The sequence below is a fragment of the Sarcophilus harrisii genome, chromosome 4, assembly GCF_902635505.1.
Source record: "Sarcophilus harrisii chromosome 4, mSarHar1.11, whole genome shotgun sequence".
In the NCBI taxonomy this organism is placed as follows: Eukaryota; Metazoa; Chordata; class Mammalia; order Dasyuromorphia; family Dasyuridae; genus Sarcophilus; species Sarcophilus harrisii.
Genome location: NC_045429.1, coordinates 152,213,947 through 152,358,125, shown reverse-complemented (window position 1 = coordinate 152,358,125; position 144,179 = coordinate 152,213,947).

Sequence of the window (144,179 nt, the reverse complement as noted above, 5' to 3'; positions counted from 1 at the left end):
TTTTTGTTTTGGAGGCAATTGGCAGTAAGCGACTTGCTCAGGGTCACACAGCTACTAAGGATCTGAGGCTATCTTTGAACTCAGGTACTCCAAATACAGGGTTAATGCCCCCAGGGGTCCTCAAACTACAGCCGGCAGGCCAGATGTGGCAGCTGATGATGATTATCCCCCTCACCCAGGACTATGAAGTTTTTTTTATTTAAAGGCCCACAAAATAAAGTTTTTTTTTTGTTTTGTTTTTACTATAGTCCAGCCCTCCAACAGTCTGAGGGATAGTGAACTGGCCCCCTATTTAAAAAGTTTGAGGACCCCTGCCAGGCATTGTACCACCTAGTTATGCCTCAATGATTTATCTTTCAATCTATATGACAATAGAAGTTCAGAGAATGCATCACCTTAGAAAGACAATAACTGAACATCAAGTGAAGACCTGAAGGAAGTGTATAATGAGAAAATTATGATAGTTTATTCTCCTAAATTCTCTCATTTCTGGGTTTGCTCTTTGTTAGCAGGCTTCCAAACCTTCTGTAGAAGCAAGTGAAAGCCTATGTAACATAGACTTGTTTCTTGGATGTTTTTATGAACACTTTAGTCATGGGATTGTATGCTTCTTTGCAGGTAAGACACAATAAATCTGCCTTTAATTATATTGATTGCCTATCTCTGATCATTTTATCTTCATCTCAATATGGAGGGATGATATTTATTTCTGTTCCACAATTGCTTCATGAACCTTATGTAGAAATGCAAACTGAGACAGTATGTCCTCATATGGCCAGGTCATAAATATCCTGCCTTCCCAAATGGCTTGTCACCATAGTAGGATCAGAAGACACAGTCAATCCTGTCTTTGGATAGGATTGATGCAAATATATGGGAAGGCTAAATCCAGAGTATAAAAGGTCAATATCTGGGAGTAGGTAGGTATGAGGATACCAAAAAAGAGATAGATTCTTAGCATAAACAACATGCATAATTTTTCTAAATTCCAAAGAATTATGACAAAATAATTAAGATACAGATTATAGGAAAAAATAATTCTGCATTTGGAGTCTGAAGACCTTCATTGAAATCTCAGCTCTAACACTTATCAATTTGATTTTGGATAAATAATGTTACTTTATCATAAAATGAAATATTTGGAATTTATATTCTCTATTGTTTCTAATTTTTCTAAATATGTGATCCTAAAATATAAAACACCAGAACTATATTAAGCATGATCATTTAAAAAATCATAAAGGAATTCTGGGTCGGCAGTCATCATTATAAATATTAATTACCATTATAATGGAGATATATGGAAGTGTCAGCTGATAGGAACTTTTGGCTAATGAAACACCTGACAAGAGAGTTTCTGGTATAAAGGCTTTTTTTTTTCCTCCCTGAATACTATCTTAATTGAGATAATTGATGGGAGGCTGTATCATATTGAAAGATTTAATATAATTTCAGGGTTTGGAGAAATATATTGCTAAGAAGTGGGCTTTTTTGCCAAGAATAAGACAACTCCCACTTGTCTGTGTAGGATGATCCATTTATATTTAGAGGAACAAATGTTCTTTTAGGTTCATTTACAATTTTCTATTTTATTTACAGATATGTTTGTTAGTTCTTAATGACTAAAATGTTAAATTCAATGCAAATGTTGAATTCCATAGTGATTCAGTGGCTCAATCTGTTAGCAGGATCATGACTTCAAATGTGTTCTAATTTGATGTTCCCATTTCTCTCCAGCAGTGAACTATGGCACTGATAGTGAATAATGTGTCACTTATAGAACACAATGGTGGCACTAATACAGAAGAATGGATTGCCTAAAGGTGCTGTTCAGTTGTAAGAAGTAAAATGGATTTGTCTCTCTGTGTGTGTATAGTATGTGTGTGTGTGTGTGTGTGTGTGTGTATGTGTTTGTGTAAACTCAATGAAGTTGTGTAAGAATTTTAAAGCAAGGAAAACATGACAAAAGGTTTTACTAGGAAATTGAAATCACAAAAATTTATTTTTATTATAATTTAGAAAGAAATAGAAACATAATTTAAGAATTTTTATACACAGGGAATTCTACAGTTTCATTGAAACCTGTATTTTTAGTAAAGCAAATAAGTGAACAGATCAAAATGCTGTAATCAAAATCATAACTTGGTTAAAATGAAAAATAAAATTTGTTGTGGTTGGTATAGCCAGTCAGAAGAGTGTATGTCTATGCATATCTGGACATATATACATGTATATATACATAAACATATAATATACATATACAAAGAAAGAGAAAGAGAGAAATTCACCCTATAAATGAAATTAGAATACATGCCCAAACTTCATTGTTCAGTTTTTGAGATTGTATTGTGTCAATTTAAAATATATCCAAGATGAGCTAATATATATTTAATATTACATCACTAATTATTAGAGAATTTGTCATTTTGGAAAACCTCGAGGCAGGCAAAAATAGGCACATGTGTTTCTCATGGTTTGTCACTTATTTACAGATAAGGTTATGCAAAGATTTATGCCTGAAAAGAAAGATAACGTAGCGTTAGATGGATGAGTTTTTAAAGCTAGACTTTTCAGTAACTAGAACAAGTGTGTGATTTGGTCTAATTAACTTACTTATCTTGCCTTAGTTTCTTCAACTGTAAAATGTGTTATTTGGATATTTCCCCAAACTACAAAAATCTGTGATTTCTTCCAAATGTAATGTGGTTCATATGAAATATTTTATTACACAGAATTTCCAATTAATTATTGATGGGAACTAAATAAATAGAAATGTAATATATGATAAATATTAACAAAGAAATATAATAATAAATAAAAATAGATTAATTATAATTAAAATAGGTTTCTTCAGGATTCACTTTTGAATTGACCAAAATAAAGCTAAAATATTTTAACAATTGAAATTATATTTGCTATAACTCAGAAATTATTGCCTATAAATTGTTTTAGTCTCTCTGTGGTATACTGCTACTATTATTTTAAATTCACCTTACAGATATTTACTGAGTACTGACTATATGCAATATATTCTCCTAGGTACAATAGCAGATAAAAAGAATAAGTTGTGAACTTTCCTTTCTTTGATCTTAGAGCCTAGAAGAGGAGGGAAATCAAAGAACTAAGTAAGCTATATTATGGCATATATGGTTTGAGCTGCACACAGCCATGTTAGTCAGAGATTGGTGGAGTTACTTCTGGATGTAATAGGGAGATCTGATGTATTCTTCTGGATAGAGAATAAAGTGAGATATAGCTAGAAGAATGAAGAGGAAGGGATTTCTGTGATTCTTTATATTGGTTTATGTACTTAATTTATTGTCTATAGATAATAGACTATCTATTATGTTCTAGTTGTTATGGAGGATACTAAAATAAATATCATAATATGACTCAATGCAAAGAATGCAAGATTTAGAGTTAGATAAATTGGGCTTTAACCCTGGTGCTGTCATTTAATCTTGCATGACTTTGAGCATTTCACATCTTTTCTATGAACTTTAGTTTTCCCAAATATAAGGGGACTGAAATATATTATCACTGTTTATGACATAGATTTAGAGATGAATGGGACTTTAGGAATAGATCTAGAGATTCAGTGGATATGAGATAATGTTTGGTCCAGCATTCTTATTGTACCAATGAAGAAATTACATTCAGAGAGCTTAAATGATGTACTTTGGGCATAAAGGTAATAATCATAAAAAGTAGGAATCTTCTTATCTGAACAAGACCTCCATATCATTTCTGACCCACCATTTCCAAAGTACTATTTCTTTCTTCTTGTATTTGTATCTCTAGTACAAATCTACAGATTACTCAGGTTGGTTTTCTCCTTCATAAACTGGGTTACCCCAGAGTGCAACAGAAGGATGCAAGAATATGGGATTAATGATTTAGGATTGGAATTTATCTAATTTAATTCTGTTTATTCTATAGACAAAAGTAAAATCTTCAAGCTGAGCTGGGTTCTGCCTCAGATCACAGAATATATATATATCACAAGGATTAGGCCAGTCTCATCTATGAGCTTTGACCTTTAGAGACTGGCTGCATGACCTTAAGGGAATGGTCTCTGAAATTAATTTTGCTTTAGTAACCATCCGCAGTTCGTCAATTGTTAACATGTTTAACAGTATTACAAAATTACAGTAAGTAGTAATGTAAAATCTAGTAAAAAAAAAAAATACTGTGTAAGTAGGTTAGAATATTACCAATAATGACTTGGACTTGGATGTTAAAATAGATATAATGGATAATTTCATTGCTAGAGAAAACAGGATCAAATAGTGGGAGTGAGAAACAATAGCAGGAGAGTCCAAGTTCTGCAATAGTATTCTGACATTAAATGGGAAAAAAAATCAGGTGATTATCTTGCTCTCAACAACCAAATAATTGTTGAGAGGGAGAAATCTTTCAGATCACTTCAAAGAGTTTATTCTCTGAACCCGAATTGTTTTGTAAATACTAGGAACAGTAATTTTTTTTTTCTAAAAGAACATAGCACTACCTTAGAACCCAGCCAAGGTACAATTTGAGTGGAATTACCAATGGAGAAATGGCTTTTCTAAGAAATGTCTTTTGGAGCCTAATAGGGACCAAGGATATCAGCGCTTGTTGGTCAGAGTCTGGATGGCTTCAGCCATACAAATTTCTTTACTCATATGCATCTCTTCCAGGTTTCTGTAATTTATGCTTACTCTTCCTCATGGACACTGTATAAATTGGTAGACAAACCTGAAGCAATTTTGTATTGCATTCTCTTTGGAAATTATTTTATGATTAAAAGTTAATGATGTTACCTGGGTTGATTTGTTTAAATGACAAGTACATTGGGGAGGCTCAGGAACTATAAATGTAAATAATAGATATATTGCTCTCCTACACTGAGATCATCCCTCATAGTCTTAGATTGCGTTCTCCTGATAGGGAATTCTTCGACATGAAAGAATTGCTACAATATGGAAGAACAACCTGGATCCAGAAAAGCATCTTTTAAGTTACATTATTTTCATTTTATTGTTATTATGCAGTTACCTTCTAACTGTTCCTATTGGGGTTTACCTAAGCTAACAGATGGAAAGATGTCTATGAGGTTCTTCCGGTCCTACAATACCTATAAAAGAGGCATTGAATCTATAGTAGCTTTTTAACTATTTAAGTTTTTACTAATATAAGGGAAGAGAATGTGGTGCATTTATTATACTTTTAGATAACATAAATAAATACTGGCAGACATTAAGGAAGATGATTATAAACAATCAATCCTTTGGGTTCTTAGGGCATTGGATAGTGAAAGAAGTCTTTTGAGGTCTATTATAGTTTTGAAAGTTGAAAATGAAAACAATTTGTCAGAATCATTTTGTGATCTTTCATTTTAAAAATAAAAATGAAGATTTTTTTGGTAGAAATATAATTCTTATCAATGTTCATATTTAGTCACAGTACTTTGAATTTTAATATGCTTACAATCAGCATGTGAAAACTTAACTTCTAATCAAGATAAATCTGTGAACTTTTAAAAATTCTTTGTGGTATAAATTAACTCTTTAATCCATTTAGATCATATTTGGGAATCATTTTGGAGACTTCTGCTTAATAAATTAAACCTTCTCAACAAATTTCAAAGAACTCTTAAAACTTTGTGATAATTGTGGGTGATATTAGACCAACAATTGCTTGAAATAAGTAAATTATCAAAGGATATTTGGGTAATTATTTCCCATGCAGATATTGCTATTGTTATGAAATTGGTTATAATGGGATTTGTCAGGGAATGTAATACAGATGGCCAGAAAGAATAATGACTTCAAATGTTTCATTATGCCAATATTATACTAAAAACTAGTAGTAACAGAACATTATATTTATGAAAGTAACACAAGTATTTAGTTTATGTTCAATTTAATTCAACAAAACATTCAGAGAGTACGATTTGATAAATCTCATGAATTCTTCACTTTTAAGGCTATTTTAATCTTATAACAGTATTACCAATGGATTTTTACTAGGTATCTGAATATAAGCTCACAAAAGGCAGAATTTTTTTTTTTTTTTTATGCTTTGTGGTCCCAAGTGTTTAGCACAATACCCCAAACACAGTATAATCTTAATACATGTTTGTTTAACTGAATTGAATCATTCCTGTTATATTGCAGCACAGCAGATGTGTGAGACCTACGTAAATACAACAAAATTGGTTAAATATTAGCATAGGAGTACCATTAGTTTCATCAAGTTTTCCAGAAGTTTTTTCTTTAAAATTTGCATTTCTGGTTTTCATGATCTGAAATTTTTTTTTTTTGGAGTTGTGAAAAAAATACTTTATTCCATCTTCTCGTTGTTAGTGTTTATAATTGCTTTTTTGTGTTATAATCATGTATGTTTAAAATCCATTGCTTTATGAATCATTTTTGGGAGAGAAAAATCAAAGCAAGAGGCAAAAACCATGGGAGAAATTAAAAATAGGAAAAAAAGAAGTGAACCTAGCATGTGTTGATTTACATTCAATCTTCTAAATTCTTTTTCTGGATGGAGGTGGCAGTTTCTGTCCAAAATCTATTGGAATTGCTTTAGATCACTGAACCACTGAGAAGATCCAAGTTTTTCATACTTGATTATTGCACATTCTTGCTGTTTTTTTTTGTTTTTGAACAATGTATTCCTGGTCCTGCTTATTTCACTCAGCATCAATTCATGTAAATCTCTCCAGGCCTTCCTAAAGTCAGTTTGTTCATCATTTTTTTTAAATAGAACAACAATATTCCATTACTTTCATATACCACTTGTATATATGGTATATATTCAACCATCTTCCAATTGATGGGCATCTACTTACTTTACAATCCAATTACTTACAATTACAATTCAATTCAAGAGCTACTATAAATTTGCACATGTGGGTCCTTTTGGGATACAGACCCAAAAATGCCACTGCTAGGTCAAAGTTTATGTAGTTTTATAGCCCTTTAGGCACAGTGCCAGATGGCTTTCCAGAATTGTTGGATTATATTTTTTTTTCTTTTTCATTCATTTATTTATCTATCTATTTTTATCTTTATTTTTTTATTTATTTTTGACTGAGGCAATTGGGGTTAAGTGACTTGCCCAGGGTCACATAGCTATGAAGTGTTAAGTGTCTGAGACCAGATTTGAACTTAGGCTCTTCTGACTTAAGGGCTGGTATTATATTCACTGAGCCAAATAGCTGCTCCCTATTTATTTTTATTAAGGCCTTTTATTTACACAGCATATGCGTGGGTAATTTTTCCAGCATTGATCTTGCAAAACCTTTTGTTCCAAATTTTCCCCTGTTCCCCCCACCTCCTCCTCTAGCTGGCAGGTAGTCCAATACATGTTAAATATGTTGAAATACATATTAAACCCAATATATGTATACATATTTATGCAGTTATCTTGCTGCACAAGAAAAAACAAATCAAGAAAGAAGAAAAAGAAAAATGAGAAAGAAAACAAAATGCAGGCAAATAACAACAGAGATGAGAATGCTATGATGTGTTCCACACTCTGTTCCCATAGTTCTCTCTCTTGGTGTAGATGGTTCTCTTCATCACTGAACAAGTGGAACTGGTTTGAATCATCACAATATTGAAGAAAGCCATCATTGGATCATTTCACAAGTTGGATCACTATTGGTATTCCCAATCTTCTCCAACATTTATCATTATCTTTTCCTGTCATCTTAATCAATCTGAGAGGTGTGAGGTGGAACCTCAGAGTTGTTTTAATTTGCATTTCTCGATCACTTTCCCCCAGACAACTATAGATGACTTCAATTTCATCATCTGAAAATTATTTGTTAAAATACTTTGACCATTTATCAATTAGGGAATGACTTATAGTCTTATGAATTTGACACTTTTTTATGTATTTTAGAAATGAGATGTCTATCAAAAAACCTGACTGTAAAGATTTTTCCCAACTTTGTACTTCCCTTTTAATTTTGTTTCTATTGATTTTGTTTGTGCAAAACCTTTTTAATTTAATGTAATCAAAATTTGCCTTCATAATGTACTCTAATTCTTCTTTGGTCATAAATTCCTCCCTTCTCCAAAGATCTTATAGGTAAATTATTACTTGTTCTCCTAATGTTTGTGATATCATCCTTTATGCCAAAATAATATATTCATTTTGACATTATTTTGGTATGGAGTGTGAGATATAGGTCTATGCTGAGATTCTGATACGTTATTTTCCAGTTTTTTTTCCAACAATTTTGTCAAATAGTGAATTTGTATTCCAGGAGCTGGAGTTTGGGAGTTTATTAAATACTGTATTGCTATAATTCTTGATTATTGTGTCATGTATATCTAATCTACTCCACTGATCCATCATTCTATTTCTTAGCCAGCACCAAATGGTTAGTTTTAGATTTGGTACTCATGATATGAAAGTCTAAGTCTATCTGCTTTAGAGATGAGACTAAATAATTTAGCTGTATATGCTTGAATGATTACTTATTAGGATAGAGTTCATTTGGAATAGAAATTCTGTAATACATTAGCTCCTTAGTTTCACAATTACATCAAATAGCCTTCTATGTTAAAGATAACTTCAAGAAAAAGGAAATTTAAAAATTTATAAAATATTTGTATGATGTTAAGTCCAAATACATGCAAAGACAGATAAAATTCCCTCCTCTTAAAAAGCTTACTTTTCCATCATGGGGGAGGCAACATCATACAAATCAGTAAATCGAAAATAGACACAAGTATAAGTAAAAATACTGTTCCACACATCTACATTATCTTCTCTGTAGGTGCTGAGAAGAAATAAATCCTGGGGAGATGATAAAAAGCTTAGGATAGCACTTAGGCTAGATTTTAAAGCATTGAGATTGGATAATGAGTTATGTTCGCTAGTGACTTCCATCTTTTTTTTTTTCCTTTGCAGGAAAAGAGGAAAGAACTTAGGTTTTCTCTGGTAATGTTTGAATTAGAATGATGGAAAGTAAACCATAGGGAGACTTGAAATTTTATGAGTTCAAATTCATCATTGACAGCAGAAAGCAAAACAAAAATTTGTAAATTTCATTTTATTAAGGCATCCTGCCAAAATGAATATAGTATTTTCTATATTCATTTTATTTTATTTTTTTCAAAGGCATGGAAAAACAAGTTATTTGGAAGTACTATGTATAAATTTAATCTTTACAGGGAATATCAGAACTTAGAAAATAATTAAATAAATAATAGTAGTACAATTGTGAGAAGAATATTTTAGATGACAATGATTTCTGTCAAACTGATTTAAAAGGCTAAGTTTAAAACCCTCGATCTGGAAATAATATCTGGCAATTCATTCTTCTGATTCCTCTTGAAATATTTCTAGTAATCTTTTTTTTTCCCTTTCAGAATAGATTTTTTTTAATGTTTTGTCATTTCTGATTTATAATGGAATTTAAAACTTTGGACAAATAGTTTCAAGTGCAAGTTAAAAGGTCTGCTTTAAAATTCCTAAGAAGTCAATTTTGGTTCAAAATTTTCCCCAAACTTGAAACATCCTTGTCATTGTCCTTCCTATTCTATCTTGGATCTTAAGTGCTATGTACCAAAGAATGGTCTGTAAAATGAGGGAATTGCATCAGAGATCTTAAGAGATCATGTCACAGGACATATCATCATATTTAGAGGCAAAAGTACTTTAGATATCACTGAGACTTTCCTGACCCATCTTATGCAAACGCTAATGCCTCCCTTACAACTTATCTTGTCATTAAATTCTTTGTATTTTCTTTTTATATGCATGTATCCATATGTACATATATGCACATCTCTTTTCCTCCCTTTTCAAAATGTATGCTCCTTGCTAGTAGTGATAAAAAAAAAACACTTCAGATTATTTCATTTTTTAAAATTTGTTTCCTCAGGACTGAAGACAATGGCTAGTTTATAGTAGATGCTTAATAAATATTTGTTCATTGATTCTTCTAATGTACTCGCTTAATCATATAAATAATGAAACAGGACCAGAGAATTAATATTTTTACACATAAACATACACATGTACATATGCACATATATAATATACACATAATACATTATATATAGATACACATATAAATGTATACATGCTGTATATGTATGCACTATATCATATAGGGAGGGTTCAAATTTGCATTTCCAACAACAGGGAAAAATCTCTCCATGGCTGCTTGTCAGAAATTCTACTGAAACTTTAAATCTTATAGAACTATTTACGGCACTGAGTTAAGAATCTTCCCCATAGTCATACACTAAAGGAAAGACTTGCTTCTAGATAGTACTTCTGGCTCAAAGGATTGTCCTAAGCCATATCATCTATCTATTACAGTATTATTCAGCCCTACAATAAGCATCGATTAATAGCGCCAGAATTTGAGCTCAATTTCTTTTACTCCCAGTCAATTGCTCTTTCAGTTATTCCAGGATTGCCTCTCTCTTACAAAAATAATATTTATATTTTGTTAAATTCTTACTTCAATTTGAAAAAGGGGCTTTTACTATTAATAAAAATATTAATAGCACCAAAACACATAATACAAATTTGCCTATTCATTCATTGATTCATTCACAAACTGTTATCTAAGCCTCTTTGCAACAAATAAGAATAAAGAATGAAGAGAAAGGTCCACATATAGGCCAAACCATAATTTTGTTTCAGAATATTAACCCTTGGGAAGTACCATTAATTCTTGTATACATTGCTCCATAATGTTACAGATCAGAGATACTGGATGAATTACCTGTATAATATCCTTTCCCACCATAACCTTTTCAATGACAATTAAAAGCAAAATAGAAAGAATCATATTGTTTTCTTTGAAATATTCCTACATTATTATTGAAAAGAGAAAAATGAAAATTTCCTTTTATTTTTAAAGAAATAGATAATTTTTGTAGCATGATAGATGTAGAGTTGTACAATGTGCAGATCCTCAAAATTCACAGCTTTTGTAATTGGCTCCTTAGGGCCTCTGCTACCCTCTGCTGGATCAAGAAGTTACCCTGTTTGACATGAATACCTGTAACAAGCTAGTAAAAGCAAAGCTTTCTCAGAAAATAGAAAGGAAAAAAAAAAAAAAGTAGAAAGAAAAGAGAAAAATTAAAAGCATTCTTTACAACTCCCCTTAATGCACTTTTGAAGAATTTTTTAAGTCTGAAGAAGTTTTTAAGTGCAGAAAATTCCTTAATATCACTTACATAATATATATAGTTCTTTTCCTAACAATTTTAAAATCTTCATTTATGTGTGGATATGGGCATCTTACTCACTAAGACACCTATCCTGCAAACAAAAGGCAGCACATGTAGTATCTATTATGATTTCATAATAAAATCATATTGATGCAACAAAAGAAATAGTAGTTCTCCTGTTAGATGACTCCAGTCCATAGGCAGCTAATATAACTTTAGGCAACGTCAAAACTTTCTGAACCTCAACTTTCTCATCTATAAAATTGGAAGGAGGACTGGACAATTTAGAAGTACATCCCTTTACATCTGGGGGTGGAGCCAAGATGATGGAATGAAGCCAGCAAGCTCCCTCAAAAACCACATGAAACAGCCTATGAACAGTCTGACAGAATGGAACCACTAACCTGGTCAAGATAGATTGGAAAATCTTCAAGAAAAATTAGTGTTATTGGAGGAAAGAAGTGTTCAGCTCAGCTCAGATACAGTCTGGAAAAGCCAGTGAAAACGTCTTAATCACAGCAGATCAGCATCTGAGACCTTCGGTCCTGGTTCAGTAGCAGACTAAACCAGTAGTGCTGCAACCAGTCCCAAGTCAGAAGGCAAATTCTGAGAAACCAGGCTGTTTCCTAAAAAGGAGCAGATAAAGCTACTCCTTGCAAACTCAAAGGGTCCCTGTGTTCAAAGCCAAGGCTCACAGCTGCAACAAGAAGTTTGAGACACAGCCACCTTAATCCCAGGAGCAGAATCCAGAGCCCAAAGGGATATCAAATTGTGAATATCCTTTGACCTAGCAGTGCCACTACTGGGTTTTTATTCTAAACAAATCATAAAGGAGGAATAAGGACCCACATGTGCAAAAATGTTTGTAGCAGCTCTTTTTGTGGTAGCAAAAAGATTAGAAAATGAGTAGATACCCTTCAACTAGGGAATAGCTGAATGGGGAATGGAAGTTGTAGTATATGAAGATAATGGAATGTTATTGTTATATAAAAATGATGAACTACCTGATTTTAGAAAGGCCTGGAAAGATTTACATGAACTGATGCTGAGTGAAAAAAAAGAGAACCAGGAATACATTGTACACAATATCAGCAAGAATGTTTGATGATCAATTATGAAAGACTTAGTACTTCTCAATGGTTTAGTGATCCAAAATAAATTTTGGATAGAAAATGTCATCTGCACCCAGAAAAAGAATTACAGAGATCGAATTTAAATCAACAAAACCTATGTTCCCTAATTTTTTTCAGTTTTTTTCTTTCCCATGGTTTTTCACTTCTGATTTTTCTCTTTCAACACGATTCATAAATCAGTTAGTATTATAACCAACTAAATAAATAAACAAATGGGGAAAATTGGAATAAGGCTGTATCATATGGCATATATATCTCTTCCAGTTCTAGACTTGTAAACTTATGAGCCTACAACCTTTTATAAAAGACTTGTTTTTATGCCTTATTTTAGTTCACATTTACTCCTGAATTCTTAAATGAAATGCCAGTATAATATAAACTCTAGCAGGTCTTAAAACATTGAACTTTTTGATTCTGAGTCAGGCTCAGCCAGATGAATGCATGAATTAACAAAAAAGAAACGATTAAATGTTTAATATATGTCAGATATTGCAATGGATGTTGGGTACTTAAAATTTAAAGAGAGGCAATTCGTCTTCTCAATGAGAGTACACTCTAATTGAAAAAGAAAACACACACAAATGATTTTATATGAAGAGTAGATATGAAGGCCCAGAAGTTTATAAGGAAAGTAATGCAGATGGCAAGTCTCTAGGGTTTTTGCTTTTTTTAATTTTTAAAGGTACACCAATATATTAAAAAATAGTGGCCAAAGTTTTGAAGGGAATAGCAAAAGGACATATAATAAGGCTTAGGTCTTCCATCTCACTAAAAGGTTTATAGTTTCTGTCTCCTCTTGGGTGAGAAATAGAATTAAGATTAAAAAGGAAATTACAGTCAAAATGAAATTAGTTCATTCAATCCAATTGGCATGCGCAATCATTACCTTCTTCCTTGTGGTTGTCCCCGTGGTGTCTAGATTACTTGGGATCTTAGTAGGAAGAGAAAAAGTCAAAGAGAAATGTTTCATCCTTGGAATAGCTTGTTTATTTTGTAGAAGATAATTATCAAATTAACCAAAAGTAGTCAACCAAGTAATAAAGGGGTTGCTGTTTATGTTTCTAGTGTAAGTTTCTGTACAAATTCAAACACTCACTCTTGAAGAAATACTTTTAAACAAATGCATACTGCAAGACATGGTTGTCACATCTATAATCTTAGCTGCTGGAGAAGTTGAGACTTGACTCCTATGCTGGAGTAGGGTTGAAAACAATTCATATGTTTTCACTGAATCCAGCATGGAGTCTAGCACCAATGTAGTGGGCCCCTTGGGATCAGGGAACCACCAGATTGCCTACGGAGGAAACAGCAAGTAAAACTTCTATGCCATTCAGTCACCAACCAAGCTCCCAATATTGTGATTGCGACTCTCTGGCTCTTTTGTCTCTTCACTAATAATTCCCTTAACTGTTACACTTTTGAGTATATAGAGTTGGGGATTTCAGATTTGTCCATGGTGACAGTTACTTTACCCACAGCTTTTCAAGAGCACATCCATGCATAAAGTTTGGATTTATGCATGCATGCATACACACACATATACAAGCACACACATGCTATATGAGTTTTGTGACTAAAGGGCAATGAAAAAAACAAAAACAAAAATCCACAAAAAAATTGTTAATCTCTCATCAAATTTCCTGCAGAGAATAATAACTTTTAAAAAACTGAAATACAATTATTCTTTTAATTTGTGCCAATGAGACAAGATTTGACTTCTGCATTTGAATACTGTAGCAGTAAATCTAACAAAATCACTCATCTCTTCTATTTGTGATAAATTTGTTGTTGCCTTGGGTAAGTAGGTGAGTAACTTTCTTTAAGGCTGCTCTAATTTGGCTCTTTTATATCAATTCTAGAAAATGTGTGTCAGATATTTCTTGTTTACAGGTAGCCATTAGTCAGATATCTAATAATGCTTATTAAAGTTATAGTCTCATTTTTGTGTTTGTTACAAATAACATTCCTTCCTTTTCATTTATGTGAAGAGAAATCTAACACAAGTCACAACAATGTCTTTAGTTTAAAAAAAAGCATTTCCTTAAAAAAAATAAGCAATGGAATTCTTTAGAGAAATAATGGTTTCTTTCAGTACATTGCCAATACCATTCCCTAAATCTGAGTATAGTTTATCATGAGATGATACCGATAATCATTTTCAGGACATAGTGATGCCTGTTCTTCTCTTTTTGACACTGTGATAAAATGAAAATACTTGCAGAAGAAAACGCCAACTCTAATATACTTTATGATACTACCTGTCAAATCTTTACCAATTAGATGACAAGTAATGGATTTTTTTTCCCTATCAAAGTCTGAACAATGCTTCTCTTACTGATCTAGACAATCTGATTTCATCCATTTTTCAGATGGACAGTTGGTAACTAAATCTAAACCAATATCCCACCTGTTCCTGAGGAAGGCTGGCAGCTAACTGAGTGTTGATGGATAGTTTCATTCCCACTCTGCACCTTATCATTGAGCACTTTTGTTGAAAATAGTTTACTAGTTCAAACAAGAACTTTTGATTCTAGCTCACAGTGGGATTTTAGAAATGCAGATGAGGAAATTATTTTCTCATTCAGTTTCTATTATTTTGAAGAAGGATAAATGTTATTTATTCATCTCTTTCTTTATTGATGCACAGACTGTATAAACTAATTGTCTTAATGACAAATGAAAAAATTTGTTGATAAACTAACCCACTTCCCTTGTGACCTCCCCAAAATCTCCAAGCCCTCCTAACATTCTTTATGAAGTTCACAACTATCATGTTCATATGTATATCTAATATTTCTCGCAGAAATGTTTTGGTTTATTTATTTTTGTTGGCACAGGCCCTTTGGATTAAGTTATTTTCAGTAGTGGGGAGTAATGGAAAAGCAATACAACATAGTGGATAGTGGTAGACTTGAATTTAGGATGACCTGGATTAAAATCTAGATATCAGCACTTTGGCATGAAACCTAACCTCTCTAACCCCTAGATTTCTTTTCACACTTGCCTCAGATTCATTTTGGAGATCAAATAAAATGAAATATTTAATGAATTTATAAACCCCAAAAGACTTTATAAATATGTCCTCCCTAGTGTTGTTATTCTTGTTTATTGTACTGATCTTCATACCTTCTTTGATAGGGTTCAGATAGAAAGTTTTAGGACAAGTCATCATTTCCCTTTTTTCTTGTACAATTAATGTTCCATGGATTGTTGAATAGGGAGATAAAATAACTATTTCAGTAAAATAAGATCTGGGATGACCTTCAGTACAATTAATACAGCAGACACAGGTCACTTCATTTAATTTTGTCATACATGTCTTTTATTTTGAAAGCTTTGCTTTCCTTATAGCATTAAGATTGTGAGTACTTTCTATGATAATATCTTTTTCAATTAGTGTTCTCAGATTTTTTTTTTGATTAAATGGTATGTCCAGGTTGTTGGGAGAAGTTCTGCTTATGATATTATAGTTAGAGTTTATTAGTTATCTTCTCAAGTATAGTTTGGGGTTTATATGTTTGGTTCATAAATATGTATTCAGTTTAAAAAATTGCAATCTCCTGTATATTTTTCTGGTATAAGCTAGATGCTAAGTTGGGCCAGTTTCCAGTTACATAATTCATTCTTTGCATATCTTTGTACTGAATAAGGTGATCTAATTACTAAGTCTGGGTTCCTTAAGGGTAACTCTGTGTGTGTGTGTGTGTGTGTGTGTGTGTGTGTGTGTAATTTTTGGAGACATTGAACTGATATTAAATTGCTATAATAAAATATCTCCAATTCTAAAAAAAATTAACTAAAGGATTTTTGGACAAGGTCTACATATTATTGATTGAATTAATGTGAATGTTGTATTTGAAGAGCAATTTGATTTAAATATTGATTATTACTTGTTTCATAAACTTTATATGGATATAAGCCTTTTTAATAGCTTTTTATTTACAAGACATATGCATGGGTAATTTTTCAGCATTGACCCTTGAAAAAAACCTTTTTTTCAACTTTCAACTTTCCCCCTCCTTCCCCCCACTGCATCCACTAGATGGCAGTCAGATCAATACATGTTAAATATGTTAAAATATATGTTAAATACAATATATGTAAACATATCCATAAAGTTATTATGCTGCACAAGAAAAATCAGAATTAGACAATGTATAAATAACCTGAGTAGGAAATCAAAAATGCAAGTAGACAAAAAAGGAGGGAGTAGAAATGCTATGTTGTAGTTCATATTCATTTCCCATAGTTCTTTCACTGGGCGTAGCTATTTCTCTTCATTGTTGAACAAATGGAACTATTTTGGTTCATCTCATTGTTGAAGAGAGCCACATCTATCAGAATTGATCATCATATAATATTGTTGTTGAAGTATATAATGATCTCCTGGTCCTGCTCATTTCACTCATCATCAGTTCATGTAAGTCTCTGAAGGACTTTCTGAAGTCCTCCTCCTGGTCATTTCTTACAGAACAATAATATTCCATAATATTCATATGCCACAACTTATTCAGCCATTCTCCAATTGATGGGCATCCATTCAATTTCCAGTTTCTAGCCACTACAAAAAGGGCTGCCACAAACATTTTTGAACATGCAGGTCCCTTTCCCTTCTTTAGTATGTCTTTGGGACATAAGCCCAGTAGTAACACTGCTAGATCAAAGGGTATGTAAAGTTTGATAACTTTTTGAGCATAGTTCCAAATTGCTCTCCAGAATGGTTGGATTCATTCACAATTCCACCAACAATACATCAGTGTCCCAGTTTTCCCACATTCCCTCTAACATTCAGCATTATTTTTCCTGTCATCCTAGCCAATCTGACAGGTGTGTAGTGGTATCTCAGAGTTGTCTTAATTTGCATTTCTCTGATCAATAATGATTTGGAACCCTCTTTGATATGAGTGGAAATAGTATCAATGTCATCACCTGAAAATTTTCTGTTCATATCCTTTGACCGTTTATCTATTGGAGAATGGCTTGATTTCTTATAAATTAGAGTCAATTTTCTCTATATTTTGGAAATGAGGCCCTCATCAGAAACAGTGTTAAGAATTGGAATAAATATATCCTATTTTTTTGGACAATTTCTTTTTTTATTTAGTATTATATTTTCTCATAGTTACATATAAATCTATTTTTAATATCAATTCTTAAAACTTTGAGTTCCAGATTTTTTTCTCCTTCCTTCTTCCTCACTGCCCTCCTCCCCACTGACAATACAAGAAATTCAGTATAGGTTATACATGTGTAGTCATGCAAAATATTATTATAATAGACATGTTATAAAAAAGACACCCCCCATAAAAATAATCTTAAGAAAAATATAGTAAAAATAAGTATGTTTCAATCTGCATTCAAATATGATCAGTCCTTTCTCTGGGTATGGATAGCATTTTTTTTTTTCATTTTGAGTCCTTCAGAGTTGTCTTAGATCATTGTATTGCTGAGAATAGTTATTAGTTATAACTGACTATCTTACAAAATTGCTGTTACTTTGTACATTTCTTATTACATCAGCTCATGAAAGTCTTTCCGGAGGTTTTCATGGAGGTTTATCTGAGAGCATGTTGTTCATCATTTCTTAAAGCAAAAGAGTACTCTGTCATAATTACATACCACAATTATTTTAGCCATTCTCTAACTTATGGGCATTTCCTCAATTTCCAATTCTTTGCCACCAGAAAATAATTGATATAAATATTTTTGCACATTTAGGACTTTTCTTTCTCCTTTTAAATCTATTTTGGGAAACAGAACTAATAATGGTATTACCAGATCAAAAGGTATGAATGCTTTTATAGGCTTTTAGGTATAGTTCCAATTTTTTAATTAAAATAGTTGAACGAGGTCTCAATTGTACTAACATCCCTTCCAACATTCATCATTTTGCTTTTTGGGGCTATTAGTTTAATAAGTATGTGGTAATACTTCTGAATTCTCCAACCAATTCTGAGTTAGAAAAATTTTTCATATAGCTATAGAGAATACTTCATCTGAAAATTATTCATATTCTTTGGTCATTTATCAATTGGGAAATGGCTCTTTTAAAATACATATGATTTAGTTCTTTATATGTTTGAGAAATCAGGCTTTTATCAGGAAATTTCTTACTTTTCTATACTTTTTTCCACAATTACACTTGCTAACTGTATTTCCCCTCTCTTCTATTCTATCTTTCTTTTCAACCTGTCCTTCTCAAAACTGTTTTGCTTCTGACCACTGCCTCCCTAATCTTTCTTTATATCTATCACCCACTATTCTCTCATCCTCTTACCCTCCTACTATCTTATTGGATAAGATATATTTCTATACTCAATTGACTATGTATATTATTCCGTGTTTAAGCCAATTCTGATGAGAGTAAAGTTCACTCACTCTCCTTCCTGTCCCACTTTTCTCTTTAATACAAAAACTTTTTCTTGCCTCTTTTATGGCAGATAATTTACCCCATTCTACTTGTCTCTCTCTTTCCCTTTCTCCCAGGACATTCTTCTCTCACCTATTTTTTCTTAGCTATCATTCTTTCAGATTCAACTAACACCTATTCTTCCTTCCTTCCTTTCCTCCTTCCTTCTTTCCTTCCCTACTTTTTTCCTTCCTTCCTTCCTTCTTTTCTTCCTTCCTCCCTTCCTTCCTACCTTCCTTTCATCCATCCATTTTTCTTATACTGCAGGATTGTCATAAGGAAAACATTTTTTAATAAGCTATGAGCTTATATTGTTGATCATACTGTTTGAGAATTCACATTTAAATTGTAGAGGAACTCTGGTACTCCATTTAAAGCTATGTTGCATTTTTAAAGCTTTCAGAGATCTAAAAGAAATTTATACCTGTAAGAAAATTGTGCTTTTCAGCAATTCCTCATATCATTTTCATGGTCTGATGATCAAGAGCAAAATGAAAATCAGTATGCTTTCCTTGAACTTGATCTTTGGAAGGCACAGGCGAAAAATTACAATATCCTATGCATTAGCTGACAATACTATTCTGGGTGAATTTTTCACTATGTCACAGCATCTATAAGACCGAAGAGACATTAGGGATCATCAAGGACAAATAATTTATTTTACAGTTGAGAAAATCGAGGTGATAAATGAACTAATGTTACAGAGGAAGTAAGTAAGAGAATGGATGTTCAAATGTACTCTGATCATTCAAAATTCAATGCTCTTTCCACTATAATATGCTACTTTTACTCAGAATAATTCTGGGTATGTTAAAATTTGTGGAGAGGCATAATTGGCTCTTTTTAAAAATTCTAATAACATAGTATCTGGCGGTAATGACAGGCTGACATAGTAAATATAATCTTGGTATCAAGGTACCTGAGTTCCAATCCTGTCTCTGACAATTAGAATTTAGCCAACTTCTATGTCTCAGGAAGCTCCCTAAGCTGTACCTATGTAGTCAGTTGTTATTTTCTTCAGCGGAGTTTTCACATAATAGAACCCCAATGTTAGAAGTATAATAAAATTCTTTACTTTAGCTGTCTGTAAGGAAATAAGTCATGAATAGTATTATCAATTGTGTCCACAGTACAATTTTCTAGTTAAAATGAGGTCAAACAATTTCTTTTAATCTGGTTTTTGTATTTCATCTGTGTTAAAACACTCAAAATGCAAAATCTCCCATCCACTGATGGAGGTAGCATTCAATTGTAACTAACAATTTTAAAGCAAGAGTGGGGAAAGCCCAACCTGTAGACCATATAAGGTATACGAAATCATTTGGTCTGACCCTGCCAAAACAATAGCAGCAACAAAAATCTCCCATTACTTGAGTTCTTTCACATGATAATTTTATATGGCCCATGAATGCTATTATAAATATCCAAATGACCCTAAGCAGAAAAAAAAGGTTCATCATTCCTGTTTTAGATAATTTTTTGAGACACTGAAAGGCTAAATTTACATAGCTACTACTATGTCTCATGGGCTGGTTGTGAATACAAATCTTCCTATATTCAAGGAGGGTTCTCTATTCAGTACATCATTTTGCCTTATAATCCTAAACATGTTATTAAAATAAAGAACTTCTAATCTTGAATATATTGAAGCCATGTACTCACTCCCCATGGGGCAATTTAATTTTGCTCAATTCTATAATTACAGGAAACTTCTTTGTTACTTTTTTACTACTTTATAAATTTATGGATGCATTAGAACAAATACATATTGATTTACTGAAAAAAAAATAGTTCAGAACACTTCTGATCTTTGAGTATGGATAAGTAATGTCTATCACTTAATAAATGAAGGATGACATAATTATAATGTTTTGAAAGACAAGTGTTGTCCAAGTATGAAAGAGTGTTCTTTAAGATAGATGAAAGAAAATGTGAATTCATTATAAGAAGCTCTTCTTTTTCATCATGTTCACAATTACTCTTCACAAAATCATGGCATACACTGGACCTTTCTTGAAGTTCCTCTGTTTTCAGTGAAATATTATTTTGTTTCAGGAGGTAATGATATTCAAAGGTTTATCTTTCCTACAAATGCACCCAAAGAACCCTTTCTATCAATGTCTCCCACTGAGCACAAAAATATGCTAACAAAGTCAGTAGTGGTTCTAATTTAAATACATTAGAAATAAAGAGAGAGAGAATATGGAAAATGTCACTAATTTGTAAAATAACCTAATTCATATGCATCTTCTACTCTCTGATTCAACTATTGCTCAGTTGGTATTCCCATAAAATAGATTTAGATTGTTCTCAGAAAATATCCTGAGACTACTTGAAGAAGAAACACTGTGGTGACTGAAATATTTGATAGGGATAAAAGAGGAAACCTTGGTAGAGTTTCTAACATAATGAATTGCAAAAAAGATTAAAACAATACAGTATCTTCTGCACTACTTTAATTCACACCTGAAAATATATTTGGTTCGTAACACATACATTAATCAATAAAACATGCATTTATTTATTATTAATCATTAATTTATGTGTCTTGAGTTACACAGTTGTGACTTTATATTGAGATGATAAACATTTTTTGGTGACAAAAGTAATTTGCAAATTTATTTTAGATGCCTAATGACATTCAAAGATTTTTCTATTCACATACACATTTTAAGAAGAGATTAAATCTATACAAAACTAAAATAACATGTTTTTGTATAGTTAGCTTTAGAAAAGGAATTCTTAATCTTTTCACTCTCCTTTTATGGGCCTCCCTGACAATCTTTTAAAGATTATGGACCCCTTCTTAGAATAATATTTTAAATGTATAATATATAGAACAGCAAAGAAAAAACAATTAATTTGAAAAAATATATATCAATGAAAAATAAAAGTTCAAAGGCTCCTAAGAATTGTTAATAGAGGCTTCTTAAAAAGCAAGTATGATCCTAACAGAAATTTAATTTATCTTAATAATATTTATATATTAATCATGAAATGCAATTAGAAATCAGAACAAAAAAGTAAAAAATCATCAGAAAAAACTAAACAAGAAAAAAAGATGAAAATAGTATGCTATAGTTTGCCTTCAATCTCTACATTTTTCTTTATGAATATAGGTGGCATTTTTAAAGAATTTTGGAATTGTCTTGGATCACTGTATTACTGAGAAGAGCTAAGTCTATCATAGTTGATTATCATAGAATTTTGATGTTACTGTGTACAATGTTTTCCTGGTTCTGCTCACTTAACTAATATCTATTCACATTGTCTTTCTAGGTTTTTCAGAAATCAGCCTTCTCATCATTTCTTATAGAAAAGTAACATTCTATTATATTCACATACTATAACTTATTCAGCCATTCCCCAATTAATGGGCATTTACTCAATTTCCGATTCCTTGCCACCACAAAAAAGAGTGGCTATAAAAATTTTTGCACATGTGGGTCTGTAATGTTCTTTTTTGGATTTTCTTGGGAGTCTCTGGGAGCAGACTTCTTTTTCAGTTAGAGTAATCACCACAAGAGTACAACCAGGTGTTAATGTCCAAATCCTTTATTATCTCTTTGCCTGACGTTGGGCAGCTTTCTGGAGAGCCTTTCAGTCTGGCCTTGGTCTTAGTGGGGAAGTGCAGGAGGTCAGGCCAGCCACCAGGAAGATAGAAGATCAAATTGAATTTTTCCCCTTGGTTCTGAGAGCTTAAGCTCCTGACTGTCTTCTCTGCCTTCTGAATCTCTCCAGATCTACCTGGCTGAGGCTTCTAGCTTATATGCTTTACACTGAGAATAAACCAATCATTATATCACTAGGAAACCAATATTTGTTGTAAGATTAAATCAATCATACTGAATTTAGAGAACATCATGCTAAGCTACATTTAACCATTGTCTCCTCAATTCCACTTCATACCTTGTAAGCATCTTTTGTTTCAAGTTCAGAGTTCTGGCCCATAACATGGGTCCCTTCCCCTCTTTTATGATGTCTTTGGGATACAGAGGCCATTGTCTCTTTCCTTAAGGCACATTGATATTCCATTACTTTCAAATATCATTATTTTAATATTCCCCAGTACAGGAAAACTGTACTTTCTAGAAGATAGAAGAAAGGAAGAAAAATATGTTAAAATGTGTTATAAGTCTGAGAAAAAGTTTTGTAAAGATAAGAAATATGAGTATAATTGTAAGAGGAAAAAGCCAATAGATGGGGAAATATGGAAGGCAGGAAGGAGATAAACTCATTGATAACAGATGGCCTTACTGCTCAGTAAATTAGAATATTAAGTTATCTGTTGAGCAAAATGAGATGAGACAGAATTGGGGACTAAAGAGAAGTTAAAATTTGCAATAATTATAGTGGAAAGTATTTTAGGGCAGTGATGAAGGCTCAGTTTAGATGGCATAAAATGAATGTGCAATAGCATTATATGTCAGTTCGAATGCAATATTTAAATTATTTTCCAATAGGTAATCAGAATCACAGAGCTCAACAGGCTTCTAGCTGAATAAGAATGCCCCCTATAGCATATAAAACAAGTTTTAATCCATCTACCTTTTTGAAAAGCTCTAATGATGAATTTAGTACTTCTAAAGGCAGTACTGATTTTGACCATAGTGATAAAGAACTATATATGAATATTGATATAAACTTATATAATATAATGAATAGTGCATAACTATTTCCTTTTTAAAATAATTTTTCAATTAATAAAAATAAATTTACTTTTCTTTTCCCTTCCTTCATTGGAATGAAAATATTAGAAAAATTAATAAAAATATTTATATTTGTGTGTATGTATATATCTTCAGATTAGGGACCTCATTATTTAATATTCCCTTTTCTCCCTAGGGTTCGAATGAGGAAGCAGAAAACTTTTCTGGGAATGAAGAAAAATCTGTTTCTTTTCTTTCATGAAACCATGGGTTTTGGTCTTTATGCAGCTAGATGGAAGCAATTCAGGGGGAAGTAAGACAAGAGAAAGAGAGATCATTTTGACGATATATTTTCAATACCATGGTCTATGGCTAAAGGTTCAGAGTTTTAAAATAGGAAAAAAAGACAGAGAATAATATATGCAACTGCCTTAACAGAAAAGGAGCATTGATACTACCAATGCATCAGAAGTAGGACAACATTGCTTACCACTCTAACCCACTGTTGCCACAATTATATGCTACATTCACTTAGATTCTATATGTTCAGTAATTTCATTTCTCTTCAAGAATAGTTTTTTTTTTCCCCTTTGAGATGAAATCATAGCAGACTGTGAGCTATTGGAGTTAGAATCCTATGATATCTCACAGTTAGAGTTCTTTAGCCCCTTCTCAGCCTTAAAAGAAAGGAAATGACTCAAGAAGTGCTATTGAAGATATCTTCCTTTCTCTGACTTGATTGCTGGCTTCATAGTAATTCCTTTCATGTTATATTATCAATATTTCAAAATACAAGACTCTTTTCTCTACATTTCCCAAGTCCAGCTCTTGCAAAATGATAATAGCTAGCATTTATATGGCATTTTCAGAATTGTTAATCACTTTATGAATATAATCTCTTTTCAATCGCACAAAAACATTGTGAGGTTAAATGCTATTTATTATTATTATTCCCATTTCACAAATGAGGAAGCTGACACACAGAGAAATTTGGTGATTTGCCTAGGGTCACATTTTGCCTCTTCCCCATTACCTATTACTTTCAGTACAGTATAGTAGGTCCAGTTTTTATATTCAAGGACAGAAATCTTGGATTTTCCCTGCCTAAATGAACTGGTTGCAGACAGCCTCAGCATGGGAGACATGTGAGTTACTTCTCATTAGTATTTCCTGTAATTGAAGTCTTTTCATACTTACAAATCAGTTTCTCTGAGTATGCTAAAATTCTTCCTCATTACCTCCACAAATCCCAACTCTTCCCTTCCATCACCCTCAAATTCAGGGATAAAAAAGAGTGCCCAAGTCTCCCTACAGAACTTAGAGTAAACCAGTCTCTTTTATCATCTCTGGGAGGGATTAAATAATGCCTAATTACTTTTTTTTTATTTGTTTGTTTTGTTGCTGTTGTTGTTTTGTCAGACTTCTCCTATACTAGTTGTTCTAAAAAAAATAAATGTTTGCATCACAGATCCCAATTCTCCCTTGTCAAATACTCTCTGTACATTCTTTTTTAGGATTCTCTATCTTTATTCTCTCTGGTGAGCTTGGGTTAAATGAAGATTCATCTAGTAGCTTTCTTTATCGCAGTCTTACTTTAAGACATTACAAATATAGAAATATTAAATTTATTCTTCCTATAATTTCTTAAGAATGTAATAGGCCTGAATATAAACATCTTGTTTGCATCCATACTTGAGTTCTCTCACATCATTATTTTCAGGGTGACCTGGTCTCTGGGAGGCAGCTAGGTAGTGCTGTTAAATAGACTTCCCAATTTAAAGTCAGTAAGACCTGAGTTTTAATATATTTCATATAATTACAAGTTATGTGACTCTGGGCAAGTCATTTAACTCTTGGTCTCAGTTTAACCATCTATAAAACAATAGACAATAAAACTATGAAACATAGTTGTGAGAATCAAATAAGACAAAACATAAAAAGCACTTTGTAAACTTTAAAATTCTATTCATTCATCTATCTATATATATATATATATATATATATTATTGATCTTTTCATTCTTACTCTAGCTTTAATCTATTCAACATATATAGATTTGGGGTTTATTCAATCTATCATATTTCAACAAAAATTTATGGACTACCTACTATGTGCCAAGGTGGAAAAGTTTTTCACCATTGGCACTTGAACTTCATTTTATAATGCTAAAATAGATATTAACATTTAGATTCTTGCTATCACTGTTATATGGTGTCTTATAAGCTCAGGTGGAAAGGACTTGGGAACAGTTTGGGGAATGAATAATAAATTCCTTGGATGTGAGGAATTTCTTTCCTGTCCTCACATCCTGTTGCTTTTATATTCAGGTTACAATTAGCTTCTTGCATACAAATCTGCATTTTTCTCTTGAGAACATAGATTATAATTCTCTTTTTCTGTCTGCAACCCAGGGATGTTATGCTTTAATTAGGCTCCTGTCACTTCTGATATCAACTCCCTTTTTTTTTACTTGGGAGAAAATGATTCTATTTACTTTGACATTTTCAAGTAAACATCTCAAGATTTATTTCATTATAAATGCAAAAATGTATATTATTTCCTTTTACAATAGGGATATTATCTTATTTTTCTCATTATGCAGTTTGGAGAGTAGCAAATGCTTCCCAAAATTGTCATCATCATCATATAAAAAGCTTTCCATACCTTGCTCTTTTCTGTTAAAAGGCATCACCAAAAAAACAGAGTAGTGCTTTAAAAAGTCCAGCTTCAACTCTGAGCATTTTTTTTCTAATATTCGAACACTGATATCAAAATTTCAATATATATTTACAATTCTACAATGCCATTACACCAATGAATACCATAACTGTCATGACATTTTGATAACAATGGTACAATAATTCTCTTAAATCAATTGACATGGCCTTTAAAAGTTACTTTTGAAAACCCTGCTTTTGAAAAAAAAATATTCTAAGAGAGATAAACCTCATTTGAAAACTAGTACCCTGACTTTGGAGGATGATTATAAGTATGTTTTTTGGCATTAGGAAAGCATCCAATTGACAAGGAAATATTAAAGATAAATAGAAAGTGGGTCAGATGATATGATCTGCTGGAGACAGAGATAGAGTAGCATCAAGATTTGAGGAACTTTGTGAATCAGTTGTTCTATGATGGGGCTCATAAAAGTAGACTGTTAAATTTTCAATATAAGCATTTGTACCTTAGCAACCTACACATATTATATATTAGGATTTGATTTATTGTTTTGTTGATTGAATAGACTTAAGAAAGTGATGGAGAAAATGTTAATGGAGATTAAAATTATGAGTGTTATTGAACATCTGTCAGCATATACCTGTTTAACATCCTCTAAAAGTTAGAGATATTGTTTCCATTTTTTTTACATTCAGTAAGCAGAGGACATAATAGTTCAAAGCAAAATAATTTTAATTAAACAGAATAGAAAACGAAATAACAAGAAAAATGAAAATATGGTAAACAGATTTTTACATCACAAGTTGAGAAAGACTCCTAGCTACTGAAGGGCTTTGAATAGCAAACAGAGCTTTGCATGTGAGAAAAGCTACAAGAAAATTGACAAGACTTAGCAATAGATTGGATATGATAGAGAAAGAATAAGAAAAAACTGAGGAGTTGAAGATGAAGCACAAATAATGAATGTGGTTGAGTGGGGAAATGGTGCTACTCTTGAGAATAACAGGGAAGTTAGAAAAAAGGAAGACACTGAAAAAGCAAAGATAATGAATTAAGTTTTGGACTTGTTAAATTTAAGACATCTATTACATATCCAGGTCAAGACAGGCATTTGTATTTGTGAGGCTAGATGTTAGGTTAGAGATTTAAGATGGATAAATACACTTGAGAATCATTCCTGAATAAATGTTGTAATTGAATTTATAGAAGCTGATGAAAATATGAGTGAAATAGTATATAGAGACAAAAATGATTGAAAAAGAAACAAGGAAAGACAGTCACTCGTGTTTAATAGGTGTGAACTGTATGAAGACTTAGCAAAAGAGGTAGAGATGGACCCCAAACATATGTATAGGAGGAAAACCAAGAAAGAGTAGTGTCGTGAAAATATTTACAGAATATAATATCAAAGAGAAGAGAGAGAGAGATAGTATCAGAGATTGCAGAGAAATCAAGAAAGATGAAGGCAGAAAAATATTCTTTAGATGTGACCATTAACCACTACACACCTGCCAGATTGGCTAGAATGACAGGGAAAGATAATGAGGAATGTTGTAGGGAATGTGGGAAAACGGGGACACTGATACATTGTTGGTGGAATTATGAACACATCCAGCCATTCTGGAGAGCAATTTGGAACTATGTTCAAAAAGTTATCACACCGTGGCATACCCTTTGATCCAGCAGTGTTTCTACTGGGCTTATACCCCAAAGAGATACTAAAGAAGGAAAAGGGACCTGTATGTGCCAAAATGTTTGTGACAGCCCTCTTTGTAGTGGCTAGAAGCTGGAAAATGAATGGATGCCCATCAATTGGAGAATGGCTGAATAAGTTGTGGCATATGAATATTATGGAATATTATTGTTCTGTAAAAAATGACCAGGAGGAGGACTTCAGAAAGTCCTTCAGAGACTTACATGAACTGATGATGAGTGAAATGAGCAGGACCAGGAGATCATTATATACCTCAACAATGATACTGTATGAGGATGTATTTTGATGGAAGTGGATTTCTTTGGCAAAGAGATTTAACTCAGTTTCAATTGATCAAAGATGGACAGAAGCAGCTACACCCAAAGAAAGAACACTGGGAAATGAATGTAAGCTGCTTGCATTTTTGTTTTTCTTCCTGGGTTATTTATACCTTCTGAATCCAATTCTCCCCATGTAACAAGAGAACTGTTCGGTTCTGCACACATATATTGTATCTAGGATATACTGTAACCTATTTAACATGTGTAAGACTGCTTGCCACCTGGGAGAAGGGGTGAAGGAAAGGAGGGGAAAAATCGTAACAGAAGTGAGTGCAAGGTATAATGTTGTAAAAAATTACCCTGGCATGGGTTCTGTCAATAAAAAGTTATTAAATAAAAAAAAAAAAAGATGTGACCATTAAGACATGATCAATAACTCTGGAAAGAGGAATTTTCATTAAATGATAAGGTCAGAAGCTAGATAATGAGTTAAGAAAAAAGGCAAAAATTTAGCCACAATATGAAGGAGAGATAAAAGAGCATTTATTAAGGATAGAGGGATAAAATCCAAAGGATAAAAATCCTTTGTGGGAAGATTATAAGCATGAAAGCAGCCAATAGACAAGAAGATTTTACAGATAAGTAGAGAGTGGGGCAGATAATATGATCTTCTGGAGACAAAGAGATTGAATAGCATTATTTGTACATGCAGAAGTGTTTGCTATGGCAAGGGAAAGGACCACCACTTCACATGAGAGAATTGAAGGTAAAGATGGTGGCAAATGGCATCATAAGATAAGAAAAGGAGAAGGGGAGAAGAGAGAGCTCTCAATGGATGATCTCATTTTCAGTATAATTTGAGAGAAGGTTCTTGTCTAAGAGGGTAAGGGAGAATGGAAAGTCATCAGAATTTAGGGAAAGAATTAAATGATTTAAAATACACAGAAATGGGATAGTTATTCAGTTAGAAACATATGAAAGGATAGTCTTTATTCAACAAGGGCTTAATTGAACTTACATAACATAAAATTGTATTAGTTCCATTCAATATGGTTTCATGATTTTCCCCAGCTTCTTTCTGCAACATGTTATTAAAAATGAAAACAGTAGGTGCTAGAAGAATATGAGGAGGAGACTTGGTAAAAATTACAACAATAATAAAAAAAAATGACAACTGGATAAGAGAGCAGGGATTGAACTTAAATAGACAGTGACCAACCAGTCAAGAAAGAGAAAGGGAAAGTGTTTAGAGAGTTTAGAGATAATGGCTGGAGGAAAAATGGTTGAAGAATTGGAGTAAATGATGAGGACTAAGAATAGAGTTTGGAATTGCACTATGGAAGAAAGGGAGGGATGACAATAAATTGTTATTAAATTAGGGAGTTTTAGGAATGATCATGGAAATTCCCCTTTCTGGATGATGGCAAAATCAAAGGTGTGAACAATTGTGTGAGAAGCTGAGGTAAAATAGAGTTGTAAGTCATGAGAAATGAGTAAATTGAAGTTGGAAGTAAAGGTGCTTGAAAAAAATACTAATAATGTCACATGAAATTAGGAGATTAGGAGGAAAAAAGACTATGAACTAGGTACTAAGCTCATTAAGAAAAAAAGGAAGCATCTTAAGTACCATTAGATGACCATTGCCAGGATTTTGACTGATACTATGGTTTTATTGATCCTTTAAGGAGATTTAATGGTTGTAGTGGCAGAGAATGAGTTTGGAAATAGTAATGATGAGAAAAGAGAATTCCATCTCTCCTACATTGAACAGTAATGTGGGGATTTCAACTCAAAAAGATTTCTGTTATTTACCATCACACTATGTGTGTTAACTTGTATAGTATCATTGCCTTGTCTCCATAGATAACCTTTCTCTCTGCTATAAATAAATGTCAATAAATAAAAATAATATTGTGACGAGTTGTTTTTCAACCAAGAGGTTTCTTTCTTTCAGAACCTATTAATAGTCTTTCATGTGTGTATGTACATATATATGTAGATGTGTATGTATATATATGTACATACATATATATTTCCTTCTTCTTTCACACGCATACCTCACATTTATTTATTTCCAAAACATCTTCATATAGTTGTCACAATTTAAATTTAGGATTTTTTTCTTGGTTAGTATATAAATTTATATGGATATGTTCCTGTCATTACAGAAAAATTTTTATTATTTGCTTTATAATTGTCATTAACATTTACCTAATATAGTGTTATGGCTTCACAGTTAATAACCCAATTTTAACTTGCTTTAATCATGACCATAATGAGACTGCCTTTCAGAAAAGAAGCTTACAGGAAAAACATTGAATAGCTTCAGATCTGAAGGGGTTATTTGTAGCATTGGCAAACAATTTTATTGTGACTTTATTTTATACTTTTTCCAAAGGAAGAAAAGAACAATTACAGTACTGTTGCAATTTATAATACACCAAACCAAGCCAAAGAGTTATAACAAAAACAAAAAAAAAGGAAAAAAAGAAGGAAAAGGAAAAAGAGAAAACAAAGAAGAAGAAAAGGAATTATCTCAGTAAAAAAAAAAAATTTGTTAGCAATGCTTGAAAATATGAGACCATAGTCAACACATTGAAAAAAATGTTTAGTCTTCAGAGATGGGTGATATCTCTTAGTGGTAATCCAAATGCAAATTAATCTGTTCAAATTTTTGTCAATTTTGAGAATGAGTGGACCCCTTTTTGTTGATTGTTCTGCCAATCCTATTTTTCTTTTCAGTTGAGGAAAATCCTTTTTATGAATTAATAAACGGTTTTGAGGATGATAATAGAGGAACATTCAGCTTAGACTAGATTGTATGGCCAGAGTTTTTTAATTTGGACAGTTTGTTATGGCTAGAACAATGTGATCATGTGTTGAACTTCAATGCTAAAATGTCAGCTTCCTAATGAGCAGTTCAAGGGGCAATCCCACACCTGCTTTCTTTTTAGAAAAGTCATTTCCAGCTTCCACTAGGTTGCAAAATTAGACAAGGATAGGATGATGATAGCATTAAGGATTTTTCAAACTCAAAGCATTATACAAACATCAAGTAAAAAATCCTTTGATATGTATTATTATCATCTATTTTCAACACAGGGAAAAAGGAGGGAGCAGATTGTTTAAATCAGAAAACTATATTCTATCCTACTAAGTTGAGTTCAAGCTCCTATCTAATCAATAAGTATTTACTTCTGGCAAATATCACTATCTATTAACTCATTAATCTTCATAATGCTCCTATGAGTAATGGTGACTCAAGGTGAAATGAACTACGAGATTGGTAGTAAAGAACTCATTTATTGTGATAAACTACATTTTGGAGCATCATCTGGAAGTTGATCTCATCTAGGGCCTCTTTTGATGCTATGATAACTAGAATAATTATTTTTTTTCATAGATGAACATTTTATTTCCAAAAGAGTTTTTGGCAATAGCTTCAAAATAGAATTATGCCCATTAATAACTTTTGAGTACAAGGTAGGATTTAAGGATAAATGATCTATAATCTATTACAGACCTTAATGGGTTTATCACCACCTCCCTTTTGTCACATTTTAAGTTTGTAACAGGGGTTGTTCTCTTCAATTTGCAAATGAGAAATTCAGTAAATTTTTAGAACAAAGCCTAAAGTTACTACTTCTTGGCACACAGATTGGAATAAAGCATGAACATTCAATCTATTAATATAATTCTAATTTGTCTCTCTTTGCAAACAATATTCTGTTATTTTAAGAGTAATACAGGAAGGACTTTATGTGGTAAGTTGCTTTAATTGTCTTTCTCTAATGAATAGTGAATTAGAACATTTTTTTTAATTTGGCAACAAATAGCTTTGATTACTTCATCTGAAAACTTTTCATATTTTTTAATCATTTATCACTTGGGGAATGGCTTCCAGGTGGATAAATCTGACTCAGTTTTCTATATGTTTCAAAAATGAGGCTTTTATCAGAGAAATGTGCTTTATTTATTTTTCCAGTTATTATTGCTGTTTCTCTCCATTCTGTTCTCTCCTGTTTATTCTATTCTTTCTCCTTTCACCTTTTTGAGGTTTCAGGTATGTGTTGGGGTGTAGTTTCTGAAAGAATTTAGTCTTACATAGTCAACTCAAGCAAAGATTAATTTCTTATGTACCCCTCTTGTATCACGATGCTTATCCTCTTTATAATCTCTCCCTACCTCCCCTTTGAGTCTTTTCCCCTTCCCTCCCTTATTACTCTTTTTCTTTTCCCTTTTCCTCTCCCCCGTTTTTAATGAGGCGAGAGAGAATTTTCTCTAAAACAAATGTCAATTATTTTTTCTTAGAGCCAACTCTGATGAGAGTAAGATTCACACAATGTTCCTCCCCCTCTCTAAATTCCCTCAGATATGATAAGTTTCCTTTGCCTCTTCGTGGGATGTGGTTTCCCTCTTTTTATCCCTCCTTCCCACCTTATTCTGCCATCATCCCTTTTCCATATCTACTTCCCTTTTTTATGTTATATCAGTAAAATCAAATTATACATGTATTCTTTTTGTATATCCACAACAGAAATACAATTCTCAAGAGTTATTTTTACCTTTTCTGCATCTCTTGAGTTCTATGGTTGGAGATCAAATTTTTTGTTTAGTTCTGGTTTTTTCCTTAGAAACAAATGGAATTCATTTGTTTCATTAAATGTCCATCTTCTTCCCTGGAAGAAAATGCTCAGCTTAGCTGGGTAGTTTATTCTTGGCTGCATCCCAAGTTCTTTTGCCTTTCGGAATATCAGATTCCAGGCCCTTCGGTCCTTTAATGTGGAGGCAGCCAGATCTTGGGTGATCCTTATTGTGGCACCTCGGTATTTAAATTGTTTTTTTTTTTTTTTTTTTTGGCTGCTTGTAAAATTTTTTCCTTAATCTGATAGTTCTGAAATTTGGCCACAATATTCCTTGGGGTTTTTATTTTAGGGTTTCTTTCAGAAGGTGTTCGATGAATTCTTTCAATGCCTATTTTACCTTCTGATTCTATTACATCTGGGCAGTTCTCTTTGATGATTTCTTGTAAAATAGTATCTAGGCTCTTTTTTTCATCATAGTTTTCGGAAAGTCCAATAATCCTCAGATTATCTCTCCTAGATCTATTTTCCAAGTCTGTCGTTTTTGCAAGTAGATAATTCATGGTTTTTTCCAGTTTGTCATTTTTTTGTTTTTGCTTGACTGATTCTTGCTGTCTCAATGAATCATTAGTTTCTATTTGTTCAGTTCTAATTTTTAAAGAATTATTTTCTTCATTAGCTTTTTTTACTTCTTTCTGTATATGTCCAATTGAGTTTTTAAATGTATTGTTTTGGTCTGTGGAATTTTTTTCCATTTCACTAATTTTTTTTTAGTGAATTATTTTCTTTTTCCAATTCACAGATCCTACTTTCTTGCGAGTTCTTTGTCTTTTCCAATTCACAAATCCTACTTTCTAGTGAATTCTTTATTTTTTCCAATTCACAATTCTTACTTTCCTGAGATTTTTTTACTTTTTCCAATTCGTATTTCAGGAAGTTGTTGCTCTCTTGTAAGGCTTCTCTTTCCTTTCCCCATTTATCTTCTAACTCTCTTTTGAGACTTTTAATGGTCTCTTCTATGAGAGCATCATGTAAAGGAGGACAGTCTGATGCATTTTTGCTGTTTGCAGTCTCTTCAGGTTTGCTGACCTGCTCTTTTTCTGCATAGAAGCTGTCGATAATTCTTTTCATCTTTTTATTCATGTTTTAAAGCCTTTAGGGTATGTCTCCTAGGCAAGGGGGTTACCAGCTTCCTCTGCAGAGCAGGGAAAGATGTAAAACGATTTCCAGCTCCGAGGTATGGGAGTGCTCTGAGTGAGAGTTTTCCCTTCCCCCAACAGGAAGTGGATTCAGCACTGGCCAAGCTATTGAAGGGCCCAGTAGGGTTGTGTGGGTTAGCAATTGCCCTAAGCTAGAGACTTAGGGGCGAAAGTGTCACTGCCCCAGGCCGGAGCCTCTTGTGGGACTGTGAGTATTAGCGCAGACTGCCGATTCTACCGAACTCTGTCCCAGTGTCTCTGCTCCAGCATCTCTGCCTGACAAATCAACCCTGGGAAAGCTCTATGGCCGGAGGCTAACCCGGGCTGTGTCCTCCTGCTGTGCAGGATCACAACTGCCCCAAGGAAAAGCCCCGTACTGCAGGTTGGGGCTGCGAGCTTGTGCTGAGATCTGTGCTTTCACTTTCGGTTTGAGGCCCTCCTCAGAACCTAATTTCTCTCCCAGTCTGCGCTGATCTCCACCCTGGCCCCGGAACCAACCTTTTTTTGGCGAGACTGCGGATTTTCTTTGGCCGGTGAGTTGTTCTACTTCTTATCTTTCCGAATTGTAGCAGTCAAGACTATTTTCGAGGCTCGATATAATATTGATAAAGAGGGTAAGAGAAGAGCTTAGAAATTGCATGTGCCTTCTCCGCCATCTTGGCTCCGCCCCGCAAAAGATTAATTTCACTGAGATTTACACACTTAGTGGCTAGACCAAGCCCCTTCAAAGACTCAGCAGCCCAAAAAAAATGGGGTAATTGGTATTGATTACAGAACAAAATATGTGAATTTTGAGGTTATAGGAGAATTTGGGGAAGTCCAAAAGCCTTGGTGAAACTGAGTATGTGGTTAAAAAGAATGCATATAAAAAAGCACCCTCAGTGGGGTAATATGGTATGGTAATGATAATATAACTAGCATAGGTTCACCCAAAGACAGGCAAGAAAGGAAACCATACAGGCACATTTCTCAGGAAAAAATTCACTGAGATTTGCAGTCCAATGTCTTGTTCTGCACCCTATTGATGATATTTTTTATTGACCAATTTCTATCATATGTCTAAAACACATGTGGTGGTCTGCAGTACATGCTGACCAACTTATTGCTATAATGATTTCTGTGAGGTTTAGTGCTGGGGGCATCACATTAGAATCTCATCACCACCTTTAGGGTTGGGATCTGGTACATGTTCTTCCTTTCAAGATGTTTCCATTTGAAGTTAAACTTCTATTTGATTCCTAAGTCCCTTTTTTTCTAATATAGTCTGTTCTGTTCTGGACATTTACAGGTTAGAGGTCAGTTTGGTCCAGTTGACAGATAAAATACATTAGAATTAACAAAGGTCAAGAGTGACTTTTTGTAGAAGATGTGATTTTTGCTGTCACTTGACAGAAGTTAGGATATAGTGAAAAGTAGAGAGAGCATTGCAGGAATGCAGGGCAGTTTCTAAAAATGGTTTGAGTTTGAAACTATTATTTCTTGGCTGAAGAACACCATAAGGCCAGTGTCACAGGAATATAGCATCCAGGGGTGAGTAAATGGAGTAATAGGATAGAAAGGTGGGAAAAAACTGATAATATTTGGGGGGTAGGTTATCAAAGTAATGGAACATGAATAAGAGCATGGAGGTGATGGAGGACATTGGGAATTATTAAGGGATTTATTTATTAAGCACACTTTAGACTTCAGGACAAGAGATGAACCATCTGGTTATTTCAGTAGTCCAGTTATGAAGAAGTGAACCAGCATCATTGTGGTAGAAGTGTCAGAGGAGAAAATGGGACATATGTGAGAGATGTTCAAAGATAAAGTAACTAGATTTTGGAAATTAAATGGATTTTAAATCAAAGAGAAAATAAAATATCAAGGATGAAATTTTGATTATGAGTCTAGTTACTGGGAGGATGGCAGTATCCTTAATAATAATTTTTAAAAACTAGGATAAGGGGAGTGTTTTGGAGGAAAGATGAGTTCAGTATCGGGCATCTCAATTTTAAGATCTCTGTAGGACATTCAATTTGATCTGTCTCATGGACAGTAGAAGATGCAAGACTGTAAGTCAAGAGAATTGAGGCTGAATAAAGTAGATTTCAGCATCCCAAGTTCCATGGGAATTAATGAGACAGCTAAATGAAATTGGAGAGAGAAAAGAGAAAGAGAGTCCAGGACTGAACCTGTGGGGACATCGGTTATAATGATAGTTAACTAAATGAAGATCCAACAAAGAACCTAATGAGAGATCAGATTGATAGAAGGAGACTGTAGAATAGTAATGCCAAGAAAACCTAGGGGGAAAAAAGAATATAAAGAAGAAGAGGTTTATGGACAATTTCAAAAGCTGCAAAGAAGGATGAGAATTGAGAAAAAATCATTACATGTGACATTTCATCATTGTTTACTTTGGAAAGAGTAGTTCCAGTTGAATTATGAGGTTGAACAGAAGACTACAGAGATTTCCAGCCCTTAGTATCCTTTCCTAGATCCTAATCTATGTTACATTTACTAAATGATGGCAGGCACTTTTCAAAGTTCTGTCCTGGGACTTCTCTTTTCTTTTTTATACTGCAATTCCATAAGATGCCATGAATTCCATTTTTATAAAAATGTTGGTGATCTCCAGATTTTTATATATCTATGTATATAGTCTGTGTCCTTAGCTATTATTTCTTTTCCTTTTTTAATTCCACATTACCAACTGCCTAAATTTGAAGCTGCTAAAGCAGTATTCCTTATATCTTACTGCAAACTCACTTCTCTTCTAAACTTCCTAGTTATCCAAGTTTGTGACCTCAGTATTATCTTCAACTGATTACCCTTAGACATCCAATATATCTAAGAAATTAGCAAGCCTTGATATATTTATCTTCACATCTCTCACATATGCCCACTTTTCTTCACTCACACACACCAATATATTTTGTGCTCTCATCAACTTTTGCCTGTTATTAGCCTTCTAATTAGTTTCCCCACTCAAACATTTTTCATTACAATCCTTCCTTCCCATCAGTTTTCGTAAAATATAGGTCTATGTCAAGCCCATTTTCAATGTATTTTAGTCTCTCCCCATTACCTCTAGAGTCATATACGAAGTCCTTTGTGTGGCATTTAAAGCTATTCATGAACTTTTTTCTTCCTTCCTTTCTAGTCTTCATATATGTGTGTCCCCTCTAAACACTCTATAATCTACATATACTGAGCTATTCATTGTTCCTTGCAAAAAATTTCCTTTTGCTATTTTTATGACTTTGCATTTGTTGTCCACCTTACTTGGACTGATCTCACTACTCATCTTCATCATGCTGTATTCCTAAATACTCAGTAGATTCATCTCACATGCCATCTGCTAGGGGAAACTTTTTTTACTCCTGTAGCTGTTAGTAACTTCCACAATAAAGTTATTTTCTATTTACTCTGTTTCTGTCAGATTCTATCTCTGTCTCTGTCTCTCTCTCTTACTTACATTATAGATATTTTTCTCTCCCATTAAAAGTAAGTTCTTTGAAGGAAGGAATTTTTGGCTTTCTTTGTATGCTTCAGGTCTTTATGTAGTATTTGTCACACAGTAAACATGTGATAGATTATTGCTGAGTAATTGAAAAGTCAACAGTCCAGTCATATACTGAGAATGGAAAACTAGTGCTATGTTGTAACTTTTTAAAAAAGCAAAAGAATCAGAGAAAGCACTTCTAGTAAATTAGCAGAATCTTCATGGAAAATAATGTGGAAAGTAAGAATATGAATTTTTTTAGGTTTGAGAAAGAATAAAAATATTGTGGTTTGCCTTGAAAAATTAAGTACCTTCTTAATCAGATATTAATACTCAGCAAAGTCTTAAAGTGACAAATATTTTCATGGGCACAGAGTGTAAATTTTGTAGATGTACTCCCAAGATAGCATTCCTCTGACAGATTATCAATCCTAGAAGAAAAGCAATTATGAGTCTGATTACTAATGATTTTTTACTTGAAAATATGTGGTCTTAATTCTGTGGACTTTCTTTCAGAATTGGTTCATAAGGAGACTAATTTCCAAGATTCTTTGGCTTTAGAATCAAGATATGTTTATACAATGAATTCTGCAATGAGCTCCAAAGGTACACATGTTACATTTTATTTTCATAAAATAATCTGGTGATTGTCCTTTGTTCTCAAAAAATATCAAAATGACATCACTATATTAGAATCAAGTTAATGTGTCTGATTGTGGCTGATCAGAACAATATGATTTTGGAATGTTCTGCCAAAGGGCAGACACAAATTGTTGCTAATGACATTTGTGGTGCATTCTGTAACTTTTTGCATCTTGAATTTTATAATTCTGCTTCGCTCATAGAAAACAACATCTTTTCTGATGAGGGCATGCCATGCTGAGTAGTCTTGTGTCAGTATTTCCCATGTCATACAATCAAATCTAAAGTTCTGAAGTGAGACCTTGCAAGTGTCATTGTCTTTTGTGTGTGTGTATGTATGTGTATGTGTGTGTATCTGTGTGTGTGTAATGTTATATGGTATGTATATATATATATATATATATATATATATATATATATATTTGTTGTATATATGTATGTGTGTATTTGCTTTTACAAAGTTTTGGTAGGACTTGGCATTCAAGAAGGACATGTGAACCAAGGAAGAATCACGTCTCTCAAAACTGCTTGTTTGATAAATCTAACAGACCATATTTTATTTCCAGAAAGAGTAGGGAAAGGTGAACTAGAAGCTTTATTAGGGCTACTCAACATATTATCTATATGGTGTTTTCTGTTGTTGTATCCTTGGTTTTTATAATATTGCATAACATATAGTGGATGCTTCATTAATATAAATCCAACCAAATAAGCTTTCAAATGCATCAGTAGCATTAATAAGAAAGTGATTTCTCTTAAGATGAAACGGTCTGTCTACTCTATAGAGCTAGACTGAACGGTAGCATGCACATTTCATTGTTTTGCTGTTCTTTGCTAGAATGCTGGAAGGAACCAGGCTTTATTCATTATTATACAGATTGACATTCAATTAATGAGAATAATGAATCCTATGAAGAGGTGAAGAAAAGTTCTATTAATTCAATTCTTGTTCCTATCATGCTAATCCTTTAGAATACCTTCCCAGATATTTTGCCCATTAAACACTTGCCCTTAAATGGTTTTTTTTAATCTCCCCCCCCCAATATTTCACATACCAAATACATATTTTGTCTTCTCTGTTATTTTTAACATAAAAAGAGTAAACAATTTTTTTTTAGGCTTTGAGCCATCTTAGTTAAAAGTTTGAATTTCAATGGTTAGTCTTTTTTTGCTGTCTTTACATATTTACATTTCTTTTTTTCTCTCTTAAAATGTTGATTTTGTTTTGATATGCTTACTTCTATTTTCTTTTCTGAAATTTTTCAAATTCTTTTTTTTTGTGGCTGAAATTCAGATTATGTTATTTCAATGATAGAAATGCATAAATAGCTTTTTCTTTTAAAGACTTGATATTTTTCTTCTAATTGACTTGTCATCATGGAAAAGAAATTATGTATGATATATATATGTGTGTGTGTGTGTGTGTGTGTGTATAACTTATTCCCATATTTTAATATTTTGCATAGAAATGAGTATAGGATTTTATCAAAATGTCTTTTAACACCTTTTGATTTAATAATATTGCTTTTATTTTTTTATATTTTTAGTATAATGTTTAGCCAACCATATATTCCTTTTATAAGTCCAATCAGGACATATGAGTGTGTGTGAGATTTTTCTAAAATGTTATAGTCTACTTGCTAATATTCTATTTAATTTTTTCAGAATTTATTAAGAACATTGACAAGGAATTTGCTTTTTTCATCTCTATCCATGGCAAAATCATATTTGTATCATAAACACTGGAGATGTATCTTTTTTCTTATTGAAAAATTATGTAATTTTGGAATTGTTTTTTCTCCTTTTTCCCCTTTATTTTATATATTCAGTTGCAAATCCATATTATCCTAGTTGTTTTTTGTTTTTTGTTTTTTTTTTACTTTGGAAGTTCATTTATGGATTATTATCTTTATTAGTAGTAGTTTATTTTTAAAGGACATTTTTTTATTAACATGGTAGTAGATAAAATTTATAAACCACTTTAAGTTTCACCAAGTACTCTACTGTTGTAACTGCATTTCATCCTGAAAATAATCTTATGAAGCTGATGATTATTATGCCTATTTTACAAATGTGAAAAATGAAACTAAGAGAGCCAGCCACACAAAACAATTTGACCTATGGTCTTTTTGACTCCAAATATGTGCTCTTATACATTGAATTACTGAAATGCATGATTTTAATATAGGATTTTTATGGTGAAATATTTATTAATTTCCTGTTAACAGTATTTAGCATATAATTGGATACAATAGTTTCTGATATTTTCCTTTATTTCACTACTACTCATTATGCAACTTTATTTTTCATTTTTGATATGAATTTGATTTTTTCTGTCAAAAATATAAGTTCTAATTTGGAACTATGCTAAAAAAGTTATTAAACTGTGCACATCCTTTGACCCAGCAGTGTTTATACTGGGATTATATCCCAAAGAGATTCTAAAGGAAGGAAAGAGACCCATATATGCAAAAATGTTTGTGGCAGCCCTCTTTGTAGTGACAAGAAATTGGAAACTGAGTGGAGGCCCATCAATTGGAAAATGGTTGAATAAATTATGGTATATGAATGCTATGAAATATTATTATTCTGTAAGAAATGACTAGCAAGATGATTTTACAGAGGCTTGGAGAGACCTACATGAACTGATAATAAGTGAAATGAAAGAACCAGGAAATCATTGTATGTGAAGATCGTGTATTTTTAAATCGACAGGAGACAGGAATTCAGGTTAGGGGAAAACCGTCAGTCTTTATTCTCAGTGAAGAAGGATAGGAGGTGGAAGAGAATCGGCGATAGCAATGTGTGCAGCTGAGTCAAGAAGCTAGCTCGACCAGCAGCCACATAACCAGCAGCTCGGAGTCTCTAACCCAGGCCCAATCTCTCCCAGCTTCTCTTCCTGTCTCCCTGTCTGCCTCCACCCACCAAAATCGTCATTTCCTATACAACACATCAGGACTTGCACAGAGAGTAGGCAGGGACCATTCTTTATCCAATCATGTATATTAATAGAGTATAGCCCAATTACTATTTAGCCTCATGTACTTGGGACCTCAGTGCATCAACTCAAACCTCAGCCCATTACATCTCCCGCTTTCTTTTATTTTAGAACACAGGTGGTCATGCCATCCCTGACTCCTCAGGGAGGTCAGAGCTCCCAAGGGGAGGTGATCACAGCCTTCCTAACTTCTCAGAGAAGGAGGTGAAAGCACCGAAAAGGAGGTGATCACAGCCTCCTGACTTCTCAGAAAAGGCAGTGAAAGCACTAAAAAGAAGATGATCACGCTCTACCTGACATCTCAGGAAGGGAGATGAAAAGCACCAAAGGGAAATGGGGGTTGCTAGCAGGTTTCTGGGCTGAAGGGTCTTATTATGCACAAACCCATCAGCATGGAGGTATTACACAAGCACAACGCAGAGGCTATTAGGGATGACCCTCTCCTCAGTCAGTGCAGGCTCGATGTGGTGTAACAAACATGAATTGTACACGCAATTAGCAGAATAGCAAACAATATAAATCAACATGGTGTTGGAAAAGATCACCAGAAGTCCTAGAAGGTGGGTATGTAAACAACAGTCACACATACACCTTCTTCAGCAGCCAAGAGATAGTCCAAAACCAATCTATTGTCCATTGTTTCACATGTCAGTCCTGCAAAAGTCTTTTTATGTGTTAGGAAATCCAATGATTCCAGCAGATTTTGAAGTGTTGTAACAGTCTTATCATTTCTCAGAGAATCCAATGATTCCTGAGAGTTTTTCAGAGATCCTATAGGCATCAGAGAATCCAATGATTCCTGAGGGTTTGAAGTCCAACAATCTTTGATGTCCATGAGTCAAACGCCATAATTGCCACGCTCTTTCAATGGTGAGTACAATCAGCAACAGCACCACCCGATATTTCTTGGGTCTTCTCCTTTGTTTGCTCCATCTCTCTGCAATGGACAAGGCGAATATGCCTCGTTGGCACCCATCTGATCCTTTTCCACCTGTAGAGATACAAGCAAACCCTCTCCCCATAGCAGTTAGCCTATCTGGTCCTTTCCATTCACCACTTTCTGGGTCTCTCCACATCACCTGGCGATTATCTAAAGATAGTGGAGCTGCTCGCACTGGACACTGACCTTCTGTGGGTTATAAAACCTGTCTGCCGGAGCCAGTACATCTTTGTCAAAAATCAAGAGTTAATAGTATAAAGAGCTAGATTTAGAAGTTCTCTAGGGTTACCTGTGGCTCCCCTTTCTTTTGTTTTGGAGGAGCTCTTAATATCTCTGTTTCTCCTCTCCACTATTGCCTGTCCTTGAGGATTAAAAGGTATGCCCATGGTGTGTAAAATCTTATACTGTGCACAAAAGTGTGCAAAATGTTTTGAAGTATAAGCAGGACCATTGTCTGTTTTTATTGCTTGTGGCACACCCATAATGGCAAATGCTTGTGTGAGGAATTCAGTGACCACTCGGGCTGTCTCTTTTGCTGCTGGTATTGCAAAAGTGAATCCCGAAAAGGTGTCTACCACAACATGGATGAAAGACAGACAACCAAAAGATTTATAATGGGTCACATCCATTTGCCAGATTTCATTGGGTCTCAAACCACGAGGGTTCTTCCCTGGAGGCAGTGTAGGAGCGTGGAAAGGAAGGCAAGCTGTACAGGCTTTTACTATGCTCCTAGCTTCCTCTCTTGTTATTCCAAATTGTAAACGTAAAGCTCGAGCAGCCTGATGATATTTAGAATGAGATGCCTGAGCTTCTTGGAACAAAGGGGTATTGACCAACATAGTTAGAAGGCTATCTGCCTTTGAATTGCCATCAAATATGGGTCCACTATGAGAATGGACATGTAATATGTAGATCTTACCTGGATGCTTTCTCACTTGCTCTTGAAGTTTCTTAAAGAGCTGATATATATTAGAGGCTGCAAATTTTATTTGGGCTGTGGCAATTCTTTGTACCACACCTACTGAATAGGCCAAATCAGATATTATATTTATGTCTCCTGGATAATAAGTAAGGGCTAGAATGATCGCGTACAATTCATTCTGCTGAGTGGACTGAAAAGGAGTTCTGACTACTCTCTTTATAGTTAGATCATGAGAGTATACAGCACAAATATTATGTTTGGATGCATCCGTGAAGATAGTTGTTCCTTTAAGAGGAACTTTAGAAACTTTTTCTTCAAGAATCCATTGCCAATTATGTAATAGTCCAGTTATCTTTAATGGAGACCCATGTAAAAAATTTGGAGCCATGGCTAATAAAATTTGCCACTCTGGGATGGTCTCACAACACACATTAATTTGTGTATTGGTATAAAAGGTGTATATCTTGTCAGGTCTTGTCCCAGATAATTGTACTGCTCGCTTAGTGGCCTTTAATAAAATTCTAGCCACAAGCACTGGGTAGGGAGTAAGGCTTTGTTCTGGTTGTACCGGGAGGTTCACCCACTCTATCACAGTGTGTCCTTGATGAAGGACTGCTATGGGTGCCTCTTGTGTGGCAAAAATTGATATCTCCAAGGGTTTTTGAGTGACTCTTTCAACCACATTGGATAAAGCCAGTTCAACTTCTCTCAAAGCCTCTTGAGCTTCTTTTGTAAGCTGGCGTGGTGAATTTAAAAGCAGTCTCCCTTAAAATGTCATATAACGGTTGTAACTGATAGGTAGTCAAACCTAACACTGGTCGCATCCATTGGATATCTCCTATCAATTTCTGAAAATCATTCAATGTGTTTAGCTTTTCTGTTCTTAAGGAGAGTTTTTGAACTGTAAGCACCTTAGGTATACTTCATATCCTAAATATTGAAAAGGAGCATGTCTTTGAATTTTTCTGGTGCTATGTATAATTTGTAATTCCTTAGTGTTTCTATGGTCTTTTGTAGACATGCCTCTAACATTTGTTCCTCAGGTGCACATCCCAAAATGTCATCCATGTAATGTAATAACATAACTTTTGGAATGCTTTTCTTACTAGAGCAAGAGCAGCACACATACATTTGACACATAGTAGGGCTGTTTTTCATTCCCTGTGGCAAAAGTGTCCATTTGTATCTTTTGTAAGGCTCAGCTAAGTTAACGCTGGGCACTGAAAAGGCAAATCTTTTCATATCCTTCTTATCCAGAGGGATAGAATAGAAGCAATCCTTAATATCTATGACCCAAAGAGGCCATTCTCTAGGGCAACTGAGTAGGAGATGAAGTCCAGGCTGAAGAGTTCCATAGTTTCCATCTGTTCATTCACTTTTCTTAAATCCGTTAACATCCTCCATTTTCCAGATTTCTTTTCACAACAAACACTGGGGAATTCCAAGGACTTGAGAAGGTTTTAAGTGTCCTTGGTCAAGCTGCTCCTGTACTATATCTAATTAAGGCCTGAATTTTATCTTTACTTAAGGACCACTGCTCTATCCACACTGGTGTATCAGTTTTCCATTGGATAGGAACAGGTGAAAGTGTTGGCAGGCCTTCAACAGCAGCCCCTGCTTAAAACCAAAGTACTCATTTTAACCCTAATTGCTGTAAAACATCTCTTCCCCACAGATTGATGGGGATTTTTTCAACTATAAAAGGAGTAAAAACTCCTGTTTTGCCTTCAAAAGTCCATCTCATAGGGGCAGCACTAAATTCAGCTGCTATTGATCCTCCTACACCAGACATGTAGGTGTCTGCTTTAATCTTTGGCCAGTGACTGGGCCAGCTGGCATCTCTAATGACCGTCCGATCTGCACCAGTGTCTACCAATCCTTCCAATGGAAGGCCATTTATATAGATTGTGAGCATAGGTCGGTCAGTTGTTACAGCTGCTATCCAGTAAATTGCTGGATTTTGTGATCTGGAATCAGAATCTGGGTGACTATCACCAGGCTGCTTATTAGGATTCTGTATGAGTAAACCTGATGTTACTATTTCTCCTGGGTGATAAGTCACACATTGTCTGCCTGTATTGGTGACTGGGATATTATCTACACATTCCCCAGTTTCCCACATCAGTGTGTGGATGGACACTGTTTTGTATGTACTCTCAGGAGGTAAAATGGTCAAGCCTACTGTGCCTGCAGGCAAGGGATCCATAGGCTGGAGAGGAACAGATTTCACCTCTCCAGGGGGTATCTCAGTTGTCTCAGCTGCATACAACTCTATTCTCCCTAATTGTAATCCCTTTCTTCCATCAGGTTGCTTCCTGGCTGATTGATTTGTAATCCTTTCTGCCATCATATGGCTTCCTGGCTGATTGGTCATATTGGGGTATTGGCCGTCTAGGCACTCTCTGGGTGCACCATTGGCTGCCATCATGCCCCAAGTGTTTTTGCCTGCAGGGCCCTGGGGCTGGGCCCTCATCCCGTTTCCCTGAACCTGTCTACATTCTGAGGCCCAATGGAAGCCTCTGTTGCATTTTGGACATGGGATACTGGGTGTTGTTCTCCCACCCTGTTTTCTCACTCTGCCTCTATACCAACATTGAGCTTTCAGATGCCCTACTTTACCACACTGAAAGCATTGACATGTCTCTCTAGAAGTCCCTTGCCGGAAGGGACCCTGTCTACCCATGTTGGGATCTTGGGAAGTCTGCATCATAGTCTGGCTATAAAAGGCATTTGTGCCCACTGTGGCACAGCATCTTATGAACTCCTCTAAAGGAACATCCTTGTGCAGTCCTAGTATAATCCTTCTGCACACCTCATTAGCATTTTCCTTAGCAAGTTGCCTTATTAAAACATCTGTTGTTGGATTTTCCCCATTAGTTCTTGTGATAGCAGTCTGCTAACGTCCCTAAAAGTCAAGCAAAGGGCTCATCTGGCCCTTGCATTATTTTTGTGAAGGCCTCACCTTTGTCATTTTTATTGTGAATCGAAGCCCACACTTTGATAGCATTAGCAGCAATTTGCTCATATGCTGCTACTGAATAATTAACCTGTGCTGTGACGTCTGCAGATGGACCTATACCTTGTAGTAGGTCATAGGTGATCGCAGCATGAACAGCATTTTGACTATTTTGTTGGGCTTGTATCCTACAGAACTCACTATATTCAGAAAGCCACATGTAATTTGTCCAGGTTCTAGGCATACCCTTGCTATAGATTTCCAGTCATCAGGAGTCAAGATTTCAAAAGCCAAATTTTGTAATAGCATCTTAACATAAGCTGATGTAGCCCCATAAATAGTGCAGGCCTTTTTAAGATCTTTAATGATTTCTGCGTTAAAAGGGGCATATCTTCGACTTTGTTGACCAGTCATTAGACTGGGAAATTACAGGAAACATAAGTGGCTGAAGCTCCCGGATGTCCACACCCTTTTCTTTGGCCTTCATTAAGCCCTCTTGCAGTCTACTCAAAATTGGTCCTGTCACTGCCCTCCACTGCCCTCCTCCTCCATCCCGGAGGGTGGAGTTGGTGGAGGAGTCAGTCAATCACTTGCTCCTGGGGTGGGGCTGAGCCTCCTGAGGGGAAGGTCACCACACCCTTGCTCACTTAAGTCTCCATGCCCTGTGGGATATGGTCATTAATCTCTTCATTGTCTTCCTCCTTAATATCATGGCTAATTTGAGAAGTAGAAGGAGCCATGGGTTTTTTCTTTCTTCTAGGGATAGGGTTTCTTAGTGCTAACTGAAATATATTGTATAAATAAAATGCCTCAATGGAAATTGAATGAGGACCACATTCTCTGAAATGCATGGACATCTCTTGTCCAACCCGGGACCAGTTATCTCGAGAGATCTGCTCCTCCTCTAAGAACCAAGGGGAGATGCAGTTTAATATACCCACAAATCTCGCTATCTGTTCCCAAGTTATAAGTAACCCATGTATTTCTATCAGCTTATGCATGCTTTCTATAGCACCACTCTTGGGTGGGGTTGGGGGCGGGGATGGAGAGTCTTTAGCTAGCATTTGTCCCATTTTAGCCAAAAAAAGATTACTGGTTTAGTTTTTAAGAAAATAAGTTCCTTATTTGTCTATTACAATACTCACCCAAGTTCCTGGTCACCGGAGACTTCTTCAGTCCTTGGTTCCCACCGTTGGCGCCAAATGTGAAGATCTGTATTTTTAAATCAGCAGGAGTCAGGAATTCAGGTTAGGGGAAAACTGTCAGTCTTTATTCTCAGTGAAGAAGGATCGGAGGTGGAAGAGAATCGGCGATAGCAATGTGTGCAGTTGAGTCAAGAAGCTTGCTGGACCAGCAGCCACACAACCAGCAGCTCGGAGTCTCTAACCCAGGCCCAATCTCCCCCAGCTTCTCTTCCTGTCTCTCTCTCTGCCTCCACCCACCAAAATCGTCATTTCCTATACAACACATCAGGACTTGCATGGAGAGTGGGCAGACCTCAGTGCATCAACTATCATGTATATTAATAGAGTATAGCCCAATTACTATTTAGCCTCACTTACTTGGGACCTCAGTGCATCAACTCAAACCTCAGCCCATTACAAGGGAATACAATGATTCCTACTGGTTTTAAAGTCCTGCAATAATCTCATCAAAAATTTTTGTTGTTCATGAGTCAGTTACCATAACTGCCATGTTCTTTCAGTGGTGAGCACAATCAGCAATGGAACCACCAAATGTTTCTTGGGTCTTCTCCTTCGTTTCAAGGGTCTGCCCTGTCTCTCTCTGATAGACAAGGCAAATACAGCTCATTGGCAACCATCTGATTTCTTCTCCATCTGTAGACATACAAGCAAACCCTCTCCCCCAAGCAGTAAACCTGTCTGGTCCCTTCCATTCACCACTTTCTGGATCTCTCCATATCACCTGGAGATTATCTAAAGATAGTAGAGCTACTTGTACTGCCCTTTCAGTGGGTTATAAAACCTGTCTGCCAGAGCCAGTGCATCTTTATCAAAAATAAAAAAAAAATAGTATAAAGAGCTAAATTTAAAAGTTCTCTAGAGTTACCTGTGGCTCCCCCTTTCTTTTGTTTTTGGAGGAGCATCTTGATGTCTCTCTTTCTCCTCTCTACTATTGCCTGTCCCTGAGTGTTAAAAGGTGTGCCAGTGGTGTATAAAATCTGATACTGTGCACAAAAGTGTGCAAAATGTTTAGAAGTATATGCAGGTCCATTATCTGTTTTTATTGCTTGTGGCACAACCATAATTGCAAAAGCTTATATAAGGAATTAAGTGACCACTTTGGTTATCTCTTTTGCTGCTGGTATTGCAAATGTAAATCCTGAAAAAGTCTACTATAACATAGATAAAAGACAGACAACCAAAAGATTTATAATGGATCACATCCATTTGTCAAATTTCATTGGGTCTCAAACCACGAGGGTTCTTCACTGGAGTGAGTTTAGGTGCATGGAAAGGAAGGCAAGCTGTATAGGTCCAAATTGGAAACGTAAAGCTCGAGCAGCCTGATGATACTTAGAATGAAATTCTTGGGCTGCCTGAAATAAAGAAGTGTTGGCTAACATGGTTAGAAGGCGATGTGTCTTTAAATTTCCATAAAAAAATGGAACCTGGAAGTCCACTGTGAGAGTGGACATGCAAGATACAAATCTTACCTGGACGCTTTCTCACTTGCTCTTGAAGTTTCTTAAAGAACTGATATATATATATATATATATATATATATATATATATATATATAGCTACAAGTTTTATTTGGGCTGTGGTAATTCTTTGTACCACACCTACTAAATAGTTTGAATCAGTGATTATATTTACATCTCCTGCATAATAATTGAGGACCAGCATGATTGCATACGATTCATACTGCTGAATGGACTGACTACTTTCTTTATAGTTAAGTCATGGCAGAATACAGCACAAATATTATGTTTGGATGCATCTGTAAAGATAATTGATCCTTTAAGAGGAACCTAAGAAACCATTTTCTTCAGAAATCCATTGTCAATTATGTAATAGCCATGTTATCTTTAATGGAGACCCATGTGTAAAATTTGGAGCTGTGGCCAAGAAAATTTGCCACTCTGGGATGTTTTCACGACATACATTAATTTGTGAATTAGTATAAAAGATGTATATCCTATCAGGTCTTATCCTAAATAATTGTACTACTCGCTTAATGACCTTTAATAAAATTCTAACCATAAGCCCTGGGTAAGGAATAAGGCTTTGTTCTGGTTGTGCTGGGAGTTTCACCCACTCTATCACTCTGTCTCCTTGATGGACTTCTGTGGGTGCCTCTTTTGTAGCAAAAACTGATATTTCCAAGTGTTTTTGAGTAATTCTTTCAGCCACAGTGGAAAAAGCCAGTTCAACTTCTCTCAAAGCCTCTTGAGCTTCTTTTGTAAGCTGGTATGGTGAGTCTAAAGCAGTGTCTCCTCTTAAAATATCATATAATGTTTGCAATTGATAGTCAGACCTAATACTGGACTCATCCTCTGGATATCTCCTATCAATTTCTAAAAGTCATTTAAGGTGTTTAGCTTCTCTGTTCTTAAAGAAAGCTTTTGTACTGTAAGCACCTTAGGATATACTTCATATCCTAAATATTGAAAAGGAGCATGTCTTTGATTTTTTTTTTCTGGAACTATATGCAATTTGTATTTCCTTAGTATTTATATGGTCTTTTGTAGACATGCTTTTAACATTTGCTCCTCAGGTGCACATCCCAAAATATCATCCATGTAACAACATAACTTTTGGAAATGCTTTTCTTACTAGAGTAAGAGCAGGAGCAACATACATTTGATACCTAGTAGGACTATGTATCAAATGTGGCAAAACTGTCCATTCATATTTTTATAAGGCTCAGCTAAATTAATGATGGGTACTGAAATGGCAAATCTTTTCATATCCTCCTTATCTATAGGGACAGAATAAAAACAATCATTAATATCTATAACTCAAAGAGGCCATTCTCTAGGGAATTGCATAGGAAATAGAAGTGTAGGCTAAAGAGTTCCCATATTTTCAATCTGTTCATTTACTTTTCTTAAATCAGTCAACATCCTCCATTTTCCACATTTCTTTGTTACAAAAAATACAACGGAATTCCAAGGACTTAGAGAAGGTTGTAAGTGTCTTTGTTCAGGTTGCTCTTGTACTACATCTAATAAGATCTGAAATTTATCACTTGCTAAGGGCCATTGCTCTGCCCACAGTGGTGTATAACTTTTTCATTGAATGGGAACAGGTAAGAGTGCAGTCAGGCCTTCAAGAGCAGCCCTGTATAAAAAGTTGAAGTACTCAATTTTAATCCTAACTGTTATAAGATAGTTTTTCCCCATAAATTGTTGGGGATTTTTTGAATTACAAATAGAGTAAAAACTCCTGTTTCACCTTCAAATATCCATTTCAATGGGTTAGCACTAATTTCAGCTGCTATTGATTCTGCTATGCCAGACCTAAAAGTGTCTGTTTTAATCTCTGGCGAATGACTGGGTCAATTGGCACCTCTAATGACTGTACCTGTGTCTACCAAGCCTACAGTGTTATGCCATTTGCATAGATAGTGATCATAAGATGGTTAGCTGCAACAACAGCAGTCCAAAATATTCCTTAATTCTGTTTTTGGAAAGTCAAAATCTATTTCTCTAGTCTTTTTAAAGTAAGAATGAGTACTGAATTTTGTCAAAAGTTTAAATTGATCAAGTCCTGAAAGGGGACAGTTAAGGTCCCCCACGAGTCAGTATTGTTGTCTATTTTTTCCTGTAAATCACTTAACTTTTCTTTTACGAATTTGTTTGCATCAAAGAATACGAACAGAGAATTTTCAGATGACAAAATTAAAGTCATCTATAGTTATATGAAAAACTGCTCTAAATTACTATTGAAAAAATGCAAATTAAAACAACTCTGAGGTAGCACCTCACACCTCTTAGACTGGCTAAGGTGATAAGAATAGATAATCATGAATGTTGAAGGGAATGTAGGAAAACTGGGAAAATAATACATTTTTGGTGGAGTTGTGAAATGATCCAACCATTCTGGAGAGTAATTTGGAACTATGCCCAAAGAGCTATCAAACTGTACATAAACCTTTGACCTAGCAGCATCACTACTAGGACTGTATCCTAAGGAAATCACAAAGGGAAAAGGACCCACATGTGTAAAATGTAGTAGAAGCTCTTTTTTGTGGTAGCAAAGAATTGGAAAATGAGCAGATGCTCATCAATTGGGGAATGGCTGAATAAGTCATGGTAGATAAAAATATGGAATACTATGTTTTATAAAAATGATGAACAACCTGATTTTTAAAGACTTGGAAAGATTTACATGAACTGATGATAAGCAAAACAAGCAGAACTAGAAATACATTGTATGCAGTAACAGCAAGAATGTGCAATGATCAATTATGAGGGACTTGGTTCTTCTCAGTGCTTCAGTGATCCAAAGCAATCCCAATAGAGTTTGGACAGAAAGAAAATAACATCTGCATCCAGAAAAAGAATTATAGAGATTGAATATAAATGAACATGTGCTATGTTCACTTCTTTTTTTCTGTTATTTTCTCTCCCATTGTTTTTCCCATTGGCTTTGATTTTTCTCTCCCAACATGATTCATAGAGCAATGTGTATTTAAAATAAATAAACTTTTTTAAAAAAGAATTTGGTTACTAAACTACTTCATGCATATATATTTATATTGATTCCTTGTATCTGGCACTTTTTAGCAAAAGTCCATTTCATCCCTTAGCTCATTTAATTAGGTCTAGTTTAGCTTTTGCTTTGTCTGAGATCAGGATAACTACATATATATATATATATATATATATATATATATATATATATTTGCTTCAGCTGAAGCATGATAGATTCTTCTATAGTTCAATAGCTTTGCTTTGTGTTTGTCTCTGTTTCAAGTGTGTTTCTTATAAACAACATAATGTACAATTCTACAAGCCACTTCTTATGTTTGGCTTTAGCTGAGGGTATTAGGTGAGGAATGCCTAATGTTTATGTAGGCTTTAACAGTCTGGCACTTTATTTGGTTCTGAATTGTGGTCCTAGTGGTGGTATCTAGCATGTGCTGAGGCTAAGGTGTTTCTGTATTTCCTCCAGCCTACTCTGAAGCATATGGTGGTCAAACTGGTTGAGTATAGCTTATTGCCTAGAACTATGATGAGGCATATGGCAGTTTGGCAGCTAGAGGATGCCGGATTACCTAGGGTTACACAGGAGCGTGTAGTAATTCTGGGAGCTCTAGTCCCCAGCTATATTCTGGTGATTTTTCCAAAACACATGTGGGATCCTGGTATTGGTGAACAATATGCCTGCTCCACTACCCTAGAATTCATAATTTGTTGAGGTGGAGTGCCAACTATCAGTAGAGATTCACTTAACCCTCTTTCCTCATTAGTTTCACTACTCCAAATCCTATCTTGGGGTATTATTCTAATGGTTGCCCAGAAATAAATATGAAAGAGTTACATAGATTTACTGATTACTCTGCCATCTTGACTCCCAGCAGTGAACTCATCTTTTATTCTCATTACAATGATTTCTATTTGTATCATCAAAAATTTATTTTAATAGATCCATGTAGGTAGTTCACTGAGTAGACCATAAGGCCTGGAGTCAGGAACACCTGACTCCAAATATTTACTATCTGTGTGACCCTTGCCAAGTCATTTAGTCTCTATTTGTCTCAATTTACTTATCTGTAAAATGGGAATTGATAGTAGTACCTACTTGTAAGAATGAGGATCATAAGAGATAACAATTGTAAAATCACAGTGTCTGGCACAAAGTAAGTGTTCTATGAATGTTAATTTTTTTATCATTATTATTGGCTTTGCTATTCCTATTTCTTTTGAAGTTAACTGTAAAATATAAGCCACTGAATATGATTTATGCTGTATCTGTCTCTCTTTAAATCAATTTTTTTCCAAATTGAATAAGTATGTCAGACTATCATTAACGTTCTTCAAGTTACTTATCGCAAAATTTTGGACAAATATTTTATTGCTGTTATTGATCAGCAACCAATTTCCCTTATTACATTTAAGGATAGGTTAAATATTTTCTCTTGCTTTACTTTGCAATTCCCCTCAGATAAAATATATTGTTATATCTATTTATGGTCTCTATTTCATTAATTTTTATTTTAGCAAATTGGTTATTGAGAGTTGTATTTAATCAGGGAATACCTAATTTAAAATTATTATAAAGGATTGAGTCAAATGAGATATTAATCACTTTCAAAATACCCCAAATACCCAATATACCTAAGTCTTTGTGAAATTCGTAGATGAAATGTACATAGACCAGAATCATTCTTTCTACATTTGTACTGATAAAACCATCAAAAAGGAAGGTAGATAATTTATGCTGCTTTTGGCTAACAGAGTATTCCATTTGATGTCCGCATAACTGATGTCCACATTACTGTGTTTGTGATGGGATGCCTTTGTCTATTTCCTTTTGCTATTTACATATTGTATAACATTTTATTGCCTGTAAAAAATTCTTCCATAATATCATTGTTCATACTTCCCCAGGCACTGATTCTCAACTACGTTATCCATCATATTTCCTTATTTTGTTGTTCCTAATTTAAATCTTCAGTATATCTTCTTAATATCCATTCTTATTCTACTACCTCTTTTGTATATCTGTTGTAAATAAAGAACACCCTTCAAAGACTAAAAACCATAAAAGTTGAACTATAGATTTTCTGTGAAGTGGAGCATATCAACAAGATGACAAGTCAATTTAAGTATAATTAAGTCCATTGTCTCATGATACATATGGCAATAGTCCTCAGAGGATAAAGAAAAAAGGACTTGTTCTGAATTCACTCTATGTATCCAAAGAAAGACACATAAACTCAAGCAAAACTTAGCCATGTTCTTACCATTCTTACAATAAAGATAAGCAATAAAATAAAATAAATGAAATGAAGTTGTGTCGAAGCACTTGCTTAGAAGATTAAGATCACATTTCCAAAGAGGGCACTGCTTATTATTAATTTCAGTGAAACTATCATATTTGGACTCTTTCAACTCAATAGTTAATCTTCTGTATGATGAAGTAGAAAATGCAGTGCTGAAGAATAATTACCTAAGCTTAGAACTTAATAGTTTAAAAATAGGCTTTTTAAATGATTTTTTTAGTTTTTTCAACAATCCAAAACTACCTCTGACAAAGCAATTCAATTTCACTACATCAATACAATCCCAATAATACTATAGAACTATCAATCATTGAATAACCAAAACATCTATGAAAAATCAAGATTGTTGATCTTGACAGGCACCTATATGTCTGTGGTGGAATTGGGAAAAGGAGAGGAAATAGCTGCACAAGGAAGCAGCAAAACATTACTAACAATATGTTTTACACAAAAATAGAATAAGGGATATTATCTCAGAAACATACATACTAAAAAATAATAACAAATGGACAGCCTGAATGAACTGACATCAACTAGGCATTAAACAACTTAGAGAGAGACAACCAAAATTTAACGTGCATGAAAAATATATGGGACAAGCCAGACTATGATCAAACATACTAAAAAAGCATTGAATTAATTATAATCTGTATTGCTTAAAAGGTTCATGTATCAGTACAAACATGAAATTCTACCTCAGACATTATTATGTGACCCTAAGAAATTCTCTTAAAATCCTCAAAGTCTTTATCAGTAAAATAGATTTAATAATAGTACTTATTTCACACAGTTGTGAGAATCAAATGAGATAACTTATGTAAATCATTTGGCAAAGTGTAAGAAAGTACATGAATGTTTACTATTACTTTTATCAAACAGTTAGGTGAATAGAGAGTCAGAAAGATTCATCTTCCTGAGTTCAAATCTAGTTATGTGACCTGAGCAAGTTACTTAACCCCGATTGCCTCAGTTCCTTCTCTGTAAAATGAACTGGAAAGGGTAGAGCCAAGATGGTAGAGAGGACACATGCTTCTTTCTGAGCTCTCCTAATACGCTAATCACAAAATTCAGCCTCTGAAATAGTGCTTTACTGGTAGAATCCACAAATATTGAACTGTAGCAAATTACCAGCAGAAGATAATTTCGAAGATTGCCAGAAAAATTTGATTTTGATTGGGTGCAGGCAAGGAGGAGGCCAGGCAAAGGCAGAGAGGAAGAGAATGGAAACCAGCCCAAGATGAATAGACCAGGAGTGGGGTGCAGTCTTTACGGGTGAGAGAATCTACATGGAGGACTCTACCACAGTGCTGGCTACTCTGCCCTGTTTGCACGCCAGTAGATCAGAAGAGAAGTTATAAAACATCCAACACAAATGCAAAAGGTAATTAGTGTACCCCAAAGTGCCCAGAGTCTCGTGGCACCTGGTCACACCTACCCAGCACTTGGAGTGACTCAGAAGGATTCCAGCCAGCCATTGCTGCTTCAGGGTGTTTGTAGAGGAAGCTTAGAACTTCCATGCACTAAAATGAGATCCCAACCTTTTTTAAAAATGAGTAAAAAGGCAAAGTGAGCTCTAACTATAGACAGCTTCTATAGTAAAAGAGAACAGATTTCAAATCCTGAAGAGACAAAAAGCAGATTGTCTCAGGATGAAGTCCCAAAGGGTGATATAAATTGGTCCCCACCACATAAGGCTCTCCTAGAAGAAAGTAGAAAGGATCATAAAAGAGAGCTAAAAAAAATAAGGAAAGGAAAAGAAAACGAAAACTTTGCAAGAGGGTTTGTAAAAGACATATAACTCATTAAAAGATAGATTGCAAAAAGAAAACAACTCCCTGCAAAACAGAATATGTGAATTGAAAAAGGTAAAGAACTCTCAGGAAAACAGAATTTGTGAATTGGAAAAAGAAAACAAGTCTTTATTTTTTGTGAAATGGAAAAAAAAAATCCATAGAACAAAACTACTAATTTATAAACTCAATTGGACAAATAAAAAAATAAGTAAAAAAAAAGTAAATAATTCATTAAAAATCAGAACTGAACAAATGGAAATGAATGACTCGTAGACACATCAATAATCAGTCAAGCAAAATCAGAAAATGGAAAAAATTGAAAAATATAAATATCTACTTGGGAAAACAACACACCCGGAAAACACAGCAAGGAGAGATAATCCAAGGATTATTGGACTCCCTGAAAATCATGATGAAAAAAGAGAAAGAGAGAGAGAGAGAGAGAGAGCCTAGACACCATTTTTCAGAAAATCATCAAAGACAACTGCCTACATGTCATAGAATGAGAAGGTAAATTAGCCATTAAAAAAAATTCATCAAACATCTCCTGAAAGAGACCACAAAATTAAAAGTCCAAGGAATATTGTAGCTAAATTTCAGAACTATCAGACTAAGGAAAATACATTACAAGCAGCCACAAAAAATCAAATATGAAGGAGCCACAAAAAGGATTACTCAGGATCTAGTAGCTTCCACATTAAAGGATCAAGGGGTTTGGAATTTGATATTCCGAAAAGCAAAGGAACTTGGAATGTGGCCAAGAATAAACTACCTTGCTAAACTGAGCATTTTCTTCCAGGGAAGAAGATGGGCATTCAATGAAAAAAAAAAAAAACAGAGCTAAAAAAAAAATTTGACCTCAAACTAAAGGACTCAAGAGAAGCATAAAAAGGCAAAAAGAACTCTTGAGAACTGCATTTCTGTTGTGGGTATACATAGAGATTGCATGTAAAATTTGATTTTACTGTTATAATATAAAAAAGGAACAAGAGATGGAAAGGGGATTGTACCAGAAAAAAGAAAAAGTGGAGGTACAAAGAGGGAAATTACATCTCATGAAGAGGCAAAGGAAACCTATTGTATCTGAGAGAAAGAAGGGAGTGGGAGTGTGTAAACCTTACTCTTATTGGATTTGGCTCAAAGAGAAAAAATAGCTATATTTGGTTTGCAAAGAAACTTCTCTCAGCTTATTGAAAAGTGGGAAGGAAAAAAGCAAAAAAAAAAAAAAAGGGGGGTAAGATAAATAGAAGAGAATACAGAAATAATAGGTGAAAGGTATAAGAAAGGAAGAGGGACTCTAAAAGGGAGAGATTCTAAAGGGGGAGGGCTACTTGAGGTAAGTAGTGCCCATAGGTTAAAATCTTGGGAGGGGCTAAAGGGAGAAGGAAAGAAAAAAATATAATCTGGGGATACTAAAATGTCAGGGAATATAGAATTAGTATTTTTAACCATAAATGTGAATGGGATGAACTGTTCCATAAAGCAGAGGTGGATAGCAGATTGCAATAAAAGCCAGAATGCTACAATAGGTTGTTTATAGGAAACACATTTAAAGCAAGGCGATACATACAGTGTAAAGATAAAAGGCTGGAGCAGAATCTATTATGCTTCAGGTGAAGTAAAAAAAGCTGGAGTAGTCATCCTGATCTCAGATCAAGCAAAAGCAAAAATTCATTTAATTAAATGAGATAGGGAAGGAAACTATATCTTGGTAAAGGGTACCATAGATAATGAAGCAGTATTAATATTAAACATATCCACCAAGTAGTATAGCATCTAAATTCCTAAAGGGGAAGTTAAGAGAGCTGCAAGAAGAAATAGACAGCAAAACTATAATACTGGGAGTTCTCAACCTTGCTCTCTCAAAACTAGATAAATCAAACCACAAAATAAATAAAAAAGAAGTTAAAGAAGTAAATTGAATACTAGGAAAATTAGGTATGATTCCTTTGGAGAAAACTTACTGGAGACAGAAAGGAATATACTTTCTTCTTGGCAGCTCATGAATCCTATACAAAAAATGGCAATATATTAGGACATAAAGACCTCAAAATCAATTGCAGAAATGCAGAAATAGTAAATGCATTCTTTTCAGATCATGATGCAATAAAATTTATATTCAATAAAAAGCCAGGGGAAAATAGACCAAAATATAATTGGAAACTAAATAATCTCATACTAAAGAATGATTGGGTGAAACAGCAAATCATAGACACAATTAATAATTTCATCCAAGAGAATAACAATAATGAGACAACATACAAATTTTTTGGGATGGAACCAAAGTGCTAATGAGGGAATATTTTATATCTCTACAGGCTTACTTGCATAAAATAGAGAATGAGAAGATCAATGAATTAGGCTTGCAACTGAAAAAGCTAGAGAAAGGACAAAGTAAAAACGCCCAATCAAACACGAACCTTGAAATTATAAAATTAAAAGAAGAAATTGATAAAATTGAAAGTAAATAAAACTATTGAATTAATAAATAAAACTGAGTTAGTTTTATGAAAAAAGCAACAAAATAGATAAACCTCTGACAAATTTGATTAGAAAAAGGAAAGAGGAAAATCAAATTGTTAGTCAAAAATGAAAAGGCAGAACTTTCAACTAATAAAGAGGAAATTAGAGTAATAATTAGGAATTACTTTCCCCAACTTTATGCCAATAAATTAGATATCCTAAGTGAAATGGAGGAATACCTACAAAAACATCAATTGCCCAGATTAAAAGAAGAGGAAATAAATTATTTAAATAGTACCATTTTGGAAAAAGAAATAGAACAAGATCCTAATGAACTCCCTAAGAAATCCCCAGGAGTAGATGTATTTATATGTGAATTCTACCAAATATTTAAAGAACAATTAACCCCAGTACTATATAAACTATTTGAAAAAATAGGGAATGAAAAATTCCTACCTAATTTCTTTTATGACACAGACATGGTACAGTTACTTAAACCATGTAGGATGAAAACAGAGAAATAATATTATAGACCAATCTCCCTAATGAATATTGATACAAAATCTTGATATGAATTGATACAAAAATTTCAATAAAATATATTATATATATATACATATATATATAATAAAATATTAGCAAAGAGATTACAGAAAATCATCCCCAGGATAATACATCATGACTAAGAATTTATACCAGGAATGTAGGGCTGGTTCAATATAAGGAAAACTATTAGCATAATTGATTATATCAATAACCAAATTAACAAAAACCATATGATCATCTCAATGGATGCAGCAAAAACATTTGATAAAACTCAGAAACCATTCGTAGAGAGTATGGGAATAAATGGACTTTTCCTTAAAATAATCAGTAGCATCTATTTAAAACCATCAGTAAGCATCATATGTAATGGGGATAAACTACAACCATTCCCAGAAGATCAGGAGTGAAACAAGGTTGCCCACTATCGCCATTACTATTCAATATTATATTAGAAATGCTAGCTTTGGCAATAATAGATGAAAAAGAGTTTAAAGGAATCAGAGTAGGTAATGAGGAAATTAAATTTATCACTCTATGCAGATGATACGGTAGTATGCTTAAAGAACCTCAGAGAAGACTTACATGAACTGATGCTGAGTGAAATAAGCAGGACCAGGAGATCATTATATACTTCAACAACAATACTATATGATGACAGTTCTGATGGACCTGGCCATCCTTAGCAATGAAATCAACCAAATCATTTCCAATGGAGCAGTAATGAACTGAACCAGCTACGCCCCTGGGAGATGACTAAAAACCATTACATTGAATTCCCAATCCCTATATTTTTTGCCCACCTGCATTTTTGATTTCCTTCACAAGCTAATTGTACAATATTTCAGAGTCTGATTCTTTTTGTACAGCAAAATAACAGTTTGGTCATGTATACTTATTGTGTATCTAATTTATATTTTAATATATTTAACATCTACTGGTCATCCTGCCATCTGGGGGTGGGGGTGAGGGGTAAGAGGTGAAAAATTGGAACAAGAGGTTTGGCAATTGTTAATGCTGTAAAGTTACCCATACATATAACCTTTAAATAAAAGGCTATTAAATAAAAAATAAAATAAATAAAATTTTAAAAAAAGAACCTCAGAGAAGCTACTAAAAAGCTTTTAGAAATAATTCACAACTTTAACAAAGTTGCATTATACATAACTCATCAGTATCTTTATACATCACTAACAAAATCCTACAGCAAGAAATACAAAGAGAAATTCCAAATAAAATAACTAATAGTAATAAAATATTTGGGAATCTATCTGCCAAGGGAAGTCAGGAACTATATGAGCAAAACTACAAAACACTTCCCACACAAATAAAGTCAGATCTAAGCAATTGGAAAAATGTCAAGTGCTCTTGGATAGGTTGAGCAAATACAATAAAGATGACAATACTACATAAACTAATCAATTTATTTGGTATTATACCAATCAAACTCCCAAGAAATTATTTTACTGATCTAGAAAAAATAGCAACAAAATTCATCTGGAAAGACAACAAGCCAAGCATTTCAAGGGATCTAATGAAAAAAAAAATCAAATGTAGGTAGCATAGCTGTACCAGATCTAAAAGTATATTATAAAGCAGCAGTCACCAAAACCATTTGGTACTGGCTAAGAAATAGACTTGATCAGTGGAATAGGTTAGATTCACAGGACAAAATAGTCAATGACTATAGCAATCTTGTGTTTGACAGACCCAAAGATCCCAGCTTTTGGGATAAAAACTCACTATCTGACAAAAACCACTGGGCAAATTGGAAACTAGTATGGCAAAAACTAGGCATTGACCCACACTTAACAACATATACCAAGATAATGTCAAAATGGGTTCATGATCTAGATATAATGAATGAGATTATGAAAAAAATAGAAGAAAAAAGGATAGTTTACCTCTCAGACCTGTGGAGGAGGAAGAAATTTGTGACCAAAGAAGAACTAGAGATCATTATTGATCTTAAAATAGAAATGTTTGATTATATTAAGTTAAAAAGTTTTTGTACAAGCAAAACTAATTCAGACAAGAAATGGAAGCAATAAACTAGGGAAACATTTTTACATTCAAAGGTTCTGATAAAGGCCTTATTTACAAAATATATATCCACACAAATAAAATCAGACTTAAATAATTGGAAAAATATTAAGTGGTCTTGGATAGGCTGAGCGAATATAATAAAGATCACAATACTCCCTAAACTAATCTATTTATTTACTGCATACCAATCAAACTTCCAATAAAATATGTTAATTATCTAGAAAAAATAACAACAAAATTCATATGGAATAATAAAAGGTTGAGAATCTCAAGGGAATTAATAAAAAGAAAAATCAAATGAAGGTGGCTTAGCTGTACCTGATCTAAAACTATATTATAAAGCAGCAGTCACCAAAACCATTTGGTATTAGCTAAGAAATAGATTAGTTGATCAGTGGAACAGGTTAGGTTCACAAGACAGAATAGTCAACTATAGCAATCTAGTGTTTGACAAACCCAAAGATCCTAACTTTTGGGATAAGAATTCATTATTTGAGAAAAACTGCTGGGATAACAGGAAATTAGTATGGCAGAAATTAGGCATGGACCCACACTTAACACCATATACCAAGATAAGATCAAAATGGGTCCATGATTTAGACATAAAGAACAAGATTATAAATAAATTAAAGGAACATAGGATAGTTTATCTCTCAGACCTGTGGAGGAGGAAGAAATTTGTGACCAAAGATGAACTAGAGACCATTATTGATCACAAAATAGAAAATTTTGATTACATCAAATTAAAAAGCCTTTGTAGAAACAAAACTAATGCAAACAAGATTAGAAGGGAAGCAACAAACTGAGAAAACATCTTCACAGTTAAAGGTTCTGATAAAGGCCTCATTTCCAAAATATATAGAGAATTGACTCTAATTTATAAGAAATCAAGCCATTCTCCAATTGATAAATGGTCAAAGGATATAGACAATTTTCAGATGATGAAATTGAAACTATTACCACTCATATGAAAGAGTGTTCCAAATCACTATTAATCAGAGAAATGCAAATTAAGACAACTCTGAGATACCACTACACACCTGTCAGATTGGCTAAGATGACAGGAAAAAATAATGATGAATATTGGAGGGGATGCGGGAAAACTGAGACACTAATGCATTGTTGGTGGAGTTGTGAATGAATCCAACCATTCTGGGGAGCAATCTGGAATTATGCCCAAAAAGTTTTCAAACTATGCATACCCTTTGACCCAGCAATGCTATTACTGGGCTTATACCCCAAAGAGATACTAAAGAAGGGAAAGGGGCCTGTATGTGCCAAAATGTTTGTGGCAGCCCTGTTTGTAGTGGCTAGAAACTGGAAAATCAATGAATGTCCATCAATTGGAGAATGGTTGGGTAAATTGTAGTATATGAATGTTATAGAATAGTATTGTTCTGTAAGAAATGACCAGCAGGATGAATACAGAGAGGTTTCGAGAGACTTATATGAACTGATGCTGAGTGAAGTGAGCAGAACCAGGAGATAATTATATACTTCAAAAACGATACTGTATGAGGATGTATTCTGATGGAAGTGGATTTCTTTGACAAAGAGAACATCTAACTCAGTTTCAATTGATCAGTGATGTACAGAAGCAGCTACACCCAAAGAAAGAACACTGGGTAATGAATGGGAAACTGTAAACTGTTTGCATTTTTGTTTTTCTTCCTGGGTTATTTTTATCTTCTGAATCCAATTCTCCCTATGCAACAAGAGAACTGTTTGGTTCTACACACATATACTGTATCTAGGATATACTATGACATATTTAACATATATAGGACTGCTTGCCATCTAGGGGAGGGGGTGGAGGGAGAGAAAGGAAAAATCGGAACAGAAGTGAGTGCAAGGGATAATGTTGTAAAAATTACCCTGGCATGGGTTCTGTCAATAAAAAGTTATTATAATAAAAAAAAAAATAGAGAGAGAGAATAATAATAAAAAAAAAAATAGAGAGAGAGAATAGACTCAAATTTATAAGAAATCAAGCCATTTTCTAATTGATAAATGGTCAAAGGATATGAACAGACAATTTTCAGATAAAGAAATTGAAACTATTTCTTGTCATATAAAAAAGTGTTCCAAATCATTATTGAACAGAGAAATGCAAATTAAGACAACATGAAATGAACAGAACCAGTTGATCATTATATATGTCAACAAGATTATACGATGATCAACTCTGATGGATGTGGCTCTCTTCAACAGTAGGATTATTCAAACAAGTTCCATTTGTTCAGTAATGAAGAGAATCAGCTACAACCAGAGAGAGAACTCTGAAAAATGAGTGTGGACCACAACACAGCATATCCAGTCTTCTTTTATTGTTTACTTCCATTTTTGTTTTTTTCCTCAGTTTTTTTCTTTATTTCTAGATCAGATTTTTCTTGTGCAGCAAAATAATTGTATAAATATATATATATATATATATATATATATATATATATATATATACATATATTTGATTTAACATACACTTTAACATATTTAACATGTATTGGACTACCTGACATTTAAGAGAGGGGGTGGGGGGAAGGAGAGGAAAAATTGGAACACAAAGTTTGCAAGGGCCAATGTTGAAAAATTACCCATGCATGTTTTGTAAATAAAAAGCTTTAATTTTTAAAAAATGAACTGGAGAAGGAAATAGCAAAAGCAATTCAGCATCTTTGTCAAGAAAACCTCAGATGGGTTCACAAAAAATCAGATATAACTGAAATTGCTGAACATATTCCTTTTCATTATTATTAATATTAAATTTATTATATATTAATATATATGCTTAATAAATAAATTATTTGATATTCACTATTTTACATTAGTATTCAAAGTTCATCCTGTATTTTTACATAGACGCCTGAGAATTTTTTTTATTACATATGCCTTGTTAAAGATTTTATCCTATGATTAAAAACAATCCTCTCCAGCTATTTTTCACATCTTATACCTTCCACATTTGTACATTTATCCAGTTTTTCTCCATTTTCCCTTGCTTTGTTAAAGACAGTTCAAGTCTCATCTCCCTTAAGAGACCTTTCTTGTTCCCTTAAGTTGGTAGTTTTTCAGATTATCTTTCATCTGCCTCTTCAACATGAAAAAATATACATCAAAAATATGTGTGTCTAATGTATGTATGTGTGTATAATATACATACAGAGACATAAAGATATATCTATGTTTATTTATATTTCTGAAAAATGATAGAGAGATAGAAAGACAAATAGGCAGATGGATAAATCTTTTACATACTTTACCTGTTTTCTCCATCATTAAAATGTGAGCTCCTTGAAATGGCATTTTTTAGTCATTTTTTGAGTCTTTTTTAACCTTTTTTAATCATCTGGAACACAGTAATATTTAATAAATTCTTATTGATAGATTGCTGTATACTTAGTTTAAAATTTTAAGCACTTAAAAGTCTTAGATCAGGTGACAACACTTGTAAATGTGGGTTTCCTCATCAACAAAGTAGATATCATATTACTTCTCTGTACTTCAGAGGTTGGTTTGAGGAACATATCTGACAAATTGTGAAGTGACACATGAAGATAAGAGAATTTATTTTTGTATTACATTTGAAAATATTTTCATTGCTTATTTTGTTTATTTTTATTATAATTATAGAAGGAATAGGAGACATACTATAACTTAGGTATAATCCTCCAAGAATGAAAATATTTTCCAACAAGGACTTTGATAATTAAAATATCTCATCAAAAACAAAACAAACCTTGCCTGATGGAAAATGTATAGTTTGGGTTCCTGCTTCATTTAGTTTCTTTTCAGCTCAGTATTCTCCACATACACTGTCATGGGAAATTAAGGCGTTAACATTGCTTTCTATTTACCACTGAGTGAACTGAAGCAGAAAAAATAAGACTCCTCTTTCTGGAGTTAATATATAAATTCATCTTTTGCCTAGATATCTTCCAGCTGAGCCTTTTTTCATCTGGTTTTAAACTTTTACAATAAATATTGGTTTAAGCTTGGTGTTGTATCACAAAATAAACCTGTGGACAATATATTTTCATAATAAATTCTTGCCAGAGACAACTTCTGCATTCATACCACACTACTCTCAAATGATCTTTGGCAAAGTGTCACTTATTCTTCATTTTGGAAATGTCACCCTTTAGCCACCTCTATTAATTTTCACATGGGGCTTAATTTAAACTATGATTATCTCTGTCAAGGTGCTAATTGATCTACATGTAATCTGCTCCAATAGAATATTGTGATATACTTAGAATAAATAAGATTGATTATATATTTCCATTTGCATTTTTTTAACTTGGTACCTAGTTAAAATTAACAAGGAAATCAATATCTTTCAATATTTTATGGTCAAGAGGTTGGCAGTTATTCTTATATTCTAAAATTGTAACCCTGAATTAAATAAAACAAAATCATATATTTAGGTGATATGTATCACATTTTATGCATGAATCACTTTTAATTTTAGTTAGTGAATGAGGTTAGATGTATCAAAATAATGTGTTTTACTATTCTATTGGATATATAGCAAAAAGGGGATAGATTCATCAATAATCCACTTTGGAGAGATAGGAGTGGACCTATATCATGTTCTACACCAGCTCTATGATTTTTTTGTAAACAAGGATTATGGGCAGGAAGTCAGTCTATTCTTAATGGAACAAGATGGAAAATCCTGAGGCTATTTAAAATCAGTTGAAATATTAATATTTAGATGGCTTTTCCTTTCTTATTGGAAGGATAAATAAATAGATATCTACTATTTACTATTCATCTTAATAAAATGTGAATGTGATATGATGATATGTTCTTTCATATACAACTATTACTCTAATTTTGAGGAATTAATAGAAGAAAAAAATATTTTTCCATCTAATTTTCTTAGGTAAGCTGTTGCTATTATTGTAGTTGATACTGTTTCTACATCTACAGTGAATATCTGAAAGCTTAACACTTGAAATCATAATGTTTATTACATTGTGTTGATGATTTTTATTGAAGGTATAAACATCAGGTAAGTGTGAAAAGAAAGATTAGATTTCTGCTACACAAGGAATTTTTCAACTAGAGTCATTAATTTATGAGACAATCAGCAAGAAGGTTACCATTCTGTTGATTTTCCTGTTGAAAATAGAGAGAGGGAGTGATAGACAGACAGAGAAAGAGACAGAGACACAGAGAGAGCATGAATAGAATAACAGGAAATAGGAGAATCAGCGTTATAAATAGTGCACTGAACTACATATCAAGAAGGGCCTAGGCTAGAATCCTGTCTTAGATAAGTAGCAGTTGATTGACACTCAGGAAGTCATTTACTTTTGCAAACTTTAGTTTCCTCTTCTGAAAAATGGAGGACATAATAGTTCCTTTCTTAGAGGGTTTGCTATGAGGACCAAATAAGATAATTTATGTAAAGCACTTTGCAAGCCATTATACAACATATAAGTCCAAGCTCTTATTTTTTATTATTATTACCTGTTGAAATAAAAATATATCCTGAAAACCTGACATGTGTAGGCTAGTCAAAGGAGATAGTTAAGAGCCAACATCTCATTCATAGCTATTTGGGGTTATCTAGTGACTACTAATGGTCTTTACCCACTCGGATTGCCCCAAAATAGCTCAGATATTAGAATTTATGATTGTGCAGAAATTAACAATAAAGGATCCCAGATTTAGAAGGATCCTTGAAGTCTCCTTAATGTTATAAAGAAGGGAACTAAAACCCAGAGAAAGAAAGGAAGGAAGGAAGGAAGGCAGACAGGCAGGCAGGCAGGCAGGAAGGAAGGAAGGAAAAAAGGAAGGAAGAAAGGAAGGAAGGAAAGGAAGAAAAGAAGGAAGGAGGAGGGAGGAAGAAAGGAAGGAAAGGAAGGGAGGAAGGGAGGAAGGAAAGGAAGGGAGAAAGGTAGGAAGGAAGGAAAGGAGGGAGGTAGGGAGGGAGAGAGGGAGAGAGGGAGGGAGGAAGAGAAGAAGGAAGGAAGGAAGAAAGAAAGGAGGAAGGAAGGAAGGAAAGAAGGAAAGAAGGAAGGAAAGGAAGGAAGGAAGGGAAGAAGGAAGGAGGAAAGAAGGAAGGAAGGAAGGAAGGAAGGAAGGAAGGAAGGAAGGAAGGAAAGGAAGGAAGGAAGGAAGGAAGGAAGGAAGGAAAGGAAGGAAGAGGGAAGGAAGGAAGGAAGGGAAGGAAGGGAAGGAAGGAAGGAAAGGAAGGAAGGAAGGAAGGAAGGAAGGAAGAAAGTAAAGGAAAGGAAGGAAGGGAAGGAAGGAAGGGAAGGAAGGAAGGAAGGGAAGGAAGGAAAGAAAGGAAGGAAGGAAGGAAGGAAGGAAGGAAGGAAAAGAAGGAAGGAAGGAGGAAGGAAGGAAGGAAGGAAGGAAGGAAGGAAGGAAGGAAGGAAGGAAGGAAGGAAGGGAAGGAAGGAGAAGGAAGGAAGGAAGGAAGGAAGGAAGGAAGGGAAGGAAGGAAGGAAGGAAGGGAAGGAAGGAAGGGAAGGAAGAAGGAAAGGAAGGGAAGGAAGGAAGGGAAGGAAGAAGGAAGGAAGAAGAAAGGAAGGAAGGAAGGAAGGAAGGAAGGAAGGAAGGAAGGAAAGGAAGGAAGGGAAGAAAAATGGAGAACAAGAAAAGGAACAGGAGAAAAAAGAGGAGGAAGAGAGAGAGATAGAAAAAGAGAGGCGGGTAGAGAAAGAGAGGTACAGAAAAAAAGAGAGAGAGACAGAGAGAAAGAAAGAGAAAAAGAGAGTCCCAAAGGACTTGAGAGCAGGGATCATTTTGTTTTTGTTTGTTTCTTTGTTTTATTTGTATCTTAATCTTAACACAGTGATTGCCACATATTAGGTTATTAATAAATACTGGCTATTGACTTTACAAAGCAGATTTAAGGAAAGATGTATTTGAGGCACATGCAACCTATGGAGACAACTGAAGCTAATTGAGCTCCCATTCATGGATATATTTTTTTTTTTTTGGTAAATAGTATTTTTACTTTTTTCCAATTACTTATAGAGTTTTCAACATTCATTTTATAAGATTTTAATTTCCATATTTTTTTTCTTTCTTCTTCCTCCCCATACCATTTCTCCAAGATGGTCAGCAATTTTATATGTACTATAGATATGCAATCATGTTAAATGTATTTCACTTTAGTCACATTCAAATATAGTTCTCAAGTTTTCCAGGTGCTTATGCCAAATGACTTTTAAAGAGGCACTTCCTAATTGACCCTAATATTAACTCAGATATCTGAGAAACCAGGGAATTATTGATGCCGAAGGCTATGTACCTAAGAGAGCTATGGCTAAGAAGTGTATTTGAATCCAAACATTTCATCACTTACTAAAGAAGTCCTCTTGGACAAATTGTTGAATTTCACTGAATTTCCTATTATCAAAAAAGATAATAATAATAATGTTTGTCACCTACTAGAATTATTGTGAGAAGGGATATGTATTGTATAAATTGCTACATAAATGTGAATTATTATTATTGTTGTTAACAGTCAAACTCTTGGAAAAATCATTTAGGTAAATTCCCCATCTTCTTCTCCACCCACAACTAAAGCAAGGAAATGAGGAAATACTTCAGAAAATACAATAATCTTAGTTTTCTTTTAACCAGTTAAATCCAATCTTTATTAGAAAAATTATAACTTGGTGAGAAAGGCTGAGAAAGATAATATCCTTTCCTCATAAGAAAGCTCATCATTGTAACTTTACCAAAATGTGCTACAGGGAATTGTTCAACAACAGATGTGCACATACACCCACATTTATTTATTCTTTGTCTGTAGCACTATCATCTTCTGCTTGAACTGAGCTGTCAAACATAGAACATTTTCATTAAAATTGAGTATGTGTTATAGGCTTTCCTCTCCTATTAGGATCTGCCACTATCATTTATTTTGTAATTTCCTTAATGAGATCATTTTTCTTAACCAGGAAATTTAGATAAATAAGTTGATTTAAAATCAAGCTGTACACTGGCAATAATTGATTTTCACCAGTGAGGATTAATTCTGCCTTCCAAGGCAAATTTCTCATTGATTTCAAGGGGAGTTTTGTCTGAATAGAAAGTGAAGCATTTGTGCTGTAAAAGCTCATCCTTACTTAGCTCAGCCAGCTGCTCTGGGTATCTCCTTGAGAAATCTCTTCAGATATTTAGCATAGTTATGAGAAATCCCACAGGTATTTAAAGTTAACTTGGTATAATTATATCTACTTACTTATCCTCTCTGTAAACACAAGTCTAATCATGGCAACCACCAATACTCCCTAGGTTTAAATAGAGAATGGCAGAAGAAATGAAATACCCTTTTGAAAATGTTATCAGCAGCAGAGCATTAAACCATTCTCTCCTAAGTGGAGAGATAGTAAGTTTGGCCACAGAATTCATGGAAGCAGTAATTCTCTATCATTGGTGGTTCAGGTTTCTTATAACATTTTAAGTTCTGATGGCACAGAATGAACAGTAACACACAACAAAATTAAATGTGATTCATTCCCTTCTAATACAATGAATAAGGAACTCAAGAAGAGTAAATTAAGCCTTTGGGAGAATAACTTGAATTCTTTGATTATTAGCATACTATTTAGTAGTATTTAATATTTACATAAGAAATAGTTATGCATTCTCTTTTGCAGAAAGAATTCATTGTAGGATTGTGTATATATTTCTTCGGGAAAGCTAATACCACCCTTTGCCAAAGTGTATCAACATAACAGCTTTCTTCTGCTAGCAAGCTTGCATTCAGATTTCCTTTACGTGAGATACCAGCACTACCTTATATATGACTGATGATTAGGAAATTGATGAGATGACTGAATAAGAAAAGAATCAGTAATGCATACTACCATTCAAGTATATTGGTTATCTGTAATGTGATTATTTGATTGCAAAAATATTATTCACTAATTTCTTAGAAGTATTTGAATAGCTGCAGTTGGAGATATTTATCATTAATAAACTTCATTCCTTTTAATTAGTCCACAAACATTTATTATTTACTTAATATGTATCAGGAAATGTGTTAATAATTAAGAATGCAAATATAATAAGACAGTCCATTCCCACTAGGAGTTTATATAATAATTGGAAGACAGCATATAAAACAAAGCTGAAAAAGTGGTAGATTAAGGAAGTCTCAAGAAAGAAGGTGTGACTGAGGAATCAGAATTGCAGCTTGCTTAGAAATGAAGAGATAGCTAATCCAGGAACCCTCTTTTTTTCTTGTCTTCTTTTTTTTCCTTTTTTATTTTATTGTTTTCTTTTTCTGCTTATACATATATGTTAGTTCTTAAATACACATTTATTTATGAATCATATTGGGAGAGAAAAATGAGAACAAAAGGTAAAAGCCAAAAGAGAAAAAAGTGAACATTGCATGTGTTAATTTACATTTAGTCTCAATTACTCTCTGGATATTTCTGTCTAAAGTTCATTGAAATTTCCTTGGATCATTGAACTGATGAGAAGAACCAAGTCTTTCATAGTTGATCATTGCACAATCTTGCTCTTAACTGTGTACAATATATTCCTGATTCTACATGTTTCACTCAGCATCCATTCATGTAAATTGTTCCAGGCCTTTCTAAAATGAGCTTGTTCATCATTTTCTATAGAATTATTTTCATATACCTTAACATTTATTCATTCCCCAACTGATGGGCATCAAGTCATTTTTCAATTCATTGCTATCACAAAAAGAGTTTCTACAAATATTTTTGCACATGTGGGTCCTTTTCCCTCCTTTCTGATTTCCTTGAGATGTAGACTCAGTAGTGGCACTGCTGGGTCAAAGGTATCCACAATTTGATAGTCCTTTGGACATAGTTCCAGATTGCTCCCCAGAATGGTTGGATCATTTCACAGCTCCACCAATAATGCATTAGTGTTTCTGTTTCCCCACATTGCCATCCATCACTTATTATTATCTTTTCCTGTCATCTTAGTCAATCGAAGAGGTATGAGGTGGTACTTCAGAGTGGTTTTAATTTGCATTTTTCTGATCAATAGTGCTTTAGAACATGTTTTTCATATAACTATAGATGGCTTTAATTATTGTCATCTGAAAATTGTCTGTTCATATCCTTTGACCATTTATCAATTGGGAAATGACTTGCATTCTTATATATTTGACACAGTTCTTTATATGTTTTAGAAATGAGAAGTAATCAAAAACATTGTGAAATGTTTTCCCAGCTTTGTATTTTCCCTTTTAATCTTGTTTGTGTTGGGTTATTTTTTGCAAAAATTTTTGATTTAATGTAGTCAAAGTTGTAAATTTTAAATTGCATAATGTTCTCTAGTTGTGCTTTGGTCACAAATCCCTCCTTTCTCCAAAGATCTCATAGGTAAACTATCCCTTGCTCTCCTAATTTGCTTAGGATATTCACCCTTTACACACATTGTGTACCCATTTTGACCATATTTTGGTATGGGATATAAAATGTAAGTTTATGTTGAGTTTCTGATATATAATACTCCAGTATTCCCAGCAATTTTTTATGAAATAGTAAGTATTATACTTCATTCTTAAAAAGGCTTTGACAAGCCAAAGCATGTTCAGAGCAGTAAAGGGTAGTCAAATTCATTTAACAAAGGAATTCTTGTTGTTCAGTCATGTCTGATCCTTTGTGACCTCATTTGGGGTTTTCTTGGAAAATATGCTTAAGTGGTTTGCCATTTCCATCTCCAGCTCATTTGGCAGTTAAGGAAACTGAGGCAAAGTGTTGTGACTTGCCCAGGATCACAGCTATCAAATGTCTATTACTCATGAAGATCAATCTTCCTGATTCAAATCCAGAACAATATCCACTAGCCTAATCTACCACCTCATTCGTATTTTATATCACTCCAAGATAATCAAGGAGTCTTTTCTCAGATACAGTAATGAAAAATAATCTTCATATAATAATGTGTTCTATTCACCACTGTGCAATAGAATAAGTGGGATCATTACCTCCTTTCTTGACCCTTTTTCTTTGTAATTTTTCTCTAAGATAATTTCATATACTTATACTAGACTTAGATAGTAAAATAAGATCCTTAAGTTTGTATCTTCTGTTGTCTATTTTCATCCTGTTTGTTCTTTTTTTTGTCTTCCTTTTTCCCTCTTTGTATCTCTCTGACTCTGTCTCTGTTTCTGTATTTCTGTATCGCTTTCTGTCTGTCTCTCGTGTATCTTTCTCTTTCTTCCTCCCTTCCCATCTCTGTCTCTGTCTGTCTCTTTCTCCGCCTTCTTCTCTGCCTGTCTTTCTTTCTATTTTTGTGTATCTTTCTCTTTCTCCTTCCCTTTTCCCTCTCTATCTTTGTCTGTCTCTTTCTCTTTCTTCTCTCTCTATCTCTTTCTATTTCTCTCTTTCCATCTCTCTCTGTTTCTGTCTTTTTGTCTCTGTCTCTGTGTGTGTGTGTGTGTGTGTGTGTGTGTGTGTCTCTCTCTTTCAGTCTCTCTCTATGTCTTTCTTTCCATCTCTCTCTCCATCTCTCTCTGTTTCTGTGTCTTTCCTCTATTCAGTAGGTTCATGGTTCTCTTTTTAAAAGTTACTTTTGAACATTTGACAACTAAATATTTCACTACTCTATTGTGTTTCTTTTGATTGTAATACTATATTGCTCATGCCTTTTTTCCTATTTGAGAGAGGAGCACAGAATGTTTTCATTGCCTCTTTTTTCATTGAAAACTTATTTTATGTTGGTATAGTGATATTTGGAGAATATGAAATTTTGAGTTGCAGACAATGCCTTTTTTTGTTTCTTTGTTTTGCTTTGATTTTGACTGCAGAACAATTATGGAATTTAAATTTCTTTCCATTCATATTAGAAGCTCTTCCTCCTGAAAGATCAAGATCTTCTAAGCAACTTACAGTTTTAGAGAGTATCTTAAAGCAGTAAAAAGTTGAAAAAACTTGACGAAAGTCATAGAAAGACTATTTGTGAAAAGCAGTCCTTAAACCCAGACCTCTTCTAAAACCACTGCCAACTGAGTATTACCTTGTTGTGGAGGAAAGGCTTATGTAGCTCAATGAAACAATGAGTTTTACAGTACAGGGTTTCAAAGGAGTTCCAGAAAACACACACACACACACACACACATGCACACATGCACAAATACATACACATGCACACAAATACACACACATTTCTGCTTCATTGACTATATTAAAATATTTGAACATTATAACAAAATGTGGCAAACCCTCAAAGGAATGGGAGTACCAAACATCAGATTTTTTTTTTCTAATGGAACTTATATGAGCCAAGAAGCAACAGTTAGAACCAAACATGAAACATCTAATTGGTTTAAGATTAGGATAAATAGTACCATAATGTTATGTTTTTTAACCTTATATATTTAATTTAAATGCATTTCACATCCTGTGAAATGCCATTCTGGTGGAATCAAAAGCTAAAATCAAGGTTTGGAAGAATATCAACAATCTTAGATACATAGATGATACCAGTCTGGTGATCAAAAGTAAAAAAAATAAAATAAAATAAAAGCCTTATATTAAAGGTGAAAGAGGACAGTGTAAAATATAGCTTGAACTTTAACATCAAAAATCAAAGATCTTGGCAACTGATCTTGTCACTTCTCAGCAAATGGAGGGAGAAGAAATGGAAATAGTGTCAGATATTATATTCTTAACTAAAAGATCACTGCAAACTATGAGTGAAGCAATGAAATTAAAAGACAATTGTTTCTTGGAAGGAAAGCTATTGAAAATCTGGATAACATATTAAAAACAGACATCATGTTAATGGCAAGAATTCATAGAGTCAATTGCTTTTTCCAGAAATAATGTATGCTTCTAAGTTTTTGACAGAAACTGAGCACTGCAGAATCCATGCTTTTGAATTTGTGGTACTAGAGAAGATTTTGTGAGTTCCTTGGACATCAAGGAGATCAAATCAGTCAATATTTAAAGAAATTAATTCACTTGTTTCAATGGAAGTCTAAATATTAAATCTACAGCTTTAATACTTTGACTACATGATAAGAAGACAGGAGTCAATGGAAAAGATGCCATTGTTGAGTGGAACTGAATACAAAAGGAAAATAGGATATTATAGAATGAGATAGAGAGTGTCATGGGTACAATGAACATGTATTTGGACAGACATTGAGAGCTGATAAGAATAGAAGGATTTGAAGTACTGTGGTCCACTGGGGCACAAAAAGTCAGACAAAATTGAACTGCACAAACAACACATATGGCCACTCTAATCCACCTCCATTTAATTGTCAAAATGATTTTCCCAAGTTTCAATTGTATCCTTTTCTTCTTCCATTGATTTTCTATAACTTTGAGGATCAAGTAAAAATCCTCTGTTTGGTGTTATGAGTTCTTCATAGCCTAGCTTCTCCTTTCCTTGTTCCAATGTTCTTACATCTTACTCCTACAATTTGCTTTTTGAACAAATGACACTGGTCTCACTTAATTCCAGGCATTTTCTCTGACTGTCTCCCCTTTCTGCAAAACTCACTCCTCAGTATCACTTCCTGGCTTCCCTCACTTCCTACAAGTCTCAACCAAAATCCTATCTAATTCAAGAAGGCATTCCTAACTCTTCAATTTTACCCATTTTCTTCATTAATTTCCTACTTATCCTGTATCTTAATTGTGATTATTAATTGATTAACAATATTTCTCATTAGATTGTGAGTTTCATGAAGACATGGATTATCTTTGGCCCATTTTGTATCCCCCAGTGATAGCAGAGTGCCTTTCATATAGTAGCTGCAACCAGAGCCATCTCCGGTGTCCTCATCTATTTCTGGCCACGGAACACAGATGGCTCTGAAGGAGAAAGTAAAGCAGGTGATCTTACAGTGCCCTCCCTTATTAAACGTAATTCACTTGCATATCATGGCACCACTTCCCTGATGTCATGGTCCTCTTTGAGAACGAAGGACAAAGAAAAAGAACAACAGCAAGCTTAATTAATGTTTACTGATGGCCTAACTGAAAAGAGCCTACCTCAATATTCTATATTTTTCTATTCTGCCTGTCACAGAATACAATATGTTCTTTTAATGTTACTGCCTTTTATTTTCCTTCTGCCAATTTTTATCAGTTAAATATTTCTGCATTCTATAATTATTAATCTTTAGCTTTCACTTTATTAGAAATTTCATTTTTTTCTGATCTAATGACTGTAATCGTTATTGAGAAATCTCATTTCTCTTTTTAAATTATTAAACCTTTTTTATTTTCAAAGCATATGCATAGATAATTTTACATTCACCTTTGCAAAACCTTATGCTCCAAATTTTACCTTCCCTTCCCCCTACCCCCAACCCTAGACTGCAAGTAATCTAATATATGTTAAACATGTGCAATTCTTCTATACATATTTCCACAATTATCATACTGTGTCCGAAAAAATGAGATCAAAACGGGAAAAAATGAGGAAGAAAACAAAATGCAAGCAAACAACAATAGTAATGAAAATATTACATTGTGATCCACATTCAGTTCCCACAGTCTTCTCTCTGGATGTAGATGGCTCTCTTCATCACAAGACCTTTGGAACTGGCCTGAATCATTTCATTGTTGGAAAGAAACATGTCCCATCAGAACTGATCATCATATAATCTTGCTGTTGCCAGTGATAATGATCTCCTGGTTCTATTCAATTCACTTAGCATCACTTCATGTAAGTCTCTCCAGGGCTTTCCGAAATCATCCCCCTGATCATTTGTTAGAGAGCAATAATATTCCATCGCATTCATGTACCATAGCTTATTCAGTCATTCTCGAACTGATAGGCATCCACTTAGTTTCCAATTTCTTGCCATTAAAAAAAAAGACTGCCACAAATATTTTTGCACATGTGGGTCCCTTTCAATCCTTTATGATTGCTTTGGAATATAAGCTCAGTAGAGACAATGCTGGATGATGGAGTATGCACAGTTTAATAGCCCTTTCGATATAGTTTCAAACTGCTCTCCATAATGGTTGGATCAGTTCACAACTCCAACAAAAATGTATTTGTAACTCAGTTTTCCCCACAGTCCCTCCATTATTTGTCATTATCTTTTCCTGTCATTTTAGCAATTTGAGGGGTGTGTAATGGTACCTCAGAGGTGTCTTAATTTATAATTCTCTGATCAATAGTGATTTAGAGCTAGAATATGGCTAGAAATAGTTTCAATTTCTTCATTTGCAAATTATCTTTTTCATATCCTTTGACTATTTAATATCAATTGGAGAATGGCTTAATTTTTTTTATAAATTTAAGTCAATTATCTATATGTTTTAGAAATGAGGCCTTTCAAGAATTTCAAGGGAATTAATGAAAAAAAAATCAAATGATGGTGGCTTAGCTGTACCAGATCTAAAATTATATTATAGAGCAGCAGTTACCAAAACTATTTGGTATTTGGCTAAGGAATAGATTAGTTGATCAGTGGAATAGATTAGGTTCAAGGGATAAAACAGTCAACAAATATAGCAACCTAGTCTTTGACAAACCCAAAGATCCCAGCTTTTGGGATAAGAACTTACTGTTTGATAAAAATTGCTGGGAAAATTGGAAACTAATATGGCAGAAACTAGGCATTGATCCATACTTAACGCCGTACACCAAGATAAGGTCAAAATGGGTTCATGACCTAGGCATAAAGAATGAAATTATTAATAAATTAGAGGAACATAGGATAGTTTACCTCTCAGACCTGTGGAAGGGGAAGGTTTTTATGACCAAAGCAGAACTAGAGATCATTACTGATCACAAAATAGAAAATTTCGATTATACCAAACTGAAAAGTTTTTGTACAAACAAAACTAATGCAGACAAGATTAGAAGGGAAGCAATAAACTGGGAAAATATTTTTACAGTCAAAGGTTCTGATAAAGGCCTCATTTCCAAAATATATAGAGAATTAACTCTAATTTATAAAAAAATCAAGCCATTCTCCAATTGAAAAATGGTCAAAGGATATGAACAGACAATTCTCAGATGAAGAAATTGAAACTATTTCTAGTCATATGAAAAGATGCTCCAAGTCATTATTAATCAGAGAAATGCAAATTAAGACAACTCTAAGATACCACTACACACCTGTCAGATTGGCTAAGATGACAGGAAAAAATAATGATGATTGTTGGAGGGGATGTGGGAAAACTGGGACATTGATGCATTGTTGGTGGAGTTGTGAACGAATCCAACCATTTTGGAGAGTAGTTTGGAACTATGCTCAAAAAGTTATCAAACTGTGCATACCCTTTGATCCAGCAGTGTTACTACTGGGATTATATCCCAAAGAGATTATAAAGAAGGGAAAGGGACCTGTATGTGCACGAATGTTTGTGGCAGCCCTTTTTGTAGTGGCTAAAAACTGGAAACTGAATGGATGTCCATCAGTTGGAGAATGGTTGAATAAATTGTGGTATATGAAAATTATGGAATATTACTGTTCTGTAAGAAATGACCAACACTATGATTTCAGAAAGGCCTGGAGAGACTTACATGAACTGATGCTGAGTGAAATGAGCAGACCAGGAGATCATTATATATTTCAACAACAATACTATATGATGACCAGTTCTGATGGATCAGGCCATCCTCAGCAACGAGATCAACCAATCATTTCTAATGGAGCAGTAATGAACTGAACTAGCTATGCCCAGAAAAAGAACTCTGGGAGATGACTAAAAATCATTACATTGAATTCCCAATCCCTATATTTATGCACACCTGCATTTTTGATTTCCTTCACAAGCTAATTGTACAATATTTCAGAGTCTGATTCTTTTTCTACAGCAAAATAACGTTTTGGTCAGGTATACTTATTGTGAATCTAATTTATATTTTAATATATTTAACATCTACTGGTCATCCTGCCATCTAGGGGAGGGGGTGGGGGGTGGGGTAAGAGGTGAAAAATTGGAACAAGAGGTTTGGCAATTGTTAATGCTGTAAAGTTACCCATGTATATATCCTGTAAATAAAGGGCTATTAAATAAAAAAAAAAAGAAAAAAAAAAGAAATGAGGCCTTTAACAGACCCTTGAATGTAAAGATTTTTTCCCAGTATATTATTTCTCCTCTAATCTTATCTTCATTGGTTTTGTTGGTACAAAAACATTTTCACAATGTAATCAAAATTATCTTTTGTGTATTCAATAATGTGCTCCAGTTCTTCTTTGGCCACAATTTCCTCCCTTCTCCGTGGATCTGATGGTATACTATACTTCTTCTATTTTGCTTATAATAAGAATCTTTATGTCTAAGTCATGAATCCATTTTGACCTTATCTTGGTATACAGTGTTAGGTGTTGTTCAATGCCTAATTTTTGCCATACTAATTTCCAATTTTCTCAACTTTTTGTCAAATAATGAGTTCTTATTCCACAAGTTGAAGTTTGGGGATTTATCAAATATTAAATTACTATAGGTCTTAATTATTGTGTTGTGTGTATCTAATCCATTACACTGATCAACCACTCATTCTTTAGCATAATATTATTTAATTTCCAATTATTTTTTTAGTCTGTCTTTGGTCCTTTGTTGAATATAATTTTATTGCATTGTGGTCTGAAAAGGAAGCATTTACTATTTATGCCTTCTTGCATTTGATTGTGAGGTTTTTATGCCCTGAGACATGGTCAATTTTTGTTTAGGTGCCATGTGCTGCTGAAAAAAAGGTGTATTGCTTTCTCTCCCTATTCAGTTTTCTCCAGAAGTCTATCATATCTAGGTTTTCTAGGATGCTATTAACTTTCCTATTTTCTATCTTGTTTATTTTGTCACTATATGTGTCATATTCTGAGAGGGAAAGGCTGAAATCTCCCACCGGCATAGTTTTACTGTCTATTTCTTCCTGTAACTGACTTAAAATCTTCTCTAGGAATTTGCCTACTTTACCACTTGGTACATACACTTTTAGTATTGTTATTACTTAATTTTTATGTTACCCTTTGTCAAGATGGACTTTCCCTCTTTATCTCTTTGTATAAGACCTACTTTTACTCTCCTTTTTCTAAGATCATAATTGCTACTTTGCTTTTTTTTTTTTTTTTTGCTTCAGATGAAGCATAATAAATTGTGTAACAGCCTTATACCTTTACTCTACATGTGTCTCTCTGTGTCAAATGTGTTTCTTGTAAATAATATATGTAGGATTTTGTTTTTTAATCTACTCCACTATTTACTTCCGTTTTATTGGTAAGTTCATCCCATTCATATTCACAGGTATAATTACCAGCTCTGCATTTCCCTCCATCCTGTTTTCTCTGCTGTATATACTTTTGCTCTATATTTCCATCCTGTTTGTACTGTTTCCTTTTTTTTGACCCAACCCACCCAATACCTTATCTTCTATCATCCCTTCCTCCTTCTCTTAACTTTTTTCCTAGTGTTTCTGCTCTTCCTTTTATCCCTCATCCTCCTTTTCTTTCTCCTTTTACTTCCTGCTTCTTTATAGGTTTAGAAAATTTTCTATACTCCACTGAATGATTAAGTTATTCCCTTTTTGAGCCAGAACTAATGAAATCAGACTTCAGTCAATGCTCATCCCATTGCTTTCTTTTCCTGGATTGTAATAGGTCCTTTTTGCCTCTTCCTGAACTCTGATTTGTCCCATTATACCTGTTCTGTCACCATAGTAACTTCCTATTTTCAAGATTATTTTCTGTTTCTTGCTCATTTGCTTTAACTTTCCTTTTTGTTTGGTATTTCCTCTTTTTTCCCCTTTGTCATTGAAGTCTGTTCCAATGGTAAGGGGGCACTGTCCCAAGCTTCTTGTAAAACTCTGAGCCTTGGCTTTGAGCACCCCACCTTGTGTTTGCAAGGGTAACTCTATCTGCTTTTCCCAGGAAACAGTTTCCTTTCTCAGAATTTGTCTTCTGAGCTGTAACTGAGGACAGCTATACCAGTTTAGTCCACTACTGAGCCAGGACCAAACATTTCAGAAGTTTATCTGCTGTGATTAAAACCCTAACACTAACTCAGACTGTCTGAGCTGGGCTATTCACCCCTTTCACCTCAGTGAGACTGAAAAAAAAAGTAATTGGAAACCAAATAATCAAATCTATAGAATGAGTGGATAAAACAATAAATCATAGACAGAATCACTATTTTCATCCAAGAGAAGGACAATAATGAGACACATACCATAATTTATGGGATGCAGTCAAAATAGTTTATGGGGGAAATTTTATATTTCTAGAGGCTTACTTTCAAAAAAAAAAGAGAGAAAGAGAAAATCAATGAATTGGGCATGCAACTAAAAATATCTAAAAAAAAAAAAAAAGAACAAATTAAACCAAAGCTAAAACTATGTTATAAAGCAGCAGTCTTCATAGCATTTGGTACTGACTAAAAAAAATAGAGTGTTACTGATACATTGTTGGTGGAATTGTGAATACATCCAGCCATTCTGGAGAGTGATTTGGAACTATGCTCAAAAAGTTATCAAACTGTGCATAGCCTTTGATCCAGCACTGTTACTACTGGGTTTATACACCAAAGAGATCTTAAAGAAGGGAAAGGGACCTGTACGTGCAAAAATGTTTGTGGCAGCCCTCTTTGTAATGGCCAAAAACTAGAAACTGAGTGGATGTTCATCAATTAGAGAATGGCTGAATAAATTATGGTATATGAATGTTATGGAATATTATTGTTCTGTAAGAAATGACCAGCAGGATGATTTCAGAAAGTCTGGGGAGAGTTACATTAACTGATGGTGAGTGAAATGAGCAGAACCAGGAAATCATTATATACTTCAACAACAATACTATATGATAATCAATTCTGATGGATGTGGCTCTCTTCAACAATAAGATGAACCAAATCAGTTCCTTTTTGTTCAATAATAAATAGAACCAGCTACACCCAGCAAAAAAAAAAAAAAAAAAAAAAAAAAAAAAAAACTCTAGGAAATGAGTGTGAACCACTACATAGCATTTCTAATTCCTCTGTTTTTGTCTGCTTGCAATTTTGATTTCCTTCAGAGATTAACTGTACATTATTTCAAAGTTTGATTCTTCTTGTGCAGCAAAATAACTGTATGGATATGTATACATATATTGTATTTAACATATACTTTAACATATTTAACATATATTGGTCTACCTGCCATCTGGAGGAGGGTGTGAGGGGAAGGAGGGGGAAAATTGGAACAATTACCCATGCATATATCTTTTAAATAAAAGGCTGTAATAATAATAATAAAAATATATATGGAAAAAATGAAGAGTTAGATCAGTGGAATAGATTAGATACACATACAATAATGGAAGCTGACAACAATCTAATATTTGATAAATGCCCAAACTCCAGCTTCTGGAATAAGAAGTCACTATTTGACAAAAATTGTTGGGAAAACTGGAAAATAATGTCATAAAATGGACATAGACCAAATCTGACACCCCATGCCAAAATAAAGGCAGAATGGATACATGATTTGCACATAAAGGATGATACCATAAACAAATTAAGAAAACAAGGGATAATTTACTTATCATGTCTTTGGAGAAGGAAGGAATTTTCTCTAAAGATCTTTCTATTTAATCTCCTTAAAGTCTTTGTTATTTATTTTGTGGTTTGATTATCTATTTTTTTGAGAGCAAGGTTGAAATTGTCTACGAGAATAGTTTTGCTGCCTAATTCTTCTTGTAGCTCTCTTAACTTCTCTAGAAATTTGAATGCCAAACCACTTGGTGCATATATTTTTATTAATGATATTACTTCATTATCTATGGTATCCTTTAGCAAGACCTAGTTTTCTTCCTTATCTCTTTTAATTAGATCTATTTTTGCTTTTGCTTGATCTAAAATTAGGATTGCTATCCTTCTTTTGTTTTTATTTCAGCTGAAGCATAATAAATTCTGCTCCAGTCTTTTACCTTTATACTATATGAATCATTTTAATTTAAATGAGTTTCTTTTAAACAACATATTGTAGGATTCTGAATTTTAGTCCAGTCTGCTATCCACTCCCGTTTTATGGGAGAGTTCATCCCATTAACATTCACAGTTAAAATCACTAACTCTGTATTTCCCACCATCTTGTTTTCCACAAGTTATAGTTTTCTTTTTCCTTTCCCCCTCTTCCTCCTCCCCAGTATTTTGCTTCTGACTACCACTTCCCTCACATAGCTCTGCCCTTTTACAGCCCTTCCCCCTTTCTTATTACTTTCCCCTTCTACTTCTATTGTCCCTTCTTTTTCTCTCTTTCTCCTCCTATTGTCCTATAGGAAGAGATAAGTTTGGCTGTAAAGCTAAATATGTCTGATTTTCTCTTTTTGAGCAAAATCTGTTGAAAGATCCACACAGTGCTTATTCCCCACTCTTCTTTTCATCTGTCGTAATAGGTCTTTTATGCCTCTTCATGAGATGCAATTTACCCCATTTTAACTCCAGTTCCATCTGCTTCCAGTACAATCCCTCTTCCAACTTTAGTTTTTTTTTTTTATGTCACCACAATAAAATGAAATTATACTTGCACCCTCTAAATATACACATAACAGAGATACAGATCTCAAGAGTTAAACATATGTTACACAGATGCAAACTTTTTAACTTTTAAAAGAAAGTTATTTTTTTTTCCTTTTTACATTTTTATGCTCCTCTTGAGTTTAATATTTGAAGACAAAACTTTTTGTTCAGCTCTAGTCTTTTCATCAGAAAAAATGAAATTCACCTGCTTCATTGAATGTCCATCTTTTTCTTTGAAAGATAATGCTAATTTTGCTGGATAATTGATTCTTGGCGGCAATCAAGTTCCTTTCAAAATATTACATTCCAGTTCCTTCTACCATTTAATGTGGAATCGGCTAGGTCCTAGATAATTGAAAACTCTCATTTCTCACCTATGTCCATTGATAAATTCTCTAGGATTTTTTTTTCTATTTACTTTTGAACCACTTTGGAATTCTTTGGGGTTTTTTAATATATATATATATATATATATATATATATATATATATATATATATATTTTTTAGGAAGTTCACTTAATTGTGTCTTTCCTACTATTATAATTATTCAAAAAGTTTACTATTTTTCTTTTTAAGACAACCTTAATTCAGAAAGTCCAATAATCCCTTGTTTCAACTGAATTGGTAGCTATGAACTAAAGATATTTGTTCATAAGAGGATTAATCTATGTCAATTTTCCTGTTTTCTTATGGTTCTTTTATTTTGCAAAATTAGAAACTATAAAATACTTATTATTAGCAAAATACAATAAATGTTCTGAGCCCCCAGATGATGTTTTGATCATTAAACATGAACAAAAAAAGTTTCCCATTTGGTTAAATTCAATGTATTTAATTATCCATTTGTTCCCCCCTTACCCTTAATTCTCTATAGCAAAGATTTTTTAGAAAAATCCTAAATCTTAAATAAACTTAAATAAACATCATTAAATACATTAAAAGCCAGTAATCAAATTTAGAACAGAAAAGCATGTACTCATGAAGAAAGCTATCTACTATGTGCAGCTATAAAGTAGAAAAGTGCAACATATTCAATTAAATTTATTATCAACTTGGTGATTCCTCCAGGTAAGTATACTTCATTCACACCCTGTTAGATCTTGTTAATAAATCAAGTGAATCCAAGTAATGAAACAAAAACTCCAGCCATCATAAGTCTTAGAATCTGTTTTCCTTCAGCAGCCTCTGGTACTTTCTTTCTCTGAATTTCTCTCTTTCTCTCCTATAACTATGGCATATTTAATTTAAAACTGCTACTGCAGCAGGAAATTAATGTCCACTTATAGGCCTATGAAAGCTTTGTTTCTTCTCACACTGAAAAAAAAGTTTAATTCACAAGTCTTTGGTGACTCAGCACACCAGTACCAACAAAGAAGTCTTCGTAAGTCTTATCTGAATGATCATTACTGCAATGATCATGGAACTAGACTTTTTTCTAAAATATTTTAAATGATATTTTCTCAATGGGGGAAAACTGCATATGTGAGGGCATATGGTAGAGCTAACAATTTCCTCCTAAATTATTGTTGCTTTGGGTGGCAAGCATATGTTAGAATTGACTAAATTCATTTAAAAAAAAAGGTTTGGCCACTAATTTAGATAAAATCACACACAATATAACACCATTGGAATTTTCTTTGAAATAGAATTGCATTCTGCACATAAATGCTCTAAGTTGTTCTAGATTAATCTCCACATTTGGGGAAGGGATAGTAAATGAAGTTTTCTAAAAAAAGTCTATTAATTATCACTTGTTCTGCTGTTTGCAAACGGGATCTATGGAAGATATTTGTATAATTGAATTCCTTCTGCATCACTACTATATCATTTCTCTATATGTTTATAATGTATCTTATAACTTCCTCATCTATTACGTCTTTCTGTCAGGGTTGTATATAATAAACTCTGATAAAAGTATTCCTTATCTAATTTGAAATAGTTTCACTGATTTCTGGATTTTGTCACGAGTATTATGCCTTAATTTGTTGTACTAATCACTTTGTATTTATTCTGTTCCTTTTGAATGTGATATGCTACCATTGTTGTATTTTACTGGCCATATATGCATATCTCAAAAATATACATGAGGTTAAATTTGTCCTCTTTTCTCAGAATCATTAGATCTCCTTATTTAATACCCATATTTTGTACATTTCTATCTAAACATCTAATTGAGACAATACATTTCACAATGGAACTTGGGTTTTAGTTTATGTGTATTCTGGGATATTTCTGCTGCTATTTTACTTTTTCTATAGTAACTTCACTGCATTGATCTCTCTTGATACTTATATTTGGAAGCTTTCTCAGTACTCTTGCTGCTGTTCCTTCTAAGCTCAATTTAAAGGAGTTTTACAAAGCTATAACAGGGCATCATGGATAGAAAACAACCTTGGCACAGGAACGCCTGGTTTGAAGTCTTGCTTTTGACAAATATTTGCTGTATTGCCTGATCAAATCCCTTCATATCTTTAAGATTCTTGGAAACTTTGAAAGTTTTAGAACAACATTCACAAAAGAGATTTTTTGTCCCAAGTATTCCTATTCTAGTATTTATCTTTTGGCAATATTTTGTAAGCCTTGTCAGATGCATTCTTTTCCTGGCCAGGAGCTAACAATTACTAACCATAGTCCAGAATTATAAATCCTGGTCTGAATCTTAACAATTCATTCACATCTAAATCTTTCCCAGAAAGAGTGATAAAAATGTTATTGCTGCTCCTATTGTTTTCAATTTCTTTCTCAGGGCTTTGTAATCATTAGCAATGTTTTTTAGGTTGTTTCTAATTGTTTCATTTGCTCTCATATGAAAAATGAAATAATTTTTAAATTTGATTGCCTTAGAAAAACCTCTTACCTTGACTATTACCATCACTTTAAGGCTTCTAAAAGTTTACAAAGTAGCCTGTTCCCCATATTAGAAAGAATAAAAAAAAAAAGTAGAAGGAAAATTAGGGAAGGGGAAAATATGGAAGACAGCAACAAATACCTACAAGAACCAAAAATGTGTCAGTATCGCCCACATGAAGGGCAAATAGTGGTGAGTAGAAAAGAAAGGTAAAATCAGGATTTCTAATAATGCACATCACCTGGTAACCTTACCAATGATAACTCATCTTTTAGTCACTGATGCATTGTTGGTGGAGTTGTGAACGAATCTAACCATTCTGGAGAGCAATCTGGAATTATGCCCAAAAAGTTATCAAACTGTACATACCCTTTGACCCAGCAGTGCTACTACTGGGCTTATACCCCAAGGAGATACTAAAGAAGAGAAAGGGGCCTGTATGTGCCAAAATATTTGTGGCAGCCCTGTTTGTAGTGGCTAGATACTGGAAAATGAATGGATGCCCATAAATTGGAGAATGGTTGAGTAAATTGTGGTATATGAATGTTATGGAATATTATTGTTCTGTAAGAAATGACCAGCAGGATGAATACAGAGCCTCTCCAAGGTCTCTCCAAGTCATGGAGGATTTACATGAACTGATGCTAAGTGAAACAAGCAGAACCAGGAGATCATTATATACTTCAACAAAGATACTGTATGAAGATGTATTCTGATGGAAGTAGATTTCTTTGACAAAGAGACTAATTCAGCTTCAATTGATCAATGATGGACAGAAGCAGCTACACCCAAAGAACGAACACTGGGAAATGAATGTAAACTGTTTGCATTTTTGTTTTTCTTCCCAGGTTATTTTTACCTTCTGAATCCAATTCTCCCTGTGGAACAAGAGAACTGTTTGGTTCTACACACATATATATTGTGTCTAGGATATACTGCGACATATTCAACATATATAAGACTGCTTGCCATCTAGGGAAGGAGGTGGAGGGAGAGAGGGGAAAAATCGGAATAAAAGTGAGTGCAAGGGATAATGTTGTAAAATGAGTTCTGTCAATAAAAAGTTATTATAATAAAAAATAAATAAATAAATAAATTCTCCTATCAACTAAAATAACAGATTAATAAATTTGACATACAACTAAAAAACCTTAAAAAGAACAAATTAAAAACCTGCCATTGAACTAAAAAAAAATGACAATTCTCCCTTAATTAATCTATTTATTCAGTAGCATACCAAACTACCAAAAGGTAACCTCATAGAGCTAGAAAAAAATAATATTAAAATTTATCTGGAAGAACAAAAGTTCAAAAATATCAATGTAATTAATGGAAAAAAATGCAAAGGAAGAGAGGACCAGACCTAACACTTTATTATAAAGTGAGGATCATCAAAACCATTTAGTCCTGGATGAAATATAAAGTAGTAGAGCAATGGAATAGCTTAGATACACAAGACAGAATAGTCAATGAATTTATTAATCTAGTGTTTGATAAACCTAAAGACTCAGAATATAGGAGAAGAACTCAGTTCTTTACACAAATTGCTTGGAAAATTGGAAATCAGTAGGGCAGAAACTTGGCACTGACCAACACCTAATACCCTATAAAAAGATAAGGTCAATCTAGGTTCATGATTTAGATATAAAAAAGTGATACTATAAGCAAATTAGGAGGAGGAGGGATAATCTATCCCTCAGATATTTGGAGAGGGGAGGAATTTATGGCCAAAGTAGAGCTATAGAATATTATGAAATGCAAATTGGATTATTTTGATTACATTAAATTAAACTTTTTTGTACAAACAAAACCAATACCACCAAGATTAGAAGGGAAGCACTTAGGAGCCATCTGCATCCAAAAAGGAGACTATTGGGACTGAATGTAGATGATAATATACTATTTTCATCTTTTTTTTGTTTTGTTTGCTTTTTTTCTTTCTCATTTCTTTTTCATTTTTGATATGATTTTTCTTGTGTGGCATGATGATTGTGGAAATATGTGTAGCAGAATTACATATGTTTAACTAAACTGGATTACTATATTGCACAATTATATTGAATTCTTGTCTAGCAAAGGGAGTGAAGGAAGGGAGGGAGAAAATTTTGGAACACAAAGTGTTTCAAGGATGATTGTTGAAAATTACCTTTCCACATATTTTGAAAATCAAAAGATATTAATAAAAATCTTTTAAAAAGAAATTTTAAATTGTGACAAAATAGAAAATGTAACTGCAATTTATCTTTTCTACATATGTATTTCTGAAGTAAGATTTGATTTCAGGCTTAATTCTGTCCAAAAAGAATATGTTCATTGGTAATGTGATATAAAAAGAATTTTGAACTTATTCACTACTCTACATCCAACCCTTCATTCCCCTTTGCAAGATTGTACTACTGAACTTGGTAGTTTGATCCCACTCATTGCTAACTATACAATGTCTCCTTCCTTTGATATTGCTTTCATGAAAAAAAAAGGGAAACGTCATAACTGAATTCTCAAAAGAGACCCCAATTAACTCAGGAAAGTAAGTAATAAGTGACTTGCCCAAAGTTACACAGCTAGTGAGAAACAAGAAAAATAATGTTAATAGATTCATGTCTTCTGTTTCTAAATTGACTTTTTCATCAATCATTCTACCAGCTGTCACCCAGATGTCTTCAGAGTCAGAATGAGGAGGTAGAGAAAGAGAAAATGTGGAAGAGATGCATTTAGTTCCTTCATCCCTAAATCAATTGATGGGATCAAAATATGTGACAACAGATGGTGTCAATGAGTTGTTTTTTTTTTTTTTTTAGAGTGATAGCATCCATCCTATATCCCATTATAACATCACTCTTTTAAATTAAATCAAAAGGGGAGGATCATCAAACAAAATGGTAACATATTTTCTTTTTAAAAAAAAAAAAATATTTGAGCCTTAGAAATAGTCAAAAGTTTGGAAGAATAGAAAAGGGAGTCAGTAGTTGGGAAAGAAGTAAGCTCTTCAGTTCTTTGGCTGTTGAAGAGAGATATTCTTTCTGACCTTCTATTTCCACCTTTCAGTCATGACATTTTGCAACTTCTACCCATCTACAAAGAAACATCCCAGCTAGTATTGGATACTCAGCTTTTGAAGCACTTTTGAGGAACAGAGCCACATATTTCAGATATATAGAAAGGCAGCCATTGAAAGAAGAAGCTTTAAGCAATGTGCCTTCTGACAGCAAACTCAGCCAGCTTGGGACTCAGAGAGTTAGCCTTGTTAATCAAGAGTCAAATTTTAAAAAGAGGCAGGTCCTGTGAGGCCAAATAAGCATCATACCTAACAAAGATGCTGCACTAAAGAGAAGCCTTGGCCACATGTATTTTCCACATGTGGGCTTCTCAATCATTATATTCTAAGTATGTGTACACTTTTCCCTTGGGAGTATCCTTGAAAGAGTGTGTCCCTGCTTTTAGCAGAAGGGAGGGGAAAAATAAGGGTAAGAGGGGCACATTAGATTTCATAACTACTATTTTCACTAGACCATATTAATAAATGTCCATGCTGAAAGCTAACTATGTCTATTGGGTGTCTGTGTTTGGAAAACAAACCTATGAACAATCATATTAGGAGAATAATATTTCTAGAATTAACAATAATAATTAGCCTTTTGGGACCCAAACACCAGAATAAATCTAAGTAGTTAAAATGACCCACTAAGGACATTACCATAAGAAATAAACTTTTTACAAGCTAGGGGTCTATATTCTGGTATAGAATACTTTATGTCTAAAAATAGGCAAAATTGTTTTGGATCAATTTGCAACTTTTTTTCCTGTCAAAACAGTTATGTAAATTATTTTTTTCTATTCCACATTTATATGAATCACTAGCAATTTGTAGATAATAAATAAGTCTAATTATTTGAATTTAAGCTACTGGCCTTGTCCATGCCATAAACTTAACTTTTCAGATTTAACATAGAGATTTACCATCATATAGAAAAATAATATGTTATATTTATTATGGAACTTATACATACACATTCATTTGCTTCTACATGTATTTATTATATTATGCGCACACATATAGATCTACATTAAGATAATTGCTCAGTAAGTTTCTGTAATGATTAATTGAATTGCTATTTGCATAATGAAAAACAGGAAGAACAATTTAGTATTAAGGCACATTCTATTATTGCCTTTGAGGTACAACAGTCTATTCAAAGGGAATATTCATCCACTGAAAGCACTTAAGTTAATCCTCAAAAATAAACAATTGCTTAATTACCCCAAGGCACAGAACTCACACTGCAATTTTCAAACATCAAAAAGGGAAAAGTAATTAGGCTCCTGGGTATAATTAAACCATCTACTATGAACTGTGCCAAATTCTAGTTTAGCCATTTCTAGTACACAGGATTCAATTTTTATAATACTGAAAAATCTCACTTTAGATTTGTGGATTTGAAATCGGTTCTTTGTCACAAATGTTCCTAAAAACTTTTTTAGGTGAGAATTTTTATTTTAATAACATTTTATTTTCCCCAATTACATGTTATTTTTTGGGGGATTTTTATGAGATTTTGAATATAAAAAGAAAGGGAGGGAGGGAGGGAGGAAGAAAGAAAGGAAAAAAGGAAGGAAGGAAGGAAAGAAAGAAAGAAGAAAGGAGGAAGGAAGGAAGGAAGGAAGGAAGGAAGGAAGGAAGGAAGGAAGGGAGGGAGGGAGGGAGAAAGAAAGGAAGGAAAAAAGGAAGGAAGGAAAGAAAGAAAGAAAGAAAGAAGAAAAGAGGGAGGAAGGAAGGAAGGAAGGAAGCAAGGAAGGAAGGAAGGAAGGAAGCAAGGAAGGAAGGAAAGGAGGGAGTGAGGGAGGGAGGGAGGAAGGAAGGAAGGAAGAAAGAAAGAAAGAGGAGGAACAAAGAAAGAAAGAAAGAAAAAGGAGAAAGGAAGGAAAAAAAGAAACTAGAAAGAAGAAAGAAAACAAAGAAAGAAAGAAAAAAGGAGGGAAGGAAGGAAGGAAAGAGGGAAGGAAGGAAGAAAAGAAAGAAAAAGGAAGAAGGAACAAAGAAAAAAGAAACTAGAAAGAAAGAGAAAAAGAAACTCATATAGTTTGTGGGTTTCTTTTGGTAGGTATAGTCTAATTATTTTGTATTGTTTATGATTGTTTTAAATGGAATTTCTCTTTCTATCTCTTACTGCTGGACTTTGAAGGTAACATAAAGAAATGCTTATGATTTATCTGGGTTTAACTTATATCCTGCAAATTTGCCAAAGGTGTTAATTATTTTAAGTAGGTTTCAAGTTGATGCTCTAGGGTTCTCTAAGTATAACATCATATCTTAGGCAAGGAGAGATAATTTTGTTTCCTATTTGCTTGTTCTAATTTCTTCTGTTTCTTTTTCTTCTCTCACTGCCATAGTTAACATTTCTCACACTATATTGAATTATAGTAGTGATAATGGGCATTCTTTCTTCACCCCTGATCTTATTGGGAAGGCCTTTAGCTTATCCCCATTACAAATAATGCTTGGTAATGGTTTTAGACAGATACTACTTATCATGATAAAGAATACTCCCTCTTATTTCTAAGATTTCCAGTATTTTAACTAGGAATTGATGCGATATTTTCTCAAAATCTTTGCTAGCAATTTTTTAACAAAAACAACAAGAAAAAGAAGACATAGTTATAACCAGAGTAAGATTTCTACAATTATATTGCCTACACATTGTTCAAATTAAACATTCAATTAAATATGTAGCCTATATAGTCAAAGAAAGAAGATCTGAAAGCCAGTGATAATGCAAGAGTACATTTCAGGTAAAGAATATAATTGATGTGAATAAATGGAGGAAGAAGAGAAAGGAAAATATTTGAAAATACTCAGGAGTCTACTTGCCAAGCAAGACAAATCCAAGAACTATATAAACAGGATTATAAAACACATCTCACACAAATAAAGTCAATGCTAAACAATTGGAAAAATATCAATTGCTCATGAGTAAGCTGAAAAATATAATAAAAATTGTAATGCCAGAGAAACTGAGGCAAGATAGAGATTTAGAGTTTTTAATATTTTATTTGAATGGGAGAGATATACTAGGACCAAATGGATCCATGGTTTGGTCCCAGGGCTGAATGAGACTATGGTGTCCAAGAATCCAGCATCCAGCCAGCATCTAGCAGCCAAAGCAACTTCTCCATGACATATTTATGCACAGTAACTAAACAAAGTTAGGGGGGTGGAATCCAGACTCTGGTGAGCAGGAATCTCCAGGCAGGAACCATCAATCCATTTCTGACAGGTTGGGGGGTAGGACCATAAATTCTAACAAACTGGGATTTAAGAACGTGTCTGACTACAGAAATAAAGGCTGGAGTCCCCCTTTCTGAGTTTACACACTGACAATTTATAACCTTAGAGCAAATAGCCCTGAGTTATATCAGTCTTCATGAACCAGAGGGGTGTTTGAAACTAAGGGGATTGAGGCAGACCTATATAAGGAAACTGAGGCAGAACAATTTAGGAAAACTGACTCAGGACAATTAGGAAAAAAGAGAACTGTGGCACAACAAAATGACAATTATGTCTAAATTGGTTTACTTGTTCAGTGCCATACTAATCAAACTGCCAAAAAATGTTTTATAGAACTAGAAAAAATAATAACAAAATTCATCTGGAAGAACAAAAGATCAAGAATATTAAGGGAATTAATGAAAAACATAAACAAAAACAAAAACATGCACACACAAAAAAAAGGATGGTGGTTTAAAACTCCATTATAAAGCAGCAGTCATCAAAATCATTTGATATTGGCTAAGAAAGAGTATGGATCAGTGAAATAGATTAGATACATAGAACACAATTATCAAGGCCTATAGCAATCTAGTACTTGATAAATTCTCAAACTCCAGCTTCTGGAAGAACTCACTACTTGCCAAAAATTGCTGGGAAAACTGGAAAATAGTGTAGTGTAGCAGAAACTTGAAATAAACCTACATTTTATGTCCCATTTTAAATTGGGTTAAAACGGGTACATATTTTGAGCATAAAGGATGATACCATAAACAAATTAGGAGAACAAGGGATAATTTAACTATCAGATCTTTGAAAAAGGGAGGAATTTATAACCAAAGAAGAACTTGAGAATATTATGAAAGGCAAAATGAACAACTTTGATTACATTAAATTAAAAAAAGTTTTGCACAAATAAAACAACAGAAACAAGATTAAAAGGGAAATACAAAGCTGGGAAAAATCTTTATAGCCAATATTTCTGATAAAATTCTCATTCCTAAAATATATAAAGAACTGTGTCAAATTTATAAGAATACAAGTCATTCCCCAATTGATAAATGGTCAAAGGATATAAATAGACAATTTTCAGATGATGAAATTAAAGTCATCCATAGTTATGTGAAAAAATATTCTAAATCACTATTGATTAGAGAAATGAAAATTAAAACTACTTTGAGGTACCATCTCATACCTCTCAGATTGGCTAAAACAACAGGAAAAGACATAATAAATGTTGGAGTGGATGTGGGAAAGCTGGAATACCAATACATTGCTGGTGGTGTTGATTCAACAGTTCTGGAAAGCAATATGGCACTATTCTAAAGGGCTATAAAGTTGTGCATACCCTTTGACCCAGCATTGCCAAGGATCTGTATCCCAAGGAAATTATAAAAGAAGGAACAGACTCATATGTATAAAAATGTTTATAGCAGTTCTTTTTATGGTAGCCTAGAATTGGAAATTGAGTAGATGTCCATCAATTGAGGAATGGATGATTATTGTTCTATAAAAATGACAAACAAGCTGATTTTAGAAAGGATTGAAAAGATTTGCATGAACTGCTACTGAGCTACACAAGCAAATCAGGTATGCTTTGTACACAATAACAGCAAGAATGTGTGATGATTAGCAATGAAAAATTTGGTTCTTCTCAGTGGTTCAGTGATACAAATCAATCCCAATAGTCTTTGGACAGAAAATGCCATCTGCATCCAGAAAAAGAACCAAGGATGCTGAATACAAATCAATACATACTATGTTCACTTATCTTTTTCTTTTTTCATTTTTTTTTAAATCTCTTCCGTTTTTTTTCCCTTTTGCTCTGATTTTTCTCTCCCAACATGATTCATAAAGCAATGTGTGTTAAAAGTAATTAAGTTTACTAAAAATATTTTTTTAAAAAGAATGTGTTTGATAAGTACAATCTAACACTCTAGTTTAACTAAAATATAGATACACAAAATTGAGTAAAGTGAAATAAGCCTAGACATTCAGGATAAAGCCAGAATTTTGAATATATTAAATGCCATTTGAAGTTTTTCTTAGATCCTAGTGAAGGTAAGGAACAAGGGATGATTTTGAATGGAGTAAAAAGATGGTCAGATCAGAGTCATTGGAAGATTCTATTTTGTCAGCTACATGAGATATAAACTGAAAAGACAGTCTAGAGACTAGGCTAGTTAAAAAAATTCAGGTGAGGGATAATGTGAGCCTGGAACATGGGGCACAGACTTTGAGTGGAAAAAATGAGAAAGTCTAGAGGTAATATTGCTGACTTGGCAAATGATTAAGCATACTTAATCATTTGAGCAAAGTAAAGAGGTTAAGGAAGGGAACAAGCATTTATTAAGTGCCTGCTATGGGCTAGGCACAATATTCTTTATAATTGTTGTCCCATTTTATAGTAAAAGAGCAGGAAGAAACAAAGATAATTGCAAAGTAATGAACCTTGGTGACTGAGAGAATGGTGGTATCCTCTAAAGAAACAAGGATATTTGAATTAGGAGGAGGTTTAAATAAAGAAGAGTAGTGAATTCACATTATGAAATGATGAGTTTGATGTGGGACGTCAAAATAAAGATGCCATGAAGGCAATTGCAGATGTGAGCAGATGAGATTTGGGTGAGTATATTTGGGAAAGGGCACAGTACTTTCATTGATCCTGTTACTCTATTCTCTAAAGCCTTTTTTTGCATCAAGATTATTACTATAAAGCTAGGTTTTTATTAATCATAGCCTACCACAATCTCAGAGGAACCAAAATTTCTGGAAATTCAAAAATCTAATTAAATATAGCTACTGGATTTTAGTAGCCTGAAGCTTATTACCAACAATGATTTGTGTGAAGTAAATGCTCCTTTAAACATCATCAACAAGGATAGACAAAAAAGTTCAGACAAGCATTATTATTCATAAAATATTACAAGACTTAATTGAATACCTGGTATTCTATACTGATGCCGGGATCAAAACCTTAATTAAAATAGTGTGAAATAGGGTTTGGGAGAGTGGAAAGAATGGGAGGAGGTTGTGTATTTAGAATAATGAGTCATTTTCTCTGGTTATAAGCAGTGGATCCTAGGACATGGTAGAATCATTGTTTGGTTTGGAATTTTGGATTTTGGTTTTGGTTTTTTGGTGGTGGTGTTTTCTTTTTTTTCCCTCAAGCCAATCTTAGACACTATTTATTTGAGCAACAATAATAATAAATGGCATGTATTTAAGACTTTTAAAGTTTGCAAAACCTATTACATATATTATTTCATTTTGGTGTCACAAAAATCTTGATGAAGTAGTAATTAGCATTTGTAGAAAACTAAGTTTTGCAAAATACAAATATCATCTCATTTTTTTTTCCTAATAGAAATAATACGAGGCAGGTGTTATAATAACTTTTATTTTACAAATGGAAAAAAAAAAACTTGCTGAGGGAACTAAGAAGAGGCAGAGAGAGGATAACCTCCCTATGACTTGTCCAGCAGTGCATAACTTGAGTATGTGAGGCTATATTAAACTCTGGCCTTCCTTATTGTAAGTCCAACCCTCTATTAATTTATCAAATTATTATCAATTGAGATATATTTTTAAGGGAATTAACATGGTTTTTGGCATAGAGTAGCTGCTAAATAAATACTTGTTTCCTTCTTCTTTTCATTCTATAAATAGATGAGGACAATGAAGTTCAAAGAGGTTCAACAATGATATAGGTACCAATATATAGTAAGTATCATTAATGTCATAGTCATGCATAGTTTATTATGTTTTTTTGTTAATTGCAAGAAGTTGTATTTGCATTTGGTTTTTAACAACAACAAAAAAAAAAGTCACTCCTATGTAATCCTTTCATCATATTAAAGAGGCCTGGCCAAGTGTTATTGAAATCATTTTTCTCCTTGAGAAGTCTTGGGGCCTCTTAAGAACCCATTTCCATCATCAACATCTACTTCAATAGAGTTCCAAATATAATCAATCAGCAGAATTTACATCAACACTTGATCTTAGAATTGCCAGTGACTGAAAACCATTCTCCATTGGCCTGCTTCCAGAGCAATTGAACTTTGACATACACACACAGGAGGAATAGATTTCAATCTGTAGTGCTTCCCCGAACTCTAATATAGTGAGAAGTATGAAAGAAATATGAAATAAGTTCAAGAAATACTTTGCAAACATAGGGCTTCTAGGATCTCCTTCATCTATTTTAGCATATTTGAAAGTCTTTTGTTGTCATTCAGATGCAGTCAGTGGAGTCAAAAACCCAGAATAATAGGACTCTCTAAAAGGGGAAAACCAAGCTATGTTCAAAAGCAGGGAAGCCCAAACTAGATATAGAGAGAGACATCTTTATATGATTTCAAACTTTTTTTTTAATTAGAATTGTTAGTCCTTCATTCTCAAAGGGGACTATGACATCAGCAAGATGATGTTATGACATACAAATAAATTGGATTTAAGATCATAACTTTTGGAATAGAGAACTCACACTAAATAAACTATCAGATTAAAATCCATTCTACAATATATAGTTTTGCAACATGTCTGTGAGACTGGTAGGAATTAAGATACTTGGGCATAGAGGTTGGGTTAGGTCTTGAATTAGACCCCAAGGAGATAAGATCTCTATTCACTATACTCTGCTAAATTTAGACTTCCAAATCTACCTGGTATAAAACAATAAGTCAGGATTTTCTGTTCCTTGAGATAATTAGATATTTTGTTGTTTTCAGAAAAATGAGGTAAAATGCAAAAGGAACACCTAATTAGTACCTCACCTAACTGAATGCTTGGAATAGGAAACCAATCAGTATTTAGTTAATAGGAAACATAATTACGTACCCAGTCTTCACACAAAGAACCTTTGGAAATGGCTTTATTATTTTTTCTTTCAAGGTTTGAGTCAAGAGAATTAGGTTTAGATGGGTATCTTGGGAGAAGCTGTCTTAATCCAAATTCTATCATTAATTTATTGGTGAAATCTTAACAATTCTCTAAATCTCCCTGGGTTTTTTAAAGAAAAGCCCTTAGGTTATTTTTTCCGAGTTGCATTTAAAGGAAGTAGTCATGTATTTTACAAATCCCTGGAGAAAAAAATAAGCTTCTTTCTATATGAGGATTTCATTTTTTTAATGAATTAATTTAATGGGGGATGGAAAGGGACTTTTAAAAATATGAACATATGCATAACTTCCAATAAGTTTTGCTGATATTCTTCCTTTTGCCAGTAGCTAATTCAATTCAATTCTTCAATTCAATAAGCCTTGAGTAAAAGCATGAATTGCACTGGGGCAATAGACTGCACACTAAATAGTTTCTGCCCTCAAGGAGTTTACATTCTACATTCCAAAATATGCCTCAAAATTCTTTCCTAGCAAGTAGGAATCATTCATTCAATGATTACTTATTTTTAGAAGTTTTCCTATGTTTTTTCCTAGTTTCCTCAAAGATTATAGCATGTTTTGAATCTTAATAAAGCTTATTTGCAGTTATAAAAATATTATTTTAAGGAAATCTTCAAGAAATATTTCTCATGCACAATATTCCTACAACAGCTCTACTTCACTTTGCCACAGAAGAAATAATGTCTAAGTAATTCTACTATTAGCCACTCTCTGCCTGCTATATTGAGCATTCTGAAAATTTAGGTTAGCAATAAATACCTGCTACTACATGTCAGAGACCAAAAGGAGTTGCTAGAGTATCCAACTGTTATGGGTCTATCTGCTGTAGACAATGAAAATACTACATTGACTATGTTTCTTTGTGCCCTCTCCTATAACCCAAGGAAATATTTAACCGTAGAGGTACAAGGTGAGGTAGGTCCTGACTAATTACAGTGATGAGGTTTAGATTTGGAGTACCCAAATGAAATTGGGGTTACTGGTAGTCAGGGAGTTAAATGAGGTCTAGAGGCGGCCATAAGGGTAGAGAGTTCTGGGGATTCCCTTCTGGCAGTGCAGTTCTCTGTAAAGGAATTTACAGACCCAAAAACCTAGATTGATAAAAGAGGTTTATTATGAGGATTGGAAGTAAGGTTAAAGTCTAGTTAAGAAAATAGGTGAGGGTAAAGAAAAGATAACACTGGAAACAGTATTCCAGTGGGCAGAAAGATCCTGGCTGTAAAGGGCACTGCCAAGCTTATTATATCACTTGTCCCGGTGGGGATTGCAGAGCAGATCATCAGAATGGGGGCTGGGAAAGCTGGAGGAGATCAGAAGTGGTAGGAGCTGTGAGAGCCCAAGTTGGCTCAGATCCCGTGGGCGCTGGGACAAGCCCGAGTCTCCTATTGGAATTCAAAGGGGTGCTTTTCACCAGGATTTGTGAATCAAAGGTGCAGGCTTCCTAAACTGATAATGCATCAGCCAAGAGGGGTTGGGAGTAATCTGAATCACAAATCAATCTGAAAGGATCACAAATCAGTTTCTTAAAGGAACCACAACTCTCTTCAACAGGAAACTACCCCCTTTACCTTCAAATATGACTCACATAGCAAGAAGTTTAAAAGCCATGATCAATTATGGAGCCAATTAAATAGAATACCTAAAATAGAACTGAAAGGCAGGACGAATTTCCTCTTTCACTTTCAAATGAGGCTGTGAACTTTAAATAAAGATAACTGTCAAAGCAGTGTACAATACTAGTATACAGAAACAGTCAAGAGAGGCTAAGGGAGACAGGATTAAATACATTTCAACTTGGAGGGAGTCTCATAGGAGACATATCCTCCAGAAGCTATTTATAATTTGTTTTGCATAACAACCAAAAATCCATAAAGACTGAGGGAAGGTTCTTATTTTAAGATCTTCCTCAGGTAATCCACAGCCCTGGGATCAGCTGCAGCAAGATCAGCTGCATTCAACAATTTTCACTCTTGGTCAAAACCAATTCCATAGCTGACCATGGAAGGCATTAAGGTGACTGAGAAGTTGAAAGAAATAGTTGGGAAAGTCCCTGTTAGAAAGCAGACCTTACAAAGAACACTAGCACATGGGGAAGAAATGAAAGGGAAGAGTTCCTTTTAATCAATCCATTGAATCTGTCCATCATATTTTAAAGCTCAGACATCTTATATAGCTATCTTGTTTCTGAGAATGTCTCCTACTGCAGTCATTTCTTCTAGAAATCTTCCATTTGAGGGATCCTGAAATAGTTGTATTCTCAGAACAGCTTCTTCCATGAAAATATTTAATTTGTCAACACTGTTAAACCGCTACTTGACAATGAATAGTCCCAAAATATACAAATATACATTCAATTTCTCAGGATGGTAAATCCATAATCAAATTCCTAACAGGAATAGATGACTCCAGGGTGTGTGTGTGTGTGTGTGTGTGTGTGTGTGTGTGTGTATGCGTGCGCATTGGCAAGTATCTGAGGTTGGGAATATTGGTCACTGTGCCACCTAGATACCTAGAAAGATAATACCATGGCAAAATCATAGAAAGATATAAAATGACATTATCAGAGGTTTTCCTAAGAGCAACTTTTGATGTGTATTTTGAGAAGAATGGCACTGCTTTCAATAATTTAAGAGATTAAAAAGGTACAGGAAGAGAAGCCTAGACTGACTACCAGAAAGAAAGCTAGCTTAAATTTTACCCAAGACTGCTCTTGAATAAATATGATAATAGAGGCTAAATAGAGGTAGAAGCTTTAGAGATTTTGTCCAATTCCTTATCTTTTATAGATGAACCACCTGAAAGATTATGTGACTGGCCCCTGAGTATACAATCTGATTCCTACTTACTTTACTAGCCATCTTTTCATATACCTTTTATTCCAGTTAACTTGGCCCTATACACACTGGTCTTTTTGCCTCTGTACAGGTGGTCTCCAAATCCTGGAATGCACTCATTCATGACTTCTAGTTCTTGGAATCTTTAGATTCCTTCAAGATACAATTTAGGTGTTTCCTTCTACATGGTACGTTTTCTGAACTCCACTATTGATATTTGAAATCATTCTATACTATATAACTATTTGTATTATATCTGAATTTATGTTATATATTTCCCATTCCTTCATTCTACCCTCCCAAGAATTTAAGGTTCTTAAGAACAGGAATTATTTGAGTTTCATCTAGCACCTATGCTTGTATATCTGGCACTATGCCTTATATATAGTAAGTGATAAATAGATGCTCATTAAATTTAACTAAGATTGTTATGCCACTGTTCTCTTTTGTTGTCCTGACTCAGTTTCCCTAATCATCCTGACCCAATCCTGACTCGGTTTCTCTAATTGTTCTGCTTCAGTTTATACTTATCAGCTCAAAGTTCAGTCCTACAAAATCTCCCCTCCAAGAGTATCAGAATATTTGATTGGGATAAAAGATCTTATATCTTAGAATATCAGAATACCTCTCCCCATCCCAAGCTATCAGAAAGTCGGATACCATCTTATGAAAATGCCTCTCCCCTTCTCTGGGGTTCCTCCCCCCATTAGGTCATCCCATTTCCGGAGGCTTATCCCACCCTATCAGAGTAACTTTCCACTCTCAGCACCCTGACTCTGCCTCTGCCTCAGCCTACACCTCCTGAGTCTGAGCCATGTGTATATAGATCATTGAGAACTCACATTATTTGCTGAATTCTTGGAGAGGATAGTCTCATTCAGCCCTGGGACCAAACCATGGATTCAAACCAAATGGGACCATTTGGTCCCAGTAAATCTCTCCCTTTTAAATAAATTATTAAATACTCTCTAGTCTCTATCTTGCCTCAGTTTTTCTGGCTTTACAAGATAACCAAGCTAGATTTAAGGCTGGATCTTCTTTTTTTTTTTCATCATATCACATTGCCTCTCATATTAATGCACCTAGAAAAGCTAATTCCCAGCATTCAATTTTGTCATCAACCAAAAGGACATTTACATATGTTATATTTTGAGCATGACATGAGGAATTCTGAACCTCTGCCTACCAATATACCCAGATCTAGCCATCCCTCATTTTCTCTTTCATCCTTGATGGTACATAATATGAAAGGAAACTTTGGCTTGTGCCCAGATCCCTTAGAATGACACTGGAATCCTGTAGCCATAAGGATTACCACATATCATGAATATTCCGCACTCATCTTCCAGATGTATAGGAGCAATCGTTTTCCATTGATTATCTAGCTGGAAGTACTTGTTTCTTTAAAATTAACCTGATTAAAGTTTTGTAGTAGCATCCACAGATAAAGAACTAGTTTAACTGCAACATATGCATTATGTGGTAATCTGGACAGATGAAGGATCATGTTTCTCTTCTCTTGAAATTCCTATGATTTCAAGAAGTGAGTTTAGGGTTTTGATCTCATTTCCTTTTCTTTTTTATATAGCTCTAGCTCTAAAGAGTGGAATTTCAAACCTGGGAACTCAAATTTTGGTGACCTTAGATGCCAGAATTCCAGCATAGATATGTTAAATGGCCCAATAGGAAATTTGTAGAATCAGTGCTATAAAGGAACAAAGTTAAATTTTGAATCTAATCTTCCTCCCCTCCAGCAAGACTGACAAGGAATAGAAGAGATTATTTCACCTCAAGTATTAAGGGGAAGAGGACATTGGTATTTTGTTTCTGGCTATACCTTTGAGGTATAAAGTTTTTGTAAAAACTAATCTGATTGTTAAATGGTTAAATGGACTGGGAGTGCTTGAGCCATTGAAACTAGTAAAAACAATCAGTAGGGAATTGAGTCAATAGTGTGACTTTTTAAAATTGTATTTGCTAGCATATGAGTGGGAGCAGAGACAGTAATACAAGGCTCAGAGTTTGGATCCCAGTGGTCTGAAATCAATGTCTCATCAAAGATCTACATTTCCATTAGCACAGAGGATTGAGAAGAATATGAAAAAGAAGGGAAAGGGACCTGTATGTGCACGGATGTTTGTGGCAGCCCTCTTTGTAGTGGCTAGAAAATGGAAACTGAATGGATGTCTATCAGTTGGAGAATGGCTGAATAAATTGTGGTATATGAATATTATGGAATATTATTGTTCTGTAAGAAATGACCAGCAGCAAGATTTCAGAAAGGCCTGGAGAGACTTACATGAACTGATGCTGAGTGAAACAAGCAGGGCCAAGAAATCATTATATACTTCAACAACAATATTATATGATGACCAATTCTGATGGACTTGGCCATCCTCAGCAATGAGATCAACCAAATCATTTCCAATGGAGCAGTAATGAACTGAACCAGCTACGCCCAGCGAAAGAACTCTGGGAGATGACTAAGAACCATTACATTGAATTCCCAATCCCCATATTTTTGCCCACCTGCATTTTTGATTTCCTTCACAGGCTAATTGTACAATATTTCAGAGTCTGATTCTTTTTGTACAGCAAAATAACGGTTTGGTCATGTATACTTATTGTGTATCTAATTTATATATTAATATATTTAACATCTACTGGTCATCCTGCCATCTGGGGGAGGGGGTGGAGGAAAGAGGGGAAAAATTAGAACAAGTGGCAATTGTCAATGTTGCAAAGTTACCCATACATATAACCTGTAAATAAAAGGCTATTAAATTAAAAAAAGAGAGAGAGAGAGAGAGAGAGAGAGAAGAATATGAAGAAAAAATTGGGAATGAAGGGGAAATCAGCAATGGAGCAGGCATTACAGAAAGCACAAGGAATGAAAGGGAAAAAGAGAACACCCAGACTGGTCAAGTATAATGTTGAGGTCCAGAGAAAAGTAAATTTGAAGAAAGATGGGAAGAAGACAGTACTTTCACCTGGGCAAAGGTTGACTTTGAATCTGAGAGACAGGAATAAAAGGAATTGGGAGTGTGCCAGTCACAGTATTCAAATGTAAGATCATAGGACCATAGATCTAGAACAAGGAGACCACCTAGTCAAACCCCATTAATTTTAGAGGATTAAACAGTCCTCCAGAGATTAAGTGAATTGCCCAAGGCCATAAAGTTGAATTAGCCAGCCAGGATATTTTAAACTATCTTCTAATTCCAAATCCTGCAATGACTGAGCATGGAGTAAGGCTCAAAGATTGGAGACATGTTGTGAAGGTAGAGTCGACATGACTTGACAGCTAATTTTATATGGAAGGATGAGGGGGAAAAAAGAATAAAGGATGGCTGGAAGGTTGTGAACCCAGCTAACTAGAAAGTTAGCTTCTTCAGTCTAAGTAAATTTTAGTTCTCAAAATCAGCACACAATTACTACATCCTTTGTAATTCAGATATGATATGTCTGACAGTAATTATTAGGTTTATTCTTGCTGTGGCTGAAAATTCTGATGAATTTTAAGTTCATTCTACACTACACATACTAGATATTTTTCCTCTCTTGTATGACTATAGCTTTTATTTTTTTCTTAATCTAGCATGGTATGATAAATTACAAATACAGTCCTGAAAAGTCCATCAGTCAAAAGAATTTATTAAGCCCTTAAAAGGTGCCAGAAATTTTATTAAGTGCTGAGTATACAAAGAAAGTGAAAAATAAAAGAAAACAAAGAAACAGTCTCTGCTCTTTAGGAATTCAGTCTAAGAAGGGAGACAATGTGTAAATAGCTATTTATAAACAAATATACACATATAAGTATATAACATATGTAAATATATGCATGTATACCTATCATATACATAAATATATATCTTATGTACATATGTATATGTGTATATACTTCTGTGGTTATATTTGTATATATGATATATACACACATATGCTCTGTGTGTGTGTGTGTGTGAGAAATTGAAGATAATTCCAGAGCCAGAACATTATGATAAAAAGAACTAGAAAAGACTTCTTGCAGACGATGGTATTTTAATTAGGATTTGAAGGAGACAAAGGAAACCAGGAGGTAGAAATGAGGAGAAAAATATTCTAAACATGGGTAATAGCCAGTGAAAATGCCTAGAGTCAGGAAATTAATAGAAATGAGGCCAGTATTACCGGATCACAGAGTATATCAAGGAGACTAAAGTGTTAAGAAGGCTGGATAGATAGTAAATGGTAGATTATGAAGAGGTTTAAAAACAGGACAGAGGATTTCATACTAGATCCTGGAGGTAATGGGGACCCACTGGAGTTCATTAAATAGAAGTCATATTTTCAGACCCATATTTAAAAACAAAATTAATTTGGTAAATACATTGGAGTGAAGAGATAATTAAGGTAGGGAGATGAACCAGAAAGTCAGAGTAGTAGTGCAGATGTGAAGTGAGGTTGGCTTGCACTAGGAAAGTAGCAGTATGAGAGGAGATAAAGGAGTACGGAGTACGTATAAGAGAAGCTACAGAAGTAGAGATGATAGGAGTTGACAATTCAATGGCTGCTGAGGTAGGATAAAAGAGTTTAGAGTGCCACCTAAGTTGTTATAAGTCAGGGCAAATGGGAGTAAGTTAATACTCAATATTAATAGGGAAGATTTTGGAAATAATTATTCAGTTTTGGATATATTATCTTAAGCTGTCAATGAGACAATTAATTTAATATTTATAATATATAAGTGAAGATGTGAGACTAGAAATCAAGAGAAATGTTAGGGCTGGACAAGTACCTCTGAGAATCATTTGTAGAGTGAATATAATTAAACCTAAAGAAGCTGATGAGATCACAAAGCAAAATAATATAGAATTATAAGAAAAAGGAGCCCCAAACACAGGACCTTGAGAAAATACCTAGGATTAGCAAGCATGACCTAGAAGAAAATCTGGCAAAATAACTGTGTGTCTATGTGTCTGTGTGTCTGTGTGTGTGTAAAGTGGGAAAGAGAAGACAAACCAGCTGGAAGGAGTAATACCACAAAATACTAGAAAAAAGCAGGAAGCAAGGAGATGAGAGTGATAAACAATATAATAAAAAGCTACAGAGAAGTCAAGAAGAATGACAATGAGGAAAAGGACATTATATTTGTCAATGAAGAGATCATTGGTAATACTGGATAGCATAGTTACAGTTGAAGGAGCAGGTTAGAAGTTGGAATGAAGAGAATTTAGAAGGAAAGAAGATGGAACACCCTCTTATGAATGACATTATTAAAGATTTTAGATACAACTGAAAGTAGAGATATAGTGTAATAAATAGTGGTCGATAAATTGCATGAAGATTTTTTGATGGTGGGAAAGAAATGGATAGGTTTGTAGGTAGTTGGGAAGTAGTCAATAGACAAGAACAATTGAAGATTTGTGAAGAGGTGATAGAGGGGACAATCAACTCAAGAAGATGAGATGTAATGGAATCACTTTGCTTGTAGAGGAGTTTGCCTTGACTAGGAGAAAGGTCACTTGTTCATGTTAAACACAAGTCGAGGAGGAAAATATCATGAATTGAGGGGATGTTCATCAATTAAGTAATAATTGAACAAATTATAGAATACAAATATGTTGAAAAACTGTTCTTCTTTTAGAAATGATGAGTAGATGGATTCCATAAAACCCTGGACTTGCATAAACTGATGTTAAGTGAAATGATCAGCATCAGGAAAACATTTTACATAGTATCAGCAATATTATGTACTGATCAATTATGATGGACTCAGCTCTTCTCAGCAACACACACAAAGAGAAATATTATCCATAACCAAATAAAAAACTAATGGACTTGCATGCAGATTGAAACATATGTTTACTTCCTTTATTTTTTCTCTCCTTTTTTTTCTTTTTGATTTGTTTCTTTTTTACAACATGACAAATATGGAAATGAGTTTGTCATAAAAGCACATATATAAACTGACAGAAACTGCCTTTGTTCTTTGAAAGAGGGGAAGAGAAGGAAGGAAGGATGGAGAAAACTTTCAAATTCAATTCAAAATCTTGTAAAAATGAATACTAATTTTTTTCTTGTCGTATATCTTTGGAAAGAAATAAAACACCATTACAAAAACTCTTTAAAAACAATGAAAGATTTTTAAAAACTTTTTTATGATTAGGCTCATATTTAAAATGTATATCTTGTGTTTAGAATGGTTTGTGAGAGCTGAGATATATTTTATAAAGAAAAATGAAGACTAATGAGCATTGTCTGCAAAGTTTTGGTATTAGAGAAACTAATGATTCTGCCTAAGATAGTAACCTAGGAAGAATTTTTTTGGCAAATTGGTCAAAGAAAAAAAACTCAGGAGAAAACAAATATGAATAATAGACTGCACCATCAGAGGCAGAGGAAGTTTTCTATCAGAAGACCACATCCATTCTATTATCTGAAAGAAGAGGTATTTCTAAGAATGAGTAAGAAGCCAAAGAACAAAAGTCTAAAATAGATAGAAAGAGAAGATAAATAAAAAGAATGTTAGTATTTCAATCTTCCTCTTTCAGAACTAGATAAATATAATCAAACACAAAATAAGAATGAAGTCAAAGCTAGACATGATAGATGATTTATCATAGATATCTATCTAGAAAATTTAATTGAAATAGAAAGGAATATACCTTTCTTTTTCTTTTTTTCCTCAAGGGTATATTATTTTCCAGATGCATGTAAAGATAATCAACTTTCATTTTATAAGACTTTGTATTCCAGTATTTTTCTTTTCTCTCTTATATTCACCATCCACAAAGAAGCAAACAATCTGATATAGGTAAGCATGTGCAATCATTTTAAACACATTTCCTTATTTATTGTGCTGTGCATGAAAAATCAGAACAAAATGGAAAGAATCTTGAGAAAGAAAAAACTCACAAACCCCTAAAAGGTTAAAATACTCTGCTTCTATCCACATTCTGTCTCCAAATTTCTCTCTCTGAATGAAGATGGCATTTTCTCTTGCAACTCTATTGGCATTGTCTTGAATCAATGCATCACTGAAAAAAGTCAAATAAATCACAATTGATCATTACATAATCTTGGTGTCATTGTATACAATGTTTTCCTGGTTCTACTCATTTCACTCAGAGCCAGTTCATGAAAGTCTCGCCAAGCTTTTTCTGAAATCAACCTGCTCATTATTTCTTATAGAACAACAATATTCCATTGCATTCATATGTAATAACTTATTCAGCCATTCCTCAATTGACAGGCATACACTCAAGGTCAAAATTCTTGACATATAAAAGGAGATGCTACAAATATTTTGCATACTTTTCACTCTTTTATGATATTTTTGGGATACAGACCTAGGAGAGACATATCTGGATCAAAGGGTATGCATAATTTGATGACTCTTTGGGCATAGTTCCATATCATTCTTCAGCGTGGAGAGCATTAGTGTCCTGGTTTTTTCACATCCTCTTTAATATTTATCATTATTTGTTCCTTTTGTCTTAGCAAATCTAAGTGCTATGAAGTGGTATCTCAGGGTTGTCTTAATTTGCATTTTTCTAATCAAGTAATAAAAGCATTTTTTCCTCATGATTCTAAATGGCTTTTATTTCCTCATCTGAAAATTATCTTTTCATATGCTTTGACAATTTATTAATTGGGGAATAGCTTGTAGTCTTATAAATTGCACTCAGTTCCCTATTTATTTTAGAAATAAAGTCTATATCAGAAACACTAGTTGTAAAAAAAAAAAAAAAAAAAAAAAACATTTCCCAATTTTCTGCTTCTCTTTTAATCTTGGCTACATTGATTTTGTTTATACAAAAACTTTTTAATTTAATGCAATCAAAACTATCCATTTTGCATTTCATGTTTTCTAGTTCTTCTTGGGCATAGATTCCTTTCCACAGATCTGATATGTAGACTACACACCTTGCTCTACGAATTTTCTTATCACTTTTATGTCTAAATCATGAACTCATTTTGACCTTATCTTGGTATAAGATATGAGATGTTCGTCAATGTCAGTTTCTGCCATACTCTTTTCCAATTTCCCCAGAAACATTTGTCAATTAGTAAGTTTTTATTCCAGAAACTGGAGTCTTTGGCTTTAACACTAGATTACTATAGTTACTATTTTCTCTTGTGTACCAAACCTATTCCAATGATCCACTACTCTATTTCTTAGCTGGCATTAAATAATTTGGATGATCACTGCTCTATAATAAAGTTTTAGATAAGTTATGGCTAGTTTACTTTCCTTTGCATTTTTTCATTATTTTTCTTGATATTCTTGATCTTTTGTTTTTCAAGATAAATTCTGTTAACATTTTTTCTAGTTCTAGAAAGTCATTTTTTGGGCAGTTTGCTTGGTATGGCACTAAATAAGAAGATTAATTTAGGTTGAATTATCCTTTTTATTATATTAGCTTGGTCTACCTATGTGCAAATGATACTTTTTTCAATTGTTTAGATCTCATTTTATTTGTGTGAAAAATATTTTGTAATTTTGTTCATATATTTCCAAGCTTTATCTTGGAAGATAGATTCCCAGACATTTTCTATTTTCTATAGTTATTCTTAATTTGATTTCTCTTTCTATCTCATGCTGCGGGCTTTGTTGGTAACATAGAAATGCAGATGACTTATGTGGGTTTATTTTATATTCTGCAACTTTGCTAAAATTCAATGTTTTTACTGGTTTTTTAGTTGATTCTCTATGATTTTCTATCATATTTTTGTCTCATTACCTACTTAGGACTCCACGACTAGGCATAAATTGTGGTACACAATTTTTATAGTCAAAGTAAAAAGATTTAAATGTTAAAAGTATCCTTTTCATGTTACAATGCAATTGAAATAATACTTAATAAGGATCATGCAAACAGAAAAAAAAAAAAGGACACCAAACAAGAATAAGAGAATTAAAGGACAAATCAAAGAAACAATCAATAATTTCATTAACAACAATGACAATAATAAGATAACATATCCAAACCTGTTGGATAGAGCAAAAGCAGTAATCAGAAGAAAAATTATGTCTCTAAATGCTTATATCAATAAAATAGAGAAAGAGAAGATCAATGGATCAGGTATGCTAGTAAAAAAATAAAAATAAAAAAAAAACTTGAAAAAGAACAAATTCAAAATTCCCAATTAAACACTCAATTGGAAATTCTAAAAATTAAAAGTAAGACTGACAAAAATTAATTATAAAAAGCATTAAATGAATAAATTAAACTAGAAATTGATTTTATAAAAAAACAATAAAATAGAAAAAGCATTTGTTAATGTATTTTTAAAGAGAAAGAAGAAAAACAATCACTAATATTAAAAACTAAAATAGTGAACATACCACTAACAAAGATGTAATCCCAGTGATTATAAGAAACTATTTTGTGCTATATATGTCAAAAAAATTTATTAGTTTAAGTGAAATTGAAGAATATTTACAAAAATATAAACTACCTAGATTAGCAGAAATGAAGACAGAATACCTAAATAGAATTATTTTAGAAAAATAAATCAAACAGGCTATAAATGAGCTTTCCTAGGAAAAAAACGAACTAGGCAGATTTGCAATTGAATTCCATCAAAAATTAAAGACCAAATAATTTTAATATGAAGCACATTATTTAGAATAATAGAGAAAAAAGATTTCTGACAAAAATGTTTATAAACAAAATATGATGTTGATACCTAATCCAAGAAAAGTGAAATTAAAGAACGGAAATTATAGATGAATTTCATTAATGAATATGGATGCAAATTTCTAAATGAAATACTAGTCAGGAGATTATAATAACATATTCCAAATATTATACAGTTTGACCAAGAGGATTTATATCAGGAATTCAGGGATACACCTGTATTGTTGATTTCCTTCACAGGCTAATTGTACAATATTTTAGAGTCCGATTCTTTTTATACAGCAAAATAATGGTTTGGTCCTGTATACTTATTGTGTATCTAATTTATATTTTAATATATTTAACATCTACTGGTCATCCTGCCATCTGGGGGAGGGGGTGGGGGGAAGGAGGGGAAAAATTGGAACAAGAGGTTTGGCAATTGTCAATGCTGTAAAGTTACCCATACATATAACCTGTAAATAAAAGGCTATTTAAATTAAAAAAAAAAATTCAGGCATAGTTTAACATGAGAAAAAGTATTAATATAATTGATTATATCTAACATAAAAGTTTAAAATATGATTATATCAATAAGTGTTGGAAAAATCTTTTGATAGAGCACAAAACTCATTTCTATAGGGAAAAAATGAAAGTACGGATATAAAATATATTGAAGTGCAAAAGAAGGTGGATTCTACCTGCCTAGTTAACTGAGAGATGAAAAACGGAAAAGAATTGAATAACTAGATAAAAAAACAAGAAATAAAAAAGAACTAATAATCTAAATTCCAAAATAAAATAAGGGGTAACAAATGGGAAACAGCACCACAGGAAGAGAATGACAGTCATTAGAAGAGGTTTGACTTAAAACAGATTATTGCTTTAAATAAAAGTACATAATACTATATTAAAAAAAGAAGAGAAATCCTAATTTTAGGAAGGAAAATGTGAGAGACAAATTAAATGATACACTAAAACAAAATAAATGACAGACAGGATTAAAAAAAAAAAAAACTCCACAACCAGCTGCATGCAAGGAATGTATATAAAAACAAAGATATATAGAATTAAAAATAAGAAAAAAATTGCTCTGCAAAAATATTCAAAACATTAAGAGACATAAAAGAAATTATAGCATACCAAAAGGAACCATAAATAAGCAAATCAGTATTAAATATATACATTTCAAATATTTTTGCATCTAAATGCACATCAAGAACATTCATTGAACTCCAAAAAGACTTGGTGGTAATATAATAGTGACAAATGCCAAGATCCTTCTCACAATTTTGAATAAATCTAACAGAAAAAAATAACCAAAAGGAAAAAATATAGATTGGAAAAAGTTCTAGAAAACTAGAAGCAAATAATCTTTTCAACATCATGTGAAACTTTTACAAAAATTAACCAACATTAGGGGACAGAGTCCTTAAAAACAAATATAAATATCAAATATATACATTTTGATGAAAATTAAGTAAAAAATAATAATTAGTTCAAATACTACAAACAAAAGATATAGAACCAAATGGAGGACTAAGAGAATATTATATACTGAGGAAATAGTAGAAACAATAATGAAATAAATAATAATGAAAACCATCATAAAATTTCAGAGATATAGCTAAATTAATATTTAGGTTTAAAAACATATACCAAAAAACATAAATTAATTTTAAAATATAAATCAAAAATTATAAAGTCACTAAACAAATAAGCAAATGTAAAATAAGTCCCCAAAAAGGATATTAAAATTGGAGGAAAATAGTTCATTGAAAATTCTAAAAACTAATCTGATAATAAAACTAAATGCAGTTTCTTTGAAAAGACTAATTATGTAAACATAAACTCATGTACACAAATTAAAAGTAAATATTGCAAAATTATAAAGAACAAGTATGGCTTAAAAGAAAATGAGAGATACTCCTACCCCACTCCTTTGCAAAGATGTTTCACATTATACAAGTTTAATTATTATTTATAGATAGATGATATATAGATAGATTAATAGATACATTATTTTGCTAATTTTTTTCCTCTTCGTTTATTTTTGTCTTTAAAAAAGAATAGTGAATCTGATAAAGAGGATACTCAGAAATTATGGTGATATAAAAAAATCAGATTAAAAACTTGCTTTAAAAAAAGAAAACATGAAATAATACCAAAATTATTTACTAAAAAATTGAAGACAAGGGTAAGTAGCAAGTAATTGACTAAGAAGCATTTTGGCACTTAAACCATGTGACTCCTTACAATTCCATTACAAATGTCTCCTAAAGAACTAATCTGATGAAGATGATGTGGAATTGTAAAATTAATTATGAGAAAGAGAATAGAATAAAAAGTTCTTTAAGGTTTCAAATTACCAAGATGTTTACTGAGTAGTGATATTATGGAAATAGAAAAAAGCAGAGAATATAGTTTATGTGAACCAGGTGCTTACCGTCCTATAGAGGGAACATGATTTATACTTATGAAAGCATAGCTAACTCCAGAAGACCATATAAGTATGATATTTACCAAAGAATATAAATTATAAGTACTATTATATTAATACAAGGTTTTGTTTCCATATTCCAATAATATATCTTCTAATTTAATTCAATATATAGATTATTCAGACTTTCCTTCGTATCTTACTTGAAATGTCCTCTATTTGGCTTCCTACTACTTATCACTTCTATTATAGAGCTATATACTAATATAATGTATTATAATATAAATATAATGTAATATGTTATTATCTAATATAATTATCTAACTTACAAACTAATTCAGAAACTAAATAGTAATTAAACAATTATTTTTACCAGTCATTTATTTTACTCACTATCTTTTCTCAACAAGTATAATCCTTTTCAAATAGTATAAGTGTGTGTGTGCATGTGTGCCTGTGTGTGTGTGTGTGTGTGTGTGTGTGTGTGAGAGAGAGAGAGAGAGAGAGAGCGAGATAGATAGATAGATAGACAGATAGAGATATGTAGATATAGCCTCATTGACACAATCCCAGTCCTCTGAAATATTTGTGCTTTTCTTTAGGTTAGAACTTCTAGATCAAAGTGCCAAATACATGGCTGCTAGATCATATGAAGACTATAACGCTCTTAAATGTAGCCTGAACCATATTAATATGTACCTATGAAATGTTTAACAAAATAAATAAAAATATAATAAAATATTAACAATTACTATTATTAATTATTAAAACATAAAACAATTATTCCTTTCATTCATTCAACAATTACAATTATTTATATAAGAAGATATGTCTCTATAGGAAAATTAAATCTCAAATTAGTTCATTTTTTTCTATTTTATTGCTTGTTCCTAAAAGAAAATTGGAAATTCAATAAATTTCATATAGGGGCATAATTCATATAGAGACCCCCAAATTCCCAAATAAGGAAATTTTAAAACTACTGATGGAGAACCCTCAGGAATATTTATGTATAGATCAATAGCCCTTATTTTTATTTAAGTTTAAAACCATTATAAAGAGAACAAAGATAAATCCGCTTGTAGCACATCAAAACCTCTCCTGAGCACAAAGACATAGGACAAAGAGTCTCATAGCAATAAAATCCTAAAAAGAAGACTTTTCCTTTTTTATTCATAATTTATAGAATCAGAAGATTGTGTGTGTGTGTGTGTGTGTGTGTGTGTGTGTGTGTGTGTGTAAATAAAACCTTAGAGGTCATCCAGTCCTGCACTCTCATTTTATAAATGAAGAAAGAGGACCTCATTTCTAAAATATATGAAGAACTGACACAAATTTACAAGAATACAAGCCATTCTCCAATTGATAAATAGTCAAAGGATATGAAAAGACAATTTCCACATGAATAAATTGAAACTATTTCTAGTCTAATAAACAATCTTCCAAGTCATTATTGAGCAGAGAAATGCAAATTAAGACAACTCTCAGGTATTTCTACACACTTCTCAGATTGGCTAAAATGACAGGAAAAGGTAATGATAAGTGTTGGAGCAAATGTGGGAAAACTGGGAGACTAAAACATTATTGGTGGAGTTGTGAATTGATCCAACCATTCTGGACAACAATTTGAAACTATGCCCAAAAAGCTACCAAACTGTGAATACTCTTTGACTGGGTTTGTATCCCAAAGTGATCATAAAAAAGGGAAAAGGAACCACATGTGCAAAAATGTTTGCAGCATCCCTTTTTGTGGTGGCAAGGAACTGGAAACTGAGTGATTCCCCATCAGCTGGGGAATGCTGAATAAGTTATGGCATATAAATGTAATGGAATATCATTTTTCTACAAGAAACAACCAGCAACAACCAGAATATTTCAGAGAGGCCTGGAGAAACTTACATGAAATAATGGTAAGCAAATTGAGTAGAACCAAGAGAACATTGTACATAGCAGTAACAATATTATGGGTTGATCAACTATGATGGATGTAACTCTTTTCAACAATGAAGTGATTCAGGCCAATTCCAATAGACTTGTGATGGAGAGATCAATCTGCACTCAGAGAATTGTGGGAACTGAATGCAGGTCACAACACTATTTTCACACACAGTATTTTCACCTCTTTTGTTGTTTGCTGTCATTCTTTCTCTTTTTTTCCCATTTTGATGTGATTTTTTTATGCAACATGAAAAATATGGAAATATGTACTATCTAGGGGAAAGGGTGGAGAAAATGGAGGGAGAACATTTGGAGCATAACGTTTTGCAAGTTTGGATGTTGAAAACTATCATTGTATATATTTTGAAAATAAAAAGCTATTATATTATTTTGAAAAGAATGCCCAGTAAGATCAGAGTTGTTTACAGTTACACAGTTATGAGCATCACAGGATGATTTGAATCTAGGATCACTCTGCAGATAATCATCTTTCTACTATGCTCTCCTATGAATCATTCCAGGAAAATAAGCACTTTCTGCACATTAAAGCTATGTCTTTTTAGCAGCTTTAGTGAAATATTTATGGATTCTTTGGGAGAAATTACATTTTGTGATATTTGTTAGAATTCAGTAGCCAGCCTAGTAATCACCATAGATGAATGAGTAGTTGATTATATTTCTTTGAAAATATAATCTTTCAGCCATATGTCAAATCAATTCATTGAGCCATTTTGAACTGAAGTGCTTATTAATAAGCAAGCAAGGACTGAAGAGCATTATGTGAAGCTGTTTTTGATAAGTGTGAGATTGGTTAATACACCTGGGCCTTTTATAAACAATCCTATTGGATACACTGACAATACAAAAAAGATAATCAAGGCTGAAGACAGTACCTGAACAATAGAAATAATACTATATGATATGTTGTTAACACTAATTTTCAGACAGTCGTTTTTATGTTAAGATAAAATAGAATATAATGTGATAGTATTAAGGAATAAATTATTGATTATTAATCTAGAAATATTAATCTATATTAGATGATAGAGACCCCATTATATTTAAAAATGCACACTTAGATGTACATGTATGTGTCTTAGCATTTTATCCAAAGAATGGATTATTTTAAGTCCTTAAAATACTGAGTTGATAAAAATTTTAATAATGAATCCCTGGATAAATTGTATTGTGGAGACAATTAGAGAAAAAACTTCATTGGAATTTTTTTTCCAAAAAATGTGTCCTGTGAAAAATTTAATGTCAATATAATTTTTATGCTTCACCAATATAAACTCTCTGTTTTAGTCTGCTTAGAGCTTCTGAATATCTTAAATGTTGAGCTACTTTGTTTAACTTCGATTTAATCTTGAATCATATTTACTCTTAATCTTATTTATATATTTCACCTCTGCTAAACTTTCTAGTCTCTTCATCAGATAATTAGTGTTCTTTCAACAGCAATAAAATGTAGAAGTAAGTTGCAGGATACAAAATAAACCCACATAAGTCATCAGCATTCTTATATATCACTAACAAAACCCAACAGTTAGAGTTACAAAGAGAAATTCCATTTAAAGTGACTACTGATTGTATAAAATATTTAGGAATATATCTTCCAAGGGAAAATCAGAAACTTTATGAGCAAAACTACAAAACATTTTCCACACAAATTAAGTCTGATCTAACCAACTGGAAAAATATTCAATGCTCTTGGATTGGGCGAGCAAATATAATAAAGATGGCAATACTACCTAAACTAATCTAGTTATTTAATGCTATACCAATCAGACTCCCAAAAAACTATTTTAATGACCTAGAAAAAATAACAACAAAGTTCATATGGAAAAACAAAAGGTCAAGAATTTCAAGGGAATTAACGAAAAGAAAAATCAAATGAAGGTGGCCTAGCTGTCCCAGATCTAAAATTATATTATAAAGCAGCGGTTACCAAAACCATCTGGTATTGGCTAAGAAATAAACTAGTTGATCAATGGAATAGGTTAGGTTCAAAGGAAAAAACAGCCAATAATTTTAATAATCTAGTGTTTGACAAGCCCAAAGACCTCAGTTTTTGGGAAAAGAATGCATTATTTGACAAAAATTGCTGGGAAAATTGGAAATTAGTATGGCAGGATCTAGGCATTGACCCACACTTAACACCATACACCAAGATAAGGTCAAAATGGGTTCATGATCTAGGCATAAAGAATGAGATTATAAATAAATTGGAAGAGCATAGGGATAGTTTACCTCTCAGACCTGTGGAAGAGGAAGGAATTTATGACCAAAGAAGAACTAGAGATCATTACTCTTACTCATTACTAGGGGGTGAAGGTAGGGAAGGGAAAAGTCAGAACAGAAGTGAGTGCAAGGGATAATATTGTAAAAAAAAAATTCCCAGGCATGGGCTCTGTCAATAAAAAGTTAAATAAAAAAAAATGTAGAAGTACCAGATTTGGAATCAAAAAATAGAGGTCAAAATTGTGCTTCCATTATTTATTACCTCTTCCTTTACAACTCTGGGCTCAATTCATTTTCCTTCTATATTGTCTGCCTCGGATACAAACTCATATTGTGGGATTCAAGTGAGATAATGGAAATAAAGTATTTGTAAATCTCAAATGTAATTTATTGTCATATTGTCATAACTGTTAGTCTATATTAATGAGGCATGTAATCTGATGATGACTTCATTTCCTTAGCATTTTACTATGCTTTTTATTAGCTTTATGTTTGTACAACAATACTGAAGTGTGTTGATAAATATTTAAACTAAACTCTCTAAATAGGAAAAATAAAATTATACTCAAGACACTTAAGATTAAGCTGAGTTATCAAAACCTTCATAAATTTAGACAATAAATCAAGGTCAAATAATGGTCAATTTCATAGGAACAAATGCTTATATACAAAATTTAGCAATCAGTTTTCAGGTACATTTCTATCTTTAGGGATGCCACTTGATGGAAAGAAATTGTGATAACACTTTTGGGAATTTTTTTCCATTTTTCATCTATCTGTGGTATTCTTTGCATTTTCATGATGAAATATCTCTGTTGTAACTGCTTAGTTGTATATATTGCCATAATTTGTTCTAAATTGGTTTTACTCTCTTCTACTTCACTCTGCTTTATAAGACAAAACAATAAACTTCCCCATCATCCTTTTTTGTAAGATTCTTCAGACAATAGTTTAAAAGTTTATAATCTAAAGTTTGTAACCAAATCCAGTGCTGTCTTTGTCTGACATTTTCCTCTATTTGGCAAGAAGATTCATTATTTCTTACCTATGATATTTCCACAGCTCCTTTGATCTTTTTGTTTTCACAGTTAATTTATTTTGATTAAATATCTGAATAAAATGATTATAATTGTTAAAAAATTTTATCATTTGTTATTAATAAGTTAGTGGTATCTTTTATTTCATACATTTCCCACTTTTTATTGCTGACATATGCCTAAATTGGAAATTAAACTTTTGTCCATAATCATTCATAAAACAAATAAGAAATGTAAAATTACTTTTCACCCTCTCTATCTCTTTAATATTTCTACAGGGCTGATCGCAGAATTTGGAGAAAGGGGGAAAGTATTGAGAATCTCATCATTTTAATGTGTTCTTGAAATTATCAATGTACCAAATTACTTATCAGAGAAATTCCATGTTTAAAAAAAACCTTGAATTCATCAAACTTATGAAGGGAAAAGATGGGGGAAACATAATTGGAACAATTATTCCAACTAATAGTAAGGTTGTAAACTGCTTCAACTCTTCCATAAAATATTTGGAATTATGCAAGAAAAGTTGATAAATTATTCATGGCATTTTATTTATTTGATCATACTTATAGTTAGAAAAGAGATACAAAAATGCCATAATAAAATCTTTATAATAATTTAATGGCTGAGAGAAAATGTGTATGGAATGATTGAAGAACATCTGAAAAATATATCTACATGTATGATGAGGTGATTATTGCTACACAATAAAGAATGACAAATAAAAAGAACTTTGTAAAAAAAAACTTGTATAATGTTATACAAAGTGAAGAAAGCAGAAGAACAATTATAAAATGCATAGTGACAATAATCAAGATGAAGACTAGCAAAAATATGGTCACATATAATAATCAGTATTAGGACTATACTTTCAAAATTAAAGTACATACCTCTCCTTTCTATTAATAATAAATAAGGTAGCTATTTAATGGACCTTAAATGAGTATTGTATAATTTTTATATTTTCAAAGCAAAAATATCATTTTTTAAAAGACACATTAAACTTCTGGGGAATAGTTTGATAAGTATAATTACAATGGAAGTTTAGTATTTTACAATTTGATATGATGTAATGCCAATTTTTAAGGTCATAGTAAATAAAGCATCTTATCAGACTAATAAATTAACCACCGTGGTTGTAATTTTTTTAAATCTTTATATTACTAGTGCCTAAGACCACATCTATCATTAGTAAATGTTGGCTTGAATTTATTATTTGTTCGTTTGTTTATTTTATTTTTGAGCCAGAAGGGGTATGTTTAATTAAATTTAATTTTGAATTAAAATATCTTTTGTCCACCTATTATCAATTTCTTTGAATTATGTTTATATCTATAATAATCTTCTTTAAAATTTTATTCAAGTAAACTTGGTTTTGTAAGTACAAATCCTGCATTAGATAGAAGTTTGAATTTGAGCCAAGTTAGTAAAACAATGGTTGCCATGGAATAGTCTTTTTTAATAACATGAGGTCTAGCTGAAAGAGACAAAAACTAAGGTTGAAAGAACAAAATTACCCCCTTCTTATATGAAAAGGACAATCTAAGACAAATACAACATTTTTACATCTCTTTCTTCACTAGCTCATGAATGAAAAGAAGGAAAAAAATTGGGGGACACTGGAAAGGCGCTAGGAGGATTGCCAAAATAACTGCTTCTAGACAGTTATTTGAGAAGTTGATGCTGCTGTTGTTGTTTTGTTGTTTGTTGTTGTTGTTGTTGTTGTTGTTGTTTGTCCTTTGTTCTCAAAGAAGACCATGACATTAGGGATGTGATACCATGACACACAAGAAAATTGTACTTAACTGAAGGTGTGCTACTGTGAAAAATCACCATCTTCACTTTCTCCTTCTGAACCATCTGGGTCTCTTAGAAAAGATGATTATTAGTAAGAAAAATTGAAATCTGTCCATCTATTTAGTGTCTCACTAAAAATATAAATAAAAGTTTTTGGAACATGGTTTTATACCTATTTAACAAATCAGAGGCATGTATATACCTTAGTTAGGACTTCAATTCAACTAATGACTAAGATTGCACAGGTATGACAAGAAAACCTAAGCAGTGAAGTGAGACAGTGGATAGTATTGAGTCAAGAGTCAGCATGACCTGAGTTCAAATCTGGTCTCAAACACTAAGCTGATGTGGTAATCTGGGCAAGTCACAACCTCAGTTTGCTTCACTTTCCTGAATTAGAAAATGGGAGATAATAATAGTACCTATTTCCCAGAATTTTGTGAGGATGGAAGGAGATAATATATTTAGTACAAGAGCTGGCTAATAATAGGCACTATAAAAATATTTATTCTCTTTTTCTGAACTTCCCACTTTTAGTCAAAAAAAACTTTAAGAATGAGCTAGAATTAAATTAAGAAGTAAATAAAGATTGGTCAGAAAGATACCTTAATGCACCTTAATGCTAATAACGGACATATGAAAAAACTTTCTACATCCAGAGAAACAAGTATTAAATAGAAGTATGTACAGAATAATTTTACAAGTATACATGCATACATACATACATACACACCCAAAAAAAAAAAAACTCACTTTGTCTAATGGCAGTCATTTGCCTTTAGGAAGGGCAAGAAGGGAAAAAAGGAGGAAGTTTGCATAATAATATTATTAGATATTTAAAATGAATAGCAAATTCTACATAATATATTTGAAGTTTTGTGTGTAGTCATCTTTTTTATTATACCATGCTAAGGAAATGTTTTTTTATTTCATAAATTAAAATATTTTAATTGCATATTATCTTGAAATAGTGGTTCATTATTGAGTTTAATTGTTCCCTTTATGTATATATATAGTTACATTTAATTAAGAATGCATAATTAAACGGATTGTAATATTTTATTTGTAATATTGTAATATTACAATAAATCTACATATCTTTATTAAGATATTTGTGGTTGTATTATGTTTAAGATTATTTTACTCTTTGGATCCAAATGCTTTTTAATGACTTTAAAATAATAAACATAGCAGGATATTGTATTTTTCACATAGGTATGATTGTGATTGATATCTTCATATCAGGGTTTATCTAACCCTGAAAAAATCTGAAAATACAAAAATGATTTATTTCTCAAAACATAAGTGTCAAATACTTGAACAAGTTATTTTCAATAAACATTATGATTATTTATTTAAAATCTATTCAAACCTTTATTAAACATTGAAATCCTTTCATACAAACATATTAACAACACATATGAACATAAATCATTGCAACTATGTTATAGAAATATTAAAGAGGTCACTGTGGAATCATAAGACAGCGTCTTGTGTGTGTGTGTGTGTGTGTGTGTGTGTGTGCTTCTACATCGTGACAATAACTAAAGGCTTATGGGTATTGCTGACCTGAGGAAACTATGGCTAAACATGCCCACATGGAAATAATACTCTCTAAATGGGACAATGGAAAATAATTTCTTAAAATTAATTTGGAGAAAATTAAAGCAAACTGTCTATGCACATTCAGTAACTAGAGATGGAATCCTTTGTTTTTAAAGAATATGTTCTGGAGTACAACTCGTGAACTTAGTAATAACACAAGTAAAAATAATATTATTGGGGTTAAGGACCAACATGTTAGTGGTGAGAAGTATTTAATTTCATTAAGATGGAGACTATAAAGTAAGAGATGGGAGCAAAAGTGAGAATTAGAACAGCAGATATATCTTTGTACTTTGAAAGCTCCAGGCTTACCCTATTACTAAGTCCCTGGAGATATCTTCTTAGAATTTCCCCATTATAATTTAGTCACTCTCTCCCATTAACCATGCCTTCAATCTCTTTACTTTATAAGTCTGCTGCCAGCACTGCATTACTCCTCACAAATTCATCATTCAGCATCATATTACCGAACATATATCATTTGTCTTCTCAATCCAGTTTTATTTGATTAGCTGTATTCTGTTTTGTTGAAGAGTATGACCATAAGACCTGCTTAGATAGTTCAGCTCTTACATTGTCATCACAAGTAATAAAAATAGGTATGGCTATGTAAAAAAAAATTGAGAGCACTGGTTAATTCTTTGACATCATAGTTTCTAATGTCTTCTGATTTAATATTGATCACTTTGCTTCCATTAATGTGAAAATGGTAGACCACACCAACCTGTGAATTGGTTAGTTTTCTTCTTTTTTAGGGGTCAAATTTAGGGACTGATGCTATAATAATGATTTTTCATATATTAACTAAGTTACTGCTAAGTAATGAGCATGCTTATCTCTGTAAAATCATATAAAATGAATATTGTGAAGACATTCATCTAACTACTATATTTGCCACCTTTGCCATGAACAATCTCAAGCATTCTCATTAAACTGCCTTATTCTCTTCCAAGTAGGAGAGAGTTCAGTTAAATTTTCTATCTATATTAACACTTCTTAAATAGTGTGACAATTAGAAAGCAAGTGAACTATATATTCATTGAAGCCATGATAAATATCTTGAGTTCACTTGAGAGTGCTCACTATTTTGCTTATGCCAAACATTTAAAAAGTTGGCTAAAATTTGAATTATCAGGAAGTTTCCTAAATCCAGTCCACAACAGACAAGACAACCTTCTAGAAAGTCAGGTTCCCTATTTAAAAAAACTTGACAAACTTAGCAGCTAAAGTATAGCGTATTGAAACAATACACCATACATGGCAGCTTTTAAGACTGCTACAAAAGTGTCAACTTTTATCTAACTCTTGGTTCTCTCAAAAGATGATGGCACAGATGAAATTCTACTAGTACAGCATGTCTTTACTACAAAGCTTCCCCTGGGCTTTTCAATCAGGTACCAACCATCATTAAATCACATTCTAAATGACACAGAAAACATTTTTAATAATTAAAACTCTAAATTTAATAGCAAACTGTTCAAAAGTATACTGAAAAAATTAGGCTAGTTTTGAACATATTAAACAAGTCCCACAAATAGCTGAATTAACAAATATATGGAAGAACACAAGTTGACATCAAAAAGTGCTATATATGGAATAAAAGAACTTAGATTTGAATCTTATCTCTGTTATTTACTACATATATGACCCTGCACAATTTAGAAAACCAAGAACTTCATTTTCTTTATCTGCAAAAGCAGATGTTTAACTATATCAGATTAGGGTGGAGCTAGATGGTGGAGAGGACATATATTTCTTTCTGACCTCTTTCCACAACCCTCAGACTAACTAGCAAAGCCTGCCTCTGAATTAGTTTTGGACTGGCAGAGCCCACAAATGTTGGGAGTGTGACAAATTACCAGCAGAAGATAATTTCAAAGATCTCCAGAAAAAGGTCTGTTTCAATCAGGCATGGAGGGAGGTGGGCCAACTGTGAGAAGGCTGAGTACAGATGCTAGTGCAGGCAGCAAACAGTCCAGAGGTTGTGTGGACTTCACACCAAAGAATCAATGGGGAGGAATCTACAGCAGTGTTAGCTAGTCTGCCCTGGCTGCAAGCCAATAGATCAGCAGAAAAGTTAGAAAACATCCCACACAAACACAAAAGATAGTGAACCCCAAAACACCAGAATCTCAGGGGACCTAGCCACCCAGCACCTGAAGTCAGTCAGTACTGCTTGTTGAGGAAACTTGGACAATGTCTCCCTTGCCCTAAAAGCAGCTCTCAACTTTTAAAAAAATGAATAAAAAAGCGAAAAGTACTCTGACCATAGGTAGTCTTTAAGGTGAAAGAGAACATATTTCAAACCCTGAGGAGACTAAAAGCAGATTGGCTTCAGAAGAAGACCCCAAAAGTGATATAAGCTGATCCCCATCAAAAGGCTCTCCTAGAAGAAACTTAAAAAAATCTTCAAAGAGAGCTAGAAGAAAAATGGGGAAAGGAAATGAGAACTTTGCAAGAAGGTTTGTAAAAAGAAACACAAAGATTATCTGAAGAAAATTCATTACAAAATAGACTTAGTGAAAAGGAAAAAGCAAATAACTCTTTAAAAAAGAAATTTGACAAAATGGAAAAATAGAATTTGTGAAATGGAAAAAAAATCCATAGAACAAAACAATTAATTTAAAAATTCATTTGGACAAATACAAAAAGAACTTTAAAAAGTAAATAAATAAAATAATTCACTAAAAATCAGAACTAAACAAATGGAAATCAACGACTCAATTAGACATCAAGAATCAGTCAAGCAAAACCCCCCCAAAATGAAAAAAATAGAAGAAAATATAAAATAACTACTTGGGAAAACTGATCTGGAAAATAGATTTAGGAGAGACAATCTAAGAATTATGTACTTAGTGAAAACAATGATGAACAAAAGAGCCTAGATATTATTTTTGAGGAAATCATTAAAGAGAACTGTGCAGATGTCCTAGAATCAGAAGGTAAAATAGCCATTGAAAGAATTCACCAAATATCATCTGAAAGTCACCCCCAAATTAAAACTCTAACTAAGATCATGGCTAAATTTCAGAACTATTGGACCAAGGAAAAATATTGCAAGCAGCCAGAAAGAAACAATTCCAATATTGAGGAGTTACAATAAGGATTACCCAAGACCTAGCAGCTTTCACCTTAAAGAATTGCAAAGCCTGGAATCTGATATTCCAAAAGGCAAAGGAACTTGAAATGTAGGCAAGAAAAAAACTATCCCCCTAAACTGAGCATTTTCTTTCAGGGAAGAAGATGGATATTCAATGAAACAGATAAATTCCATTTATTTCTGGTGAAAATACCAGTGCTGAACAAAAAATTTGACTTCCAAATATAAAGAACTCAAGAAAAGCATAAAAAGGTAAAAAGAAAAGAACTCTTAAAAACTGTATTTCTGTTATTGGTATACAAAGAGAGTGCTTGTATAATTTAATTTTGTTGTTATTTAAAAATTAAAATAGAGGTGGAAAAGAGATTATACTGGAAAAAGGGGAAAGTGGGAGTAAAATGGGGGAAATTACATCTCACAAAGACTCAAAGGAAATCAATTATAATTGAGGGAAAGAAGGGAGGAGAATGAACATTATGTGAATCATACTCTCATCACATTTGGCTCAAATACAAAATATTACACATATTTGATTTCACAGAGAAACTTCTCTTACCATATAGGAAAGTGGAAAGGGAAAGGAAAAATAAAAGAAGGGGAAGGCTAATTGAAGATAAAATAGTAGTGGAAAGGGTTAGGGTTAGGGTTAGAAAGGGGGAGGAATTCAAAAGGGGAAGAGCTATTTGAGGCAAGTAACATACTGGGGAGGAAGGAAAGGGGAAAAGGAAAGAGAAAAGTATAATTTGGGGTAAATAAGATGGCAGGAACTACAGAATTAATAGTTTCAACTATAAATGTGAACGTGATGAACTCTTCCATAAAGCAGAAGTGGATAGCAGTCTGGAATAAAAGCCAGAGACCTATAATATGCTGTTTACAAGAAATAAATTTAAAGCATAGTGATACATATGGAATAAATTTGAAAGGTTGGAGAAAAATCTATCATGCTTCTGGAGAAGTTAAAAAAAAAAAAAGCAAGGGTAGCCATCCTGATCTACAATCAAGCAAATGCAAAAAAAAAAAAAAAAAAGATCTAATTAAAAGAGATAAAGAAGGAAACAATATCTTGCTAAAAGTTACCATAGAAATGTAGGAAATTAGGAAAACTATTAGTGTATTTGACTATATTAATAACCAAATTAACAAAACAACATATGATCATCTCAGTAGATGCAGAAAAAGCATTTGATAAAATCCAACATCCATTCCTATTAAAAAAAAAACACTGGAGAGTATAGGAATAAATGAACTTTTCCTTAAAATAATCAGTAGCATCTAAACCCATTCAGTAAGGATCATATGTAATGAGGATAAACTGGAACCATTCCCAATAAATCAGGAGTGAAACAAGGTTGCCCACTATCACCATTACTATTCAATATTGTATTAGAAATGCTAGCTTTGGCAATAAGAGTCAAGAAAGAGAATAAAGGAATTAGAATAGGTAATGAGGAAACCAAATTATCACTCTTTGCTGATGATATGATGGTATACTTAAAGAACCACAGAGATTCTACTAAAAAGATATTAGAAATAATCCACACCTTTAGCAAAGTTGAAGGATATAAAAGAAACCCACATAAGTCATCAGCATTCTTATATATCACAAACAAAATCCAACAGTCAGAGTTACAAAGAGAAATTCCATTTCAAGTAACTACTGATAGTATAAAATATTTCGGGATGTATCTGCCAAGGGAAAATCAGAAACTATATGAGCAAAACTACAAAATATTTTCCACACAAATAAAGTCAGATCTAACCAACTGGAAAAATATTAAATGCTCTTGGATAGAGTGAGCAAATATAATAAATTTTTCAGCCATTGTCCAATTGATGGGCATCCACTCGGTTTCCAGTTTCTGACTCCTACAAAGAGGACTGCCACAAACATTCTTGCACATAAAGGTCCCTTTCTCTTCTTTAAAGTCTCTTTGAGATATAAGCCCCAGTAGTAACACTGCTGAATCAATGGGTGTGCACAGTTTGATAACTTTTTGAGTATAGTTCTAAATTGCTCTCCAGAATGGTTGGATATATTCACAAATCCACCAACAATTTATCAGTGTCCCAGTTTTCCCAAATCCCCTCCAACACTCCGCCAATCTGACAGGTGTGTAGTGGTATCTCAGAGTTGTCTTAATTTGCATTTCTCTGATTAATAATGACTTGAAGCATTTTTTCATATGACTAGAAATAGTTTCAATTTCTTTATCTGAGAATTGTCTGTTCATATGTTTTGACCATTTATCAATTGGAGAATGGCTTGATTTCTTATAAATTAGAGTCAATTCTCTCTATATATTTGGAAATGATGCCTTTATCAGAACTTTTGACTTTAAAAATGTTTTCCCAGTTTATTGCTTTTCTTCTAATCTTTTCTGCTTTAGTTTTTTTTTTTTTTTTTGGTACAAAAACTTTTCTATTTGATATAATCAAAATTTTCTATTTTGTGATCAGTAATGATCTCTAGTTCTTCTTTGGTCATAAATTCCTTCCTCTTCCACAGGTCTGAAAGGTAAACTATCCTATGTTCTTCTAATTTATTTATAATCTCATTCTTTATGCCTAGGTTTTGAACCATTTTGACCTTATCTTGGTGTACGGTGTTAAGTGTGGGTCAATGCCTAGTTTCTGCCATACTAATTTCCAATTTTCTCAGCAATTTTTTGTCAAACAATGAGTTCTTATCCCAAAGCTGGGATCTTTGGGTTTGTTAAACACTAGATTATTAAAGTTAATGGCTGTTTTGTCCTTTGAACCTAACCTATTCCACTGACCAACTAGTCTATTTCTTAGCTAATACTAAATGGTTTTGGTAACCACTGCTTTATAATATAATTTTAGATCTGGTACAGCTAGGCCACATTCATTTGATTTTTTTTACATTAATTCCCTTGAAATTCTTGACCTTTTGTTTTTCCATATGAACTTTGCTGTTATTTTTTCTAGGTCATTAAAATAGTTTTTTGGGAGTCTTACTGGTATAACGCTACTGTATGAGGATGTATTCTGATGGAAGTGGATTTATTTGACAAAGAGAAGATCTAACTCAGTTTCAGTTGATCAATGATGGACAGAAGCAGCTACACCCAAAGAAAGAACACTGGGAAATGAATGTAAACGGTTTGCATTTTTGTTTTGTTTTTTTTCCCCCAGGTTATTTTTATCTTCTAAATTCAATTCTTCCTATGCAACAAGAGAACTGTTCGGTTCTACACACATGTATTGTATCTAGGATATACTGTGACATATTTAACATGTATACGACTGCTTGCCATCTAAGGGAGGGGGTGGAGGGAGAGAGGGGAAAAGTCGGAACAGAAGTGAGTGCAAGGGATAATGTAAAAAATTACCCAGGCATGGGTTCTGTCAATAAAAAGTTATAATTATTTAAAAAAAAATGAATGCTAGCTTTCTTACAACCTGGTGCAGGAGGCACCAGGCATTATGTTAAACACTAGAGACACAAATACAAAGACAATTCCTGCCCTCAAGAAGCTTCCATTCTAATGAGCTTATTTAATAAACAATATAATAATGTATACCATAATTCTATAAGATAGATATTTTGTATATGATTGTTCCCATTTTACAAATTAGAAAACTGACTTTGAGAAAAATTAATTGACTTGCTATGGTTGTATAGCTAGCAAATTCTGGAGATGGGATTCAATCCTAAACCTTTATTCATTCCAAGTCCAACATTCTTTCTACCATAACATACTACTCGTAGCAAACAAAAACAATCCAGAGGCTCTATATACTTGAAAGACTCAATGGTTAGTTTTGAAATATTTAGTATTGAACTCCACATCACTATCTGAGCTACAATGCATGAATAATAGCACTGATTATCTGCTGTTTAGTTGAGTTTTTGATGATTTACAGAACTTGGATGTTGTAATTCTTGCTACACAGATCTTATTCATTAAGGAAATGACTATTTGGTGTTATCTTTCACCCTAATCTTTGTTAGTATTAGATCATGAAAAAAGTAAAATAAGCCTAGAATTATTGATGAAGTTGTAGTATTACAAAAATCTGATGATTCTGCTAAATAATTAATAATTCTTAACAATTCTTATTATTAATTCTTATAAAAACACTGTTTTATAGTTCTCAAAGTGCTTTTAAAATATTTCTTTTAATAACTTGTCAAGAAGGTGCTATTTTACATTAATAGGCACACATTTAAACAGATGGCCAATGGTTAAGTGATTTGATGAGGATCATTCCCTTAGTCTGAGGTCTGATTTGAATTTCGGATTTCAGGCCCATGGTTCTTTCCTATATATCTCCTAGCAGACTTTAATTTCTTTATCAGTGACAAACATGCATATTCTTGCATACATACAGTCAGACTATGTGTCTTTTTTCTACTTCATATTTCTCTCTCCTGCCAAATCAAGTATTCACTATTTGTCCAATTAACTGTTTTGTCCCAAAGCCCTGGACTGGCCACATCCTGATAACCTGATCATAAGCTCTTGCTTTAGTTGGAAATATCTAAAAGTTTTCTTGTCATAGGCAAGAACTATTTGAGTTTCAGTCTTCTGTTCACTAGCATGGTTTGTTGACAGTGTACTCCTATATGGTTTTGTTTTGACCTTCAGTTCATATATACTCCCTGATTCATGCTCTCATGTTAAATTTTGACTTTCTGTCTTACCTCCTGCCTCTGTCTTAGTAGTCTCCAAGTATTTACTCAACTCACCATTCAATGTGTTCTTCCCAGTTCCTTTCTTCTTTCTTAATATCAAAATTATTGCCCTGTTTCCATTTTAGTTTCCTTGTATTTTTTTGTATTTATCCTAGTTCTACTCTTGCTTTCAGTTCTGACTAGAACTCAATGTTGCATGGTAGCACATAGCTTTATCATGCTTCTGTCTTGTGTTCACTGGATCCCTCTCTCTTATTGTGTCCTCCTACAACTATGTTTCCCTCCTCCTCCCAATACACTCTTTTCATTCCCTCTGGTCCTCTCTGAGGCCACACATGTCATTGCTCAAATCAAATCATAACTATTTCTTGAATGTGTGTATCAAGTACAACTCATATTCTTAGTTTAAAAAAAAAACTGGTTTATAAAAACAAAACTGATTTTCTTGTAATAAACCAATTCATGATAAAAGAAAGAAAATTACTCCTAGAAACCTAATCCTCTCTCATCATATGACCTTCTACTACTATCAGAAAAATATTACAAAACTTGAATTTGTTGTTTAGATTAATCTTAGCAATACTCTTCAGTAAGCTGACTAGAAATCTGGAAATTTTAAGATATGAGGAATAAAACTTGAAAATCTTAAATAAAAACAACCAGAAGTTACAACTGTTAAAATAATCCAATTTTAATAGATTATTGCTGAGTAGTTTACCTTTTATGTATTTGCTAATTTTGACCACTTATGATACCTTTGGGTTCCTAAAAGAAATCCCTAAATTTTGACTACTTGTAATTCCTTTGGATTCCTTAAATAAAGATAAAATTTAGCTGGACTTCATAACTTTCATCCTTCTACCCACTGAATTTGCTGAACATGCACACAAAGTCACATACACACACATATAAATGCACATATACATATGTGGTCACTTAAGTTTTAAGTTTAAAATATGCCTTCAGAAGTTAAAGATAATAAGGAAATGGACTTAATAATGAATAGCTTAATAAAATTAACTAATAGTTAACTGTGAAGGCACATTTCAAGTTAGAGAAAACTATATATATATATATATATATATATATGGATGAAAAACTTGAAATATTGATATTCTACTAATATGGTCACAAGTGATCTCAAGGGAAAATAAAACAAAAAATTACCTATAAAGATGTGCCTATACAAATATTTTTCTGGCAAGTTCAAATTTCATAAACACTGGTACAAAAGAAGAAAAGAAAAGCGTATAATCAAGGATGAATATAAAAATATAAAAGAGGAACATGAATTTGTAAGAATCCTGGCAAGAGATTCAAAGTCCAGACAGAACTGAAAGGGAAGAAAGATCAAAATTTCTAAAGAATAGATATTTTAAGAATGAAGGAAAAAAAGTTAGACATAGGCTTACTAATCACCTAAAATGATTTTATAATATTAACAGTTGAAAAAGAACAAAATTACTCAGTCTTTTTGTTTCTATCTCCTTTATGAAAGATCACAGTAAAGGTAGTTCAGCCCAAAAGGCCTACTTCTTAAGTTAGAGTGGAAAATACAATTACATTTAGCAGTGCTTACACAGTTTCTAAATGACTATTGAACTTCAAACATTCATTCACTTATTCATTCAATAAATTATTGAATGTGTTTTCCATACATAGCACTGAATTTTTATTAAAATAATAATAATAATAATAAGCATTTAATCACAGTTATTCAAATGGCTGTGAAGATTTAAATATTATAAAGTTTTATATGAATAAGAATATTCATATATTAATATTGTACCAGTAAATGTCATTATCTCCTCTTCTCTATTTACCTCTTTCTTCACCAACAACTTACCCAATAATGACTTTTTCATCTTGCAAACTTTTCTTATTGAAAAAATTTTCCCTCATAAGTAAATTAAGAGGCACTCAACAGAGCACTAGACCTGGAGTCAGGAAGATTTGAATTCAAATCTAGTCTCAAATACTTACAGATGTGTGAACCTGAACAAGTAATTTAACTATTATTTGCCTCAGTTTCATCATCTATAAAATGGATATGATAACAACCCCTACATTCCAGGATTGTTGTGAGGATGAACTGAGATAATAATTGTCAAGCTAATATGATCATAAGTGATCCCAAAAAGAATGAAAAGGGATAGATATGTACAATGACCACTATGTCTACTCTAAAAGCTTTACTGAAAGTTCAAAGCTTTAAAACTTTAAAGTATCCATATAGATGCTAGTTATTACTACTATTACTACTACTACTACCACTACTACTACTACTACTGTTACTACTGCTGCTGCTGCTATTACTACTATTACGACTACTACTACTACTACTACCACTATTACTGTTACTACCAGTCATACTGATAACTACTATGACTTTTGAACTTCATTTTAAAACTTGTTTAGACATATTATTCTACAGAGAATTCAAATTTCTGCACAGTCCCTGACTTCTGACTTGCTGCCCTATTATCTTGTCCCTGTTTCTGTAAACAGAGAGGAAGGTGGCACATAGTGGAGCAATGGAATAAAATTTACTAAGCACTTATTATGTCAGACACTGTGCTATGCATTTTGGAAATGATAGAAAAACAAAATATATCCATCAAATTTTAAAAAGAAATACAATATTAAAACATTCTTAAAAACCAAATTCACATATCATAGGTAGATCTACCTACCAGCAAATTATGTTACCCTACAAGGAGAATTTATAAGACATGGATTAGAGTAATACAAAATAAGGAACCATAAATGGGGTGTGATCTGTAATATGGGAGGAAATAAACCCATTAAAATAACAACAAAAAATTTTCAAGATATGCAGTATGTTTTCTCAGTTACTATAGTAACTACTTGTCTATTTATATCTATCATTTACACCTGAAAAGCCACTTCAGTATTTGACTCAGGAATTTCTATAAAACACATAGGACTAAAAGCTGGAGGAAAAACATTCTCATTGAATTGGATATAAAGACATTTTTTTTTTTTGCTTTTATTGGCTCTTATCCATGTTGTATGAAATACAATCCAGACTTTTTTATTCATTTTTTTTATTTTTATTGAGCATCTTTTAGATGAAGCAATTTGACCTGCTGGAAAATTCCTGGCTAAGCAACATATCACCAAATTGTTAACATTTTTGAGCCTATGAATTCCAATAACTGCTTCCCATAATTCCATATAAAACCTTAGAATATTACAGTTGAAAATTATTCTAGAGACCTTTTGTCACTTCTCCTTTTCCCTCTCTCCCTGTACATCCCTCTCACACCTTAATTTCATCATTTTTAGATATTTTCTCTTCATATTCAATTCACAGCTATGCTCTCTCTCTCTCTCTCTCTCTCTCTCTCTCTCTCTCTCTCTCCATATATATATATATGCATATGTATATAAATCTTTATATCTATATATATATATATAGATATTCCTTCTAATTGATATAGTAATGAAAAAGTTCTAATGAATTACAATTATCATTCTCCTATGTAGGAATATAAACAGATAAATCTTATTAAGTCTTTTATCATATCACTTTCCTGATTACCTCTTTATGGTTCTGCTGAATTCTACATTTGAAACAGATTTTCTATTCATCTCTGATCTTCTCATCACAAATGTTTGAAAAACCTCTATTTCATTAAATGACCTCCCTTTTTCTGAAAGGTGACATTCATTTTTGCTATGTAATTCTTGGTTGAACTCCTAGCTCCATTGGTTGAGTTCCTGCCTTTACTCAGCCATTTTTTAAGAGATGATTTTTTAAAGAAAAGTCTGTACTTTCAGGACTTCATCCCCTTGTGTAGAAGACATATAGGTTCCCAAATGAATTCAGCATCTGAGGCATTAGAGGAGAAATAGTCATTTAGGAGTCAGCTAGGTGGCTCAGTGGATAAAGTCCTGGGTCCAGAGCCAGGAAGACCTGATTTCAAATACAGTATCAAATACTCACTTAGCTGGGGAAGTCACAACTTCCATTTGCCTTAATCCACCAGTGAACAAGTGGCAAGTCAGTCCATTATCCTTGCAAATTAAACCACATGGACAGGATGGTCCATGGAGTCATAAAGATTAAGACACAACTGAACAACAAAATTCTGTAAGATAAGTTGCTTTGTGGGGATAGAACTGAGCCTTATGACTTGAGACACAGATTGAACTCTACCCCCAACACCCCTTCCACTTGACATTACTTCAGTAAACTGCTACTTCTGAGTATGAAGTACAATAAATTAAAAGGATATGCTTTAATCTACAGATGTAACAGTATGAAAATAGAAGAAGGAGTTCAAATTTGTTGCTCCAGAAAAGAGACCCAGAAACCAAAAGGAAGGAAGAGTAAAGATACAACCCAGGAATTGGCAGGGAAAAGGTTCAGATGCCTTTAGTAATGAGATATAGTCAATAAAGATAGAATACTTAAAACCTAGCTGAGGCATTCCATTGTTTTGTTTAGAAATGTGATTTCATCAGTGTCTGGAGTGCCCTCCATGTCCATACAGATCCTTCAAGTCATCTCAATTTATAGTATTAGAGTGTTGAATGAGGATAGAAAGAAATTATATGACTAGTCCTGAGTCACACAGCTAATATATATCAGAGTTGGAACTAGAACCCTGGCAGGTAAAGTTAAGTAATATAAATCTGTAGTTGGTAAAATCACGTCAATTTTTTGATATTCTCAATTATTTTCTTTTTGCTATATTTTTGATGGAAGAAGAGCACACTTATTTTAAATCACATTAGCATGCCTCATATTAAATAGATTCTTTTATTGTAATAATATAATAGTAGTCTTCTTTTCTGTATGGTAAAAATTACTCTGAAGTCAGGCATAAGCTTTAATTTTTCAAAATTTGCATATATGTGTGAGGAAAAGTAAAAAGACTGGTTTGCATATTTAACAGAACAGATTTTATTTGCATCAAATTTCATCCATCAGCAATATTATTCATGTCACAATTAACTGACACCAGGCACATTAACATAAGGGGACACAGAGAAAAACCTGGGAAATGAGAAATAAAGGCATCAGCAAAGCACAAATGTGGCAGACAATTTTTTTTCAAGTCACGTGTTGCAGATGCTGTTGATATAATGCTCAGCTGTCACTTTGCTTTCACTCTGGATATCAAGATAATCATTTCTGTTGAAGTATCTCTGAATTCTTTTTTTTCACACTATGGTTATGCACATTTATGCTCCTTCTAGACAGCTATAGTGAGGTGACAGGCTTGAAATTGCTGTCATGAATGCCACCTATTCTACATGTATGGTACAAGAAAATAAAATTATTTTACTGTCTTTATTTATTTTAAAGTAATTTGAAATTTTCTCTGGTGCTTAAGCACAAACCCCTCTTGTGCTAGAATTGATACAGTAATGCAGAATTTCTTTTACACTGTGGAACTAAGTTGAGAGTCCTAGAAATTTATAGTTGAAAGGGACTTTATGGATCACTTAGTCTAGCCCACACTGGAAAAAATAATTCTCACAACAACATACTCCCATATTTCTCTTTACCAGGATAAATATCCCAAGGTGGGTATTAAACCACAAAGGCTCATCATCTAGAGGAGGAAAGTATCTCTGAGGCCATTATCATCTCATATCTATTTTGTAGGTGAAAACTGAGGTTAGAGAGATTATTTAATCTACCTAAGGTCACAGAGGGATGGAACTTAAATCTTACAAAAGTTTTCTGACTCCAGAATCAGTACTACTTTCTCCAATACCTAAAACATCCTAAATTTCCTTTTTTTTTTTTTAATTTAATAGCCTTTTATTTACAGGATATATACATGGGTAACTTTACAGCATTAACAATTGCCAAACCTCTTGTTCCAATTTTTCACCTCTTACCCCCCCACCCCCTCCCCTAAATGGCAGGATGACCAGTAGATGTTAAATATATTAAAATATAACTTAGATACACAATAAGTATACATGACCAAAACATTATTTTGCTGTACAAAAAGAATCAGACTCTGAATTATTGTACGATTAGCTTGTGAAGGAAATCAAAAATGCAGGTGTGCATAAATATAGGGATTGGGAATTCAATGTAATGGTTTTTAGTCATCTCCCAGAGTTCTTTTTCTGGGTATAGCTAGTTCAGTTCATTACTGCTCCATTAGAAATGATTTGGTTGATCTCGTTGCTGAGGATGGCCTGATCCATCAGAACTGGTCATCATCTAGTATTGTTGTTGAAGTATATAATGATCTCCTGGTCCTGCTCATTTCACTCATCATCAATTCGTGTAAGTCTCTCCAGGCCTTTCTGAAATCATCCTGTTGGTCATTTCTTACAGAACAGTAATATTCCATAATTTTCATATACCACAATTTATTCAGCCATTCTCCAACTGATGGACATCCACTAAATTTCCTTTTGCAAAAGTATATGTTAGAGAGCAACATTCATTATCCTAGTTCATAGAGACATTTAGGACCCAAATTCATTAGGGCACAGAAGAAACTCCAGTCAAAGAACATGACTGGAGAGGTAGGATGGAAAAATCCCAAGAATGCAAACTCAACCACTCAAAAGCAAAAATGAGAAGAAAAATATTTGAAAAAAAAAATCTTATTCAGGAGGGAGAGGAGCCAAGATGGCAGAGAGGACACACACATCTTCCTAAACCAGGGGTCCTCAAACTTTTTAAATAGGGGGCCAGTTCACTGTCCCTTAGATTGTTGGAGGGCCGGACTATAGTAAAAACAAAAACTTTGTTTTGTGGGCCTTTAAATAAAGAAACTTTATAGCCCTGGGTGAGGGGGATAATTGTCCTCAGCTGCCACATCTGGCCCATGGCCATCGTTTAAGGACCCTTGTAAAAACTCTCCTTTTCCCTCAATCTATTTTAAAGAAATTCAGCCTCATAATTAGTGCTTGATTGTCAGAACCCACAAATATTTGGAATACAACACATTACCAACCAAAGATAATCTCAAAATTCTCTAGAAAAAGTCTGTTTTCTTTGTGCGTGGGGACAGAACAGGGTAAGGCCAGGCACAGACTCAGAAAGGCAGTGAGACCTCAGGAAATAGCTCATGCTGTGCAGACGGGAGAGGGGGTGGGGTGTGGTCCCTGCTGTTGGAAAATCTTTGGGAAAAACTTTACCACAGTATGAGCTATTCTGCCCTGGCAGCAAGCCAGTAGATCAGCAGAGAAGCAATAAATACAGGGGGTAAAGACTATAACCTCAAAACAGTACACTCTCTCAGGACCTGGCCACAACCACCCAACACCTGGAGTGACTCAGCATGATCCAAGCACAGCCGCAGTTGTTGGTCCCAGCAAACCTTCATAGCTGCCTTTCTACTGCTGCTGATTTCAGCACAACTGCTAATCCCAACTCAGCCAGTGGCTGTCCCACTGCCCCTTCATTGCCACTTCCCGTTGTCTATAGAGGCAATTTGGAAATATCCCACTGCCCCCAATAAGCAGACCATAGTTTTGTTGGTGGTGGTGGTAGTGGTGGTGGTGGTGGTGGTGGTGGTTTGTTTTCCAAAATGAGCAAAAAAAAAAAGCAGGCTCTCACTACTGATAACTTGTATCAATAGTGACTTCAAAGGAGGAGAGTAAAAACAGTTTGTCTCTAGATCTGGTCCCCATAAGACAAGGCTCTCATAGAATAATTTAAAAATGATCTTAAAAGAGAGATAGAAGAAAAATGGGGAAAGGAAAGGAAAGGAAAGCTTTGCAGAGGGTCAGAATAAGGCATGTTACTCATTAAAAGATGAGTGGGTAAAGAAATCAACTCCCTGAAAAAAAGAATTTGCAAGTTGGAAAAGATAAACAAATCCCAAGAAAACAGAATTTGTGAACTGGAAAAGATAAACAATTCCAAGGAAAACAGAATTTGTGAATTGGAAAAAGAAAATAATTCTTTAAAAAAAAATTTGGTGAAATGGAAAAAAAATTCCATAGAACAAAACAACTCACTTAAAAACTCAATTGGACAAATATAAAAAGAAATAAAAAAATAAAGAAAATAATTCATGAAAATTCAGAATTGAACAAATAAAAATGAAAGACTTGAGGAGACACCAAGAGTCAGCCAAGCAGAATCAAAAAAATGAAAAAGTAGAAAAAAAATGTTTAATACCTACTTGGGAAAACAAAAAACCTGGAAAATAAATCTAGGACAGATAATCTAGGATTATTGGACTACTTCAAAATCATGATAAAGGAATGTGCCTAGACATTATTTTTCAAGAAATCATCAAAGAGAATTGCCCAAATGTTATAGAAACAGAAGGTAAAATAGACATTGAAAGAGATCCCAAAATCAAAACTCCAAGAAATATCAGACCAGGGAAAAATTACTACAAGCAGCCAGAAAAAAAATAAAAAACAATTCAAATACCAAAGAGCCATAATAAGGATAACTCAGGATCTAGCAGTATCCACATTAAAGGATTGTAGGGCCTGGAATCTAATATTCCAAAAGGCAAAAGAACTTGGTATGCAGCCAAAAATAACTTACCTAGCCAAAATGAGCATTTTCTTCCAGGAAAGAAGATGGACATTTAATGAAATAGGTGAATTCCATTTATTCCTGACAAAGAAACAAGAGCTAAACAAAAAGTTTGACCTCCAAATATAGGATTCAAGAGAAGCATAAAAAAGGTAAAAAGAACTCTTAAGAACTGAATTTCTACTATGGGAATACATAAAGAGTACATGTATAATTTGGTTTTACTGTTATGATACATAAAAGGAACTAGAGGTAGAAAGGAAATTGCACCAGAAAAAAGGGAAAAGTGGAAGTAAAAAGAGGGAAACTACATTTCACAAAGAGGCAAAGGAAACCTATTATATTTGAGGGAATAAAGGGAGGAGGATGAACATAATGTGAATCTTACTCTCATCAGATTTGGCTCAAAAAGAAAATATTTGGCATATTTGGTTTACATAGAAACTTCTCCCACCTCACTGAAAAGTGGGAGGGGAACAGAAAAAAGGGAAGGGGTAGAGTAAATAGAAGGGAATACAGAAATAGTAAGGAAATGGTTTAAGAAAAGGAGAAAGACTTCAAAGGGGAAGGAGGGATTTTAAGGAAGGAAGGCTACATGAGGCAAGTGGTGCTCTTAAGTCTAATACTGGGGAGGAGGGTATGGGAGAAAGGAAAGAGAAAAGCATAATTTGGGGATAAGAAGATGGCAGGAAATACAAAATTAGAAGTTTTAACCACAAATGTAAATGGGGTAAACTCCCCCATAAAGCAGATGTGAATAGCAGCCCGATTAAAAGCCAGAATCCTACAATATATTGTTTACAGGAAACCCACTTGAAGCAAAGTGATACATACAAAATAAAGGTAAAAGGCTGGAGCAGAATCTACTATGCTTCAGGTGAAGTCAAAAAACCAGGGGTAGCCATCCTGATCTCAGATCAAGCAAAAGCAAAAATTGATCTAATGGAATCTCTTCCTAAAGAATGAATGGGTAAAACAGCAAATCAAAGACACAATTAATGATTTCACTTAAGAGAATGACAATAATGATTCATCATACCAAAATGTGTGGGATACAGCCAAGGCAGTAATACGGGGAAATATTATCATTCTAGAGGCTTTCTTTAATAAAATAGAGAAAAAGGAAATCAATGAATTAGACTTACAACTAAAAAAGTTGGAAAAAGAGCAAATTAAAAACCTCCCATCAAACCCTAAACTTGAAATTCTAAAAATAAAAGAAGAGATCAATAAAAGTGAAAGTGAAAAACATTTTGAATTAATAAAACTAAGAGTTGTTTTTATGGGGGAAAAACAAAAAAAAATAGATAAATCCTTGGTAAATTTTATTAGAAAAAGGAAAGAGGAACATCAAACTGTTAGTCTTAAAAATGCAAAGGAAGAAATTTCCACTAATGAAGAGGAAATTAGAGCAATAATAAAGAATTACTTTGCCCAAATTTATGCCAATAAATTTAATAACTTAAGTGAAATGGATGAATACCTTCAAATATAAAGGTGGACCAGATTAACAGAGGAAGAAATAAATTGATTAAGTAGTCCCATTTTAGAAAAAGAAATAGAACTAGCTATTAATCAACTCCCTAAAAAAAGATCCCCAGGACAAGATGTGAATTCTACCAAACATTTAAAGAACAATTAACTCCAATGGTATATAAACTATTTGAAAAATATATGGAATGAAGGAGTCCTACCAGATTCCTTTTATGATACATACATGGTACTGATACCTAAACCAGGTAGGTTAAAAAAAGAGAAAGAAAATTATAGACCAATCTCCCTAATGAATATTGATGCAAAAATCTTAAACAAAAATGCTAGTAAAAAAGATTACAGAAAATAATTCCCAGGATAACACACCATGACCAAGTAGGATTTATACCAGGAATACAGGGCTGGTTCAATATTAGGAAAACTATTAGCATAATTGACTATAGCAATAACCAAATTGACAAAAACTATATGATCATGTCAATAGATACAGAAAAAAGAATTGGATAAAATCCAACTCCTGTTACTATTAAAAACACTAGAGAGTATAGGAATGAATGGACTTTTCCTTAAAATAGTCAGTATCATATATTTAAAACCATCAGTAAGCATCAGATGTGATGATGATAAACTGGAACCATTCCCAATAAAATCAGGACTGAAACAAGGTTGCCCACTATCACCATTACTATTCAATAGTGTGTTAGAAATGCTAGCTTCAGTAATAAGAGATGAAAAAGGAAATAAAGGAATTAGAGTAGGTAATGAGGAAACAAAATTATCACTCTTTGAAGATAATTTCATGGTATACTCAGAAAACCCCAGAAATTCTACTAAAAAGCTGTTAGAAGTAATCCACAACGTTAGCAAAGTTGCAGGATACAAAATAAATCCACATAAAGGGCTGAAACTCTTAAAAGGTGTGCTTGAATCAGACAGTTGAACACTTAAGGCTCATTACCTATTGGACAATAATTCTATTAGCATATGTTTGGAAAAATGGCCCTTCTCATTGTTCTGTGCTGGGTTGATGTTTGGTGTATACAAATAATTGTAGTTACTGATTAAGGAGTGGGATGAGAGAGGCAAGGGAACTTCACTTTGCAGCAGGACCAAGAGAAGGGAGATTGGTGGCAAACTTGTGGCAGTTTGTCTGTCTCCTTCACTTCTCCCCCTAAAGACCAAGGACTTTTGTTTATCGTGACTCTGGCTGATCCTGAGGCCTCTAGGGAGCTAGCTCGGACTTTACATAAATAATTAGCATTTTTATACATCACTAACACAATCCAACAGCAAGAGATACAAATAGAAATTCCATTTAAAATAACTGTCAATAGTATAAAATATTTGGGAATCTATCTGCCAAGGGAAAGTTAGGAACTATATGGGCAAAACTACAAAATACTTTCCACACAAATGAATTCATATCTAAACAGTTGGAAAAATATTAAATGCTCCTGGATAGGACAAGTGAATATAATAAAGATGACAATACTTTCTAAATTAATCTATTCATTTAATGCTATACCAATCAGACTCCCAAGAAACTATTTTAATGACTTAGAAAAAATAACAACAAAATTCATCTGGAAGAATAAAAAAAGGTCAAGAATTTCAAGTGAAGAATTCAAGTGAATTTCAATGAAAAAAAAATTAAATGAAGGTGGTCTAGCTGTACCTGATCTAAAACTATATTATAAAGCAGCAGTCACCAAAATCTGTAATGTTCTCTTTTCTAAAATTTAATCTTCTCTGGGAACACATTTCTTGGAGGGCTTCTGGAAGCAGCGTTAGTTTCAGTTCAAAGTAATAATTACCTCAAATTCAACCAGGAGTTAAAGTCCAAATCCTTTATTGTTTCCTTCAAAATAGCCCAGTTAGCTTACTTAAAGGCCTGTCTCTCTCCTTGGTTCCGAGATTTCTTTCAGCTGGTCCTTTGCCTCTCCATCTTCAGCCTCCAGCCAGCAAAGGTGGAAGATAGAATGAATATGACTCTGCCTCCGAGAGTATGGGCTTGTGAGCTTCTGTATCTGGCACTGAGAGCTTCTTGCTTATATGCTGTGCACTGAGTACACCAATTATTATATCACTGGGAATCCATTATTTGTTGTAGGATTAAATCAATTCTAAACTAGATTTAAACATTGTCTCCTCAATTCCACTTAGTACCTTGTTTCAAATTCTGGTTCATAACATCTCCTTGTAGGATCAGATCAACCATACTGAACCATGCTAAATTAGATAATTGTTGGCTCTATCAATTCCACTGTCTTAGTACCTTGTAAGAATCATAACAAAAAACATTTGATATTGGCTAAAAAATAGACCAGGAATTAGTGGAATAGATTAGGTTTGCAGGACAAAATAGGCAACAACTATAGCAATCTAGTGTTTGACAAACCCAAAGACCTCAGCTTTTGGTATAAGAATTCGTTATTTGACAAAAATTACCAGGAAAAATGGAAATTAGTATGGCAGAAACTAAGCATGGACCCATTCTTAACACTGTACACCAAGATAAGATCAAAATGGGTTTGTGATCTAGGCATAAAGCATGAGATTATAAATTACAAGAACATAGGACCATTTACATCTCAGGCCAATGGAGAAGGAAGGAATTCGTGACCACAGAAGAACTAGAGGTCATTTTTGATCACAAAATAGAAAATTTCAATTATATTAAGTTAAAAAGCTTTTGTACAAATAAAACTAATGCAGACAGAATTAGAAGGGAAGCAATAAATAGGGAAAATATTTTTAACAGCTAAAGGTTCTGATAAAAGCCCATATCCAAAATACATATAGAATTGTCTTTAATTTATAAGAAATCAAGCCATTCTCCAACTGATAAATGGTCAAAAGACAATTTGGCCAAAACAGACAATTTTCAGATGAAGAAATTGGAATTATTTCTAGTCATATGAAAAGGTGTTCTAAATCATCATTGATCAGAGAAATGCAAATTAAGCAACTCTGAGATACTACTACACACCTGTCAGATTGGCTAGAATGACAGGGAAAGATAATGACGAATGTTGGAGAGGATATGGGAAAAATGGGACACTGATACATTGTTGGTGGAATTGTGAACACATCCAGCCATTCTGAAGAACGATTTGGAACTATGCTCAAAAAGTTATCAAACTGTGCATATCCAGCAGTGGATTTATCCTTTTATCCAGCAGTGTTAATACTGGGCTTATATCCCAAAGAGATATTAAAGAAGGGAAAGGGACCCATATGTGCAAGAATGTTTGTGGCAGTCCTTTTTGTAGTGGCTAGAAATTGGAAATTGAATGGATACCTACAATTGGAGAATGGCTGAATAAATTGTGGTATATGAATGTTATGGAATATTATTGTTTTATAAGAAATGACCAACAAGATGAATACAGAGAGGCTTTGAGAGGCCTACATGAACTGATGCTAAGTCAAATGAGCAGAATCAGGAGATCATTATACACTTCAACAACATTACTACATGATGATCAATTCTGATGGATGTGCCTCTTTTCAACAATAAGAGGATCCAAATCAGTTCCAATTGGTCCGTAATGAACAGAACCAACTATACCCAGAGAAAGAACACTGGGAAATGAATATGGACTACAAATAACTTTTCCACTCTTTCTATTATTGTTTGCTTGCATTTTTGTTTTTTCTTCTCTGGTTCTTTTTACCTTCTTTCTAAATTCAATCTTTCTTGTGCAACAAGATAACTTGTATAAACATGTATACATATATTGTATTTAACATATACTAACATATTTAACATGTATGGGACTACCTGTCATCTAGGGAAGGGGTAGAGGGAAGGAGGGGAAGAGTTGAAACAGAAGTTTTTGCAAGGGTCAATGGTCAATGTTGAAAAATTACCCATGCATATGTTTTGTATATAAAAAGCTATAATAAAAGAAATCTTATTCAGGAGACCGTGTCAATAGTTAGATCCTATGTATGTAGCTATATGGCCACACTCTAGTATCAAGTACAGCCACAGCTACCTTATCTATAAAATATGAATAATAATTATACTAAACTCATGGGGGTTTTGTGGTACTGAATTGGGATTATTTTGTATTCTCTTAGTTGTTTTTATTGCTGAAATTCAAAGAATTAAATAGCAATCCTGGAGAATTATTGCAGTTCTTATTAATTAGCAGGCATATGCTATATTATATAAAAGAGAGAAGACTGGATTTCATATAGTCTAAACAAATTACAGGAGTTGAGAATTTATAGTATGTTTCTTTCTTCATTGTGATGGGATCACTCCCACCTTTGAATGTCTTTACCACTCCTTGCTTTTTTTTTTTTTTGTAGAACAATTAACTATTAAACCAGACATATACTATAGAAACATAAATAATTGATTACTTGAACTATGACATTATATAGCTTCTTATTTTTTTTTCCAGATTTGGAAACTGCAGCAAACATTGATTGAAAATGATGTGCCCAAGGTCATGCACACTTATTTTCTCTTTGATCTTGCATATACTGCCTCAGGGAGACAAGTAAAGATGGTATAGTAAGAGGAAGCAATCTGACTTAACTATTTCCACAATTCTATCCTCAAATATCTAAACAAAACCAGACCTAGTAGTGACCCAGAAACTTAGAGACAGAACAGTGAATCATCTTTTCAGCCCAAGAAAAAAAATTCAAACCATGCAAGTTAAAGGGCAGGGAATAGAGGTGGACTGGGATTATAGGCTCTGACCCTATCCTCAGAATAGAAACACAGAACAGTACTGGCTCAAAGAGGTAATTTCAGGTCAATTATGCTATTCCTTTTTCTCTGGCTGCCCAGGGATTTGGATGCCATTTGGTTAGAGGAAGAATAGAAAACATAGAAAACTAAAACTAAAGGGGATTTAGACCTATATTTATTTTTTGATTGACTTATTCATTCATCCATTCATTTATTACTCCTCAAAATACCACATTTCACAAATTTAGCATTTAATACTTCCACCAAAGACTTGTGCAGGTATATATAAGCCCTTGAAGCTAAGACTTTTTGAGGAAGAAATTATAATAGCTAAGTTTCATCTTCAGAGGGACCATGAGTATTTTCTTTCTAAAGCTAGAGATGAACAGTAATGGTTCCAAAACATTTTTAAAAGGATTTTGTCTCTCCTCTATTCTGCAATCATAATTATTGAATTGAATCAGTGAGTTCGAATCTGGCATCAGATATTTATATCTCTGAGAAAGTTACTTAACCCTATTTGCCTCAGTTTTCTCATCTATAAAATGAGTTGGAGAAGAAAATGTCAAGTCACTTCAGTATTTTTGCCAAGAAAACCATGAAGACTCAGATACTGCTTAAATGACAGAATATCAAAATTGAATGTCATGGAAGCATCAGAGAATATACATGTTTACTTTCTATACATGTTTACTTATCCATTTAGCAAGCATTTATCACATTCTTGCTATGAATTTCAATGAAATTCAGTGGGGAAAAAAAGCAGTGAAAAAAACTGTTTTATAATTTTAGAAGGATGTTTTCTGAGATGTCAGAGTAGGTCAAAAAATTTCCCAATCTCTAGATTTCCCTAGAAAATTGGCATGAAATGAACACAGGGAAACAAATAAAGGGGCAAAGGAGTTGTCCTCCTAAGGCATCTTGAAAAGAACTCTGAGTAGATTCCAGGAATTGAGGAAGGGCCAGAGGGAAGTGCAACTGCTTCTGTGACACCTCCACTGAATCAACAAAGAGTACACCCTGAAGGAAGGAGACTAGGGCTCAAAAAATTTCATTTCAACTTCTCCTCATTCACAGGCTCAATGATATTCAGTTCAGAACTGGCCTGAGATTTTTATTTCTCAAACTTTCATCTAAAGAACAGCAATTGCTAATTAAGAAAAGATAGAAGCATCAGCTTATTCTAGAAGTCAGGCTTCACAGTGCTGACCAGATATGTTGGCAGGTTATGTCTGTGGACAAGGAGGAATGAGCACAAATCCAGTGAATGTGAACCATAGAGGGAAAAACTTTTTTTTTCTGGAAACCTTTCTGGGGTTTAGGAGAGGAAGTAAGAGGGAGTTGAGGACTAGTTAACATTACCCACAACTCAAGATTAAAGCTTGATAAAAAATAATAATATTAAACTGCTAAAAATAAAATAAGATGAATTAAAAATTAAAATGAGTAAGCAAAGGAAAAAGAACCAAATCATCTTCAAAGGAAGATAATGAGGTTTGAAAAAAAGCCCATCCTATTCTAAAGAGTAATATCAAATTATCATAAACCCCAAAAGAAATGTTGGAAGAACCTGAAAAAGAATTCAAAAAATCATATGAAATGTGAAAAATTAAAAAAAAGAAAATTATGAAAAGATAACTAACCAATTAGAAAAAAAGATATAAAACCTTAGGAAATAAATAAAAAGGAATTCAGAAAATAAGCCTGAGGAAAAATTTTAAAATATATAAAAGCAATAAAAGAAAATTGTGAAAAAATAATTCAATTATTAAAAAATAAACAAAATATTTTATGGGATGCAGCCAAAGCTGTACTCCAAATTTTTCCCTCTTCATTTTCACACCATCTGCTTCAGATGGCAAGTAATCCAACATGTTAAAAACAGGCAGTTCTTCTATACATATTCCCCAATTATCATAGTGTACAAGAAAAATCAGATCAAAAAGGGGAAAAAATGAAAAAGAAAAAAAAAAACAACAACAAGCAAACAACAACAAAAAAAAAAGTGAAAACACTATATTGTAGTCCACACTCAGTCCTCATAATCCTCTTACTGGGTATAGATGATTCTCTCCATCACAAATACATTAGAATTGGCCTGAATCAATTTGCGATTGAAAAGAACCACATCCAATTGATCATCATATAATCTTGTTGCTGCATACAATGTTCTCCTCATTCTACTC